Source organism: Narcine bancroftii, chromosome 1 (assembly GCF_036971445.1).
Source record: "Narcine bancroftii isolate sNarBan1 chromosome 1, sNarBan1.hap1, whole genome shotgun sequence".
NCBI lineage: Eukaryota > Metazoa > Chordata > Chondrichthyes > Torpediniformes > Narcinidae > Narcine > Narcine bancroftii.
Window position 1 is genome coordinate 341,519,962 of NC_091469.1, and position 107,592 is coordinate 341,627,553.

Genomic DNA, 107,592 nt, shown 5'->3' on the forward strand with positions numbered 1-107,592 from the left:
TCTCAATGTTGTATCTCATCTCTAATATTTTTGCCCAGTCTCCTAATATGTCTATATTGTTATGGAGTCCAGAGGACCCCAAAAACCAGCTGCAATAGATATGCACTGCAACACAGGGTTATTTAAATAAAAGTAGTTTTTAATTATATTTGAACTTTAACATTACCTAACCTACTTACTTAACCTACCTAACCCACTTAATCCCCCCTCTAATACTAAGCGTAGGTGTGTGTAATGTATATTTAAAATTAGAAAAGTTCTTTGGATCACAGTCCAATCTCACTGGATGCAGGCCATTCTTGTACTATGCGCAGAAGTTAGCATGAACAAAGTTCACCAGTCTTTGGTGCTTAACAAGCAAATGGTTACCACTCAGGAGGGTTCTTGTTGGTTTTCAGAGAGATTCCTTTTCCAGGACATCCACAATAAGGCACAATAAGATTCCTTCTCAATCAGTCTTGCTGATGAAACTTGCCCCCCCCCCCTTCAGGGTTCTCCAGATGATCCCCTTTCTTTCAGGTCACCTTTTAGACCACAAGTCTTCTCCTGACCAGGCAGCCTTCCAAAGTTTGCCAGCTTGTCCCTCTGGAACTGACTTCTGTGACTCCTCTCTCTGCTTCACACCCTCCCTCTCTGACAGCCAAAACTGTTCTGTCCCTTGCCTGCAAAGATCACATGCTCTCCCAGGTAAGCTGCTGCTGTTGCTACTTCGTTGCTTTCTGCAAAATAGCTCTCTGCAAAAATTCTGTTTTAAAATGTGCCTGCAATTCATCCCAATCCGCTTCAAAATACTCTGTCACAATATCATTCTGCAACTTTACGGTTTCTTCAACACTTCCTGCTCTGCCACCTATCTTAGTGTCTCTGCAAATATGGCCACAAAACCATTCATTCAATAATCCAAATCATTAATATAAATTGTAAACAGTAGCGGCCCCAAGACCGACTCCTGTGGAACACCACTTGTTACAGGCAGCCATTCTGGATGGGATCCCTTAATTTCAACTCTTTGCTTCCTGCCTATCAGCCAATTTTCTATCCAGTCTAATATCGTCCCTGTAATTCCTCATCTTATTTAGCAGCCTAACATGCGGCCCCTTATTGTAAGCCTTTTGAAAATCCAAATATACAATATCCACAGACGTCCCTTTGTTTATCTTATTTGAGATTTCTTCAAAAAACTCTAATAGGTTGGTCAGGCAGGATCTACCCTTTAAAAAACCATGCTGACTTGGTCCTATCCTGTCAAGCATCTCCAGGTATTTCATAACCTCATCTTTGAGGATCAACTTTAATACCTTCCCAACCACCGACGTCAGACTAATAGGCCTATAGTTTCCTTTTCTCTGTCTCCCACCTTTCTTAAACAGTGGAACCACATTTGCAACCTTACAATCCCCTGGAATGATGGCAGAGTCTATCGACTTCTGGAAGATTATCGCCAATGGGTCCACATTCTCCAAAGCAACTTCTTTCAGAACCTACAGGTGCACCTCATCAATCTTTAATCCATTCATTTTGCCAAGCACAATTTCTTTAGTAATCTTAACTGCAGCTAACTCTACTCCCTGAAGCCTCTGTCTGGCAGGGATATTATTAATGTCTTACACAATGAAGACTGACATAAAATATTGATTTAGTTCTTCTGCCATTTCTTTATAACCCATTATAATTTCCCCAGCATCATTTTCTATCGGTCCTATGTCAACACGTGTCTTTCTTATTCTTTATATATTTTTTTTAACTCAAATTTTTTTTAATGTTTGCCAATCTCCTTATATAACAAATGTTTTCTTTCCTAATGACGTTCTTTGTCTCTGTAAGTTTCTAAAGGATTCCCAGTCTTCTGATTTCCCATTAATTTTAGCTTCCTTGTTTGCCCTCTGCTTTTATCTTAGCCTTCACCTCTTTTGTACCACATTGGTACCTTCTTTCCTTTGACATATCTATCCTGCATGCTTTTTATTACTTGCAAAAATATCTTCCAATCCTGCTCTGTTCCTCTGACTAGTTGGCTTTTCTGGTCAACTTGAGCCAGTTCCTTTCTCATACCACCTTAATTTCCTTTATTCCACTGAAAAATTGATACACCCAATAATATATTTTCCTTTTCAAATTTGAAATTAAATTCAACCATGTTATGATCACTGCTTCCTCGAGGTTCTGCGACCTTTCAATCCCGTATGACCACAGGTTCATTGCACGTGACTCAACCAAGAACTACAGATCCCCTAGTGGGCTTCTCAACAAGCTGTTCAAAAAAGCCATCTCTTAGGTTTTCTTCAAACTCTCTCTCCTGGGATTCAGTAATTTGCTGTCCTTCCCAATCCCCAGTCGTGTTAAAATCTCCCACAATTATTTTGATATTATCCTTGTGACATGCCCTTTATATTTGCAGCTGTAACTTATAGTTCACTTCCCAGCTGCTGTTTGGGAGCCTGTATATAACTGCTCATATGGTAATTTTACCTTTGACATTTCTTAATTTAACCCATAATGATTCTACCACTTTAGACCCTATAGCCCTTCTTTCTATTGATTTGATGTCATTACTTATCTTCAGAGCCACCCCTCCACCTTTACCTTCCTGCCTATCTTTACTGTATATCCTTGGAAATTGAGCTCCCAATCACATGCCTCATTGAGCCACGTTTCAGTAATGGCCACAATGTCATATCTTTTCAGTTGAATCTGAGCAACCAGGTCATCTACTTTGTTTCTAATGCTACATGTATTTAAGTGCCTTTAAACCTGATACTGATATCATTTGTGTTGTATTTCTGTTGAACAGCACTTTCTCCTGACTGCTCACCTGCCTTTCCTTTATATCATTATTGACAATTATTCCCTTCTCTGTCGTAACTCCCTGTCTCCCTACTATCCTATTCTCTTCACTCTCATTCTGATTTCCTTCCCCCTGCCAGAATTAGTTTAAACCCTCCCCAACAGCTCTAGCAAACCCTCCTGTCAAGATATTGGTCCCCTTCCAGTTCAGGTCCAGCCCATACTTTTTATAGAGGTCTGACCTTCCTCAGAAGCGATCCCAATGATCTAGGAATCTGAAGCCCTGCCCCCTGCACCATCTCTTCAGCCACAAATTCATCAGCCATATCTTCCTATTTGTACCCTGTCTAGTGCACGACACAGGCAGCAATCTGGAAATTACCACCCTTGAGGTCCTATCTTTGAACTTCCTACTTAACTCCCTAAATTCCCTTGGGAGGACGTCATTTTTACCTCCATCTATGTCATTGGTCCCCACGAGGACCATGACATCTGGCTGTTCCCCCTCCCCTTCCAGAATTCTGCGGAGTTGATCTGAGACATCCCTGACCTTGGCACCTGGGAGGCAACATACCAAATTGGAGTCTCGATACATTCTGACAAACTTCCTCTCTGCCCTCTTTACCAACGAGTCACCTATTACTAATGCTCTCCTCTTCTCAGTCCTTCCCTTCTGAGCTGAGGTGCCAGTCTCTGTGTCAGAGACTTGACCGCCTCGACTCTTCACTGATGGATTGTTCCCACCAACAGTATTCAAAACAGCATACCTATTGTCAGTGGGAAACATCCACAAGAGTACTCTGCCTTACCTGTCCCTTCTTTTTATCTCCCCTGACAGTCACTCATCCATCTATGTCATGTATATTTGAAGTGAATACCTCTCTGTGACTCCTCTCTATGACTGCCTTAGCCTTCTGAATAATCCACAGTTCATCCAGCTTCAGTTTCCGAACTCAGCTGTAAGGAGCCGGAGGTGAATGCATTTTCTGCAGGTGTGGTTGTCTGGGACAAAGTATAGCATCCCAGATCTCCCACATCCTGGAACAATCCACAGCTCTAGCTGACTCCATTAGCTTGTAGAATAACACCCTTGACTAGTCTTACCTTCTCTTCATGCCTTGGTTTCAGCAGCTCTCAGTTGCTGCTTGACAAAGACGGGTTTTCCCAGCAACTCTCCTGGCTCCACACCAACACCAAGAAGAATTATTTTCAACAGCAATGTGAACTTTGCCATACTTTTTTTTAAAAAAAGTACACCTCGGAATATTTATATATCATTTTATATTTTTATTTTATTTTTCTGTCTCATGACATATTGTAGCTTTTTGTTTCATTGTCAAATTAGGTGTGCCTCCTAAAATTGCAACTAAAGTTACTCAGCAAATCAGATCCAATCCATCCAAAAAATGTTGCAAGTCAGGCATAAGACACATAACTTGAAAACTTGAAGCTGCTGATTCAAGGACAATTTCTTTCCTGCTGTTATCAGATTCTTGAATGGACCTCTCATCAGTAAAAGGTGATGCCCCTGCACCATTTAACTGTTCTTTTCTCTATATCCTGCACTTTGTCCTTGTAACACTATACCCAGCACTTTTTGATTACTGTAATACCACTCTTGTTCTACTATCAAACAACCTACTGCACTGAAGTGTGAATGGATTTGCCTGGACAGCACACAAAACAGTTTTTCCACTGTATCTTGGTGCACGTGACCACAATCAATTCAACTCAAAGTTAATGATGGAAGGATTAGAGGAGATAGTTGAAACTTACAAATGTGGAGGAATTACAGCCCACACTGTACTGTACCTCTGTATGCAATGGCTGCAGTTGATCATGGAACCATGGGACCATCTCCAAAGTTGGGGTTTCGCTTGAGACTCTCGTGTCCTGTTTCACTTAGAAGTGGGGAAATGGAATACGTTTTTAATTAAGAAACTTTGGGACTTAGACTGGGAACTGGGCTAATGAATATTTAAATTGATATTTTATTTATAAAATGCACTAAAATATATAGGACTGAACATTCAAATCAACATTTTCATATCATCAGTGTTTTTCCATTACTTAATATATAATTATTGGTTGCAGCAAGAAAGAATGAGTGCATATAAATATTATACAATGTACATGACAATAAACATTATTATCTGCCATTTACAAACTTAAAATGGTTCAAAGGTTTTAACACAAATTTTAACTAATTTTCATGGAATTGCAGGATTCATAAAGCCCTTACAGGCTAGTTTAAAACAATTTTATTCATTTACATCAATGTTAGATTAGCGTGGCCCTCTCTGCTCAGGATGTATGTCAGTCCTTGTGGTACCTACTGGCCCTGAAAGGCCTTCAGTGAGCCAGTAGATATCTGTGCTCCCTTTCCCAGGAAACACAAGCATGGATGAATCCTGAGAAGAGGAACAGGCAATTGGTCAAAAAGATCCCTCATCTGCCCACTATCTGTATCTGTGACTGGTAACGTCAGCCAGGCTCAGGAGCCACTGTTCTTACTTCACCAAGATTGTCCAAAGGTCACCATGCTGCATATCAGATCTTGAACTTGCTTTCCTTCCTGACTAGTTTGCTCTTCTTATTGCATGATCTAGGAAAGGCTGTGGACCTGATCCCTAATTTTTCTCCTTAGTTACCAGTACAGGATTACAGGGTTGGTTTTGAAAGGTATGGATTTCAGTGTGATCTGAATATTAACAGTTAGTTGAAACTGAGTTAATAAATGAGGACCATCATAAATTACATAAAGGAAAACTGTTCCAAATCTGAGAGTTTTGATTTTTTAATGGAAAGGATTACAAATAATAGAATTGTTAATGAAATGCATACAATCTATCAAACAGAAGATTCTGGTGCTGAGAATCTTATAAAACATAGCAAACGTATCTCCATTCATTTAAAGAGGCAAAAAGAGTGTTGATCTGAAATTGCGTGCATGACAGAGGGATGAATGTAATGGTGAGTGCCTTTTTTTTTACCCCACAGCTGAATCAATGAATAGTGATATTCCTCAGTGGAATCAATGAAGAGTGATATTCCTCAGTGATCTGCTGGTAGCTTTGATAGAGATTAACAGTGTGTTTCAGCACACATTAAATGAGCTTCCACATTGATAAGACATTTTAAACAACATCTCATTCCCTTGACAAGAAGAAAATTACTGCCATAAAAATGACATCTGTATTTTCCCATCATATTTTAATGAAGAAAAATTGATTCAGCTCAAGAACAAAGGCTAAATTTAGACAGACATGACAATCATTTACCACATAATGCAAGTCATATATAAACTAAATGATTCAGCAACAAAGTAAATTATTGTGAAGGTCTTTTTTTGTTTAGCTGGCTATGCCATCAAATATGGTTAAATATCTCTGCTGGTAATTAAATGAACATTTATCAGGCTGGACAAGGTGTAATAGTAAAATGGATTGAAGTGATAGGGGTACTTGCCCAAAATGGCCAGCTAGTAAGCAATATATGAAGCCGGAAGAGAAACACGTTATTGGGCCAAATTTCAATATCTCCAAAACTTTAAATAAAAAAAACGCTCCACTCTATCAATATTTAATGGTTGGATTAAGGCTTTATACAGATGGCCTACTGCTGGAGTTGTGATAAATGGACAATGATCTTTACCTTTTATGTTGACTAGATTGACTAGACAAGGCTGACCTTTGTCGCTGGCGCTATTTGTATTAGTTATTGAACCTTTGGCTCAGAAGATTAGACAAGATGCTAATATTAGAGGTATTAAGGTGAAATCCGATGAACTTAAAATTAATTTATTTGCGGATGATGTTTTGATATATTTAGCAGAACCTCAGAATTCTTTGCAGTGTCTATACGATAGATTGTTACACCATGGTGAGATATCATCTTACAAAATCCATTGGGGAAAAAAGTGAGATTATGTCATTAGTGGAAACGGATTATTCTTCTTGTAAGCATATTGTGAAGTTTAAATGGTTGAATCAGATTGTATTTAGGTGTTAAGGTAGATGTTAATTATAGTCATTTATATGAATTAAGTTATTTACCGTTATTGTCTAAAATTAAACATGTTTGAACCGATGGAAATATTTGCCATTATATTAATAGGAAGAGTTAATTGTATTAAAATGAATATTTTTCCTTGGATTCAATATTTATTTATTTCAATCTATTCCTTGCAAAATTCCTCAAAAATTATTTTAAGGACCTGAATGCTTTGGTGAGGGAAATTTTTATGGAAGGATAAAATGGCAAGGGTATCTTTACAAAAATTAACTTGGAAATATGAATTTGGTTTGAAACTCTCTATAATTTTCAAAATTATTATGATATGGCACAATTGAAATTTATGAATAGGATGTTTGAATTGGACAAACCATTGATATGGGCTAATATGGAATTATCTCAAATTGGTGAGAAGAGGATGGATCAGTTTATTTATAGATGGAATTCTAAGTTATTATAATTTACCTGTTTTGAAACATTTAATGGATTTATGGTATAAAAAAATGAAGTTTATAGGTATAGGTACTCAAGGTAAGATTTCAGGTAAAACTCCTTTGTATCAAAATAACTTTTTCCCCTTTACACTTAATAATCAGCTTTTGAACTTATGGGATCAAAAGGGTATTACATTTGTGCAAGATTATTATGAAACAGAATATTTTATTTCTTTTCAGAGAATGGAAGAAAAATATGATACATCTTCAAATACTCTTTTCTCTTATTATCAAATTAAAGCTTTATTGTTGGATAATTTTGGACATACTTTACTGTCACCTAGACGGTCTAAGTTTGAAATTTTACTTACTGAGAGTGGTAAGAAGGGATTTATAACTGAGATGTATGTTTTATTACATAATAAAATGCCTAAATTGGATTTATATAAATCTAGATTGAAATGGGAGAAAGATTTAGGAATACTTATTTCTCAGGATGATTGGATGAGTTTAAATTATAAAATTATAATAGACTAAAATTATAAATGTAAGCTATTGATTAGTTCATTATAATTTTATTCATCAATTATATTTAACTCCAAAAAAATTAAGGAGATACAATTTAATTTCTTCAGACTTGTTTTACATGTCACAAGGAAGTAGGTTCTTTTCAACATTCTTTCTGGCAATGTGAAACAGTAAAACCTTTTGGAATAGACTTAAGGAACTTTTAAAAGCTATTTTGAAAGTGAAATTTTTCACTAGATCCTTTAGTATTTTTGTTGGGTAATATTAAGAAGTTGAGTTTAGAATTAAAATTAAATAGATTTCAAATTGCATTTTTGAGATTGGAATTAGCTGTAGCAAAAAAAAAAGGTTTAGCAATTACTTGGAAGAATTAGACTGATTTGAGTATTCAAAGATATTATGGAGTTGAAGTCTTGTATTCTATTGGAGAAGATAACATATGATTTACGTGATATTTCTTTTATCGTAAAACTTGGAGCCCTTATTTGGATTATATGGGTTTGAATTTTTGAACCGCCTGGGCACACAGTAGTGGTGTTATTCCAATCCATGGCAATTAATTGATGAATTTTGTTGTTATGGCTAATCTTCTTTCTTTCTTCTATTTTTGGGATAGGTTAGTGGGGAGTGGGGTTGGGTGGGTGGGGAATTGTAGGGGGTTAGTTTTTTTGAAAATATCATGTATGTACTTTTAAAATTTTTTTAAAAGTTCCATTAATGTTTTGATATATACATCATGATTTCAATAAATAAAATATTTATTCCTATTCAGTCTCCAGTTGCTGTCCCTGCATATCCCCACCTCCCAACACAGCCCCATCACAGCTTTCATCATAGATGGTTCCAAGAAAATTGATTATCAATTTTATCCCCATTATATAATAATCAGCTTATTCCTTTTTCAATGTTTAATAATCATTTAAAAGAGTTGTGATTCTAAGAATATAAAGATATTACAGGATTGTTTTGAGGAAGGACAACTTCTTTCTTTTAATCAATTGAGGGAATGATTTGATATCTCTGGAAATTCTCTGTTTGTTTATTATCAACTTAGAGCTAAATAGAATAATACCTAGTGTCGCCGAGAATATTCTCCCAGAATCACAGTGCGGCTTTCGCGCAAACAGAGGAACTACTGACATGGTCTTTGCCCTCAGACAGCTCCAAGAAAAGTGCAGAGAACAAAACAAAGGACTCTACATCACCTTTGTTGACCTCACCAAAGCCTTCGACACCGTGAGCAGGAAAGGGCTTTGGCAAATAGTAGAGCGCATCGGATGTCCCCCAAAGTTCCTCAACATGATTATCCAACTGCACGAAAACCAACAAGGTCGGGTCAGATACAGCAATGAGCTCTCTGAACCCTTCTCCATTAACAATGGCGTGAAGCAAGGCTGTGTTCTCGCACCAACCCTCTTTTCAATCTTCTTCAGCATGATGCTGAACCAAGCCATGAAAGACCTCAACAGTGAAGACGCTGTTTACATCCGGTACCGCACGGATGGCAGTCTCTTCAATCTGAGGCGCCTGCAAGCTCACACCAAGACACAAGAGAAACTTGTCCGTGAACTACTCTTTGCAGACGATGCCGCTTTAGTTGCACATTCAGAGCCAGCTCTTCAGCGCTTGACGTCCTGCTTTGCGGAAACTGCCAAAATGTTTGGCCTGGAAGTCAGCCTGAAGAAAACTGAGGTCCTCCATCAGCCAGCTCCCCACCATGACTACCAGCCCCCCCACATCTCCATCGGGCACACAAAACTCAAAACGGTCAACCAGTTTACCTATCTCGGCTGCACCATTTCATCAGATGCAAGGATCGACAATGAGATAGACAACAGACTCGCCAAGGCAAATAGCGCCTTTGGAAGAATACACAAAAGAGTCTGGAAAAGCAACCAACTGAAGAACCTCACAAAGATAAGCGTATACAGAGCCGTTGTTATACCCACACTCCTGTTCGGCTCCGAATCATGGGTCCTCTACCGGCATCACCTACGGCTCCTAGAACGCTTCCACCAGCGTTGTCTCCGCTCCATCCTCAACATCCATTGGAGCGCTTTCATCCTTAACGTCGAAGTACTCGAGATGGCAGAGGTCGACAGCATCGAGTCCACGCTGCTGAAGATCCAGCTGCGCTGGGTGGGTCACGTCTCCAGAATGGAGGACCATCGCCTTCCCAAGATCGTGTTATATGGCGAGCTCTCCACTGGCCATCGTGACAGAGGTGCACCAAAGAAAAGGTACAAGGACTGCCTAAAGAAATCTCTTGGTGCCTGCCACATTGACCACCGCCAGTGGGCTGATATCGCCTCAAACCGTGCATCTTGGCGCCTCACAGTTTGGCGGGCAGCAACCTCCTTTGAAGAAGACCGCAGAGCCCACCTCACTGACAAAAGGCAAAGGAGGAAAAACCCAACACCCAACCCCAATCAACCAATTTTCCCCTGCAGCCGCTGCAACCGTGTCTGCCTGTCCCGCATCGGACTTGTCAGCCACACCCGAGCCTGCAGCTGACGTGGACATTACCCCTCCATAAATCTTCACCCGCAAAGCCAAGCCAAAGAAAAAAAAAGTCCTGTGTTAAAGTACAGCCATTTTGGGGAAGAAATTAGGCTAGTTTTGGAAAAATTATATATTAAGTTACCATTAGACCCATCTATTTTTCTAATGGGCTACATGGTTCCTTTAAGGGGATTAGGGTTGGATAAGTTTCAAATTGCATTTGTACGATTAGTGTTGTCTGTGGCACGAAAATGTGTAGCTAGTACATGGAAAGATAAGTATAATAGCGATTAGTATAATACGTTGGCATAATGAATTGAAAGCTTGTATTATTATGGAAAAAAAAATTACATATAATCTGCATGATAATTATTCTTTTTTTGTTAATAAGTGGCTACCTTATTTGGAATATATACATTTGGATGTATTTTGATTTATTAAATACTTCTGGTTTTTTTTTTGTTTATATTCTTGGCTCTCCTTAAGAGAGCTGGCTGATGGGATGGGAGGGTGAGGTTTTTTTTGTTTTCTTTTTTATATATACTTATACAAAATTGTTCTTACTGGATTGTATACTGTTTTTTCTTAATGATATTTAAATAAATAAAGTTTTTTAAAAAATGGATGGTTCCAAGGAATAGCTCATTTGAAAGGAAAATTTGTGGTGCTACTGTAGCTTCAGTAATTTACCCAGTTTACACACAATTTAAAGAATTCACTCACTAGTTTTTTTTTCAGCACAAAATGGAGCCTACTTACTGTATTCCACTCTGTCACAACAATGAATTCTTCATCCCACCAAACTCCACCACCCCTTGACATTTTCATTGACTCTCTGCCACACAGGTGATCTTAATGCTCTCACTCTCCTCCTGTGTCTGAGATCTATTCCATGTATGGTTTGCTAAAAAAAATGGCTTTGGTGAACATGTAACCCAGATTGTATTACTCCTCTACAGAGTATAATTACAGGTGTCATGTGACCATAAAAGCATGGCAGAGTCTATAAAACCTGCAGAGAGGATCACTAGGGGTCACCCTCAATCCCAACCCCCCCCCCACCCCATCAATGGGATTTACCAGGATCATTGTTTAAAGAGGGCTAGCCAAATCAGGGAGGACTCCCTACCACACCGCACATAGCGCCTTTCCAGCTACTTCCGTTGGGAAAAAGATACAGAAGTCTCAGAGACAGAATAACAAGGCTGAGAAACAGGCAATGAGACTGCTAAATGACTGCTATTATTTATCAATATTTATTTTAATATATGTGCATATGTAATGCATTTATGTATTGTTTGTCTGTTTTCATGTTATATTTGTTAGCGTGTTTTACACTGTGCTCTGGAGAAAACTTTTTAGTTGGGTTGTATTGGTACAATCAGTTGACAAATGAACTTAAATAGTCAATGGGTCAAACTGTTGCTCAGACTTTGATCAGGATTCAAAAGATGATGAGTAACTGAAGTGTTGGAAAAATGTCCTTAAGTCAAGGAATGAGTCAGGAACATGACCCAGTGGCCCTCTCTACATCAGAGAGACTGGACGTAGATTGGGAGATCACTTCGCTGAGCACCTTTGCTTCGTCCGCACCAGTGACCTCCCAGTAGCCAACTATTTCAGTTCTGTGTCACACTCCCATACTCACATGTCTGCCATGGCCTCGTGTACTATCTCATAAATACCACCTGAAACTGGAGGACCACCACCTTTTTTTTCCATCTGGGCACACTCCAGCCAGATGGCATTGACATCAAGTTTCCAGTTTCTGCTAACCTGCTCTCCTCTACCCCCATTCCCAGTTCTCCTCCCCCTTTCTCCTCCCTTCACCTCGCCATCCCTCCTCCCCTTGATCGCTGCTGTTCCCTCACTCCCTCCTCCATCTATCATCTCCTGCCTTTGCGAACATACCTCACCCCCCCCCCCCCACTCTATTGTTCGGTTGCCTGCTGACATTTTTCCATACCTTGACGACGGGCTCAAGCCCAAAACATCAGTTATGTATTTTTTTTACTTTGGCTATATAAAGTACACTGCTTTACCTTCTGAGCTTCTCCAGCAATGTGTTTTAACTTTAACTATGGTGTCTCCAGATTTTCATGTTTTACACATGACCCAGTGGCATGGATAAGTGTAACTTCAATACTAAGCATCAAAACACAGCTCCAACACTGAAAAATAACAATAGTACCCATACCCAAATAATGCAATCTATTTGGTTGGTGCTCCATCCATCACTTAGTCACTCTTTCCATCCTCACTACCTTTTAGCCACTGGATATACCTCTGACAAAACATGTGTGCAACATGCAAAGAATTCTGACACAAAACTCTCCAAACCTGGAACTGTTCTGCTTGGGAAAACAAGGGCAGCAGATTCAAGAATACTTGGAGGATTCTCTTTATGTCACATAACATTCTTATTCCTTGGAGCATTGGAGAATGAGGGGAAATAAAATTATGAGGGGTATAGATTGGGTAGCTGCAAGCAGGGTTTTTCCACAAAGTTAGGTGAGAAAAGAACAAGAGGTTAAGGGTGAAAGGTAAAATATGTAAGGGAAACCTCTTCACTCAGGGGGTGGAGAGAGTATGGAACAAACTGCCAGTGCAAGTGGTTGATTTGGGTTTGATTTAAACATTTAAGAAAAGTTTAGATAGATAGATTAATGGCAGGGGTATGGAGGGTAACAGTCTGGATGCTGATCGACGGGATTAAGTGGAATAATAGTTTGGTCTGAATGAGATGGGCAAAAAGGCCTGGTTCTGCGCCGTAGTGTTCAATGGTTACGTGATTCTTCACTGTTTTAGGAGTGCAGAGGAGCACAACCTGAACTACAGCCCACATAACCCAACATCATGTCGAATTTACCTGACAATGAGTTAAAAGTACTTTCAGATCATTGTGCCAGTATAACCATTTGGTGTGTCAAGAAATTCCATGAAATATTTTTACTCGGGTAAGGGAAGTTTAAAAAAAAAAGTTGGAAAAAAACTAGAATGCAATGTAATGGGAAAGGAGGGAGGGGGGAGTCAGTCCCCCATCCGGGAAGGGAGGGAGGGGAATCAATTCCTCATTCCCGGGGATGGAGGGGGATATCAGTCTCCCTGTCCCAGGTATGGAGAGAGTGTGGAATAAGTCTGTCTGCTCCAAGGAAGGAATGAGGGAGGAATCAGTCCCTCTGTTCCAGAGAAGGGGGAAGAAATCAGCTGCTCTGACCCAGGGAGGGAGGGAGGGAGGGAGGGAGTGAGGGAGTGAAGGTGGAATCAGAAGCCCTGTCCTGGAGAGACAGGAAGTGGAGAATCAGTCCCCATGTGGCGTGTTTGGACGGACGGGGGAAATCAGTTTCCTTGTCTTGGGGAGAGAGGGAAAATCTGTCCTCTGTCCCAGAGATGAAGGAAAGGGGAAAATCAGTCCCTGTCCCAGGGAGGGGGGGAAATCAGTCCCCCTGTCATGGGGAGGGAGGGAGGAATCAATCCCCCTGTTCTGGGGACATTCCACCCTCGCCAGGACAGGGGGACATTCCCCCCTTCCTCCCTGGCAGATGGACTGATTCCTTCCTCCCACCTACCCAAGGAATGGGGAACTGATTTACCCCCTTCTGGCCTCCCTGGGACAAGGGGAATAATTATTCTAATCCTCCCTCTCTAGGACTCTCTCCAGGATATGGGGACTGAAACCACACGCCCCCCCCCCCAACTCTCTGCGGGACAGGGAGACTGATTTTCCTCCACCCTTCCCTCCTCCTTCCCAGGACAAAGGGACCGATTCCACCCTCCTTCCCTTCCCAGGACCGGGGTAAACCAAGGTGTTCAAACATGAAGGGTTTACCTGGATTAATCAGGGTCCAAGAGTGCAATGTTCCTGAAGCAATAAAATCATTAACAAGATTAAAAGGACATTACATTTTCCATAGTCATGATAGCTATTCTGTTTATAAGAAAAAAAAAATTCCCATTAAAAACAAAGGCAGAGTAAGAGAGAGAGAAGAGTCAGCCTTGGTTAACTAAGGAAATAAAGGGAAGTACAAAATTAAAAGCTCGTGTGTACAAAGTAGCCAAGAGTAGTGGGAAAATGAAGGATTTAGAAACTTTAAAAGGCATCAAAGGACAACTAAACAGGAAATAAGGAAAGGGAAGAAGTATTATGAAGGTAAATTAGCATAAAATATAAAAGCATAGCAAGAAAAATTTATAAATATATATAAAATGGAAGAGGGTGGCTAGAGTCAACATAGGTCCATTGGAAGATGAGAAAGGGAGACACGTCCAGCATGCCAAAGAGTGGTGATAGGGATGTGAAGGGAGGTGAGGGCATCAATAAAATAATTGCTACAAAAGAGATGGTGATGAACAAACTAATGGAACTGAAAGCAGACAAATCCCTTGGCCTCGATGGGATGCATCCCAGGGTACTGAGGGAGATGGTGGGAGTTGTAGTCAATGTGTTGGTAGTCATTTACCAAAATTCTCTGGATTCTGGGCAGGGCCTGGCAGATTGAAAGACAGCAAATGTCACCACTTTTTAAAAAGGGATGTAGGATGATGTGGTGGCTGTGCAAAACATTAGTTTGACTAAATTTTGAATATGGGTAGAGTTCTCGTCACGATAACCAGGAAGGATGAAGTAGCAACAGGGAGAATGAAAAATAGATTAACTAGGCTGTTGCTTGGAACAGAGGGGTGAAATTAGGAGAAAATGAATAGGGTGCATTTAATCTCACCGAAACATGCTGAGTGGTGATTATACAGAGGTTTTATAATTGTTATGAAAGGCATAGATAGTCACATTCTTTTCCCAGGGCAGGGGAGCTTAGAACTGGATGGTACAGATTTAAGGTGAGAGTGGAGAAATTTGCGCTTGTACTCCTGTTTCAAACAGAGAATGGTTATTTCAAAAGAGTCACTGAACAAGGGTGGTAGTGGGAGATACAAATACAATGTTTAGAAGATATTTGAGAAGGGATTGAGGATATGCAGCTGCTGCAGGCAAATGGAATTAGAATGGATACATATCATGGTCATAATATTGGATGAGATAGGTCAATGGGGTCGATTTCTGTTCTGTACAGCTTTATGATTCTATAAAAATTATAAAAACATACAATCAAAATATGAGATTGGGAATCTGGCCCATGACAATGGAGCATTTGGGGTGGTGGTATAAAATTTAAGGCAAAGTGTGAAACATAAAGAGCCATCTTAAAGGAAAAAGAAAGATCCCATTGTAATTACAAAAATTCTCTCCATCACACGACGGATATTAAATTTTTAAAAATCAGACCGATGTTTTAGGTATGGCGAGGAGATAGTAACCTTCCTACATTCAACTTGATCATGTTCTAAAGTGAGACCTTTTTGAGTAGATTTAGGAAATTTCTTTGAGCAGATTTTAAGAATTCAATTTCCACAAAACCCAGAATTATTTTTATTGGTTAGAAAATGTATAGCAGTTACTTTGATGTCTGATTCACATCTGGATATGGCACATTGGAATGCGGAGATGCATAGCTGTATTCCCCTTGAGAAGATTACCTATAACTTAAAAAATAAGTATGTCTTATTTTAACAAGTCTGGCATCCATATTTACAAATCTCAGGAGTAAAACTTTAGTTATATTTCTTCCTAACCCTCGAGATCTGCGTTGATCCTCTCCAAAGAAGCATTAAGTAGAATATAAACTTATGATCCATGGAGTGTGAGGCACTTTTCAGCAGTCCATTTTGCTTTTTCCTTCTTTTCTATTTCTATATCCTTTTCTTTTACAATATCTATATCTTTGTCTTTGAGGTCTTTCTTGGGTGGGTGGGGGTTAGGGGGAGTTGGTTATAATGATCATGGAGTAAATGCTGAAATTATTTTTGTACTTGTGCTCTTTAACTTAGTATTTGACTGCAATTTACGGTCAAAATTTAAAAAAATATTTAAAAAAATGCTCTCCCAACGTCACACAAGACCATTTGGTGAACTCAGTGTGAAAATATGTAAGATACTGTATGAAATATGAGATGTACATGCTTCAGATTTCAAACTCATTTGTTAATTCCATCAACCCTTTGCCATTCATTGGTGGAGGTCCATTGTGTAGATTACATTGTTGAAGGATATTAAGAGGAAAGAAAGGCAAATCTATTGGAGGAATTAACACATGGAATTCTGGAGATGCTGAGTTCAGCAATGAAGAAGGGGACTGCCAATGGGGGGAGTGAATCAAGAACAGCAAGTTGAGGTCACTCTTTGAGAACAAGTGACAATGGAAGATTTGTAAGGGAAGGAAACAGGAAATGGGAAGGGAATAACTAACATAGGAACCAGGCGAAAAGAAAAATACTTATTTATTTGGGAATAAGATAAACAGCATAGGAAGTGTTCCTTATGTAAGGGAGAGGATCACATGAAAATTAAATTAGATGAGGAAGAGGAACAGTTAAATATTTAAGGTTGATCTTTCATTATTGTGAGTTTCAGTGCATTTGACGAAAATTAATTAGCCTGAGATGTAAACTTGTTTCTTTATCCACATCCCTGTAATCTGGAATTCAAGCTATTGGCAGCCTCAAGCAACTGTCAAAAAATTGTGGAGAATAAATGGGTGAAAAATATGGAATTTAAAAATTGTCATGTCTCACCATTAGTTTGTTAATCATGCAACACGTCATCTCAAGCAACTGGAAAATTCACTTATCTGGCATTTATCTGTCCCCTTAATAGGTGCCAGAAACCTGTTCTTTCCAGTGGGGTATTTTCTGGTTTAAATTCATGATAATGGAGGTGCTGGAGAGCATATGGTGTTCAAAATTTCATCAGGGAAAGTTTTTAAGGGAGTTGGGATTTGGAAGGGATAGTAGTAGAAGGCACAAGATCAATTTAAATTGGATAAAGGGGTATTATTTTTCCCACTACCCCACCCCTCCACAATTCAGTGCTCAACCTTCAAATTCAACATGAATCATCTTAATATTTTCAGTTTTTCAATTCCCTTAAAATTAGAAAATGAATTTTTTCAAATATATGTTCACATCCTGCAAACTTAAATGTTTATTTTCAAAGTATTGCATTAAAATCAGTCATTTACAGAGTTTACCTTGTAAGATACTCTTATTTCAAAAGTTTATTCATAGAATACTTCTAAATAAAATCATCTGTAGTTCTACCACTCTATAAATATTATACATTGCAGAACAATTTGAAATGCATTGAAATTCACCAGTAAATAAACCTTAATAAAATGTGAATGGCTATATACCGGAAAGCAAGTGGCCCAGTTCACTTTTAGGTTCCTCCTTCTTGGCTCTGGACAAGCAGACAAGCCATTTGGACTGTAGCAACATTGTTTCTGGAAGCTGATTTTGTTACCACAACAATTCTTTTATAGGGTTTGTCTCCTTTTCTGCTAGGAATTTCTTCGCTCACACATTCTTGTCTGAAAGGTGCATTCACACACTTTGTTTATGCTTCCATCAGAAATAGACCGCATTAGAAAAGTCTGAAGTTACATTTCACAACATACCTATATTTTGAGAGATGCAAAAGAAATTCAGCTTACAAAACATTAATGCATCATGTTTACAGGACTTGGGACAAATGTTGTAACATAAAGTTTCCAGAATTCAAAAGACTACAATCTAAAATGAATATATATACAAATATCTTACAAATCTACCTTGAATGGGAAGTTGAGAGAGCAATAAAATACATTATAAGATAAAAGAATAGGAGCATTGTGGTGTATGACAGGTTATTTTTTTCATGATTTAAACAGGCGCATTTTAGTATGTTCAAACTAAGTGAGATAACAACTAAATAAAAAGGCAGTAGGAAATCAAGTATTTTTTTATTACCATCCTAAAGTGTAATTCGAAGACCCAATTTAATCTGGGGACATATTTTGAGATGAAAGTACTTGCCTCAATCACAATGACCTTTTAGTCGAGAAGTGATTTTGAAAGATTTGAATTTCAGCATCAATATAAATATGCAAGTGAGATATTATGCACTAATCCTCGCCCCATTTAAAGGTAGTCATGCGTATAACTTGAGGAATTTCATTCTGGATGTGGCATCCAACATGTCATTTCCCTCTAATAAAAGTGTAACCTTACCTTTCAGGTATTTTTCAGTAATTTTTATAGCTGATTAATTTACATCAATAAGTTTTTATATTCCTGTCCAGTGTCATAACACTTTATGTAAACACAAAAACCGTTCTTCAGGATTCATAATATTGCATTCAAATACTGCAAATTATGTTCTTTTTAATTTTTTTCCACAAATGGTAATCATATTAAAATGCCAATAAAACAATTTCATTAAATTTTCTTAACAAAATAATTGTGGAAGAGGAAATTAATATCAATTACTACAGCAAACTGACTTTGTTAGTCCAAACTTTGCTTCATGTACTTAATGAAGATCAGCTGTAGTATAAATGAGCAAAGTCCAGCAACTTCAACTACATTTAGGAAACAGCTTGCAATGCAAGCTGACCAATAATATCAAACATTAAAAGGGCTTGGTATATGGGAATTGCATCCACTCCAATGGTGTATGCTCTCTACAAAATCCACTTTGTGCTCTGCTTTTGGTTAGCATAACTCCTGCACTAGTTCAGAACTACTGGAATCCAGCAATAATTGTTGAGTTTTAATTGATTTTATTTGTTAATGGAGCAATGTCAAATGTTGTTGGGTGAAGGCAACATATAAATCAGAGTAAACATTCAGAAAAATAACTTCACAGGTGCTTCACACAGATTCCTGGTCATGACAGATTTTTTTTTGTGAAATGAATTGACAACAACCTGGCTATAATATTTTCAAGGTATCTACATGGTAACTAGCCAATTAATATGGTCCTTGTGATTCAAACCAAAATGAAGTCTATAAATATTTGAAATACTGCTAGGTTTATCGGCTACACTTGCTCATCAAATACACTGTCACAAATAGGCATAAACTGTGTTCAGGGAAATGGTCAGTCTCCTCTGTGATCATACAGTAGATCTTTTTTTAAATACCTTTATTTTTATTCACATTTTTGCTATCATCACCACCCTGTAGACATACAAAAATATCACCGCAGCAAAATAAATTTCTGACCTTTTAAAACAAGAAAAAATATGGGGGGCTCTGAAAATTTCTCATTTCTTCCTTGATGTTCTTTCAAAGTCTTTTAAGCAGAATCTGCATCAATCGGTTGAAAAAAGATCCCCTGCAGAGGGCAATGGGGCCAAGCCACCTGTAACATTGGGTAGCTGAGACAGATCTGGTAGGCTCTGGATGTGGGACTTGAGCTCTTTTCTCACTTGAGTCACCTTGGCCAATTTGCGCTTGTACTCCTGTGAAATACAGAAAGTTACATGCAGTCAATCAATGGAAGCACAGCCATTTTGTTAAAGTTAGGTCAAATTTCCTGATCATTCAAAAGGGTCAGAGGTGGAAAACACCATGAAAATATCCATTGCAATGTAAATGAGGCACTTCCACTGCCTTTGACAGATACGGTTGAAAATCTTCTCGACAAAAATGGTAAATGGATCCTAACTTACATTGATCTCGAGGCAATCTTGTAGAAAGCTACACTCAGCAGATTGAAGAATTCACACATCAAGACTGTCACATGGCCAGAGCATGCCATAGTGTATGACAGACAGTCGTATCTTCAGAATTGTTAGGATGATTGTTTTGCTACCAACGAGTCAAATGATCAAATAATCTATTCTGCAATCTTTGCTGAAGAATGTCTATTTGTCACAAAACTAGGAATATTTAATGTCAATGTTTAATATTTTCTGAAATACAGCACATTCAACAAAGTAGCTATCCCTGATGCTGCACAAAAATATCACACAAGAGCTGCAGAGGGGCTTTAATCAACAAAATTCTTATTCCGATGCACAAGTTCTTCAACCATGCATAAATGATACTAAATCCAGGATGTTAATGCCCAAAGAAAAAAGATGCTTCTGTTTAGACCATATAAAACCAAGGTTTAGGGGCAGAGGAATACATCTAATCTGCAATATTTTCCATAAAATAAGAACACGATGAAAATTATTCAGTGGGTCAAACATCTATGTGCACACAAATAAGCGAATACTCTGAAGTGTTGACCTTTTATGAGAACTCAAGTTATGCTTAAAGAGATATCTTTTGATGGTAAACCCCTAATCTGCATTTGTCCTTGCAAATGTTAAGGAGACTGTGTGACAATAAATTGAAAGTAATATAGTTAAATAGCTGCTTCATGTTAAATTGTTTTGGATAATAGGAACCAAGGAGATAAAATGGAATGTGTTGGCATCTCTTCTGTTTGCCACGGGATATGGGTTGAGGTACATGACATGTAGAGTGAAGAGTGGACTTGTGTTATGGATAGAATGATCCCTGAAAGGGGAGGGATATGATTGATCATGGTTCTTTGGTGCAGTGGCAAAGGATGATCCCTGATGTGAAGGCTGGTGAACTGGAAGGTGAGAATAGAGCCAATTACCCCCTTAAAAATCAAAAATGATATTCTATCTGCAAGAAATCAAAACTAACCTCGATAAAATTAGTTTTGTGTTTTCAGCAATTTGGAAAACTTTTGAATGAAACATTGCTCAACCTTTTATTACAATCTGATGCATGAGCTGAGTGACTGTGAGTTATACAGATTGAATCATCTGGATTGCTTCCATGTTACATTGAATTAGTTGACTAAAAAAAGTCCCAGTTCATAGTGCCCCAATGAAGTGGGTGATACCCTAAATCTATACTAAGCAGAATGCATATATCTATCACAGCTTTAAACACTTATATTGACATATTTACTGTTTAACGAAACTGGACTGGGAGTTGCAGACATTTGGGTTCAGTTATTAAACTTACAAGTTGGTTTGAAAAAAAAAGTGCTTATTTTCAAAACTGAAACAAATATAGAAATTGATGCAGCATGACTTACATAGTCAACAGTGAGGCACTGTGGAGTGCAGAAGAACAGAGGGATCTGGAGATACATAATTCCTTGAAATTAGTGTCACAAGTAGATAGGTTGGTAAAGAGAGATTTTGGCAGATTGGCCTTCATAAATCAAAGGACCGAGTACAGGAGTTGGGATGTTATCTTGAAATTGTACAAGACATTGGGTGAGGCCAAATATTGTGTGCCGTTTTGGTCACCTAACTACAGGAAAGATATCAATCAGATTGAAAGAGTGCAGAGTAAATTTACAAGGATGTTGCCAGGAGCTAAGGGAAAGGTTGAATAGGTTAGGACGATTCCCTGGAATGTTGGGAGAATGGGGGAGATTTGATTGAGAGGTGTAAAAAAAAATGATGAATGGGGCATAGATAAATTAAAGCAGGCTTTTTCCACTAAGGTTGGGTGAGACAAAAACTCAAGGGTGAAAGGTGAAATGTTCAAGGGGAACATTAGTGGGTGGTGAGAGTGTGGAAGGAGCTGCGAGGAGAAGAGGGAGCTGCAGGTTCAATTTTCAACACTGAAGGGAAATTTGGATTGGTATGGGGATGGGATGGATAGGCAGGGGCTATTGTCTGGGTGGAATAATAATTTGGTGTGAACTAGATGGGGAAAAGGACCTGTTTCTATGCTGCTGTTCTCAGATTCTATACCATCCCATAATGTTCAGCTAAGAATCTCTTTGCAAGATTCAACAGCACTTGTTGAGGAGCAAGAAAAGGAATTTGGGATTTACATTGTTTTAACCATTCAAACAAGCTATCTTGATTGTCATATTTTAGTGGCACAATAATGTGCTTCCAGTTAGGTTCACTAACTCATGCAGCTAGTTTTTTTTAATGATCGTATTAAAACTTAGTTAATGTAAAAATCTTCACATTAACAGAAATAGTACGTTTTCATAAGAGTGACCCCTCCCTCTTTAATATCCCTCCACAAAATCATGTTAATAGATTATTCTACTTGTTGATTGTCATTTACAATTCAAAGCAAATTAAGAGGTTAATATTTAAATTGCAAGCTTAATATGCTGCCATGTGTGCAGACAAACCAGATCTGCCTGAATAATTCGAGAGAGGAGGGAAGGCAGGATCAAACTTCTGGGTGAAAAATGGAGATTAAACAGTTCAGTTAATGGAGTTAATACACAAAAGTGCTGGAGAAACTCGGCAGGTCCCACAGCATCCTATGGATTAACTGTAATCAAAGCCTTTGCAGAGTTTCTTGTTTCAATTAGTTAATGGAGACAGTACTTACAAGTGACACTAACAACGATGGAGTCAATACTAAGTTGGATCAGTCAACTGTAGGCCATGACCTGTTGTAACCTTTAGGTTAAAAGGTGCTTAAATGTGCTAATAAGGCACCTCATTTATTACCCCTCTGATCGTGGTCCAAGCCTGGCTTGATCTGCAAGATCCTTGACTATTTTGTTCAGTTTGGCAAAGGCTTCACCAACATTTGCTAAGGGGATTAATGGTTGATGCTAATGGAAAGATATATTTTATGATTAAGGGATAACAATGCCTTGAAGAAACTATACTTTAGTAGTCAGCAATGTTGCAGATTTCAGCCAACTTCCCCTCCTCTCCCACCCTAAAACACGTACCCTTCTCCTCCATGTTCTCCTTGAAAGTAGGCTGCTGATGGTCATCCATAAAATGTATTAAAGGACACAAAAATTATTTTCTTCTGAGCAGCAAACAACCATCCCAATAGAGTTAGGCTTCTCCCTGCCTATCAGTTCTAGCCGAACATGACATGCCAACATCAGCATGGGGATCTTCTGGCGAAACACTGTCAGGAGTACAGAGGAAGTGATTCAGCATGTTATCAAAGCCTCCATGAATAGTGCAACATCCTCAGCAAGCTGAGGAAATCCTTGGCTTATATCCGCTTAAAATAGGGAAGGAGCACTAAGAGCGGCATAAGAACTGAAAATGCCTTCATTGGGAGCACACTGAGCTGAGTGACGACAACAGTTGTACACTTTCTCCCATACCACCGACACACCCCAGTAAGCACTCTCTCTAGCACATGGTCATGTCTGCAGATCCCATAATGGGCTGAACAACCATCTCAGAAACGAAGGAAGATGGATTGTCTCAAAAGAACATTATGTTGCAATAGGAAGCCACAAGGAGTGCTGTGTGTAGTTCTGGTCACCATATTACAGGAAGGATGTGGCTATGCTGAAGAGGATGCAGAAGAGATTCACAGAAAGAGCATGAAAGTTACCAGGAGAGTTGGGTGGGCTACATATATTTTCCCTTGAATAGCTGAAGCTAAGGAGTGACTTTATAGGGGTGTATAAAAGAATGGGAGACACAGTTAGGGTAGACAGAGTAAAAACACAAAGCTATGGAAACTCAGCAGGTAGTGTAGTTTATAGAGCAAAGATAAAGATACATAACCAACGCTTTGGGCTTGAACCCCTTGTCAAGGTATGAGCAAAATATAGGCAGGCATCCTTCTCATGATAAGGGTTTCAAAAACAAGAGGGCATAGGTTTAAGCTGTGAGGATAGAGTTTTAAATGAGATTGGAGCAATCAGGTCCAATTACCTGTACTACTTTTAAGATGTATTGAGACACTCAAGTGGGCACGACATTGCAGGATATAGCCATAATATGAGCAAAGTGGTTTAGTATGGGTAAACAAAAAGATGGGGATGGTTGTGGTATGCTGAAGAGCCTGTTTCTGTCCTGTACAATTCTTCAAGAAAATAACATATACACCTGAAGAAAACTCATCAAGTTACATTTGCATTTATCATTTAAAATTGGAATCCCCTGTAGCTGTGCTTTTGTTCAAACCACACACTAATGCGTGAGTCCCAGGAGACCATTGGTGAATAAGTTAAAAGGTGGAACCGAAGGCTGGGAACAGTTGAACCAAAGAATGGAGCGAAATTAGCAGTTAAATTAGTGTGGCAAAAATTTTAAAACATAGAACACTACAGCACAGAAACAAGCCCCTTCAGTCCGTTGAGTCTGTGCTGAACCACTGACCTACACCCAGTCCATGGCCCTCCATACTTCTCCCATCCATGTACCTGCTCAAATTCTTCTTAAATGTTAAAATTGAGCCCGCATTCACCACTTCAGCTGGGTGCTCGTCCACAATCCCACCACTCTCTGCATGAAGTTCCCCCTAAACTTATCCCCTTTCAGCCTTAACCCATGTCCTCTGGTTTGTATCTCACCTACCCTCAGTGGTAAAAAGCCTACCGATATTTACTCTCTCTATCCCGGTCATAATTTTAATTACTTCTATCAAATCTCTCCTCATTCTTCCACGATCCAGGAAATAAAGTCCTAACCTGTTTAACCTTTCCTTGTAACTCAGTTCTAAAATTCAGGCAGCATCCTAGTAAATATTCTCTCCACTCTTTCTATCTTATTGATAGCTTCCCTGTAGTCATTTGATCAAAACTGCACAAAATACTCCAAATTTGGCCTCACCAAATTTACTATAACATCCCAATTCCTATAGTCAATACTTCGATTTATGAAGGTCATTATGCCAAAATCTCTCTTTACAACCCTATCCACCTTTGATGCCACTTTCAGGGAATAATGTATCTGAATTCTACAGATCCCTCAGTGCCCTACCATTTATCGTGAATGTCCTTTCTTGGTTTGTCCTTCTAAAATGCAACACTTCATACTTGTCACCATTAAATTCCATCTGCCATTTTTCAGCCCATTTTTCCAGCTGGTCCAGATCCCTCTGAGTGCTTTGAAAACCTTATTTGCCATCCACATTTCCTCCAATCTTTGTGTCATCAGCAAACTTGCTGAACCATTTTACCACATTATCATCCAGATCATGACTATAGATGGAAAACAACAATGGTCCCTGAGGCAATCAACACCATCACTCTCTGGCTTCTCCCATGTAGCCAATGTTGCATTCCATTTACTACCTCATCATGAATACCAAGCTTCTGAACCTTCCTGAAAAACATCCCATGTGGGACCTTGTCAAAGACATTACGAAAGTCCACAAAGACAACATCCACACCCTTTTCTCTGACAACTTTCCTGGTAATCTCCTCCAAAAACTCTCGAAGATTGGTCAAACACGACCTACCAAGCACAAAGCCATGCTGACTTTCCCTAATCAGTCCCTGGCTATCCAAGTAATTGTATATCCAATCTCAAAGAACACCTTCCAATAATTTACCTACTACTGAAATCAGGCCAATTGGTCTACAATTTCCAGGGTTACTTTTGGATCCTTTTTTAAACAACGGAACAACATGAGCTACCCTCCAATCCTTCAGCATCACACCCATAGCATCACACCCATACTAAAGACGTTTTAAACATTTCTGTTCCCAGGCTTTTTTAATTTTTACTTAAGGGAGCCTTTCTTATTCCCAACAACATGTCATAAATATTAGAAATTGAAACATTATCAAAAGGTTGTAAATTAAAAATTACATCTATTAAATTCTTATCAATGCTCTCAGGAAATGTAATCAAGATCACAAAATATCTCTAATCTGAAAATAACTAAATAAATGAGTATTTGGTAAGCTATATTGAACTTACAGTTGTTCAAAAGAAGCAAGTCTTCCTTTGATAAATAAATCTTTAAAACATTTAATGCCTAATCTATACCATTCTTTAAAAGCTATGTCAATCATAGAAGGTTTAAAGAAATAATTAGAAAAAAAATAGGACTAGAAAGAGAAAATCTCAATAAACCAAAATGGTTAAAAAATTATATCCAGATCCTCAAAGTACATTTAACCAGCAGTTTAAACCTGGGGATAGGACCTACAGCTTTTAATCTCTTAAGAAACTTGGAATGTAATTTTTAAATTGGTTAATACCTCATCTTTATGTGCTCACTACTCCTTCCTACAATTTAAAGTAGTCTATAGGTCTCACATGTCCAAAGTCAAGTCTTGCTTTTATACAATGTATTTCCTCATTGTGATAGTTGCAATAATGGAGATTCTTCAGTTCTTTTTATGTTTTGGACATGCCAGTGTCTTAGGGAATACTAGGATTAAGTATTTCAAACTTTTTCTGTACTTTTAAAAGTTCATTTTGAGCCTAATCCTTTAACTGCCTTGTTTGGTAGTTGGAGAGAGTGGCATAATTTTAATACATCTGAGTTACATGTATTAGCCTTTATTTCTCTTATGGCTAGGCAGGCAATACAGCTCCAATGGAAAGATGTTGCTCCACCTACTTAAGCTCAATGGCTACTTGATGTTATGTCATGTTTAAATTTAAAGAAGATTAGATGTTTAATTTCAAATTTGAATTTAAATATTCTAACACTGTTGGGACTCCTTTTGAATTACTTTCAAAATCTTTGATTTGGTATTAATGCAAAGCTATTGACTAATAAGGTATTTTATTACTCTGATAAGGATTATTCCCCTCTCTTTGCCAAACAGCTTCATTTTTGGTTGAGGGCTTAGATTTTTAAAATAAAATATTACTATAAACTTATTTAATTGAGAATGCAGGGTACCTTGGATGAAATGGTGTGATCTAAGTAAAATGTATTCTTTTTTGACTTTTAATATGTATATTTATGTATTCTGTATTTATCGATGTGGAATTTCAATTTCACAATATTGAAAAGAGAAACATTTCTGCCAGAGCTCCTGCAATTTCTACACTAGCCTCACACAAGGCCCAAGGGAATAACTTGTGAGGCCCTGGGGATTTATCCACCCCATTTGCTTTAAGACAGCAAGCACCTCTTCGTCTTTAATCTGTATAGGGTCCATGACCTCACTGCTTGTTTTCTTTACTTCCCACAACTCTGCCAGTTTTCCGAGTCAATACTGATGGAAAAAAAATTTAAGAATCTCCCCCATCTCTCTTGGCTCCACAGAAAGCCAACCACTCTGATCTTCACGGTGACCAATTTTGTTTCTTACTATACTTTTGCTCTTAATATAGGTGTAGAAACCATTAGGATTTTCCTTCACAATGCCAATGCAACCTCATGCCTTCTTTTAGCCTTCCTGATTTCTTTCTTTTTTTTAAAAATTTTTTATTTTTCACACCATAAATCACATTAGCCATGATATACACTTTTTCTTTTTCACACATATACAGTGACTTTTTCTCCCCCCCCTCCCTCCTCCCAAGCCACCCCCCCACCCCCCCCCTCTCATCCATTTTAGGTATACAATCTAGGTTGCATTAAGGCAGTCAGACAATGTTGTCATTCAACAAAAATACACCAGAAATTCTATTGAGTCCATTCTTTTCTTTCCTTCTCCTTCCATCAACTTAGGTAATGTTTCTTTCTTGAGGATTTTCTTACATTTTTTATTCTCCTCAAGTACCTCATTTGCTCTACATTGCCTATACCTGCTATACACTTTTCTCTTCTTTTGAACCAGATCCCCAATATCCCTCAAAAACCAAGGTTCCCTCTCCCTGCTAACTTTGCCTTTAATTCTGACAGGAACATACAAACTCTATAGTCTCAAAATTTCACTTTTAAAGGTCTTCCATTTACTTTGCACATCCTTGTCTGAAAGCAACTTATCCCAATCCACGCCTTCTAGATCCTTTCTCATTTCCTCAAAATTGGCATTTCTCCAATTTAGAATCTCAACCTGAGGCCCTGACCTATCATTCTCCCTAATTAACTTGAAAGTAATGGCATTATGATCACTGGACCCAAAATGTGTTCCTACTCATACTTTTGTCACCTGTCCTAATTTGATACTGTTAACATTGAACTCATTCATATGAACTTAAATTTTTTACATTAGCAATCGGGATCAGTGGTTTTCAGTATTTTAACATTTCAATCTATGGAGCACAGGGGCAAATAAAAGAAAAAAAGTGTCTTTGCTCAAACATTATGGAGGGCACTGTATGTATTTGGCTGTTTGAAGTAAACAGCAACACGAGAAACACATCTCGCTGCCCATGAACCCATGCCACTCAAATGACCTACAATCCTGGTACGTTTTGAAGGGTGGGTGGAAACCCACGCATACTAGGAGAACGTTCAAACTCCTTAAAGACAGCACTGGATTCAAAACCTGGTCTCTGGCATTGTAACAACATTGCTCTAACCACCATGCTAACCATGCTGCCCTTACCTCACTGCACTATTTCTCTGGATTCAGATTTCATATGCAGGTTTTCCCCATTATAATTTCAGATTTAAACAGCACTAAAACAGATACTTGAGCCCTATATATCCAAGCTGTCCAAGATACCTATCCACATTAATCCATTTTGCTTGCATTTGGTCCATGTCCTTCTAAACCTTTTCTATCTATGTACTTATTTATAGGACTTTTAAATACGGCAATTATCCCCACCTCTACCATTTCCTCTGTATATCCTCCATCCTCTGTATGAAAAACTGGCCCATCAGATCCCTTTAAATCTTTCTTACCTCACCTTAAACCTATGTTCTCTAGATTTAAACTCATCTCGATAAAGGGCTTTGACTTAAACCATTGACCATTCATTTCTTGAACTGATGTTATTTGACCTGCTGAGTTCCTCAGGCAGATTCTGTTTTGCTTCCGTCTACATTAATTTGTGAGGTATTGATCAGTGACCGACTTTGTCACTGTTGACATCAATTAGATTTTCAATTAAAAAAAAACCATCAAAAAAATGACAGTGATTTTGGGCTACTTTCAACAAATTTCTCCAGAATAAAACTGCATACTGCTTCTGATGATGTTGAGAAATTTACTGAAGGTACAAGTGTCTCATGGGAGAGTGCTATGAGGGTAATATCTCTCTTGCTGGATTAAACTTTTGAGTCTGCATATAGTGGTAGATTTCCACAATCTGTATGGGGTCTATAACATTTAGAGATCAAGCAGCATCTATGGAAGAGGAAGAATTATGCAAGATTATTGACAAGTCCAATGGTAAATTTTAAAGGTTAAGTCTATGCGTTTTAAATTTTCTATTGTTAACAACCAAAGGCATCCATTATGCTGATTTACTGGGATTTTTCTTTATGTTGTTGCTCTTCTTTATAGAACCTTCCCACTGAAGTGGAAAATTCAAGCAATTGTAGCTATTTACACAAATACATCTGACATGTTTGCCTGGCTAGCTTCGGTATACATATCCATGTTTAACCTGAAGTCCTCGATTAAGTGAACAATTTAGCATTGAACTATTCAAATTTTTGATTATTTGGAAGGATTTATTGAATGCACTGAATGTGTAGCTTGTTGAGCAGAAAAAAAAATAATTTATTAGCATTTGACAGTTTGAAATTAATGATTTTAATTAATTTTTCTTTACAAATGAAGCAACATCAGATGAAGCTTTGTAATTTCAATGTGTAAACTGTTATTTTTCAGAAAGAGAACAAAATTGAGTTTATTTTTTCCACATTTTAAAGCTTTAACTATGATGGGAAGATGGCATTTGTTTTAGACTAAACATTTACATTATTGCATCAAATTTTATCACCATTTAATTTGTGAGGTAATTTTGTCAGGATGACGCAGTCTCCTTATTAACTGTGGCATTCTGCAGCTAACTTAGTCTAGCCGTTTGTGTTAGGAAAACAAAATAGGGAAGATGCATATTGGAAGCCGAGAACTCATAAATAATAAACACTACTGGGAACCCATTCATAGGTATTTTTCTGATTGGTAAATGTGTAATTAGCTTTTTCAATGAGTATTGAACACTTTGGCTATGTTTATGATAAAATGAGGAGACTCAAAGCACACAAGTGCTTTCCTTACTCAATGGTACCAGGTGCTCACTCATGATTATTAATGTATCACTATATACATTGTATAATGTTCATATGCACTGAAAATGTACATGTGCACAATATATTTTTATCATATTTGTGCCCTGTTGGGGGTGTGGCAAGATGGCGTAAGGAACATACGTGCCTTCCAGTCCTCTCCTGACTCTAACTTATTGTTTTGTCTTTAAGTGCCCGTTAAAACTTTTTAAAAAAGTTTATAAATAGTATGAGGTGTTGAAGGAGATCTACCTAATGGTACATTTGTTAAAAAAAAGTAAAATGAAACATCAACAGATTGTTAAAAAATTATATTTTCCGAAATTATCTGAGCCTGCTTGTTTACAAAAAGCCACGACTCAGCGTGAAATGGATCCAGGAAAAGAAGCGAAGAGTTCGCCCTTGGAGCTCTGTTCTGATTTCGTAAGTCTTTCTGAAGGTCGTTTTCAGCTGCCTTTAGAACAAAGGGCTGGCCGGATGCCAGTATTTCAAACAACGTCTACTGAGACTTTGACTACTGAATTAGCTGGGGCGCCACCAGTTGGAAATACACCATCAGTTATAACAGCTCTTCCAGATACTGATGTAACGAAGCTTTTAAAGGAGGTTTGGATCAAAGATAACCCTGATCATCAGCCTCCTGATACTTCTGGGGGGGGGTCTGTGACAGGGGCTCTTACACGGAATCAAACTGCAAGAAAAGCTACTAAATTAAAAGAAGGGATAGAAGGTCCTCTGATTCCACAAGAACAGCAAGATCCCACCATGTTTGGATCTACTGATGTTGATATACTTTTCAAGTCTTGAACATCAGATATTTTCTTCAATGATGCATTTAGGAGATTCTATGAATAATTTTACTTCTAAAATTAATGCATTGGTGAATGTCAATACTCAACAGATGGCTGATTATGGAGCTTTTAAAGTCGAAACTATTGAAAGACTTGAGATGTGTGATCAAGGATTATCTGATGCACAAGATCAATTGCAAGATGTGAATAAAACAATTGAAATGCTACAGATTCAGAATAAAAATTTAGCAAAAAAGGTTGATTATTTGGAGAACCAATCCAGACAGAATAATGTGAAAATTGTTGGCTTGCCAGAAGGCATAGAAGGGTCAGATCCAAGAAAATTTTTCACTGAATGGATTCCACAAGTGTTGGGACAAGATAAGTTTCCTGAAGGTTTAATATTGGAACGGGCTCATAGAGCCTTGAGAAGGAGACCTTTCTCAGGACAGAATCCAAGACTTGTTCTGGTTCGCTGTTTAAATTACTGTGATAGAGAGACTATTTTACATATGGCTATTAGAAATGCACAGCAAAACAGATCTCCTTTGATGGTTCAGAGTAATCGTGTTTTCTTCTATCCGGATTTGAGTCAGGAAATTATGTTTCAACGACGTGAATTTAATTCTGTGAAAGAATTATTGTGGAAAAAAGGATATAAGGCAACATTTAGATACCCTGCGGTACTGAAGATTTTTCAGGATGGATATCAACCAAAGTTCTTTGATAATCCTAAAGAAGCTATGGATTTTGCTCAGTCTTTACCAATTACGCAATTCCAGGAACGACGTAGTCCTCCACGGTCTCCAAAGAGGGCAGAGCTGCAAGAAGGGAATTTGATTTCTGGAAGAAATGGAAGAAACGGTGGTCGCAATGGCAAAGTTCATTTAAAAAATTTTTAAAAAAATTGTTTTTTATATATTATTTTTGTTGAGAAGATTTTAAATAGTGATGGGAGTTGGGAGAGGGAACTGGGTGGGCACCAATTTCCAGAAGTCATCAGCTGCATGTGAGTTATCTCACACCCTATATTTTGGGGGAGTTACCGCATTAGGCGGTTTAAACAGGAGGAGGAAATTGTGACCTCCGACCTGTTTTTTTTTCTTTTTAATTTTTGGGTTAGGGAGTGAAGCTTTTTTTTTTAATCTTTTTTAAATAATTTTTTTTTTATATATAACTTTTTTATTTTTTTAGTTTTTGGTTGTAATTTCAAAGGGGAATTAAGGTTTTTTTTTCTTTTTTTCTTTTTTTGGGGGTTTCTTTTTTTCTTCTTTTTTTTCTCTCTTTTTTTCCTTTTTTTGTTTGTTTCTTGTTGTTGTGTTTTATTGAGTGTAAGAAATGTCTAAATTGAAGTTTGCTTCTCTTAATGTTCAGGGTTTAAATAATCCTATTAAGTGTAAGAAAGTACTTGCTTATTTTAAAAAAAATTAAAAGTTGATGTTGCTTTTTTACAGGAAACTCATTTAACAGATAAGGAACATTTGAAACTCAAACGTGAATGGGTTGGGCAAGTTTTTTATTCTTCGTTTAATTCTAAGGCAAAAGGTGTGGCAATTTTGGTACATAAGAATCTACCATTTCAGTTACAAAATGAAGAGAAAAATGGTGGAAGATTATTAAATTTAAATTGTACAATCTTCAATGAGGCATGAACTTTGCTTGATGTTTATGCTCCTAATGTTGAAGATACAGGTTTTGTTGTGGATATGTCTTTATTACTTGGACAATCGAACTCTAATGTGATGATTGGGGGAGATTTGAATGTAGTGTTGGAGCCTTTATTGGATAAGTACCCAAGAGTAATTAAGAAGTCTAAGATGGCAATCCAAGTGATTAATATGATGGCAGATTTGAATTTAATTGATATTTGGCGAAGAGTTAATCCTACAGAGAAAGATTTTTCTTTTTATTCCTCGTGACATAATTCTTTTTCTGGAATTGATTTTTTTTTAATATCAGCACATTTGCAGGATAGGGTTACATCTGTGGAGTATAAGGCTAGATTGGTTTCGGATCATTCATTATTATTATTAGAATATTTGAGTTCACAAGATGTTCAGAAAGCTTCAAGATGGAGATTTAATACTATGCTATTGCAAAAACTAGAATTTATTAGTTTTTTAAAACAGCAAATTGAAATTTTTATTGGTATTAACTGTAATTCTGTTTCTAGTCATTTTGTTTTATGGGATGCAATGAAAGCTTTTTTGCGAGGTCAAATTATCAGTTATGCCTCTAAAGTAAAGAAGGAGAGAATTAAAGAGATTGAAGACTTAGAGGAAAAGATAACTGCTACTGAAAAAGAATTTCAAAAACATGCTACCGAAATGCAAAAGAATCAGTTAACTAATTTAAAATTTAGATATAATGAATTACAAACATATCAGTTTGAATGTTTAATGAATCGAACTAAGCATAAGTTTTATGAATGGGGTGAGAAAGCTCATAAAGTTTTGTCATGGCAATTAAAAAAAGGAACAATTATCTAGGATTATACCAGCGATTAGAAAGAAATCAGGTATTACTTTTAATCAAAAGGAGATTAATGAGGAATTTTGTAATTTCTATAAACAATTGTATACTTCGGAATGTAAAGATGTAACTGGAGACGCAATAGATTCTTTCTTGGAAAATATTAACTTGCCACAATTGAATCAAGAAGATAGAAAAGAGTTAGATAAACCTTTTACAGAAGATGAAATAGAAAGGGCAATAAGAGACATGCCGAATGGAAAGGCACCTGGTGAAGATGGGTTTTCTATAGAGTTTTATAAAGTATTCTATGCTGATGTATCTTCTATTTATAAGGATGTATTACAACAAACTTACAATACTTTTCAATTACCTGAGTCTTGTTCCAACGCAATAATTAGTTATACCAAAAAAAGATAAAGACCCTTTAAAGGTTTCTTCTTATAGACCAATTTCATTGTTAATTGTAGATTTTAAAATTGTAGCTAAAATTATGGCTAATAGATTAGCTCAATATCTGCCTAAAATTATACATGGTGATCAAATGGGATTTATAAAAAACAGGTATGCGTCAGATATTTTACGGTTAATAACCTTGATAAATAAATCTAAATTTCAGTTGAATTATCCAATAGTGGTTTCATTGGATACAGAAAAGGCTTTTGATAGAGTGGAATGGAAGTTTCTGTTCAAAGTACTTGAGAAATTTTGTTTTGGTTCTTCATTTATTGGATTGATAAAGGCTTTATATAATAGCCCAAAGGCTAGAATTGCTGTTAATGGCCAAATTTCAGAATCTTTTAGTTTGACAAGATCTACTAGACAAGGATGTCCGTGTCACCTGCTTTATTTGCTATAGTTATTGAACCTTTAGCACAATTAATACGTCAAAATGAAAATGTTAAAGGTATGAGAGTTCTGAATGAGGAATACAAGATTAATTTATTTGCTGATGATGTTTTATTATATTTGGTGGATCCGGATATTTCTTTACCTGCAATTCAAGAATGTTTAGAAATTTATGGCCAATTATCTGGTTATAAAGTAAATTGGGCTAAAAGTGAAATTTTACCAATTTGTAAAGGTGATTATTCAGTATATAAAAATATTACAAATTTGAAGTGGACTACACAAATTAAATATTTAGGAATTAATGTTAATACGGAATTTCAAGAATTATATTCAATTAATTATTTTCCTTTAATAAAAAGGATTAAATTAGATTTGATTAGGTGGAGAGATCTGCCTTTGGGTTTACTAGGGAGGATTAATACCATAAAAATGAATATTTTTCCTAGAATACAATACTTGTTTCAATCAATTCCTTATTTAAAAAAAAAAGTTTTTTTAAGGATTTATATAAAGCGATTAGAGAATTCTTATGGAAGGGAAAATTTCCGAGAGTAGCAATGAGAAAATTGATGTGGGATTTTCAATTTGGAGGTTTAAGATTACCGAATTTTCAGCATTATTATGAAGCAGCTCAATTCAAATTTCTTAGTGCATTAATGAATATGGATGACCCACCTAGTTGGGTAAAGATAGAAATGGCTGTTATTTTAGAAAAATTTCCTCATGAGTTTTTGTTTCGATGGAATAAAAATTTATTACAAACTTATGATGTGCCAATATTGAATCATTTATTGAATTTATGGACAAGTAAACTTAAAAAATTGGGACTTAAAAATATATATTCTGGAAGATTGCCATTATATAATAATCAACTTGTTCCTTTTACGGTCTCTAATGCCACTTTGAAACAATGGGAAAAGAAGGGAATAAAAAATTTATCTGATTGTTTTTCTGAGGGTTGTTTTTGTTCCTTTGACAAATTACAAAGAAAATATGATATTAGTGCAAATTCTATATTTGTATATTATCAATTAAGATCTTTTGTAAAAGAGTTATGTGGTCGACATATGATTTTATTGCCTGAATCTAGTTTTGAAGAATATGTACTTTCAATACCAAAAAAGGGATATATATCTGATTTGTATTGTATTTTACAAGAAATTGATAGTAAAAAAGACTGGGATAAAGATAAGTTGAAATGGGAAAAAGATTTAGGACATAAAATAGCTGAAGAAGCTTGGATGGAAATTTGTCAGAATAGTATTCAGAAATTAATTAATGCAAGACTAGCGATGATTAATTATAATTTTATTCATCAGCTATATTTAACGCCGGAGAAATTAAAAAAATTTGGTTTTAGTAAGTTGGTTTCTTGTTTTCGATGTGATCAGACGGCCAATTCTTTTTTGCATACTGTTTGGCTTTGTGATCGATTGCAACAGTTTTGGAAAGGTATTCAATCTGTTTTTAACAGTTTATATAATATCCATCTTGTATTAGATCCCGATTTATTTTTATTAGGGAACATGCAATCATTAATCGATTTAGGTTTAGAGGATTATCAGATTTAATTTATTTATTTAGCTTTAGTTGTGGCTAAGAAATGTATAGCACTTACTTGGAAAGATAGAAATATACTAACTTTAGATAAGTGGTATTTGGAAATGAAATTTTGTTTGACTATGGAAAGAATATCTTTTTCAATTCAGGATAAGATGTCTTTTTACAAGTTAAAGTGGACTCCGTTTACTAATTATATGCATTTAAGTTTGATTTAAATATATGTTTAAGTGTGATATTTTAGTATTGACAATTTTTTTTGTTGTTGTTAGAATTGTTTTAGGTTAAGTTTTATCTCTTTTCTTTGTAAGTGGGTTTTTTTTCATATATATTGTCAATTTTATTAACTCTTCACTCTTTATTTGGGGGGGAGGGTTGGACTAATTTTAAATTAGACTATTAATATTGTGTTACAATTAACGGGGGGGGTTATTTTGTGTAGTTTTCTGATGTAATATTGTAATATCTTTTTAAATTCGTTTTTTCTATTTTTATTTAAATGTAATTCTTTATTGTATTCATGTTATAAAATTTTAAATAAAGTCTTTAAAAAAAAAATTTGTGCCCTGTTAAATGAGGTGGCTCTGTCTCCAGAATTATTGCAGATCACTAATTTGTACTTAATGACATCACTATTAAGAAAAGCTGAAGCATGATATGCTGCATTTAGGAAGCTATGACTCCATCTGCTTGGAAGGATCTTGGAAATGTCATCATTATGTAGATGGATATAATCTATGTTTAGAATCGTTGGGCACAGTTGGAGGAACACAATCAAATGGCTAGAAAACCTTTTCACACACATGTGGCAGAAATTTGTAACTCTTCCAAAACAGTTGGAGGACCAAATGTTAATTTGAAGTGAGAGACTGTTAAAATTTTGTTCACCAAGGGCATTTAAGAATATTGTTAAAAGATTAATATAGTAAAGGTTAGTATTTATAATTGAGAAGAGAAACAGGCTTGAGCAGCTAGATGTGTTTCTCGTGTTGCTGTTTACTTCAAACAGCCAAATACATACAGTGCCCTCCATAATGTTTGAGCAAAGACACTTTTATTTGCCCCTGTGCTCCACAGATTTAAATTTGTAATCAAACAATTCACGTGATTAAAGTGCAATTCCAGATTTTATTAAAGGTTATTTGTTCACATTTTGGTTTGATCATGTAGAAATTACAGCACTTAAAAAAAAAGTACTTTCCCCATTTCAGGGCACCATAATGTTTGGGATATTTGGTTTCAAAGGTGTTTATGATTACACAGGTATGTTTAATTGCTTCAGGTATAATTGCTTCTAAGCTTTTGATCACCTTTGGAGTCTGTAGCTGCCATTTTTAAACACGAGGACCAGAGTTATGCCAATGAAAGTCAAAGAAGCAAATGAGGCTGAAAAACAAGAATAAAACAGTAAGAGTCATCACCCGATCCATAGGATTACCAAAATCAACAGTTTGGAACATTATGAAGAAGAGCGAGCATACAAGTAAGCTCAGTATTTGCAAAGGGACTGGGAGGCCAAGGAAAACCTCCACTACTGATGACAGAATTCTCATCATAATGAAGAAAATTCCCCTAAAGCCTGTCCGACAGATCAGAAACTCTTCAGGAAGCAGGTATGGATGTATTAACTACTGTCCACAGAAAACTTCATGAACAGAAATACAGAGGCGACACTGCAAGATGCAAACCATTAGTCAGTCACAGAAACAGGATGGCCAGATTACAGTTTGCCAAGAAGAGCCTGCAGAATTCTGGAAAAGGGTCTTATTGATTGATGAGACCAAGATTAACCTATATCAGAGTGACGGCAATAGAAAAGTGTGGAGGCGTAAAGGAACTGCTCATGATCCAAAGCATGTGGTTTATGTTATGGTCTGGGCATGTATGGCTGCCACAGGTACTGGCACACTTATCTTCATTGATGACAGTAGCAAAATGAATTCTGAAGTATATTGAAACATTATCTGCTCAAGTTCAAGCAAATACCTCAAAACTCATTGGACGGTGATTAATCCTACAGCAAGAAAATGATCCCAAACATACAACAAAGGAGTTTTTCAAAGCTAAAAACTGGAAAATTCTTGAATAGCCAAGTTGTCACCTGATCTAAATCCAATTGACCATGCTTTGTGCACAGCATTTGCTGTGAGAAAATTTAAAGGGACAAGCCCATCCCCCCCACCCCCCAAAAAAAAACAAGCAGGAGCTGAAGATGACTGCAGTAGAGGTCTGGCAGAGCATCACCAGAAAAGATACTCAGCACCTGGTGATGTCTATGAGTCACAGGCTTCAAGCATTCATTGCATGCAAGGGATATTCAATAAAGTACTAAACATGACGACTTTAATATTCATATCATTGCTATGTCCCAAATACTACAGCACCCTGAAATGAGTGAACTGGGTGTAAAAAGTGCTGTAATTTCTACATCAAGCCAAAATGTACACAAATGACCTTGAATAAACCTGGAATGTGCACTAATTACATGTGAATTGTTTGACTACAAATTTATATCTATGGAGCACAGAGGCAAGTAAAGGAAAAAGTGACTTTATGCCAAACATTATGGAGGGAACAGAATGTAATTAGTTGCCACTTGCCTAATGTATATAACTGTAATTGCTCTCCTGAGCAGATTTAAGCATATCCATCCTTGGCCTTCTCCACTGCCAGAGTGAGTGAGGCCCAACGAGATTTGCTTTGCTGCTTGTATTTTGTCCTATGACCTATGTTCAGCAATAGCAAAATCCAGAGGTCTATTTTGCCATTTCTCTGCTCCACCATCTCTGAAATTTCTTTCTATCCTTCAGCACATTTCCTTTCCTGAAACTCTCAACTTTTAACCAATTCCCCACAATACTTCCCAAATATTCATTAGAGGTTTAATTCAGGTTCTACCTGACCAGTCTACAACTCAATGTGACCACTGCATCCCTTCTTCCCCCTCCACCCCTCCCAATTTTTGTTCCCTTTCCCACTCCTTCTTAACCTCTCCATCTTTGGATCCATCCACTTTCACCCACATTTCTACAGGATTCTTCCTCTCCCCCCCCTCCCCCCACCTTATAAACCTGCTTTAGTCCCATCTTATCTGTCCTTCAAACAGCTATCATTATATTACTATTGTTACCTCTTTAACTAGATTCCAGCACCTACAGCTTTTGTCTCCACGTCTCCATCCTGAACATCTCATGTTCTTCCATCTGATCTTTTTTCACCCCCCACCCCTCTCCCCTCCACCGCTTCTCCAGTACTGGCCAATCAACTGCCTGTCAGTCATCATTCGTCACTTCCAATTCCCACAGTCCTCTGATAACCACTTCTACCCTATCCTCATTACGCTGAATATTTTCCCTCTGCGCTCTCAGTCTTGATGAAAGGTTCCAGCCCGAAATGTTGACCATTCCTTTCCTTCTACTGATGCTGCTCGATCAGCTGACTTCCTGCAGCAGATTATTTTTTAGCTTTAGTTTGCATTGTTCAGGTTGCAGCAATGCTTTAGAACAGCCATTCTCAACCTTTTGTAGGCTATGACCTCCTAGGGCTCTGCTCAAAGTTTATGGGTCCCCTTCCCCGTGAAGCAGTCAAGTTTAGTTGGTTTCTTCCGTACTTCTCACCTACTGACTAATTTTTTTTTTAAAAAGCAAAAAAAATTTGTGATTTCAGTCCATGGTCCCTCCTTAAAAGTGCTGTGGCCCCTAGGAGAATGGCTGATTTAGACCTTCACTAAAGTCTCACTTATCTATTCTGAATCAACTATATATTTCTTAATTTTGTAACAGCAGACCTACAAGCAGCATGAAAGTTTGCATAAAGCTCACCAGCCAAAAACAAACAGACTTGTTCACATAGTATCCAAATTAGAAATTATCCAAGATAGGGTGGGACGGTTAGCGCAATGCCTTTACAGCATCAGGAATCTGGATTCAAATCACACGCTGTCTGTAAGTTTGTACATTCTCCCCATGGGCATTGGTTTCCTCCCACCATTTGAAACATACCGGGGTGTAGGTTAATTGGGTGTAAAATGGGCGCACAGCCTCGTGGGCCAAAATGGCTTGTTACCATGCTGTATGTCTAATTTTTAAAAAAATTAAGTTTCAAATTTTTTAATTAAAAAAAATCCAGAGAAATACCATCCACCAAAATGCAAACAATTTTCAATGGAAATAAAAATTGTTCACATAAATATTCATCTACCATACATTATTATATCCATATGAATTCATTATGGAGTCTAATTGCTTGCCTGTTTATTGATAGGGCTTGGATTTCTGAATCTCAATCCAAGGTCTTCATGTGTATTCCAATGATATAATGATATCGCCTCAAACCGTGCATCTTGGCGCCTCACAGTTCGGCGGGCAGCAACCTCCTTTGAAGAAGACCGCAAAGCCCACCTCACTGACAAAAGACAAAGGAGGAAAAACTCAACACCCAACCCCAACCAACCAATTTTCCCTTGCAACCGCTGCAACCGTGACTGCCTGTCCCGCATCGGACTTGTCAGCTACAAACGAGCCTGCAGCTGACGTGGACATTACCCCTCCATAAATCTTCGTCTGCGAAGCCAAGCCAAAGAAAGAAAAAGAAGAAACATCTAATCAAGACTGATATTTCTATATGGTGCAAAAGGATTTTAGTACTGGCAGAGCACCTGTTTCAGCTACAATATTAAATCAGGGGCTCTCTCAAGTTGATAAAACATGCCCATGAGACTCTTTTTAGTCAGAAGAAAGACTTCAAAACTGACTTGATAGTTTATAAAGTGATGGAACAAGAAACTGGAAATCAAACTTGCAGTTCTTTATATAGAAGGTAAAAAAAAAACTGCAAACATGGAAAACTAAAATTTAAAAAAAATTGTGGAAGCATTCAGCATTCTTTGATCTGAAATAATAACTATTTCCTTTTCCTCAGATGCCGTCCAACCTGCAGTTCTAATTATGTTGCAGAATACAACTCAGCTTGCACAGGTCTGAGTCATTCCTTCCACCTCACAAGAATGGTATTTATTAGTAACAAATGAAATTTTTTTTAAAAACTGGAAAATTGCAAATAGAAAACTATTAGAAACAATCAGCTGGTGAGGCAGCATCTGTGGACAGAGAAACAAAGTTAATAATTTGGATCAGTCTTCATTAGACCTGGGAGAAAAAAAGAAAAAGATAATTTTAGATCGCAGAGATGGATACGACAAAAGGGATATCATATCCAGGGCAAAAAGGCTGCTACACAGTGTATGATTATACTTCTTCCTGTCAATGTTATTAATAAGCAGGGATCTGAGGCATGCCCAACAGATCAGGAGGTAGTAATGGAATGAAATAAAACTTAGCTAAAATCACAGATAGGTGATAGAAATAGCCAGCTCCAGTACATTCAGAAAAAAAACCCATCAGTTTGGAGAATTCAATATGGAGTCCAGAAGGCTGCAGCACACCTAATAATTGCCTCACTATTCTCTCCAGTGCTCCTCCCCAGCTGCTGATCATCCTCCCTTCCAACACTCTACCACACCAGGTTCCAGCTACCACATTTCCTGAGACCTTCAGCCTCCCCCAGAAAATATTGGGAAACATCAAATACTTGTCAAATGTAACATGATGAAGGCACTACATCTGCTTTTGGCCAAAGTAGGCATCTGAGCATGCATTGCATCCATTCAGCAGAGCCTGGCCTCCAGTCGTCTTGGGCCATATGGCCATCGGGCCAAGAGGTTACTTTATCAACCATGTGGTAGCTAGTGTGCAACAGCTAACTTTCATTGAAAGAAATTCCTCCAAGGCATCCTCCACTCTCTGAAACTATTCAGTCTTCAGGATATTGTTTATAGATAATCCCCACAATGACAGATCTGAAGGTTACTTTGATATCATAACTCAGGAATTCAAGATATTTTAATATGGATATTATTGCCTGATCCAGATCAAAGGATAAAAATATGGTGATTCATTCCTGGTTGCAAAACAATTCTCAAGATTGTTGATCATGGAACTGGCTTCATAAAGTAGGAACAGACTAGCATCTCAGTAACTCAGCCTGTGGGATACAAAAATATATTTTCCTCACTCTTGTCTCAAGTTATCAGGCTATTTATGCTAATGCTGGAAGCAACAGTGGGGCTTAGCTCCAAATGTGAGCAGTTTGGAATTCAATAGATAACAATTTGAAATAACATCAATCTCTGGAAAAGTGCGAACTGTAGGGAAGGGCCTGGATTATTTATTGGAAATACCATAATTTGAGGACAAAACTGTAAGCACCCAAAGACATCTGGAGAGAATAAAAAAATATCCTTAAAGCACAAAGGCATCTCAGAAAAGTAGTTTTGGATCTCAGATCTTTAATCACAATTACCTTGAAGAAAATAGATGGACAACTCAGTCATTACTAGAACACTTTCCTGTTATCGAGCACAAGAAATATCATTGCAAAAAAATCTCCAAGTAATCACAGCAAAAATGTGAAATGGGTTGCCATGTTAAAAGGCACAATTAATATATTCTTCACAGAGACAAAGTGCAGGAGACAACATCATCCTGACTTTTCCACCAAAAGATAATTTACAAAGGAAAGTTAAGTGAGTGGGCATGGATCTGGGAGATGAAGAACAATAGTGGTAAATGCGAGGATATCCATTTTGGAAGGAAAAATGGAAGATCAGATTATTGCAGCATGCTGCCATATAGAATAACTTGGGAGTGCTTGTGCATTAATAGCAAAAGATTGGATTGCAGGTGCAGCAGGATATCAAGAAAGTAAATGGAATGGTGGCCTTCATTTCTGGAGGGATTGAATTCCGGAGTAGGGAGGTTATATTACAACTATACAAGGTACTGGTGAGGCCACATCTGGAGTACCGCATGCAGTTCTGATCTTTTTTAAGAAGGATGAACCAGCTTTGGAGGTAGTCCAAAGGAGGTCACCAGGCTGATTCTAGAGATGAAGGGGTTAGCATATGAGGAAACATTGTCGTCTGGGACTGTGCGTGTTGGAATTTAGAAGAATAAGAGGGGATCTTATAGAAATGTGTAAAATTATGAAAGGGATAGATAACAGAGGTAGGCGTTGTTCCCATTTTGATAGGGGAAATGAGAACTAGGGCACATAGCCTCAAAATTCAGGGTAATAGATTTAGGACAGAAAGGAGGAAGAACTGCTTTCCCCAGAGGGTAGTGAATCTATTGAATTCGCTGTCCAGTGAAGCAGTGTGGAATAACTCAGTAAATATATTTAAGACAAGGTTGGATAGAATTTTACAAAATAGGAAACTTAAGGGATATAGGAAAAAGGCAGGCAGGTGGAGATCTGCCATGATCTTATTGAGTGGCAGAGCAGGCTTAACCAGCCAGATGGCCTACCCTTGCTCCTATTTCTTGAGTCCTTATGAATCTATTATAAATTTGGCTGACCCCAGCATCAATCACCATGCTTCATAATGAAATGCAAGCTGTAATTGTGGGCATGAGATACATCTTTAATCCAATTCCAGTGTAGCTGGGGTAAAGCAAGACAATGTTATTGCATTCACCTATTTTTTTCCCCCAGTCTTTGTTGTTGCAATACTTTACCTCGCCTCCAACAAGCTCACCCACTATTACTGGGGTAATTCTCAGAATAAGGAGGAAACTATACAACCTTTATCTGAAGCAAGATCTTTCCAACTTTGTTCAAGATACAGCATGCAAATTTATGCTCACATGCACACAGGAGGTAGAGTTGAAACCACTCAATTCCTCTACTAAAGCACGAAGACGGACCTCACAAAACATCTATCACCACCGTAGTAATTACTCTTCCAAAAAAAACCAAGAGTCCATGATGTGACACCGGCAAGAGCCAACATCAGCAAGGAAATTTACCAATGCCTGCAATGTGCTAATGGAAAGTGTTTGAAGACCAAAATTTCAAACCATTTGCAAGCTCATGGTTTATTAAACCGAGACTGCGCACTCTCCAGTTTGTGTGAAAGAAACAGGGGTTAGGGTTAAAGTTAGGTATGACAACTTATAATGTTGACTTACCACCAAAACATCTCTGCAAAATCCTCGTTCACTGTGAGGACAAATCATCCTCTCCCAGGTCAACATTCCCAGCCCTCCGATGAGATAGGAAAGGGGCTCTAAATTATATACGACCACTTTTAATAGGTAGGCTACCTTTTCTGCACGCCTGACACCAAATTCTCGAAACAAACACTCTGTTCTTAACTCTCACTGTGAGCAATTACCAGGATGTCAGAGAATATATGTCAATGAAAATTAAGGAAGTCTCTTTGAAAAAAAAAATCCTCAATGACCATTGGGAATCTCTGACACTAATCTGCATAGAGAAGTAGATAAGCATCCAGAAAGGGACTCAGCATATCGAATCAGACCAAATATAAATAGCAGACCTTCAGCTCTTCCTGTGCCAGAGTCTGCAGACAACATGTTGGGCTCATCTCTTTCGAACTGTCCTTAAAGGTCACAGTATGATGTAGTATTTTAGTCAAAATGATTGGCCCATGTGTCTGTGCCTCCCATTTAACCTACACCCCCGGTATGTATTCATGGGTCGAAATGGCCTGTGCTCCCATTTAACCCACACCCCCGGTATGTACTCATGGGTCGAAATGGCCTATTATTGTGCAGTGTCTAAACTTTAAAAAAAAGTTGCCCACCTCTGGTATAATGTTTAGGCCTTGAAGGTTGTGTTGGGCCTTTTTTACTGTTGCAATATTCGATCCAAAGAGTAATATGTTGTGTCTTTATATAGCTAAGGAAGCCTTGGATTGTTACAAATCAGATGGTTCAAGCCTCATTCCACATATGCGACCACAAAAATCTAGGATGCCTCTCCAATGGAGTTGAGGGAGTGCTGAAATGTCAGTGGTACCTCTTTTCAGGTGTTGTCTGAGATCCTGTAGCTCATTTCAGTGAAATAGATGTTCCCACAGTCCAACTGCAGAGGCAGGAGTTATCATAGGTGGCCTAGCTAAAGGTTTAGAATTTAAAATCAACATTTCTAAAACAAATGATCTGGCCGTAATCAGATTATAGTTTGTAGGGCTTTGTGTATCCAATCTGCATTGATGGAGGGTCTTGACCCAAACTGTTAATAGATTTATCCAATAGTCCTCTTCAAATATCACACAACCCAGAGATTTTCCTAATCCATCATCTTGCTTTTAAAAATATAAAGTATGGATAGGCATCTGATCATTGCAATCTAAGATCACATCTGAAAATAATTGATTGATTGAAGCAGATTGTTGACAGAAAGAGAATCCTACCAAGAAAGAGGGAAGGCATGGAAATGAATAACAAGTTAGTCATAAGCAGCAGATCCATCACTTGGCAAAAATGGTCTGAATTTTTCCACATACAGATTAGTACAACATTGTTGAATTCTAAGAATGGTGTATTTATATAATGGCAATTGCAACCACAAGACTTTGAAAAGGTTCAAAGCCAAAGATCAAGTGTCATTGTTGTTAGATGGGAAATGTGCAGTCAAGTTCCCACAAACATCTCCATAATTATGGCCAGTAAAACAATTATCAGTAGTTGAGGGATAAATATTGGCTAAAACTCATTACAACTCCCCCACTATTCTTGAAAAATGCCAAGTGAACATTTGCATCCTTTTGAAATGTTTTAAACAATGTTGGTTTAATATTTTGTGAGATGGAGGTGTCCCTTTAATTTGCAGGTGTCCTCAATTTGGCAGAACACAAGGCCACTGAGACACATCAGTGTGAGGGAGTGATCCCTGTGGAAAGTGAAAAGGAAGGGGAAGATGTGCCTTGAGGTGGGATCTTGTTATGGATGCCAGAGAATGATATATTGGATGTGGAGGCTAGTGGTGATGGTAGGCAAGGATGAGGGGAACCTTGTCATTGTTATGTTTGCGAGGGGGGAGGTAAGGGAAAGCAGATTTGCATGAAATAGAGGTGCGGGTGAGGGCTGAGTCAATGGCAGAAGAGGTGAATGCATGTTTTCATCTCAAATGTCCTGGGATGGAAGGCTTTATCTTGAGAGCAGATGTGGCAGAGACAGAAGATTTGAAAGGAATAGAATCCTTACAGGAGACAGAGTGGGAACAGGTCTAATGGGAGTTAGTGGGTTTATAAAAGATGTCTGTAAATAATTTGTCTCTCAAAGAAGAGATTGAGAAAGGGAGAGGTTGCCAGAGGTCAGAGTGGAAGTTAGCAGCAAAGAAGATAAAGCTGACAAGCTCATTATGGGTGCAGGAAGCTGCACCTCTGAAAGGATCATCCCTGAATCCCATTCTTCTTTCTCAGTCCAACTTCCTTTTACAAAGTTAGAACATGTGTTAAGGTTGCTTATTCCAGATTGTGATATCATGCTGTATAAATTAATTTTCATTGTATGCATGCTCTTCTTCCAACTTTCTCCAATATGTGCCCTTTAGGTGATGAAGTCCTTTACAGTAGCAATAATTTTCCTCACCTGCAACATGAGCGTTCTGATTTTAGGTCATAAGCCATGAAACCTATGCAGTGTGTGTTGAGGTTTGATTATCAATTCCCTTTCAATAAAATTAGCAAACACCAGTTGACTGGCAAATGTATTAGTTTAAAATAAATGATAACTTCCTAAACAGGAAGAGAATACTGCCATCCTTACAGAATCTGGATTTCTCAAGAAGTAACTGTTCCTCTTTCACAGAAGCATGCATTTTGCTATTTCACCACCTGTTTTTGTAAATGAAAATCTTCAGTATGGTGTCTAAAGAAATTTCAGGGAGCTGCTTCTTGAATTTGAGATGAGGTAATGAATGAGTTCTCAGTATTATGAACATATGAATTTTAAAAATTGCTTCATCCTGCCTTCAACCTGAAAACAAGTGCATAAGAGAAAGATACCAGTTGCCTGCCCTGCTCTAAATGGAACATGAGAGGATATTCCAAATTTTTCATGTATATGGAATTATTTTATGAGGAAACTTGTTTGGTCCAAAGTACAATGCCAAGAATTAAGTTTTGAGACCAGAACATTCAAAAGACTTCTTTGACCAATGCAAGAGATATTTGATACTCATTTAATGGACAGGCAACATGCAAGTTTAAAGTTTAATGCCAAAGAGTAGGGATTTCCTGTACCATCAAATACTCAATGTGCATGCACAGAAAATAATGCTAATGCTAAGAAACCCAAAGCAAGCGTAACACAAAGCACCCAGAGAGTTTAAAATCATGCTGTATCATTTCTACTGTTTCAAGGGAAAAGTGAACAGATTTCAGAAAAAACTGCACATCTTACAGAGTGAAAATATGAATGGAAATTCTGTCAGAAAACTAATTATATGCCACCATGCAACCATATTCTTATTACTACATAGACACATTGAGTAACCATACAATTTTCTTGAACTTATAGAAGTAGTATAATAAGATCATACAATGAAATTTATAATTTTTTCCCCCTCCAGCCATTTACTTGAATTTTCACAATTAGCAGTCCTCTAGCATTTCACCCAAATGGCCACTATTCACCTGACCCTGGATGGTGGGCGTCAACAGGGTAGCTGACTATAGAAAAGCTTCACTGCCAATCTCAAAGAAGATCGCACTTGGTGTCCTTATGTAGGAGTTGATGAAGAGCAAATGAGGAAGTAGAACTTGATCGAATGAATGGTGCTTGCCCAACTCAGGAACTGAGAGTGTTTATAGGGCATTGTCACTGCTCATTCACATTAAAACTGAAAAGTTCTAGTCTGATTTAGCACAGACAAGTAGGACTGAAAAATTATTTTCATACTACTCTATCTTTGCTAGCTCTAAATGAACAGCAAAGGAACAGGATTCAGAAGACTGTGGCATTCCAAAATAATCTCCAGTAAATTTCAATAAGAATTTCCATTTACACTAAGAAAATCCTGACATTAATATTTTATACATCAAAATGGAAGAATAGCTTGAATGCAACATTTAATTCTTCAAACCTATTCTGCCTTTCTATTAAAACCAGAGCTGATCTGTATCTTAATATCATTGATGTGACCTGGTTCCAATCCACTCCTGAATACCCAGCCCAAAAACAATTAGCTTGTCAAAAAAACCAATATTGTTTCCAAAATGTTAATTGATTTAACCAATCTTATTGAAGAATAAAACTTTGTGAAAAAACAAAACTGAGGAAAAATCAAGATTAAATTTGATACTTTAGAATCCAGGTTTTTTTGAAAGGGACCTCACAATGAGAAAGCCAATTTTCCCTGGCTCTAACTTTTTTTTGGGTTCCAAAAGTTTTAATTATTACTGTGGGGGCTGTACTAAGCTATCCTATTCAAAATGAGAACACAACACATACTGTTTTGGTGGTTTGTTTATTTCTTTAATCAGAAGACTGTCAAGAGACTGAAGACCATCAATGAATGGCATATCCACGCCCACCATCTGTAACAGAAGCTATGAATAGTTAATAAGGTCAACTATGGAGTTTTTAAAAAAAACAGTAATATTTAAGTACTTACCCCAACATCCTAAAAATGTGTATGGCTTTAAAATAAAAAAAAGTTAAAAGAAATTACGCACTTCCAGTTTACGTTCTTTCTCTGCTAGGATTTCGTTTTGACTACGGATGTAATCAGCCAGCATGCGTGCCAACTGCTTGCGATCTTCAAGCTCCGCAGCCAGTCTGCCGTTGTAATCCGCCAAGAGCATGCAGGCCTCATCCACTGTTTTTGAAAGTCTGTCTGCAGACTCTTTGTCTAAATTGGAATCATAAATCAGATATCATTACATTCACTAGAAATTTGAACAAGTTATTTAAAAAATGTTGAAACAAGCACTTTTATATTGGTTGGAATTTCTGTTTACCTGTTATTTTGTCTAATAGAGAAACATCTTGAACTTCTGGGGGCAATGATGCAATCTTCTGACGGACAGCTGCATCACCAGAGGCTGCATTTTCCAATTCTTGTAATGATTTAATTAGATCTTCAGTCTGATACACAAAAAAAATTGGCATGAAGTATCACTCAAATTGCTATTTTATTAGTAACAAAATATCTTTCCTAAATATGAGTGTGATAATCCTGTTTACTGAATTTCATGACAATAAATTCTGATTTATATTTGTTCAGAGAACTATTCATGAGATTGGTGTAAGCATTCTTATGTAAAACTGAAAATCATATTTTGCATCAACTGAGTTACAGGTTCACAATATGGTCAATTGTTAGTTTATGAGAACAAAAGGGTTTTTATGAATTAATAACAACTCTACAACCAAACTGGCTAAATTTAAGGTTTACTTCACCACAAGTGCAAAACAAGTTAAAATTATTAGCTAGATATTAATGTTTTGATTTTTATTGGATGGAAAAGGACCATGCAGCAAAACTGGGGATTCCTTTGGAAGTATCAATTTATTGAACAAAACCATGACATCATTAAACTTAATTAAAACAACCTTTCAATCCATCTTTTCATTCCTTCAATTTATCTAGTTATAGGATTTATTCAACAACAATAAAATTAAGCACTACTCAACAATGTACCTTACAATTCTAATTAATTTGATACGTTAGATTAGGACTATTATAGCAGGCTACATGTTAGAAATGGGGAATAGGCACAACATTGATAATAAAATACTGTATGCTGACAAATAGTTAATCTTAAAACTGTGATAGGATATTTGCTAAAATCAAGTTTTTTTAAAAAACATGATATAAAGCCACATTATTTTTAATCTAAAATATAGATAGTAATTTAATGCAGTAAATGAAAAATCATCTTCAACATAGTAAGAAGATCTAAGATCTTTATAGCTCTCAAAGGTCATGTTATAAAATTGGAACTAAGCGTTTGGAAAGTAACTTCACGTTATTATAGGATTAATGGCAACAATTTTTTAAAATCCCCATGGTATCATCTAAAACTCAAATACAAGTGGGACTTTGCAATTCTTTAGAAAATTACACTGCAGTTTTACTCAGTATTGGACATATTTATAAACAGTGCAGAAGTTGGCTGTATTAATATGCATGACAGGTCAATTTTATAGGGTAATACTGAAAAGGTATCAGTTGTCAAGAAATAACTTGCAGTACACTATTGGGAAATTCTGTGGCCAGCACACATCGTTAGCCTTTATCTTTTAATATTCCACTATTCAAACAGGATTACATTTTAAACTTCAAAATAAATGTTAAGTGACTGAAACAAACCTAGGAATAAAAAGCCATTTGCAAACAGTATTTTAATTAAAGAAAAGAAGTTTTGTAAAACTGGCTCAAATATTATGCTTCATATACAAAAAGAATGTCAAATTGATTACAATTTACCTATAGCTAGCTTGATATATAGAACTAGGGGTTACAATCCCTGACTGTATTGGTTAGATTGATCTTCTCTTATCAAGTTAGTACGGTCGGTTGTGTCAATTACAATAATGAAGAATGACCACTAGGGAATATTAACAGGTATCGGACACATCTTCAGTATACCCTAGTATCATTGGGTGCTTAAATAATAATCACATGCATTTCATTTTGAATACATTGATCTTTAAGGGATATAATCATAAAACGCTAGTTGAAATTCTCAGTCTAATTGAAAAGTACAATGGACCTAAATGGCTCTGACATCCACCATCACAAAATGCTTGGAGAGACTGGTCGTGGCTCTTGCCTCCCAGCCAACCTTGACCTGCTTCAATATGCCAACTGACCAAACAGGTCCATCATAGATGGCATCTTCCTAGCCCTCCTGTTGGCTCTGGAACATTGGCATATCTATGTCAGACCACTATTTATCAATGACAATACTGCCTTCAATACCATAGCAATCTCATCTCCAATCTGAGTCTTTGGCCTCAGCACTCCTCTCTTCAACTCAATCCTCAACTTACTGCCTGACGGACCACAATCATTGAAGATGAGAAGCAGCATCTCCTCCATGATCAACACTGACACTGTGCAAGGATGTGAATTTAGCCTCCAACTATACTCACTGGCAAGTATGCATTGAACATCCCTTGTTGTCCTCAAGAAGGTAAGAGCAATTGGATGGATATTTGTGAGTATGAGTTGCACATAGGTAAGAAGTAAAACATGATAGTCTGCAGATACCATGGTTGAAGTAAAAACTCAATGCTGGAGAAACTCAGCAGATCAAACAGTGTGCTTTATATAGCAAAAATAAAGATACATAACCAACATTTCAGGCCTGAGCCCTTCATCAAGGTATAGAAAAATGTCAGCAGGGATCTGAAAAATATGTAGAGGTGGGGTGGGAGGGGTGAGAAGAGGATCGCAGTCCCAAAGGATGGAGGTAAAAGGTGGATAAGGGAGGGAGGGCACAGCCTCAAACAGGGGGAAGATGGATGGCTTAGTGAATAGAGAAGGGGATGAAGAGCCAAGGGAAAGAACCTTTGCTCTGGCTGAGCACCTTCACTCTGTCAGCATCAGTGTCAGGGATCTCCCAGTGACCACTCATTTTTAATTCTGTGTCTCACTCACACATCTGCCCGTGGCCTCTTATACTATCCCACCAAGACCACCTGTAAATTGGTAGAACAATACCTGGACACTCTCTAGCCAGATGGAAAACAGACATCTCCAGATTCTGCCAACCTACTATCCATTCTCTCTCCCCTTTCCCCTTGTCTTCTTTCCCTTAGCTCTTGATATCCTTCCCTTTTTATTCAGAGCCATCCTTGTCTGTGGGTGTGCCTTCCCTCCCTTATCCACCTATTACTTCCTGCCTTTGGGACCATGCTCCTTCCCCACCCCCACCCCCACGCCAAACCTCTCCATCCCTCCTACAATTATGTTCAGATGCCTGCCAACATTTTTCCATACCTAGATGTGAGGCTCAAGCCCGAAACATCAGTGATGCATTTTTATCTTTGCTACACAAACTGTTTGACCCGAGTTTCTCCAGCATTGTAAGTCAGATTGTGCAACGATTTCAGATTTCCCACCTTGAAGGCCAGAAGAAATCCTGAAGGGAAATCTGGTTGTTTTGCATTACATTACTGAGGTTAGCATTCTTTCTATTTATTTTTAAAAACACAATTCCAGGTTGTTGAATTAAACCATCTTTATGTCCCACAGATGCCACATTGGCACTTGATCACTTTTCTCTAGAATATTAGCACAACACTCAGCTTTCCAGCTTGGTAATTTACCACCTGGCTAGAATCCCACTGAACATTAGGAATCAATCTGTCCCAATAGGAAAGCAATCTAGTAGACCTGTGTTGCAATGACTCCAAGATACATATCTTCTTTTAGATATGGAGATGAAGATAGAACATAGCGCTCCAGATGGAATCCAAGGGCCAGATCATCCATCACATTCTAAGTACTGGCTACCTGCCCCTTTGCCGCATGATTACATGGCAGATCTCATTGAAACTTAAATTCTTACAGACTGGACAGACCAGATGGAGGAAGCACAAATCAAGTGGCTGACATCCGAGTTTTAGACCAGAATAAGGACCAGCTGAGGGCAACAATGGATTTAAGAATGCTCTACCAACACATAATGAAGAGGTGGCTAGGATGCACTCCAAAACAAAGACTGATAGATTTCTGAACATTAAGGAAATCAGGGAATATGCGAAGAGTCCAGAAAAAATGTCGCTGAGATTAACCAGCCTGAAAGAGCCAAATGACCTACTTCTGTTCCTATGTTTTAATGTAACATAATTAGCTAATGTATTCCTCTTCCAAATATAATGGGATTTCGTTAGGATTTAATTTTTTTTTTGTTGTATGTAACTCAAATTGGAAACAAAACACTTTCTAGAGCAGGGGTGCCAAGTTTAAGGAACCCTTGTCAATGAGGTTTATTAAGGCTCTGGTCAGGGAAAAGGAGGCTTAAATCAAATGTAAACAGTTCTGATCAAACAAATCCCTTGATGAGTATACAAGATGTAGGGAGGGGTGTCAAACTCAAATTAAAAACTTGGACTAAGTCGTGGGCCAAACTAAATATTTATTGAAAATTTTCAACATCTGCATGTTTTCTCTTCTTTCAACATATGCAATGTTAAACTTTCTCTTATTAAAATAAAGGTTTAATAATAGTTTTGGTTAAACTCTTTCCAGAAGAAGCATTAACAAATGAGAAATAAATTATAAAATAAAGTTTGCTGTAAAACCAGACTTCTTTTCATCTCCTCCACCTTCTGGAGCTTTTGCTTCTCGGTCAGATCCTTATACCTGTCCTGGTGTTTCGTTTCATAGTGTCGTCGTATGTTATATTCTTTAACTACAGACACGCTGGTTCCACACACAAGACAAACAGGTTTGTCTTTTAAAATGATGAACATATAGTCTGCCTCCCACCTGTGTTGAAAGGTCCTGTTTTCTGTCTTTCGTTTGGCCATTTTTCGTAAGGGGTTTATTACATGCGAGTTGGGTGACAGGTCGCAGATGCTAATGAAAGTAAAGAGAGGAGGTGGGGGCGATTAGTGGGCTGACGGGCCGGCGCCAATGCATTTGCAAAGCATTCTGGGATTTGTAGTATTAGCTGTGCATGCGCTATACTGGCGCAGCGGCCAGCGGCGGGCCAGCTCTAATACATATTTGATATGATCTTGCGGGCCAAATATAATTATATCACGGACCAAATTTGGCCCGCGGGCCTGAGTTTGACATGTGTGTTCTAGAGGATCATCCAATTAATACCTTGGTGAACTACAAATTAATCCTACTTCATTATACAAAAATCAGGTAGAAGTCAGGCTATTCTCTAACTGGTCTGAAGACATTTTGTTCCAGAAAAGTGCTTCAAATGAACAAGCTTATCCTCTAAACTAGTTATCAACTTCAATTTCTTGTTTGTCTTCTCTACAATTGCATTTCTTTTGGTGGGGAAACCTGTAAACCACACCAATTGATATCTTTCATCTCTGCTTTTTATTTTTGGCCAAGATCACCATCACAACTTTGCCCCACAATCCCTCTCCCTCAATGCATTTTTAAAAAATAAAAACCTGCTTTTTCTAAATAAATGCTCTGGTATTTAGTTCTTCATGTTGATCAGCATAAAACCACATCCCTATAACAGCTATTAGATCAAACCTTCTTGTTTCTTTTTATATCATCACCTCATGTATTTTGCTTCCAATGCTTACTGTTACGAGCCCAGAGGACTCCAAAACCCAGCAGTAATAGAAATTCACCAAGACAATGTTTTCTTAAACAAAAGTTGCTTTTTTCTTCAAACATAATAACAGGAACAATCTTTAACTTAACTCCCCTTATAATTCCAAGTGCATATGTTTGTAATGTGTATGATTTCCAGAAAGTTTTCAGTTTCACTGTCCAATCATTCATTTTTCTCTTCTCTAAATTCACCGGTATCAGGCAATTCTTACACTGTGCTCAGAATTTAACATTTCTAAATCTTCACCAGGCTCTGGTGTTTGAAGTTAAATGGTTATCGCTCAGGAAGGTTCCTGTTGGTTTCAGGGAGAAATTTGTTGCTCGTTGGACGCAAACAAACTGATTTCCTCCAATCAGTCACTTCAGTGTCTTGCCAAAGAAACTTGCCCCATTATGGGTTTTCCAAATAATCTCTTCCAGGTCACCACAGGGTTCTTCGTTTCCCATATTTCAGGAGAAACACTCTAGCCGGCCATTTCCTCTGCAAGGACTACAAGCGTTTTGAACAGGCTGAACTCAGAACTCACAACCCACTTTCAAAATGGGGTTTTTCAACAAGCCTGCCAGCTTGCCATTTTGCAGCCTCAACTGCCACTGTTGAACTGACTTTTTTTTTTCCTCTCTCCAAAAGAGAATCACTTGTTGGTTTTTCCTCTATCTGCTTGTAAAAACCAAATGACCCCTCCCAAGGCTCCAAACCCAATTTTCAAAATATCTCATCTCCCACTGCTTGGTCATTGTTCCATTTGCACCTTCTTGTGAAGTTCTTTCCAAAGCAGTTCCATTGTCTCTGCAAAGTCACTGGTGATACAATGTCTCACTTCAGCAAAGCTCTTGCATTTTAAATGAGATGTCTTTTGTGAAGTGTTTCCTAAACTAAACCCCCACAATCTCTTTTAATTACATATTTTACCCATAACTATTCTAACATATCCTGTAACATTACAAATGAATTGGACCACAATACTGGTTATCCTCCACGGTCCACATTGGAATAGACAATAGACAATAGGAGCTGGAGTAGGCCATTTGGCCCGTCGGGCCAGCACCGCCATTTTAGATCATGGCTGATCATTACCATCAGTACCCCTTTCCAGCCTTATCCCCATAACCCTTAACTCCGTTACCCACAAGAGTCTTATCTAACTCTCTTTTGAACATAGTCAGCGAATCCGCCTCTACCACCCTCTGTGGCAGAGCATTCCACAGATTCACACTTCTCTGGGTAAAAAAATGCTTTCTCATCTCCGTCCTAAAGGGCCTACCCTGTATTCTTAAACTATGCTCTCTAGTCCTCGTCTCCCCCATCATTGGGAACAAGTAATCAGACTTCACCTTGTCTATCCCCCTGATGATTTTGTATACCTCAATCATGTCCTCATCCTTCTAAACTCCAATGGATACAAGTCCAGTTTTTCTAGCCTTGCTGCATATGACAACCCTGCCATCCCTGGAACTAACCTTGTAAATCTGCGCTGACCATGGTAAACAAGTCATCTGCCATTCATCATTCTTCCCGAAGACACTAGTAGATCTCTTTAAACTATACAATAAGACGACAACAGAATTTGGGATTCTCGATCATTGTTGCAGAGAATAATGTCTATCCTCTGTCTTAATGGGCCTACATGTACTTACCTTCAGCGGGCCTGGGAATGCCCTCCTCGTGGATCACCTCTAATTTCTGCAGGTGCCCTGCACATTTCAATTGGATATCAGATGCAGTAAGTACATTAGCCTGCTGTTCCACCAATGAACTCAGCTGTAATTCTGGGGGCAAAGAACAAATGACCTGAGCTAATGTGCTTCTCAGCACTTCTTCAGTAATAACTGCATTTACAGCATAACCTCATTCATTTGAATAAGATTGCTGAGCCCAATTGCAAGTTAAATTCTATATAAAAAATATATATTTATATATATTTTGAAAAAATTTCTAGTAGTTTATGGTGTTTCAATAATATATTTTAACTTGTGTGAACTGTTTAACAATCAAGTTGGTTAGGCTGCATGTGAAGTATTGCATGCATCTCTGGACACCAAACTGCAGGAAGGGCTTGATTAAGAATATAGAATAATACAGATCAGGAATAGGCACTAGAAAGATTGTAGAAAAGATTCACAAGGACGGGAGGACTTGTTTAATCAAGTGTGATTGAATAGGCAAGGTCCGTTCTTCCTGGAAATAAGGAAGCTGTGTACATCTGTACATGACAGATGGAGGTAAAATTATGAGGCACAGATAGCCAGTTTGTTTCCCATGGCATGGGTGTCTAAAACTAAAGAGCATTTGAGGGAGGAGATTTGAAGGAGTGTGAGGGGTAAATTTTCACACAAAGAGTCACCGGTAATTTCAGGGCGCTACCAGAGGCAGAAGCGTTAAAAACTATTGAGGCATTTTAATGGGTATTTGAATGAGCAGGGTATAGAAGGCTATGGAATTCATTCAGGCAAGTGGCATTAGTATAAGAATGATGGCACACAAAAACGCTGTCAATGGTAAACTTACTTGAGTGAAGCTGTTTACAGAAGTTGAGAAAATCATGAAGGGCATAAGGTCAAAGTTATAGGCTTCTTCCCAGGGCATGAAACTAAAACTAGAGGGGAAAGATTTAAAAAGGATCTCAGGGACATGCTCTTCACGCAGAGAGTGGTGGGTACTGTGTATGGAATAAGCTGTCAGAAGAAGTGGTAGCAGTGGGAACAATTCAACACACATTTAGATAAGGTACATTGTACATAGGTTTCAAGTGATATGCGCTGGTCACAAAGAGACGAGACTAGATTGGTTGGCATGGTCAAAGTGGCCAACTTCTGTGCTGTAGAATTCTTCGATTTTATAATTATTCAAGAAAATCTGACAGCAGAGAGCATCAAGGGAGGGGAAGGGGTGAAAGAGTGGGGGCTGGAAGGGCTACACCACCTTTTAAAAAGGCAGTTGCAACCAAGCCTCAAGCTCAATGTCCTGCAGACTCAGCAGAGGTGTAGTAAGAATGAGGATAGGGGCAAGGGAATGATGATAGTCAGCAGTGCCTTGAACATCTTGAACATGCCAATTTTCAAACCCAGCCTGCTATCTGATTTAAAGAATGCAATTTCTAGATCAGACTGATTAGATGATCTGCAATATTCATGATACCCTGCAATGTCAGTTATATTGACTTCAGATCAGCACCTTGAGCTGATGTCTCTCAGAATAAATACACTGACTGCAGATATGACCCTCATGGATATTACCTACCAAGGTTAATCAGTCTATATTGTGACAGATTATGTGGTGTTTTATATTGTGCATAGGTATGTTTTAAAGGAGATAAATTGTTGCAGGTTTTTTTTTAAAAGTGTAGGTCACATGCAAACACTTCAAAACAGATCTCATTTAAAATGCTGGACCTTTGCTCAAGACAGATTGGCCAGCTCTGTGTGCCTTTGCAAAAACTTTGGGGAGTGCTTATAGAGACTCCACTAATGGATTGTTCCTTTGAAAAGCCACAGATGAAAGAACTCGGAGGATGAGGTCTGGAGGCGCAGACTGTCTGAGGGCAGTTTGCTCTTTTAAGTGGGTCATGTGGTATTGCAAGCAGAGAGTGTCAAATAGGCTTTTCTCAGAGAGAGAGAGATAGGGAGAGAATTCTGTTCTATGGTTTTACAATTCAGCAGCAGCGCTGGAACTGGCACAGGACAAGCTGGCAAGCTTGTGGAAACAAAAACATTTTGAAGACGGCTTGTGAGTGCTTAGTTCAGCCTGGTCAAATCTGTTGTTGTTTATATAAGAGGAGAGGACTGGCTGCCCAATGTTTCACTTGAAATAAAAGAAAGTAAATAAAAGTAACCATTTGTCTTGGTGAATATCTATTGCTGTTGGGTTTTAGGGTCTTCTGGGCTCATAACATTTTTGGGGGGTCGTATTTTCAGATTGAAGTTTTGGGATCTTAAACTTTTGGTGTTTTTATGATTTATTAATTAATACGCTTTTCCACGCTAATGTAAAGCTTGTGTATGTAGAAAAACAGCAGCAATGGATGTTGAAAAATTTTTGTCACAACCATCACTTGCAAAGAAAAAGAGGAACTGATGGTTATTTCTAAGGCATTAAAGCTGACTGAGGTCAAGCATTGGATGAGGAAAATACAAATACAGAGGATTATAGTGAAATATTATATAGGTGAGGGAAAATTTGTCAGAAATTTTAGGTAATTTTCCAGAGGATAGATCTTTTGAGTTACAATTGGAGAAATTGAGGGTGGAAGAAAGAGAACTGGAGGGTGTTGGAGGCTGAGAAACAGAGTATACAAGTTGGAGGAAGCTGAATAATGGAGGAAATACGAGTTGGAGGAAGCTGAAAAATGGAGGAAATACAAGTTGGAGGAAGCTGAAAAATGGAGGGAAGATGATGAAAATCAAAGAAAATGACTTGGAAAAGAGTGAAGGGGACAGGTGGCTTCAATTAGAAGTTAAAAATTGAGATGAAGGAAGGAAAGAGAATTGAGGATGTAACTCCTGGGGAAAGGTTTTGGCTAGTAGAGAGGTAAATCTAGTTCCTTCTTTTGATGAGGGAGATATAAATACATATTTTCAGCAGTTTGAAAAGATTGCTGAGAGCTTGAGATGGCCAAAAGAAAAATGGTCTCTTATGCTCCAAAGTGTATTGAAGGGAAAAAGCACAAATTGCATACTTTAGTTTGACTACAGAGCAAGTGACAAATTATGATACTGTTAAACAAGCAGTATTGAAAGCCTGTGAGTTGGTTCCGGAAGCATATAGACAAAAATTTAGTAATTTGGTGAAAATTCTTAAATGGATTTTGCTCTGAAAAAATCTGTATGTTTTGACCATTGGTCAATAATGATTTTGACAGATTGAGAGAATTGATATTAATTTAGGAAATTAAAAGGTGTGTTCCAAATGAGATTAAATTATACCTGGCTGAGGGAGATGTGGGGATGTGGCAGCAAACGGCTAGGTTAGTAGATGAATATGCGTGATTCACAAAAACAAATTTAAGAATAGTAGGCCTGTTCAGAAGGTTAATGTGGTCCAGACGAGTAAGCATGAAATTAAGTCTGGAGAGAATGTTAAGAGAAAAGACGAAGGTAAGGTGTTAAAGGACAGAACTTCTGGATTTGTATGTCATTTTTGTAAAAAACCGAGTCATGTTATTGCGTATTGTCTGGTGTTGGAAAAGAAATGAGAAAAGGAGGTTTTACCAGAAGCATGTATTCAGACAGTTGAATTTAAGGAGAGCAGATGTTCCAAACCTGATAAGGGTGCTTTGGATGTTTTCAAACCTTTTGTGTCAGAGGGCTTGGTTTCAATAAAGGAGGGAGAATCACAGGTTCCAGTTTAAATTCTTAGAGATAGTGGGGCTGCTCAGTCACTATTGTTTAACTCTTGATCAAAAGACAGACACGGAGATGTCTTTGATTAGAGGTACTGGAGGTGAGGTAGAGTCAATATCTCTTCACAATGTTGTGCTGAATTCAGAATTAGTTAAAGGACCTGTTGTAGTAGGAGTTATTTCAAAGTTACCCATGCAAGGAGTCTCACTTTTATTAGGGAATGATTTGGAAGAGGTTAAAGTTGGGTGTGTTTTGAGATTAACAAATCAGCTGAGTCAGGATGACGCTTGTGAGATACATCCTGCATGTGCTGTAACAAGGTCTTTGTATAAGAAAATAATGAGAGCAGAGGAAGATCTAGTTGATAGAGACTTGCCCAGTACTTCTGAAATAGTCTTGAAAGAGCAGGTTAATTGTGAGAGTCAGGATTTCTCCGTCAAGGAAAGAGTTAATTTAGCAAAAAAGGACAGATACAGATCTTATTGACCTTAGGGACAAAGCAGTAAGTGAACATGAGATTAAAGAAATGGCTTGTGGAAATGACTTGAAGGGTGAATTGTTAATGAAACCTTATTTAGAGGAAAAAGGTCGTGGAGAAAAATCTATATCAGAGGTGTTAGTTGTTGACAGGGTTGAGGAAGTTATGGATCATAAGATTATGTGAGGGTAACGTGAAAGAAACCATGGTTCATGTGCGCCTTGTTAGGTAAAAACATCATGAGCTGGGAATGTAGAGGGAGTCACCCAGTGCTGGGCCGTAACAAGATGCAGTTGTGACCTTGTACTCTCAAGATAAGAGTGGGAATGACAAATTGATGTGCAGGAGGCTAGCAGAGAGGGACAGCAACAGTTTATTCATTGGACAATGTCATGGTATGATAATTTACTAAGTACGTATCCTAAGGTATATAAAAAACACCACTTGCTGATAACGGCAGAATGCGCCTTCTCCAACTAACACTGTTAGTTGCAAGTGTTACAATCCGGCAATAAAGAACAAAGAACCTTGATTTCGACTCAGTCTGGTGTTTGACTCACTCATTCATGAACAAAGCAGACCTAACAGCCTGCCTAACTCAACAATTTGGAAAACTTGGAGGAAAAGTTAGGCCATCTTAAATCACGAGAATAGATGCAGCTGAAAATAATTTATTTTAAAATATACAAATTTGTTTCCTGATGTGCCAAAAAAAAGGACATCAAAGATGTATCATGATGTGGATGTGGGAGAGGCAAGTCCTATAAAACAACACCCATATAAAATAAACATTCAGAAGAGTAAAATTGTGGATCAGGAGGTGGAATATATGTTGAAAAATGATACTATTAGATCTTCGAACTCAGATTGGAGTTCTCCTTGTGTTCTGGTATCCACACCAGATGGAACGGTTAGGTTCTATACAGATTACTGTAAGGTTAATTCAGTAACTAAAACAGATGCTTATCCTAGTCCAAGAATAGATGACTGTATTGATAAAATTAGGAAAGCTAAATTTCTTACCAAGTGGATTTGTTGAAGAGTTACTGATGTGTGCCTCTAACTGAGAGAGGAAAGAATATTTCACCTATTGTAACTCCATCCGGTTTATATGAGTATAATGTGTTACCTTTTGGCATGAAAAATGCCCCTGCAACATTCCAAAGGATGATTAATTTGGAAATCCGAGGGTTAACACAGACATGCTTATATTGATGACTTGGTCTCAAAAAGAAGCACATGGGAAGAACATCTGAGAGAATTGGACAAATTGTTTGCAAGATTATCCAAAGCAAACTTAACTGTTAATTTAGCAAAACGTCAACTTGGAAATGCTACTGTAACATACTTAGGTCATGTAGTTGGTCATGGCAAAGTTCCACCTATTCAAGTTAAGATGAATGCAATTTCTGAATTTCCCATTCCCAATGGCAAGAAAGCAGTGAGAAAGTTTTTAAGGAATGGCAGTATATTATAGGAAATTTTAAAGACATTTTGCTGAGGTTGCTCTTCCTTTAACCAATCTTTCGAAGAAAGGGGAGAAATTTGTGTGGACAAAAGTTTGTCAGAGAGCTTTGGAAAACTTAAAGGAGATACTATGCCATTACCCGGTTTTAAAATCTCCTGATTTTGACAGACCATTTTCTTTACAGTGGATGCCAGTGAGGGGGCAGCAAGTGCAGTTTTATTACAAAAACAATGAAATTGACTATCCAGTTGCTTACTTTTCAAATAAAAAATTAATTTTCATTAAAGGAACTATTCCACTATTGAAAAGTAACCATTGTCCATAATATTTGCTCTGCAGAATTTTGATGTACATCTCAGAACTTCTCATGAACCAATTGTGATCTTTACTGATCACAATCCTCTGGTGTTATTGAATAAAATGAAGAATAAAAACAGAAAATTGTTAAACTGGAGTTTAATATTATAAGAATATAATCTCCAAATTAATCATATCAGAGGTACAAATAATGTAATAGCTGATCGTCAAGATGTTAAAATTGATCATATATAGAAATATATACTCTCAACATTGGATTACATTGTTATAACATATATATATCTTCTTCTTTGGCTTGGCTTTGCGGACGAAGATTTATGGAGGGGGTAAAAGTCCACGTCAGCTGCAGGCTCGTTTGTGGCTGACAAGTCCGATGCGGGACAGGCAGACACGGTTCCAGCGGCTGCAGGGGAAAATTGGTTGGTTGGGGTTGGGTGTTGGGTTTTTCATCCTTTGCCTTTTGTCAGTGAGGTGGGCTCTGCGGTCTTCTTCAAAGGAGGTTGCTGCCCGCCGAACTGTGAGGCGCAGTTTGAGGCGATATCAGCCCACTGGCGGTGGTCAATGTGGCAGGCACCAAGAGATTTCTTTAGGCAGTCCTTGTACCTTTTCTTTGGTGCACCTCTGTCACGGTGGCCAGTGGAGAGCTCGCCATATAACACGATCTTGGGAAGGCGATGGTCCTCCATTCTGGAGACGTGACCCACCCAGCACAGCTGGATCTTCAGCAGCGTAGACTCGATGCTGTCGACCTCTGCCATCTCGAGTACTTCGACGTTAGGGATGAAAGCGCTCCAATGGATGTTGAGGATGGAGCGGAGACAACGCTGGTGGAAGCGTTCTAGGAGCCGTAGGTGATGCCGGTAGAGGACCCATGATTCGGAGCCGAACAGGAGTGTGGGTATGACAATGGCTCTGTATACGCTTATCTTTATGAGGTTTTTCAGTTGGTTGTTTTTCCAGACTCTTTTGTGTAGTCTTCCAAAGGTGCTATTTGCCTTGGCGAGTCTGTTGTCTATCTCATTGTCGATCCTTGCATCTGATGAAATGGTGCAGCCGAGATAGGTAAACTGGTTGACCGTTTTGAGTTTTGTGTGCCCGATGGAGATGTGGGGGGGCTGGTAGTCATGGTGGGGAGCTGGCTGATGGAGGACCTCAGTTTTCTTCAGGCTGACTTCCAGGCCAAACATTTTGGCAGTTTCTGCAAAGCAGGACGTCAAGCGCTGAAGAGCTGGCTCTGAATGGGCAACTAAAGCGGCATCGTCTGCAAAGAGTAGTTCACGGACAAGTTTCTCTTGTGTCTTGGTGTGAGCTTGCAGGCGCCTCAGATTGAAGAGGCTGCCATCCGTGCGGCATTACAGCAATGAGCTCTCTGAACCCTTCTCCATTAACAATGGCGTGAAGCAAGGCTGTGTTCTCGCACCAACCCTCTTTTCAATCATCTTCAGCATGATGCTGAACCAAGCCATGAAAGACCTCAACAGATATATATATATAGTGTATTGTTAGCACTTTAGTGATTTTAAAGTCCATATTGTTATAACTGATTTTTAACTCGAGTTAAAATTCCTTTGTATGGGTAAGTGTGAAAGATCTACATACAAACTAAAACCCAACATAATATGTTTTAAAGGAGGTAAATTGTAGCAGTTTTTTTTAGTGTAGCTCACATACAAACACATCAAAACAGACAGACAGGGTAGCTCTGAGTGCCTTCGCAAAAACTTTGGGGAGTGCCTATAGAGACTTCACTAATGGATTGTTGTTTTGAAAAGCAACAGAAGAAAGAACTCGGAGGATTAGATCTGGAGCCACAGACTGTCTGAGGGCAGTTTGCTCTTTTAAGTGGGTCATGTGGTATTGCAAGCAGAGAGTGTCAAACAGGCTTTTCTCGGAGTGAGAGTGAATCCAGTTCTATAGTTTCACAATTCAGCAGTAGCGCTGGCACTGGCACAGGACAAGCTGGCAAGCTTGTGGAAAAAAAAATTTGAAGATGGCTTGTGAGTGCTTAGTTCAGCCTGGTCAAAGCCTATGTGGTCCATACAAGAGGAGAGGACTGGCTGCCTAATGTTTCATTTGAAATAAAAGAAACAAAAAAGGAACTCTGTGGTGACCTGAAAGAAAGAGGTTATCATCCAGAAAACCCTGATGGGGCAAGTTTCTTCAACAAGACACTGACATGGCTGATGAGAAGGAATCGGTTTGTGTCCAGGGAACAACAAATCTCTCTCTGAAAACAGACAAGAACCTACCTGAGCAGTAACCATTTACCTTGCAAGCACCAAAGCCTGGCGAACCTTATAAATGTTAAATTCTATGCACAGTATAAGAATTGCCTGCAACCAATTAACTTAGAAGAATGAGAAGTGAGATTGGACTGTGAATCAAATAACTTTTCTGAACTTACACACACATTACATACACATGCACTTAGAATTAGAAGAGGGTTGTTAAGTTAGTTAAGTCAATAGTGATAAATTAAAGTGTGATTCTGTTTTCATGTTTAAAGATAATTAAAAGCAACTTTTGTTTAAGTAATCATTTGTCTTGGTGAATATTGCTGCTGCGTTTTGGGGTCCCCTGGGCTCGTAACAATAGCCTATAATTATTTTTAAGCCCACTGTCAGTTTATTTCAAAACCTACTAACACTGGATATGATGCAAACATAACAGGTTTCCATAATCTAAGCCTGGAAGGCACAAGGCCTCTGCACAAAACTCGCATGCTGACCACTGAACAGCAAAGGGTACCCAGTTATAGCTGATCACGTGATCATAGGTGGACTGACTGCTTAACAACCAAAACTGTAAAGCATTAAATGGGTCTAAGCTAAATTCTAAATGCTAAGCTAAATTTCAGAATGTTATAAATTAAGCACCTTGCTGAGTAAATTCCAAATTTTAATACTGGTAACATTGAATGGTGTAATTCTGTGCTGAATGGTAGCAGAATTGGTTTGGACTGCATGTAATGAAACGACAGATAAATAGATTCTGAGGTAATATTTCCATTGCCTGGCTTTAGTCTTTTCCTGAAGATAAATATACCTTGCAATAACATTTCTACAGCCACTGGTTGATCTCCATTTAGTTATATGCAAGTCTTTAGGATAAGTTTCAAGCTTTTCCACATCCGGTGTCATTCCAGTCTTATTTTGTCAGTGCCCTTGGTTTATAAGCTAAATGGCTAGAGTACTGATGACAAACATGAAACTACAATGATTTGGATACCTTGGGAAGGCATTCTAATTCAACTTGAGATTCTATTTTATAATTGGATTAAATTATTTAAACTCTTTCTGATCCTACTTTAAAGATCTAATTTCAGATTTCAAAACCTGCTAAAAAAAGTTCCAATTTGAAACAAAAACAATGCAATTATTTTAATATACATTCTAAATATGCATAAAAACAAATCATAAAGAATGCAAATTAAAAATATCACAACTTTAAAAAAAAACTTCACAGGAAGTTATTCAGCTTCAGTGCCTGTGCCTCTTGGTAACAAGGCTTCATTTTCCTTTCAGAACTTGATCATGGCTATACCTACTCTTTCCAACACAAGATCTATAATGTTCTGGGTTAAAACAAAAATCACCTCTGATCTACTCCTTTTACTAATTACATTAAATCTATGCTCAAGATCTTTGACTCCTAAATTAAGGGAAATTGATCCTAGTTACTCCAGCTTGGTCCCTCATTTTGGAACATCGCAAATGAATCTCCCTCTAGTTGCTTTTAAAATAACTACATTCTTTCCTAATAATCAAAGATTTTCCCATTCTGCAACTTTCTCATAAATCTCTTCCTCTTCTCCAATTCAAACTCTTCTTTCCTGTAATGACGTTAATAGAACTGTGTGCAGTGTTAAGCTATAAAGAGCAGTGATGAGACCAGGCAGAACTATAGCCTTCTAATGAAGATTACCCAAAAATTTAGTTGGCAGAAAAATATCAGACTACTGATAAGGACCATGTACGATTGCAAATTGGACACAGAATTTCCTGATAATGACCTGTAAATTATTTTGTGACAAACCTCTAGTCATGACATCACAACTTGCAATCCTCTCCTGCGAGGCAGTCATCCTGAAAAGACACAAAAAGCATCTTCACAAGCATCCACGGTTGCAGTGGAACAAATTCAAAGTGATACAAACTCTAAAGTAACAAATAAATTATTTCAATTTAAATCAGTTTAGCCTATTTCCAACAACAATTACAACATTTAATTTGAATTCTAAGTTCCATTGAAACCTGCTTTTGGGTCTTTTGAATGCCTAACTGTATGGAATTTGTACAATGTATATTTTGTTATTTTTTAAATTATGCCTGGTATTACCTCTGGTGGTTCCTTCGGTGTACTGTTAGAAAGATAGTCATCATCTTCTTCCTCCTGTATTTGTTCAAAGGTACGTTTCTTTGCCTTTTTGTCTGTGGCTTAATAGGTAGCAAAATAAAATTTAAATTTTAAAAACAGAAAGTTAATAAAATATGGCTAATCTTGGTATCTAAAGGTTCCATATATTTATACATACAAAGAATCTGCTTAAGCTGGTCAATGAAATTGTTCTCATAAACCATCCTCTCTTGCCAAATAGCTAATACTCTTTCCAAGTGCTTCTTGCAATTCTCATCAGATTCACTGCCAAATAAGAGAAATGACAAATTAGAGTAAATTTAACCAAAAGGACAAAAATCTATATCTCATTCACCAAGATATATTGACCTTCAACATGTCCACTTCTGTGGATATGAACATATTTCAAAAATCACACATTCATAGCATCATTTCAATGCTGGAAACATCAAACTTGTTTAACAGGTTAGTAAACATTGTATTTTAAATTTTGCAAAAAAAAAAAATCTTTGGAAAATAGAAAAATATTGATGACCAGTATATTCCGAACACATCAGTTAATATGTGACCCCTGCATTACAAAAAGTGGAGGGGGGGGGGGAGGAGAAGAGGAGAAATTGATTTCCCCGAAAATGGTTCAGATGGTGATTTGTCATAATGGAAAGCCAAGTATGTGCACAACTTGGAAAAATTGGGTTTATTTATTTATAAATACATACAATCCATGAAAACTGAGTTTATTCCACATCTCAAAATTTAATTTCTGTAATTTATAGGAGTTGCCTGTACTAATCAATAAGAAACATTTAACCTATTTGATTTCATCAATCTTCCTTACAGAATATGCCAATTTTCAAAGGTAGTCGTGTTAGTTTTGACATATTATCCTGGATTCTTTTCAGTTGCTGATCAAAAAAGAAATACCCATCAACACCAAATCCTCACAACTCTGTTCTCATTTTTAATTTCCCACAAATATAAAAAATGGAAAACAAACATAGAAAATGCTGGGAATGCTCAGATAGTCTGGCAGCATCTACGGAGAAACAAGTGGTTTCTGGTCGATGACCCAATAGGAAACTGAAAAGGTCAGAGAAGGGAAAGGTGAAGAGGACAGAGGGAATTGTCCATGACAAGGCAGAGACTGGGGTTGTTCAAGTCAGATAATTACTTTTGGTGCAATGTAAGGAAGAAATGAAGGCTTGTTAACAATTGCTGATTTATTTGAAGGATTGCAAATAGAATTAATGGGACTATAGATATCAGATGAAGTAATGATAGAATTCTGACATGATTATTGGCTCTCATTTTAATTTTATATACAGTTAATTGGCATTTCACAAAGCTATACAATGGAATCTGCATTTTTATAAAAATACTGTACAATTAGGTTCATACATAAACTCATTTTAAAATCATTATATCATGCATAGTTTACAAGTAAATTCCATTTCAGATAGCTGGCTGACAGTTAGGAGAGAAAAGATACAGGTAGGCAGTGCAAAGTACTCCTGTGGCCATTCCCTTCAAAAAACACGTGTACCATTTAGGATACTGTTGAGGGGGATGACTTATGAGAGACAAGCCATGGTGGTCAGCTCTCTGGCACAGAGTCTGGCCCAGTGACCAAGAAAGGGAGGGAGAAGAGGCAAGCAGTAGTGATAGGAGATTTAATAGTGAGGAGAAGAGACAAGATGTTTTGTGGAAGAGATCAAGGATCACAGATAGTAATGTGGCCTCCCAGATGCCAGTGTCCAGACTATCTCAGATCAAGTTCATGGCATTCTGAAGTGGGAAAGCAAACAGCCAGATGTTATGGTCCATGTCAGGTCTTGACGCTGTGCCGATGCATATATTCCTAAAAAAAAACCTCCCTACCTTGAAACCCACTATTTATCCACCATCCATCTGCCTAACAGTCTCTTAAATGCCTTAATGTTTCAGCCTCCACCATCCAGGCATCCACAACTGTGTAAAAAACAAAGAAACAAAAAAAATAACCCATGATGTCTCCCCTAAACTTCCCTCTCTTCACTTTATACATATGTGCTCTGGTGTTTGCTATTCCTGCCCTTGGCAAAAGTCACTGGTTTCCATCCTATCTATGCCTCTCATAATCTTGTAGACCTCTCATCCTTCTCCCCTCCAAAGAGGAAAGTCCCAGCTCTGCTAACCTTGCCTCATAAGACATTTTCCAATCCAGGCAACATCCTGGCAAATCTCCTCTGCATCCATTCCATAGCTTCTGCATCCTTCCTATAATGAGGTGACCAGAATTGAACAAAATACTCCAAGTGTGGTCTCACCAGAGATTTGTAGAGTTCAACATGACCTCTTGACTCTTGAACTCAATCCCCATATTAACTAAGTCTGACATTCCTTAGGCCCTTTTAACTAACCTATCAATTTGTGAGCGACCTTGGATTTGGACCCCAAAGCTCCTCTATTCACCCACACTCCTAAGTAACTGACCATTAACCCTATACTCAAACCTTCTGGTTTGTCCTTCCAAAATGCATCACCTTGCACTTTTCCAGATTGAACTCCATCTGTCACTTTTCCACCTAACTCTGCATCTTGTCTATATCCTTTTGTAACCTACGACAACCTTCAGCACCATCCACAACTCCTCTAACCTTTGCATTATTTGCAAACTTACTGACCTATCCTCTGCCTCTACATCTAGGTCATTTATAAAGATCAAAAAGAGCAGGAGTCCAGAACAGATCCTTACAGAACTCCACTAGTCACTGACCTCCAGGCAGAATACTTACATTCCACTATTACACTCTGCTTTCCACATGCAAGCTAATATTCTATTTCAAGGGTTGTGATCTCAGGATTGCTCCCCGTGCCATGTGCTAGTGAAGTTTGCAATAGGAAAATGCAGCTTAACATGTGGTTAAAGAGATGGAGCAGAAGGGAAGGCTTCCGATCTCTGAATCATTGAACTCTTTAAGGGAAAGTGGGACGTACCGGCAGAACAGTTTGCATCTGAACTGGAGGGGAACTAATATCCTTGCAGGAAGGTTTCTTAGTGCTGCTCCAGAGGGTTGAAAGTAGATTTGCAAAGGGATTGGAACCAGAGCAAACAGTGGAGTGGAGGAGGAAAAAGATGTGAAGACTGTATATGGACAGAAAGCAAAGTGTTGTGCATGGTAAAAAAAAAAGGTTATCAAATGCATCTATTTCAATGCAAGGAAAGGCAGACGAGCTTAGAGTGTGGATTGGCACATGGAATTATGACATTGTGGCTATTGGTGAAACTTGGATAGAGGAGGGATATGAGTTTTAATCATATTCGGTTAGTTGAAGTTTACATGCTAGCTTTTGGGAGGTGATTTACAGAAGACAGCCTTCTAATTTATTTTTATTCATATCTAATAAAGATTTTTAAATTGACACATCGATCTGCTGCAACCTTAAGGTTGGACACTAGTTAACAAATCTCGAGACATTTGAGGCTATTTGTCCAACAAAGCTATTTGGGGACATCTGAGTTGAGAAAAAAGACTAGCACCTTGATTGATAATAAATAATCTTACATTTTTCATCAAACAGTTAATATACTGAATTTTAATTTTTAAATATGGGGAGGTATTTTTAATTGAACATGATGGTACCTTGAAACATGTGAAAATGCATCCACCAAAACTGGAGCAAAATCCTTGGTAAATTCAGGTCCTTTTTTCTTACTATTCTGAATCACATCATTTGCCAGATAAAGGAAAGTCAGTTTTCGACTTGGTTTAGCTGTGGACAAAAAATGGTAAAAGAAGTTGAGCTTCAATAAATGGTGATATTTTTTCTACCAAAAATTAAAATGAATATACACAAAATTGTACAAACAGTAACAATAATTAAAAGCTTTTTTTTGCAGTTAGAACTTGGTAACATACAGCTTTAAAGAACATTTGGCTTAGGGCTGGAGCCAAGGCAGTGGTGGAGGATTTTTTTTAAAAAAAAGACTTCAGTGCCATAACTTCCCCACAACTTTTGGCTCCACGTAACTGGACAACAAAGATTTTGCTTCCTGAACTTTTTTGGGTGTATTTTATGGATTTTTTGGTTGATCACGAAAATCACCTTAAAATTTTCCTATCACGTACTCTTTCTGATATAAACTATTTTTGAGATTTCCTATCATATTTTAAGTGAACTTCAAGCAGACCAAACAATGAAATGCAACATGTAATTGAAAATTTATTTTCTGCATTCACACTTGGACTTCTTTCCTCTGATCTTGGTGCAGTCAGTGACGAATATGGTGAAACATTTCACCAGGATATTGAGACCATGGAAAACCGGCATCAGGGCAACTGGAATCCATCAATGCTGGCCGACTATTGTTGGACACTGGTATAAGAGGCATCAGATGCTGAGTACAAATGAAAATCAGCAGCAAAACATTTTTAGGTCAGTTGAATTAACACAATGCATCAGAATCATTATGCAATTAAACATGTTAAATTCAATAGGAATGAATTTAATGTTTCTCCAACTTCCTACTTGATACAGCAAATCTGAAATTATCTACGCTCAGCTTGAAGTTGTTTATCCCCTTTTTTTCCAGGAAGCAAACTTTTTTCAAAAAAATTGTTGTCCAGTGTAATCAGTGAGCTGTTAGCCTGTGCTCCTCCACATAGTCGCTAATGGCAACCTACCAATTAAATAAACACAAATTACAATTAATTAAATAACATGGGGATGCAGGGATTAGGTGATGTGCTGTGGGTACTGCTAGATCCCATTGAAATTCCCAACACCTACATATGCAGTAAGTGTTGGTTGCTCAACTGAGGATCAAAGTTGATGACCTGGATAGTCAGCTTCAAACATTGCAGCACATCAGGGAGAGAAAGAGTTAATGGGACAGTGTTGCACAAGGGCAGACTCACCCATTATATTAAACGCTTCAAATTTGGCCTGTGGTCAGGGATAAGAGGGTGTGATGGTTATTGAGGCAGACAGTGGTAACACCGGAGGAGTCTCAGCCCTTGAGCACATCCAACAGTGCAGGTGGGAGTAGGGGCTGCAAGAATAAATGACCTGACAATGGCAGTGGTTCAGGGAGCCATTCAAGAATGGTGAGAGAAGAAAGATGTAGTAGTGATAGGAGTAGTCTAGTTGGGAGAATAAATATTCTCTGCAGCAAGGATTGAGAGTTGCAAGTTGTGCTTCCTTGCCAGTCCTAGGTTCAGGACATCTCATTTGACTTGGAGGAATTAGGAGTGGGGAAGGAAAGATCAAGTGGCACGGTCCTTGGAGGTACTAAAGATAAAGGTAGAACTAGGAAAGAGGTTCTGCTGAGAGAATTTGAGGAGCTTGGGTGGGATTAAATTAAAAACCAGAATCAAACAGGTAGTAGTCTTTGAATTGGTACCTGAGCCTCGGCAAATTGGCACAGGGTTAATAAGGTTAGTGAGTTGGAAGCACGGCTCAAAGACTGGTATGAGAGAAGTGGGTTTGAATTTGTGGCACATTGTCACCAGTATTGGGGAACAAGAGAGCTGTTCTGATGGGATGAGGTTCACCTGAATTGTGCTGGGACTAGGGTCCTGGTAAACTACAGAAATTGGGCTCTAAATGCTTCTTTAATTAGTAGTGGGGTAGGTGCCAACAATGGGAAAGTATGGATAATGCTCAAAGTAGGTTTTGGGCAGGCCATTTACGTTTGCAGAAATAAAAAGGGACAAAGTTTAGAAAAATGTCAAGAATTTAAACTTGACAATCACATACAAATGTGAGAAAGGGTGCTAAACACAGGAATGAAAGTTGTATTTAAATGAATGCAGTTGAATCAGTGGACTGGACCATCTTCAAGAACTCATCCTTAAAACTTGTATGAATATGCAACATGTCACCGACTTCAAGACCTGCATAGACGAGTGTGTACCAACGCACACATTCTGGGTGTTTTCCAACTAGAAGCTTTGGATGAATCAGAGGATTCAGAATTTTTTTCGTAGCAGATTGCAGCATTTGCAGTCTCTTGTGTATTGACTTGTACTTTTGCCCCTATTTTCACCTGTTAAAAATGTGTAATTGTTAAAGTGTTAAAATGGCTATGCATGCATCTCCATCAGACTCCTCAGCGGTAGGCTCAATCAGGGATACATACTTTGGCACTTTTTTTTTCCTTGGTTGGTCAGTTGTTTCCATTTCTTTATTTATATGTGTACATTGTGCTATTTTTGCAGTAACAATGGGTGTTGGTCCTGCCTGGCCTGCAGGAAGGGGAGTCTCAGGGTATGTGATGTCCTATGTACTCTGACAATAAATCTGAAAATAGAAGATGGTCAAAGATATATTGTGAATAGCAAAAATGTCCAATCTCAGGTCATCAATGTAGGTTTGGACATCTTTGGTTTTCTCAGTTCTTAGGAGCTCATTGGAGTTTGTCACTGGCAAATGATTGGTAGGTCTGATTGGTTGTTCACTAACAATTAACAGTAGAATGACTCATGGTGGCCATGTGGTAGCTGAAACACAGCAGAAAGGACAATAGCTGATGTATGATAAGAGTGATCACAATGCCACTAGTTTCAAGTTAATGGAGAAGGATAGGTCTGGGCCTCAGATTGAGATTCTAAATTGGAGAAAGGCCATTTTTGAGAAAAAGAAGGATCCAGAATCCATATTCAGTACTCTATTGTATTAGCCTATGCAATTATTGTATGTTCACTATGTAACATGTAATATTTCTCTTTTCCAAATCAATAAAAATACATTAAAAAGAAAAAACTGAAAGGGGATAGTCAACATGGCTTTGGAAGGTTGTGTTTAACCAATCTGGTAAGTTTTTCGAGGGGGTTACTAGGAAACTTGATGAAAGAAAGGCTGTGGATGTTGTCTACATGGACTTTGTAGGCTGTAAGGCCTAGAACAAGGTCTCATATGAGAAGTTATTCAGAAAGGTTCAGACACTCATTATTCATAGTGAAGAAGTGAACTAGATTCGACAATGGATGGATGGGAGAAGCCAGAGAGAAGTGGTGGATGACTGTTTCTCAGATTGGAGGCCTGGAACTAGAGGTGTGCCTCAGGGATCAGTTCTGGGACCATTATTGTTTGGCATCTATGTCAATGATCTGGATGATGATGTGAAAAATTGGATCAGGAAGTTTACAGTTGACACTAAGATTGGAGGCATTGGGGACAGCAAAGAAGGTTTTCGAAGCTTGCAGAAGAACCTTGAACAGGTGGAAAAATTGGCTGATAAATGGAAAATGGAATTTAAAGCAGACTAGTGTGAGGTATTGCATTTTGGAAGGAAAAAAACCAAGAAATGACATACATAGTGAATGGTAGGAAAATGAGGAAGGGAACAAAGGGATCTGGGAATACAGATATGGAATTTCCTGAGAGTGGCATCACAGGTGGATAGATTTGTAAATAAAGCTTTTGGGATCTTGGACTTCATAAATCAAAGTGTTGAGAAAATGAGTTGATGTTATGATAAAGTTGTACAAGACAATGGGTGAGGCCAAATATGGAGTATTGTGTGCAGTTTTGGTCACCTATCTTATCAATAAGATAGAAAGAGTGCAGAGAAGATTTACTAGAATACTGCCCAGACTTCAGGAACTGAGTTATAGGGAAAGGTTAAACAGATTAGAACTTTATTCCCTGGAGCATAGAAGAATGAGGGGAGATTTGAAAGAGATATTTAAAATTATAAAGGGGATAGACAGAATAAATGTAGATGGGCTTTTTCTACTGAGGGTAGGTGAGATACAAACCAGAAGATGACATGGATTAAGAATGAAAGGGAAAAAGTTTAGGGGGAACTTCTTCACAGAGTGATGGGAGTGTGGAATGAGAGTTGCCAGCTGAAGTGGTGAATGGGGGCTCAATTTTAAAACTTAAGATGAATTTGAACAGGTACATGGATGGGAGAGGTATGGAAGGCTATGGACTGGGTGCATATAGTGGGACTAGGCAAAATAAATGGTTCGGCACAGACTAGGAGGGTCAAAGGGGCCTGTTTCTGTGCTTTGGTGTTATATGGTTCTCTGATCCACAACCTGCTAAAAGTGAGATCATGAGCATTTAAGGCAATGATCTAAATCTCTTCAAGAAGACCAGGTGAGGAAGGCTATCTCTGAAACAAAGTGGAAATTCCAGAGGAAGCTAGAGATAGCTATGCAGGTAGTGCAGGCCATTACAGCCAACAAAGCGAAGGCGAACACCATAGATGGCTATGATGCTTCACACCCTGATGAACTGAACACCTATGCCCATTTTGAGGAGAACCCAACAGTGTCTACTAGAATCCCTGCAAAGACTGTGATATCTGTCTCTGAGGCCGATGTCAGAATTTCATTCAAGGGGGGTGAACACTCAAGGCGTCATACCCTGATGCTGTACCTGGCAGGCTACTGAAAGTCTTTGCCAACCTACTACCCAGAGTGTTCACAGATATTTTCAACTTCTCATTGCTGCAGAGGTACCCACCTTATTGAAAAGGGCATCAATCATCCCAGTACCCAAGAGCAGAGTGAGCTGCTTAAATGACATCTACTGTGATTAAATGCTTTGAGAGGCTGGCCATGGCCCCAAACAAAGGTCTGGGCACAATGCAACTTGCCTATTGTCACAATTGCTCCACAGAAGACGCAACATCACTGACTCTCCACTCAGAACTGGATCACCAGAAAACAGCCACTCATATATGTGGCTGTTCTTCATACAGCCTTCAACACCATTATTCCCTCAGTGTTGGTCAAGAAGCTTCAAACAGTGGGCCTCTGCAACTGGTTCCTCCCCTTCCTCATCAGAAGACCAGACTGTACTAATTGGAAACAACATCTACTCACCATCAACACAGGCACACCTCAACAATGCATGCTTAGCTCATTGCTCGACTCATTATACACCCATGACTGTGGCCAGGCACAATTCCAATGCTATCTACAAATTTGCCAATGACACCACAGTTGTCCACAGAATCACAAACAGCAATGAGGAAGTGTACTGGAGGGAGATCAATCAGCTCGTGAGTGGTGTCAGGCCAAAAAAACTTTGCACTCTATGTTAGCAAAACCAAGGAGATGACTGTGGACTTCATGAAGAAGTGACATGTGATCCAGCCCACATCAAGGGTTCAGTCACGGAGAGGATCAATATTTTCAAATTCCTGGGTGTCATCATCTCAGAGGATCTGTTCTGGAGCCTCCATAATCGATGCAATCATGAAGGCTTATCAGCAGATATACTTTGAGGTGTTCATGAAGATTCCAAAAGGTAGTGCACACATGACAGTACATCACAGGCAAAACTCTTCCCACTATCAAGAACATCTCCAGGGAATGCTGTATCGGTAAGCAGCAGCAATCATCAAGGATCCCACCACCCAGAACACTCTGCTCTCGCTGTCATCATCAGGAAAAAAAGTGCAAGACTTGTGGCACCTGTACTAACAGGTTCAAGAACAGCTGCTATGCCTCTACCCTCAGATTCCTCAACCAACTAAATCAGGGACTCGTTTAGGGACACTTACTTGTGCACTTTATTGATTTTTTTCTTTCTGCATTGCAGTTTGTTTATATTAGTTAACTGTTTACAGTTCTTTGTTTGTTTACGTCTATACACTGTGTAATTTTTCTGCTCTACCAGTAAGTGGTAATTTTGCCTCACCCGCAGGAAAAAGAATCTCAGGGTGGTAGTGACATTATAAATACGAGATTCGATACATCACCAAAGACTCTTGAAAACTTCTACAGTTGTACTGTGGAAAACATTCTGGCTGGTTGTATCACTGTAAGGTACAGAGGTGCCAACAGTCAGGTCAAGAAAAAAAAATCTCCAAAAGGTTGTTAACTCGGCCTGCGACATCACTGGCGCCAGACTTCACTCCATTAAGGACATCTACAAGATGCGGTATCTTAAAGCAACCTCTATCCTCGAGGACCCCCACCTCCCAGGCCATGCCCTCTTCACTCTCTTACCATCAGGGAAAAGGTACAAGAGCCTAAAGACAAGCACTCAACAGTACAAGGACAACTTCTTCCCCATTCCCATCAGATTCCTGAATGATCTATGAATCAAAGACATTTACTTCTGTACACTTTTTTGTATTTATTTTTGTAAGGTGGCTTATATAAATGTTTGCACTGTGATATTGCTACAGAACAACTAATTTTGTTAGTTGCTCATGACAAATTCTGATTCTGAAATCAAGGTAGACAAGCTTAAAGTGCAGTTAGGAAATGAGAGGTGCAGCATTGTAGGCATACGGATGGAGGATCGTAGTTGGAGCTAAACATCCAAGAATACACGGGAAAATGGGCAGAGATCGAGTGGTTCTGTTAGTAAATAATGAAATCAAACCCTGAGCAAGGGACATAGGATGGAGAGTCCTGGTGGATAGAGTTGAGAAACCACAAGAATACAAAGACCCTGATGGGAGATGCATACAGGGCTCCAAATAGCAGCCAGGATGTAGGGTGCAAATTACAAAAGGAATTAGAGAAGGCTTACAAGGCAATGTTAGTGGTCATGGGAAACTTCAATATGCAGGTGGACTGGGAAAATCAGCTTGATGCTGGATCCCATGAAAGGAAACTTGTGGAATGCCTATTTGATGCCTTTCTAGAGCAGCTTATAGTCTACAAGGGAAGAGACAATTCTGGATTTGGCACTCTCATTTTTGCACTAATTTTAAATATAATTTATAGCAATACAGGGATGCACCACTTAATTGGGCAATGTCCAACTGCATATACGTCCATAGTCCCTTAAGATTATAAGAGTTCAGAAATCCCGATCAAAGTACAGGACATAGCAGGCATAACCAGACGTAAGCAACAACTTCCCACATGCAACATGTCTTTTGTAGGTACTGCACTTTCAATCCATCATGGATACCAAACATAGCAAAACCAATGCCAGTGGTTTTGGGAGCCACAGCAAGAGGAAAAGGAAAAGTATTGATTTGGAAGTGAAACAAAAGGTTATTAAACAAAAGGTGAATCACGATGATGCTCAAAAACAAATAAAAAATTCTCCAAGCTGTTAAACGCTCAGCTCAACTGAAAGCTACAAGGCTAATGAGAGAGGGAGAAATTGCTAATAAGATGGATTGAGGAGCAAATACAAAGCAAGCCCTTCTCAGCACATTGACGATCACTGCTCAAGCAGGAAGCTTGTTCCAGATGCTTAAAGAAAAAGCAGGACCAGACCATGATAGTTTAGTGCTGGCTCTGGGTGGTTCAGGGGTTTCAAACCAAGTTTTGTGTTGCGTAATGTGAAAATGAGTGGCAAGTCTGGATGTGCTGCTGTGAAGGTAGCAGCAGAATTTGTTGAAACCTTAGATAAATTAATTGTAAAGGGAGGTTATTTGCCCCAGTAAATTTTTAAATATGGACAAAACCTCCGTATTCTGGAAGTGAATGCCTTCATCCATAAAGAGGCCACCAAGTCAATGCCAGGATTTAAGCCTTTTAAAGACAGTGTAATTAAGATGCAATGTTGTTGGCTACAAGTTAAAGCTATTTCTTATTTGGCATAGTGAAAACCCTAGGGTTTTCAAGAACATTAACAAACACACCGTACCAGTTTACTACAGGAGCAATAAAAAGCCACTTTCAGGTGCATTCTCCGCCAAGAATGCACCTGCAAAGGTGGATGGAGAGATTTGGAATCGTCGTTCAGGTGGCAGCCCTGAAAGCACTGCGCTGTCCACCTGAAAGGGACAGCTGCACGGGAGGCATCTCAAAGCAGCTGTCCACTGTAGCTGTACTCCCGCCCACTGACTTGACGTCATTTGAAGCACGACGAAGGAGAAGCAGAGGAACACAGGATTGTGGTGGACCCGGAGCAGGCATGAGAAATACTGGTGATGGTTTCAGCCTTTCTCAGTGTTCAGAACCTGCAATAACCTGCCTGCACCCTCTATTTCCAAATTCGTGCCAAATCTCTCAGGCTGACGACATCACTGTGCCATCATCAACCCACCCTTTAGCAGCCGCTTTCAGGCAGCTGCCTTCAGATGCCTAAAGGTCTTTAGTGCTCCGGCGATTATCCCTCTCAGAGGGGGATTAGAAAGTGCACCTTGGAGGCATCTCCTGCTCTTTCAGGTGGGTACCCTGAGAGCTGCATAGGGGTAGAATTACATCCGGGTATTCTGGCCACCTGAAAGAGCCTTTAAAAACAAGTTCTGGATGACAAATGATGTTTCAGGATGTCCTTCTCGATTGCTATACCAGTAAAATGGAGAAGTTTTGCTTGAAAGACGGCATACCTTTCTCGATTTAGCTAATTGTAGACAATGCTCCAGGACATCCCTCTTTTACTGGTGACTTCCACCCCAACATCAAAGTGGAGTTCCTCCAACCAAACACCACCTCTTTAATCCAGCCACTGGACCAAGGGGTTATTGCAGCTTTCAAGGACGACTACCAGAGGAGGACCTTTGCTCAGGCTGTTGCTACAAATTATGACACTGGAAAGGCACTGATGCAGTTCTGGAAGGAATACAATACTCATCACTACTTAATGAACCTTGTGTGGGTCTGAGTTGATGTGACTAAAAAGTATCTGAATGGCATATGGAAAAAAAAATGAAGTAGTATGTGCATGACTTTAAGGGATTTGAAAAAGATGAAGAGATTGCAAGGATTAATAGAGCTATTGTCGACATGGTAAACAATAACCTGAACTTAGACATAGATGATGAGGACATTAAAGAATTCCTAGAGGTAGTTCCTGAGGAACTAACAAATGAAGAGTTGCTGAAGCTAGAATAAGAGCAAATAGCTGAAGAGGTAAGGGAAAAGAAAACTGCAGAAGGAGAAGAACAGGTGCAGAAGACATTCACTATTAAGGAGTTAGCCAAATTCTTTGGAGACCTTAGCAGCTTGCTGAAGAGATGGACCCAAACACTGAATGCTTTTCACTGATAGAGGAATGCTCATGCAGTGTTTGCTGCATATAAAGAAAATAAAATGCAAACTAGGCAAACATTAGATACATTCATGAAGAAGCCAACATCTCCCTGAGAACAGCCTCAGCCAAGTCCTTCAGTCATTACAGAGTGATAATTCATCAATGGAGGTTATTCCACCTGAAACTCTTCCAGTGGAGCACTGGATGTTGCTCAAATTTGTAGTGATGTTGATGATCCTGGTCCGCTTTGTTAAATTGTGAGAGATATAGGCTAAGAAAGTAATTACACAGTTTTAAAAAGAGAAAAAAATAAAGGTTTATTTAGCTCAAGTTCAGTAACCCATATAGCTTTACGAAGTGTATACAATAATATGGTGCTCGCACATTGTCCACATCGCATAACACCCAATTTCACAGAACACATCTTGGATGTTAAGCAGTGCATACCTGTATCTGCATTGTAATGTTGCCACAAAACATATTTTGTGACATGTTCCTAACAATAACTTCTGATTCTGTGCAATGGAGTTTAAGAAGTTCAAGGTAAAAGAACCCTTCTGAGGAAGGGACAGAATTCACCCTGAGAGGGACAAGCTAAAGTCAGATGTATCAACGTTACAATTGAGTGAAGGTAACTGCAGAGGCACGAGAGAGAAGCTGGCCAGTTGATTGGAGGGTCATTTGAGTAGGGAAGATGATGGTGCATTAGTGGCAGGAGTTCCTGGGAATAATTTGGAATATGCAGGATAGATTCATCCCAAAAAAGCAGGAGCATTCTAAGGGGAGGGTCAGGTAAATGTAGCTTACAATGGAAGTCAAGGACAGCAATAAAAGACAGGACATATAGTATTGTGAAAATTAGTGAGAAGCGAGAGGGTTGCATAGCTTTTAGAAACCAACAGAAAGCAACTTAAAAAAAAAAGCAATGAGGAGAAAAGATGAAATATGAAGGCAAGATAGCCAGTTACATAAAAGAGGATGCCAAATGTGTTTTTTGGGATAGAGAGAGAGAGAAAGCAAAGTAAGAGTGGACATCAGACCACTGGAAAATGACACTGGAGAAGCAGTAATGGGGTATAAAAATGGCTGATGAACTGACTAGGTATTTTACATCAGTCTAGAGCAGTGTTATTCAACCTTTTTTTTCCCCCCCACATTCACATACCACCTTAAGCAATCCCTTACTAACCACAGAACATAACCTATGTCATAGGTGCACTCTGGTTAATAAGAGATTACTTAAATACTATGTGAGAGGGGGGGGGGGGGGGAGAAGGGAAAAAAAATCGAGAACCACTGGTCTAGAGGTTCCAAAGAATGAATCTGGGATGAGAGGGTTAATGTGTGATGAATTTTTGATGGCTCCAGGCCTATATTTGCTGGAGTTTAGAAGAATGAGAGGGGTCTAATTGAAACATACCAAAAAGTGGATGACTGGATTGAGTGAATGTGGAGGAAATGTTTTGGAGAGTCTAAGAACAGAAGTCAGTCTCAGAATAAAAGGAGGTCCATTTAGAAGAGAGATGAAGAAACATTTCTTCAGCTGGAGGGCAGTGGATCTGTAGAATTTGTTGCCACAGACAGTTGTGCAGGTCATTATTGGGTAATGTAAAGTGGGGGTTGATAGGTTCTTGATTAGTAAAAGTGGCAAAAGTTATGAGGAGAAAGCAGGAAAATGGGGTTGAAAGTAAGAATACTTCAGCCATGATTCAAATGGTAGAGCAGACTCAAGAGGCCAAATGGCTAAATTCTACTCTTAGCACTTATGGTCATCAGGCACTTCTATTTTTTAGAACACAAAAAAAAATTAGATAAAAATCCAAAGTTGGACAGAGAGGTCATGATTTCAACGTGTGAAATACATTGAATGGAACTTGGAAATACAGCAAACAGTAAAAAAAAAATAGCTTGCTAGGAACAGGCAGACTGATGAAATGCGCAGGCATACAGCAGATGCAATTTAACAGTGAATTGTGGTGCAACTCAACTGCAAAGGGATGTAATAATAAGAAGACGAAGTGCTCAAATATAAACACATTTTTGATAATGGTTGGTCAATAGAAGAAATAGTACTGAGGTATTAGACCTCTCGTGCCTGCTTCACTATTCAAAGTGAATTGTTGATCATTGAGCACCGTGCAACTTTCCTGCACTTACCCCATATGCATTGGTTCCCTGAACATCTAAAAATCTGTGTTTTTAATGAATAGACTCAACCACTGAGATGACAAGCCTCAGATATAGAATTCCAAATTCATTATATGCTTTGTGAAGACACTTCTTTCTATTGCTGAACAGCTGACCCTTATTTTGAGACTGCTTCTCCTGGTTCCAAAGACCTTATATCCCAAAAATTAATCTGACAAAACTTTGCAGCATTACCTCTATCAAAAAATATCCTTCCTTCAATATGGTGACCGAGACTGTACAGATAATTTCTAAGTACAAGTATAGTACTCTGTATCCAATACGCTTGGGACTAGACGTTTTTGTTTTTTTTTGGTTTTTGGAACAGTGGAACTAAGCAGCACAGTAGAATCAGCAGAATACTTGTATCAGCAGTTATAAAAAATACAGACAGCAGGCTTTTTGAGTGCTGACATGACTCCACAAGTGGAAAATTCACATGAAATAATGTTTAGTACTTAACAAAAAAGTTATCTGCTTACAAAAGTGCAGCACCAAAAACTATAAATTCTCTTTGATGGCTTTTTCAAATGTTTCCTCCAGTGTCATCTGCCTCATTAACAATGGTTTTTGTCTTTTGCCGCCGCTGATCCCCAATACCTCCCAGTAGCCCAAGGTCCCCGTTCCTGACCGGAAGTCCGAGACGACTTCTTCGATGCAGACAGCACCGCACCTGGTGTTGAGAATGGAGTCACCTTCGCTGAACAATTAGACCCAAATCCATATGGCATTTTCCCAGCCAGAAGCAAAGATTTCAGTTTTGTACCACAGCTAGGTTGTTACCAAACTGGCGCCAACAGAGCATCAGAGCTCCACATGGGCAAGTCAGGTGGTGAATTTCTATTTTCAACTTGTGACATAATGTCAGCAATTTTTTTTTCACTTTTGGGATTTTTTGGTTTAGGAACTTCGAATACAGGGTTCTTGACCTGTACTGCCTTACTAAGGCCTAACATAATTGAGATTTTAGCCAAGTATTTAAATATATAGGAAGACCAAAATGCTGTTTATCTGTCAATGCTAATTTTCCCCTGCACTTGCAATTATTTGTCACAAGGTAATTCAGGTTTTTGTAAACAGCTTTCAAATTCTCATCATTTTTGAAATGCTTGTCTATTCGTGCAACCAAATATGCACATATTTCTCAATATAAAATTACATTGACCTCACAACCCATAGAAGCACTGAGCAGTGTATGAACAATAATCTGGGCATGCTATACTTGGTATTCCTGTTCAAAACTTTTATTGTGAATAGCTGAGCTCCAATGCTGACACCCAATAACCTGAAAGGGGCTTGTTCATTCCAACTTTTTATTTACTGAATTTGTGCCAGTATATTATTCCCAATCAATATGCACTACTTTTGTTTAATAATTGTAACTGACATATTATCAAAGGCCTTCAGAAGGTCAAAATACAAATCAACTTCTCTATTCTGCAAGTTACAAAATAAGGACCCAGTTACCACTTTTAAAAAAAATTAAAAATTCTCAGATCTTTTTCTATATTACTGTTATCAGACAACTGCCCTATTGATCCCCCATTTTTTTCTGTTCATCCTTCTTCAAAGTGAGGCTACATTTCAGTTGAAGGGGAGAGGAGAAAGATTTAAGAGGATCCACCAGAGCTCCCAACACCCCAGCTGTCCATCCAACTTAGCTCCCGGCTGTAGATCCTTGCCCCTGCCACCTGCCCATCCAAACCCCCAAAATCTTGGCTGCCCGTTCAATCGAACTCCTGACGTCAGATCCTCCCCCAGCTGCCTGCCCATCTGAACCCCCGATGTCCTGGCTGCCCCTCCATAACGAGCTGCTGACCACGGATCCTGGCCCTGGCCGCCCGCTCATCCAATCTCCTCGCCCCAGCCACCCACACATCTAAACTCCAAACTGCAGATCCTGGCCCCGCTGCCCACCCATCCGAAGTGATGCCCCAGCCACCAGCCCATCCAAACTCCCAACCATAGGACCTCGCCTTGACCACCCACTCATCTGAGCTCTCGGCTATGGATTCTCCTTCAATCTACCTCCCATCCAAGCTCTCAATATCCCAACCATGGACTTAAACCCCCTGTCCCAGCCATCTGAGCTCCTGACGCCTGAACGACACAGATACTTCACAAGGTCAAAAGTTTGAACCATGTCAAAGTCAACACACCTTCCCCCACCCCCCCCCACCACCTTTTTGGCCCGAAAAAGAGGTCCAAAAATTTTGACGATTACACAAGTATACAGCTACTTCCCGACTTATGATCAATTTTGCCCACGTGTGTGGAGAACCAAAGTCTTAAAGCAAACTTTTTAATCAAATCTTATTTTCTTCATAGATTTGATGATAACAACTTAAAGCTTCCCAAATTTGTCGATCACCTTGGCAAATATTTCCACAATCTGGCCATGTTTGCATATAGGAGTTTGGTTGGTGCATGCGTGACAGGTAAGCACCTGAACGAGACCGAATTTGCACCCTTAACTCTCTCACATATGCCAACCGAACTCCAATACATGAACTCACTGCACATACACACAGGAATCAATATGGCCATGCCCAGCCGACAGACACTGGAACACCGACTAACAAGGTAGCACGCACATTTTGGCTCTTACATGCCCTGTATCCCTGTTATAGTTTGTCAAATACATAACTCGTGTAAATTTTTTTTTAAAAAATTCGGCCGTATGTGCGGATGGACACAAGTCGCAAGTCACTTGTAGTTTAAAATCTTAAAAGGCCCACATGCTGGTTGTAAACTTTTTAAAAAAATTGTCTATAGTTTTTTTGCTTTTGCACCATTATCGTTTCCTCAATCTGCATTTGCTATTTTACACCACACCTTGACGGTTTAAAATTAATTTAAATGACTTAATTTTGTGTAAATTCTTTATAAATGATTTTTTTCCTCCAAAGGATCCCAACTACCCAATTAGTAACTCACCCTCTCTCACTGGAGAATATTATATTAGAAAATACCTTGTTTCCTCAGTGGTTCCTCCACATGTTGATCTCAAAAACATATGAATTACCCTATTTGTGGATTAAAGTCTATCACAATTGTCACTTATACAAGCCTCTAATTTCCTGATAATATACCATCACTGATGTTTGACGAATTATAGCTTTCCATTGTTTTCTGCTCATCCTGATATGGAATCTCAAATGCTTTTATTGCAGTTTTAATTAGTAAGATCTTTTTCTAACCTACCTTTTCCTAAAAATATCTCAATTCCCAACCACATTTCAAAATAGCCTTCAACAAAACATCCATTGAGAATGAACCTTAAATTCAAATTTAACTGCCCATTTTAATTCTATTAGACATTTCCTTTATTCTAATTGCCTCTCCCCCAAATTAGAATTTATTTTCAGAGTACATACATGACCTCACATACCACCCAGAGATTCTTTTACCTGGAGGTCAGGCAGAATTCCTACCATCAGTAGGGCAAAAAAAAAGTTTACTCAAGTAAAAGATACATATATAAAAACAGAGAAATGGGCAGCAGTTAGCACAATGCTGTATAGCGCCAACAATCCGGTTTTGAATCCGACACGGTCTGTAAGGAGTTTGCACATTTTTCCCATGTCTGCATAGGTTTCCTCCAGGCACTCCGGTTTCCTCCCACCATTCAAAACGTACTCGAGTTGTAGGTTAATTGGGTGTAATTAGGCAGCACGGGCTCGTGAGCTGAAAGGGCCTGTTACCGGGCTGTACGTATGTCTATGTCTAAATGTAAACAAAGAAAGAAATGTAAACAGACTGTACAAATACAGAAAAATATTCAATAAATAATGTGCAAAGTAAGAGTCCTTAAATGAGTCTCTTGAGTGTTGTTTAGGAATCTGATGGTGGAGGGGTAGCTGTTTGCTGAATCTGTGGCACCCATATCTCTTTCCTGATGGCAGCAAGAACAGATCATCTGGATCCTTGATGACTGCTGCTGTTCTCTGATGGTAGCATTTCAAGTAGATTTTCTCTATGGTAGTTTTGTCTGTGATGTGCTGGGCTCTCCACTCACTGGTATCGGTGCCCTCATTCCAGGCCATGATGCAGCCAGTGAACACACTTCTAAATTTAAATTTGCTCACCCTTTGATCACTGGATTGTACATCCATTTTTCTCTTCCTAAAATCTACAATCAGCTCCTTAGTTTTGGTGACATTAAGAGGTTCCTGTTAGTACACCATTCAGCCAAGTTTTCAATCTTCCTCCTGTATGCTGACTCATTGCCTTTTTTCTTAAATTCAGCCCAGTGATTGGAGGGGAGGAAATCCAGGATCAAATTATACAGTGGGGTATTGAGGCCCAGGTCATGAAGTTTGCTGATCAATTTTAAGGGAATAATGGTGTTGAATACTGAACCATAGTCAATAAATTGCATCCTGATTTATGCATCTTTGATAGCCAAGTGTTCTAGGGTTTTGTGTAGAGTCTGAGAAATTGATGTGGTACATAAAATGGAATGGATCCATGTCACAACTCAGACAGGAGCAGATGTGTTTTAACACCTCCCTCTCAAAACACCATCACTGGATGAGTGCCACTGGTCAGCAGTCATTTTGGCAGGTTACCACACTCTTCAGGGGCACCAGTATGATTGAGTCCTGTTTCAAACAGGTGGGTACCACTCCCTATAGAGTGCAACTTTGAAGATATCCAAGAAAACATTGGAGAGTTGGTAACAGATTTTCAGTACTCAATTGAATTCTTTCATTTATTGGTGCCTGAGCCCCTTGAATTGAAACTAATTTCTTTCATTGCAATTTTGAACAATGTATTCAAAGCTCATCTTATTACCCAATGTCAATTTGTAGTTGGTATTAGCACTAACAAAATAAACATCATGTTATTTTTAATTTTACATGGTTTTTAAACACCCGCCACCCCCCAAAATTCCCTCTTTCATTGAACTTCACATTTATACACACCATGTTGTGGTAGAACACACCTTGGTACAATGCAACACATTATACTTCATATTGTTATACTTTGGAATAAAAATTGGGTGAAATGTCCAACTCAACTGACTTCAGTAACCTGCTCTAGCTAATTTTCCAATTACCCAAGAGATGAGCAGGCTAAAGCCTATTTGTATACCACTATACTGCTTTGCCACTACACATGTAAAATTAAATCATCCTGTTACCTATCCAACAAATGTCAGAGAAGCTATATCCAAATACAGGGAATTATGATCTATGGCATTGAAACATTAAAGTAAATTATTTCAAAAAACAAACAAATTGTTTTAATTATCAGCACATGAAGGCCTTGAAAAGTTATAGAAGATTTTGCTGATAGGCGACAGAATCAAGCTATTTGGTGAGACAAGAGGAAACAGAATTGTTCTCAGTGGTTAAAAAAAATAAGACATTCAAATTTATGAAGGGATTTTATTAAACATGGAAAATCATATTTGAACACAGCAAACAGGATTTCAAGGTAAAATGAAAATAAATGACCTCATTCCATATTGTGATGTGTAACCAGCAGCAAGAAGGGATAAGAAACAAAACCTGGCCTCCAGTCCATACGAAAAGTCTTCAACCTGAAATGTTAATGACTTATTTCCAGAGCTGCTGCTTGACCCACTTAGCATTTCCAGCATATTCTGCATTTATTATTGGTATTATCTAAAGGGACAGTCAAATTTGATTCAGTGGCAAGAACCAAACAAAATGTTGACATATGTTTGAAAACTGAAAAATGCATCAGCTTTTGAGAAAAAAGTTTATTGGGAGGCCCTTCAAAAGAACAAATGCAAGCACATGAAAATGCTGCATCGAGAGGATCCAGTGCTTTGATAAAGCAACAACATAGAGGAAGATTTATTCAATAACTTAATGTGAATGGAAAGTTAATGTCTTTGTTCCTTCCTACAATATGTTCATATTAACAAACCTATTATTTCTTTTAAAGGTTCTCAAAAGGAATTTAGTATAATAAAAATAAAGTGTTAAAATACACAAATCAATTTTACATGTTAAAATTTTTTAAGGCATACAGCACAGTAATGATGGAGGAAACTGGAACCTCTGGAGTAAACGCAAACTACTCGGAGAGAATATACAAACTACAGGATTTGAACCCTAGTCCTGATCGCTGCAAAGACATTGCGCTAGCTGCTACATCAACCGTGCTGCCCTTCATAACCAATATGAAGTTCCATCGATTAGAAACATTTTATCCAGCATAGTTCAGATGTTGAGCATCTGTATCAAATTGCATTTGAATTAATGAACACATTAGTTTCCAAATATTGAACAATTAACATGGTCCAGATGAGAATTATTCTTAATTATGTTCATGTTTTTTAAAAAAATGACCAGAAGTTTAAACCTTCAGCCAAAATCTGAACATCTGTAACCACTACGCTTTTAATAAATTTACAAGAACCCCCTTGATCTACAAGTTTAGGGTTTGCAATAGGGTCTGTAGCACTCAATTTATTAATGGATCGAGCGAAGGTGAATAAGTGGATGTTGTTAATTAGAAGGCATGACAAGGACTGCTTGGTTTAAACTAACAAGAACCATTTCCATAGCCTCAAATAAAAGGTGCATTGTAACGCCTCTCAAGTGTACTTTCTGCATAATTTAAAAATGCCTATTAAATACCTTTTGTCATACATCAGAGTATTTTGCATTTGTTAGGACCCACAAGGAAAACTAAATGATTTATCAGGAAGATAAATATTTGATTCATTCACCAGAATTAATATTTCAAATTTACAAGGCCTGTGTAGTATATTTATACATGTGCTTGAAAATGTAGGGCTATGGAATTTCTGGCAAGGTCAACAACAAGTCCAAACCAAAATGTATGATAGGCAGTGATAAGCTACCTTCTAGTTCTCTCTCTCCCCCCCCCCCACCCAAATCAGCATTCTTGGACTTTGCAGGTTCATGGACGGCTTTGGAGCTACTGCACGGGCCTTTGTGCATGGTATGATATATTTTGCAGCCATGGTGCATTAGTGTTGGATGTTTAGAATGGTTGGAGCTCCAATTAGCAGATTGTTTTAACCCTGGTGGCATTAAACTTCAAGCACTCAACCAGACAAAGACCATCCCATCACAAAGGTTCTAGAAACAGGAAGAACAGCCAACATCTGAACTACTCTTCATGCCACTTCAGGAGAATCCCAAGATGGATCATTCACCCAGCATTTTGAGATTAAGTTATTTGTAAATGGTTCTTGTCAATTGAACTCAAAGTGCTTAAACCAAGGTTCTTGAAGCCAAATGTCCACCACATTCAGATCTAAACAAGGCAGGACTGCAAGGTTTTTCAAACATGCTGGCTCCACTATTTAATGTACACTATCTAACGTGTAGAGTCTCAAGGCAACAAATAATTAACACAGATGTTACTGCACCCAGTATGACCTCCCACATTCCTTACTGAACCATGAGTGGACTGTCATTTAGCAGTACGAGTTTGAGACTGGCTGAATACAATTCTGCTCCTGCCTGTGTCTCACAGATGATCCTATTGACCAGAATTTTCTTTAGGACAAAACAGAACTAATACTGACAAAAATCAGCCATGCCCAACACAAGCAGACTGAAGGGGACACCATGAAGAACTGCTAATCCCATTTACCAGCATCTCCAGATTCTATCAACACTTGGATGACAAAGGTTCCTCAGGACCCCTCAAAGCCTCTAAATTAGTGTCCTTTGGTTTATACACCTCAACACTAGAGAGCCTACTTAATATCCATTTTATGGTCTAAATACCATCTGGTTCCTCCATTCCACAAAAAAAGTCACTCCCATCTCATTTCATAAGTGCTTCATCCAAGGCAACAATCCTTTGAAACACCTTTGTATCCTCTCCAGTCCCTAGAACTGTACACGTATTGCCTGATCAATGTTTCATAAAAGGTGTAACATCATTTTTTTTTATTCTATGCCCTGGCTATTCCATGTGTTCTTCACTATCTTATCCACTGTGTTGACTGCTTCAGGTATCACTGGACTTGCACAGAGGTCTTTGTTCCTCAATGCTCCCCAAGACTTCACCATTCATTGTCTATGTCCTATCCTTATTTAAACTTCCAAAATTTTAGGAGTATAAGGATAGGACATGGATAATGTCTATGATTAAATTGCATCCTTCATTGTCGTGCTCATCTTATCAAATGGACAACATTGTCCTGTGAGCCAATAACCATCCATAAAAAAATCCACCAATTTTTGTGTCAATTGCAAACATAAAACATACATCCATTTCCAAGTTGTTAATATTTATAAGAAGGATCCCAGCATTAAACACTCCAGTACACCACTGGCCACCGGTTTACAATCACCAAAACCTTCATTATCCTGTCTCCTATTGCTGTGCTAATTTTATATCCAACTTACCTTGAATCCCTGGAGTTTTAATCTTTTGGACCAGTTTCCCTTGTGGGACCTTGGCAAAGGTCTTGAAGACCTAATTAACTGTATATTGCTTCACTAGTACAGATACATCTGCAAGAGGTGGACTGGGAAGGAAAAAGAAAAGTTTTTTCTCTGCATTTTCAAAACTTTTAGGCTGGCAATAATTTCTTCAGGATTTGGTCATCAATGGTACAGCTGGATAATTTACTGGGCATTAAAGCTATCCATATAAGACATGCTGCGTTCTTACCATCCTCAGAGCTTGTTCAAAACAGCATTTGACAAAGAATAACATCAATTAATCAGATAAGGGAAGGCAATTGTAAAATAGCCAGGGAATTTCCTTGCTCCTATATGAACTGAATTCCATGGTTTATGGGTTCCAGAATCAATTCTTTAGAGACAGGTTACTTCTTTCCAGCTGTATTTTTTTCCTATTTCATAGATAGTGGGAAATAGCAGCCAGGGCAAAGACTTGCTCCTTTTGCAGAATGTTTCAGTAAAGCTGACACTTTCCCTGATGACTTCATCTGTGAGAAGTGCACCAAACTGCAGCTCCTGACAGACCGTGTTAGGGAGTCGGAGATGTAGTTGGATGAACTCTGATCGTTCAGGAGGCAGGGGAGTGATTGACAGGTTTGAATTTTAAATGCACGCAGCACAAGGAATAAAGTGGAGGACCTTGTAGTACAGCTATACATAGGCAGGTATGATGTTGTGGTCATAGCAAAAAGTTGGAAGTTATTGGGAAGTGCTTTAAAAGGATAGCCAGGTAACCAAAGGAGGTGGTGTGGCTCTGTTGGAAAGGGAATTTAAATTATTAGAAAGAGGTGGCAGAGGAACAGGAGAGAAAATAATCATTATTGTTGAGTTAGGCAAGGGTAAATATTGGCTTTATATATAGACCTCCAAACAGTAACCACAATGAAGACAGCAAATTGCAGCAACAGAGAGAAAAGATGTGTCAGAAGGGCAATGTTTATGGTTGCCATAACATGCAAGTAGGTTGGGAAAACCAAGTTGGAACTGGATCTCAAGAGAGATTTTGGAGAAAGCCTCGGAGACAGATTTTAAGAGCAGCTTGATTATGAGCTGAAAGGATCGGATGTACTGGATTTGGCGTTGTGTAATACACCAGAGATGATTAGAGAGCTTTGAGTAAAGGAAACATTGGAGGACAGTGATCACAATATAACGGAGTTAAAACTGAGATTTAACAAGGAGAAAATATTATCAGATGTGTTCATATTTCAATGAAATAAAGGGAATTACAGTGGAATTAGAGAGGAACTGTCCAAAGTAGATCAGAAGGAGGCAGAGCACCAATGGATGGAATTTCTGCAAGAAATGGGGAGGGTGCAAGTTAAATGCATACAAAAAAAGGAAATATTCAAATGGAAAGAAAAGTAAACTGTGGCTGATTAGGAAAACCAATGTAAAAGCAAGAGGACATACCTGGAAGGAAAAAAATAGTTAAAAGGTAAGATTGGAAAGTTTGTACAATACTTGGATGACTAAAAAACTCAAGGAGAGAAAAGATGAAGTATGAAAGTAGGCCAGCAAATGATAAAAGAAGATACAAAAGTCTTTTTCAAGTATATAAACAATAAGAGGCAAGAGTAGATAAAGGTCCACTAGAAATTGCTGCTGGAGAAATAACAATCTTCTTCTTCTTCTTTGGAACAATAGGAGACAAGGAAATGGCAGAGGAACCAAATTAGTATTTTGTATCCATCCTCACTGTGTAGGATACTAGCAGTGTGCCAGATGTCAAAGGGTATCAGGGAAGGAAAGTGAGTGAAGTTACTATTTCAAGGGAGAGGAACAGAATACAAGAGCAGGGATGTGATGTTGATACTTCATGGTGCATTGGTGAAGCCTCATTGGAGTATTCTGAGCACTTTTGGGCTTCTCATTTAAGAAAAGTCGAGATGATGTTGGAGTGAGTTCAAAGAAAGTTCACAAGGATAATTCCAGGAATGAAAGGATTAACATTCAAGAAGTACGACAGCTTTTCACCTTTATTCAGTGGAATTTAAGAGAATGAAGGGGAAACTCATTGAAACATTTTGAATGTTGAAAGGCATGGACAGAGTAGATGTGGAAAGGTTGTTTCCCATGGTGAGACTGTCTAGGAAAAGCAGACAAAACTTCAGAATTGAAGGATGTCTGCTGAGAACAGAGATGCAGAGGATTCTTTCAGCCAGAGGATGGCAAATCTATGAAATTTGTTGCCTCAGGTAGTTTTGGATGTCAGTTCATTGGGTCTATTTAAGACAGATGAATAGGTTCTTGAGTAGCTAAGGCATCAAAAGTTATGGGGAAAGGGGTGGGCAGTGGGAAAATGAATAAAATGATGGAGCAGACTGGGCTAAACAGCCTATTTCTGCTCTTATGTTTTATGGTTTTACAAAATCTAACAATATTTTAACCTCCAATAAAGCCCACACAAGATATCATACACTCAAGGTTTGTTCTGATAGTAAATGTGATGTTGGCTAAATGAGATTATTCTGTCAGTATGACCATATGAGAATAATGCTTAACAAGGCTGTATGACAGCTCTCACAAATTAGCCATGTCCCCAGATTTCTGATAGGATGATGTTGCATGGTCATCAGACCTGTTGTACCTTTGGCATCTTAGAATCTATGCAAAGATTGATACCATCTAGCTTTAATATTTTGGAGGAATGGAATTTGAAGCAACTTAATGGATTTGATAAAGCATTTCAAAGGGCAGTACAAATTCATTGTTGTTGACTTACAGTAACACATATGCCCATGAAGAACCTGGACCAGTGCCACAAAATCTCAGAAGTCCCCTGCTATTTATTTGAAAGCTGTACAATTCTAAACATGGAGGGAAAATAAAAGAGTTGGGGAATTCAGATATGCAAACATCAAATTTGGTGAGTGCGTGTCTTTTTAAATTCATATAAATGAATGTCTGAATGGGCTGACAACAACTATGGGCAGGTTCCATTCTGACCTCTGTTGCTGTGTTTGTGAAATTTGCATTCTCCCTGGAACTGCATTGGTTTTTCCAGGGTGTAAAGGTTTCATCCCACTTCCCAAAGATGTACTAGTTAGCAATATTAACTGACCACTTGAAATTGCTCCTGGTGTGTGAATGAGTAGAAAAAAAAGCAGGAAGGGCATGAATCTGTACTGAATGACTGACTCTACAGAGCCTCAGACCTCCCAAAATTTCTGGATCAGTGTGAATATTGCAGAGATCAGCAGAGTTCCTCTTGCCTTGACTCCATACAACTGGATCCACACAACTATTTTAAACAGTCTATGCTGGATATCTGAAATAAAACCAGAAAATGCTGGGAGACTAAGCAGGGTTGACAGCACCTGTGGAAAGAGAAAGAGGGTTAGGTTTCAAGTTGATAAACTCTCATCAGAAGTGCCTTACTTATTTTCCAGTTATGTTGACCAAAACAGTTTTGCCTTTTTTTTTAAACATTTTTATTGTGCATTTAATTTTTTTTTTTAAAAATCCATGATATTTTCATACAAATTACATTTCACAATATTTTAATGCAGCCATTTAAGGTTAATTGACAATTCAGTTAAGTGAACAATAATCTTACTGATCACCTTTTATTATTCAGTGGAAAGGGGCATAATGGACAAGGTATGAATGTTCAACTATCATCATTTCAAAACAAATGTTAAATGCTAAAATGTTAGGTTTCCATGAAGATTTTTAAATATTGAACAACAAGCATGCAAATAATCATTAATGTTATTGACTGGGGTTAAATATTAGATTTAAAATTGCAAGGAAATTATACCCATTTTGCTTCATTATAAAGAATGGAAGAAATTGAACTTATATTCTTCGGACCAATGATTTCTGGTATTTTATAGTTGCAGAGTGGTCAACAGCACACAATAGAGTTCACAGATGACTAATCAGCTAATCTGATCATGTTTGTAGAGAGATATAACCATATAACCACTTACAGCAATTAATTACAAAATAAATTATGGGATGGACTCAAAATTTGTCTACAAGCACCTACATTTTTTTTTATATCTAACGAAATATCGCAGAGTAGTTTAATACTCCCTGGAGAGATCATTCTGAAAATGTAACATTTCAATTAGCAACCTGTAGTCAACTTTATTCCATGGATTTAGCTAATAAACTACTGATTTGAAGGCAAAAAAAGTCAGCTGTGAAGTTAAATTCTATTTTTAACAACAGGATCCAAAGGAAGTAACTGCAATCCAGAGCATCAAGGAGAAGCTTCAGGAAACCTTGTACAGTTGTTACAACCCATGAATCAGTAACACAAGCCTCATCCATGAAATAGCAAGCATGTTCCTGCCCTGTGTAGTTTCTCCTCTCATTAATGGCATGGACTTGAAGAGGTGAATAGTTTGCTTTGGCATTGCAATCTCTTCACGACTGTCTAATATTATACTTGGATTCAGCCATTCCCATGAGACAACTGCCAGAGCCTTCCCAACAGTCACCACTGAGCTTTGGATGTGGAATAGGCCATTTTATTGTGCACATAACAATCCATCAATTGTGCAAAGTCAAACAATCTACTTGAAATGGCAGAGGACACTGCTTATAACAAACAAGAGGTTTCCATCTAAACAAGGAATGTTCCCCGCCCCCCCCCCCCACAAAAGTCTGGCAACAGGATAACATCTACATGCAAATACATTATGGGCCCCCACATGGGCACCATATAAATTGGCAATATTATCACTGATTTAGCAAGGAATATTGTTGTCACTGTTGCATTCATTAATAGCAGTTGTGGTTCAACTGGTCATGACTTAGCCGAGCAAGAAGAATGCAGATAAATCACAATTGAAACCCAGCAATCAAGTTAACACTAATTCTGTACTTTGGAGTGCAAATCTCAAGTCCAAAATTGTATCTTGGAAGGTGTTCCATGTTGCAAAATTTTGATTCTTTTTTAAACATGACATTAACCCACAAATAAATAACTTTACTTATTTCCTTCAAGTTAAATTTAGATTATTCCACAAGACAAACAACTGGATCCTCAATGCCACTGAAGAGCTTCACAAATTCTGATTCTATACCAGTAGGCTATTTTCCTGACTGTTCTGTTCTTTACCCAAGTTACCATCACCACTCAGTTACCCATCTAAATTTTATCTCAAATATTACTTTGCATACATCTGAAGCAACATCCATTCTCCAAATATATATATAATATATATGTATTCCACTGTGCATGAAAGAATCACAGATGAAGTAAACTGGAGTTGCAACAATGACTAAACAGAGCATACTTGGACAGCAGGCTACCTGTTTTGTTTGCAAGATTGTGGAGAAAGAAGGGCAATCCTACTGCATTAATGATGTCTCTTCAATCTGAGGCGCCTGCAAGCTCACACCAAGACACAAGAGAAACTTGTCCGTGAACTACTCTTTGCAGATGATGCCGCTTTAGTTGCCCATTCAGAGCCAGCTCTTCAGCGCTTGACGTCCTGCTTTGCGGAAACTGCCAAAATGTTTGGCCTGAAAGTCAGCCTGAAGAAAACTGAGGTCCTCCATCAGCCAGCTCCCCACCATGACTACCAGCCCCCCCACATCTCCATCGGGCACACAAAACTCAAAACGGTCAACCAGTTTACCTATCTCGGCTGCACCATTTCATCAGATGCAAGGATCGACAATGAGATAGACAACAGACTCGCCAAGGCAAATAGCGCCTTTGGAAGACTACACAAAAGAGTCTGGAAAAACAACCAACTGAAAAACCTCACAAAGATAAGCGTATACAGAGCCGTTGTCATACCCACACTCCTGTTCGGCTCCGAATCATGGGTCCTCTACCGGCACCACCTACGGCTCCTAGAACGCTTCCACCAGCGTTGTCTCCGCTCCATCCTCAACATCCATTGGAGCGCTCACACCCCTAACGTCGAGGTACTCGAGATGGCAGAGGTCGACAGCATCGAGTCCACGCTGCTGAAGATCCAGCTGCGCTGGATGGGTCACGTCTCCAGAATGGAGGACCATCGCCTTCCCAAGATCGTATTATATGGCGAGCTCTCCACTGGCCACCGTGACAGAGGTGCACCAAAGAAAAGGTACAAGGACTGCCTAAAGAAATCTCTTGGTGCCTGCCACATTGACCACCGCCAGTGGGCTGATAACGCCTCAAACCGTGCATCTTGGCGCCTCACAGTTTGGCGGGCAGCAGCCTCCTTTGAAGAAGACCGCAGAGCCCACCTCACTGACAAAAGGCAAAGGAGGAAAAACCCAACACCCAACCCCAACCAACCAATTTTCCCTTGCAACCGCTGCAATCGTGTCTGCCTGTCCCGCATCGGACTGGTCAGCCACAAACGAGCCTGCAGCTGACGTGGACTTTTTACCCCCTCCATAAATCTTCGTCCGCGAAGCCAAGCCAAAGAATGATAAACCATTACAAGTGTGACATAAATAGTGCTTTACTAGTGCAAACAAGTTGTGAGTAATTCAACTCATTTAGATTCTCTTGAAGAAATTATATTCAATTAAAAATGTTAAAAGGGCTTAATGAAAAACTAGAAATATTAAGCCCCCAAAACCACATTTCCCCCATCTCTATTTTCCCAAAAAATTAATACTTAAATTCTCCTTTTAATCAAGTTTAGATATTTTATTTTATGTGACTTTTCAGGAGAAATTTAGTTTCTGTATATTGCAGGCACATAAGATTTGGTCACAGTAGACAACTTGACCACTTAATGCAAGTTTATAAAGTGTAAACAATCCCTCCCTTTGACAATCAAAATTCATCATCACTTTCAATTATCAGTACAATTGTGGAAATTTGCAGGTGTCCCAGGCCTTTTTTCCAGAGGGCAGAGGAAATTATAGATTTTCCAAACTTGATTTTATCTTGTCCTCAATAAAAAAAAATATTCTATAGCATTTGATCAGAGTATAGCATTGCTTCAATTTGTGAATCACCTTTTAGGATATATTAGTGTTTTGTGCTGAAGATAAAATGTGCATAGCTAAAAGCCCATTATGCTTCAAATGAGAAATTACAGCAGCCCAATTAGTTAAACACTGATTGGGACCGGTACCAAAAGGTTCTTTATTCAAAACAGTAAGAATAGTCTTGGTGACAAATGGCCAACCTTTGTGACCCTTGTAAATTTCCAATCAAAAATTATGTTAGCCATCCAAAAGTTTATACCAAGACAATGCAAATAATTGCATGGATACAATAAAATTTGAAGCTGTCCTTCAATGTTGCTGGAAAAGTGGATGACATAGTTAGCAGATTACATTTCTTGTTTTATTTTAAGACTAATTCAATTTCAGTTCACTAGCAATGTTCACAACAGAGGGCAAAACTCCTGAATTCCTTTCCACTACAGAAATTTGCTTCATCGATGTCCAGAAAGCACCTTTCAACTGACACACTCACCCATGAACTATATTTGAAGAGCAAGCTGAATTAGAAAACTATTTAAACACATGCACCTAGTTCCATTGACCTCATTCTCACTGGATCTGTCAACTATCCATATTCCTCATGGTCCCAAATAGCTTTTGTTCACAGTTCTCCTCCTCTGAGCATTATTTCCTTCAAATTCACCGTCATCATAATTGACAAAAACTTACTCCATCTATCCTTACAAATTTCCTCCCATGAATCAGTTATTGAAACTGCTCTGCCATGCAAACACTTGTTCATTTTTTTTTCTTGAACTCTAATTTGAATCTCATTTGGTAAGGAGCTGCCCTTGGGCCCCCTAGTATCACTCATCCACATGCTGCCATATCACCATAAAAAGGTTGCTTTCCAACGAGATGTTGACAATGCTCAGCCCCACCTCACCAACCCCTCTTTTATCCCCTTCAAGTTGCCAGAATTGTCCCACACAAAAAGAAAATAAATTGGCGTTTGAAAGATTAGAGCTATCGCGTCACCCATCACAAAATGCATTCCCCACCCTTATGACTCCATCCCTATCCTGGGCACCCTGAAATCCAGAAAGTGTTTCCAACTTTAATGTCACTTGACCACATACCGGTACCAATATCCTTCACAACTCATAACTGAAATACTAATATTTGGTCTCAACTTGACTCATTGAACACTCTCCTTACCAAAATTCCTCATTCTATCATCCATAAACTCTAACAGTTAAATAACTTTTTATCCTGTTTACTCTGCATCGACTGATTAATTAGGCAACAATCTGTTAACATTTCTCAACATTCAAGGCCTCAACACTCCTGTTCTATCTTCAATCTTCCCAAGCCTCAGTGATACCTGCACTCCTGCAATTTCACTTGATACATCACCCTAACTCCTGCAGCGATGATTATAATCCCCCAACATTTCACTTTGTTTTATTTACTCTCTAGTTAAAATGTTGTTAATGCCGATATCGTTACTTTCTGAACAAGAAAGACAAATGTTGCAAAAGCGCATTTAAAAAAAAATTTAAACGGGCCAAAATAAGACGCAAATCACAAATATTAATGGTTGTCTGGCATGGTGAATCGAAATGCATTGTTTTTAAAGAAAAAGAAACATTGTGAACGTAGGTGGATCACAATTAACAGCAGTTTAAAAATGAGTGTGCAGTAACCACTGCAACAATTCAAACCCCAGAGAGATATGAATGCAGAAAAACATTGCTTCCAATTGCACGTGATGGAGATGAACTGACCAGACCCCAGGCACAGCGGGCACTTGATGGGTTTAAACTGCAGGCAGAGTTGTGTGCAAATACTGCAAGAGCGGTGCCACGAACTGAGCACCCGACCGGCTCACCTTTCTTCAGCTCCCGGTGCCACACCAGCACGATGGTCTTGGAGTGCTTGCGGTGGTGGATGAGCCAAAGGGACAGCGTTTGCACGCTCTGCTGCGAATTGCTCAGCTCCGCCAGTTTCTTTTCCAGAGCGGACTCGGAAAAGGCGGACATCCTGCAGTCGGATACGGGGTCTGTTCCCCGCCCCAAAAAAAATACACACACACACACAAAGAGGCAACGCCAGCAACCTGCACCGGCCAAGATGGCGACAGCCTTCGACGGACGTCAACGCGCTCATCTCACCCGAGTGACGTCGCACGTTCTGGTGGTCGGCCAGACAACCGCAGGACGCTGTTGGCCGCCATGACATCAGTCACTGGGTTTCCGTCAATTTGGAAGAGCAATCAAATATAATGGAAAAACAATCCAACGTTTGATTAAACGTTACAAAATTTAGTTATTGATATGATATGGGTTTATTGTCACATGCCCAAATGACCCAAAAAATTGACTTACTGCAGACTCACAGCTACGATTTTTCCTATTGTTTCCTTTTGTCCAGGAAATGTCCCTTCGTTCAGCTGCAAGGCTGATGAGGGTGAGGTGTAGCCTAGTAGTAAAAAGGACTGAGAAAAATGTTCTGGCAATGATGCAATCTAACGATGCCAATCTGCATAATGGTTAAGTGTGCAGACAGGAGGAACTGCAAATGCTGGAATCTGGAACCACAAGCAATCTGCTGCAAGAACTCCATGAGCAGCAGAGAGAGAAAAAGAATGGTCATCATTTTAAATCTGAAGCATTGTTCATTTCCTTTCACCCACCGATGTGAATCGACTTGTTGAGTTTCTCCAGCCAATTATTTGTCATGAAAATTCAGTATGATGTGAATGGGTTGGATGAGATTGTTAGAAACAGAATTTACCTTTAAAGAAATAGCTCGAGACAAAAATTGAGAACAAAGAACATTTATTTTACAACAATGCAAAGTTGGGTGCTTCCCCTTACCCTGGGAATACACACACATACTGGGGCTCACCCAACTTTTATACAGTCAATTTCAGTATCAGAGTGCCCTCCCCCTTACATTCTTCTGCCCCCTGGATGGGTTTGGCATAGGCAATCCTTCCTGCCTATGTGCAGTTTCAGTACACTTGGAGGACCAGGGGGTATCCTGTGGGTGTCCCATCATGTCATTGTCCTTATTCACACCTTCCTGATTCTCGGGGCTACAGTCTCTTGGTATGCAGAGTTGACTCGTCTTATCTAGGGTTGGCTAATTTAATATGTATAAATCTGTGTAAGGTTAGCTAATTAGAAACGTAGGACTTGGTACTTCTATCTAGGGCTAGGAGACTTTTATCTGATCCAGACTACCTCAACTTCCTACATTCTATTGTACCTTACCATTCCTTATCTTAGTCTTATGGTGGCTCTTGTCACAAAGAAGATTCTTATGTTAATTGTGCTGACTCTGCTTTCCTGCATCCTAACCCCCAAGCTCATCCTGTTTGTACTGGTTACAGCCATTAACTGATGAATTTTAGTTTCTTCCCATGTTCATAATTTTAGATCAATTTTCCCATCTCTCACAAGATCATAGCTTGCATGCCATCATGTCGTGGACATAAAATGAACATGAATATCTGCCAGTCTTCAAATGTGAGTATATTATCACTGTCCTTCCTGATTACTGAAATATAAAGCTTCTGTGAGTTAGAAACAGAACATGTATAGTGATTGGTGAAGGTCCCTGCATTTCCCTTGGAGTCATTACATGGTAAAGATCATGTTCTCTATTGGTCTCCAGATGGACAGAATTTATAGTGCAATATGGAAAACAACTCTTAAGTTACTGGGGGAAGGCAGTTGATCAGATCATGAGTTATGGACACAGTTTTAAATCTTAATTCTCCTACTCTGCAAAAATATATGTAACTCTGTCTTAAATATATTTAAAGAGGCCACCTCCACTGCTTCCTTGGGCAGAGAATTCCACAGATTCACTAATCTCTGGGAAAAGCAGTTCATCTGCTCCCCAGAATCCTTGAGGCTATGTCCCCCACACAGTTACAAATGTGATATATTCTGAGGTGCCACTGATGATAATTTCAGCCCAGGTGCATTTATTTTAAAGAAAGTTGTAGCTATGCTGCTTTGTTAGACCTAGAACAGTGGTTCTCAACCTTTTTCTTTCCACTCACATGCCATTTTAAGTAATCCCTATGCCATCAGGGCTCTGTGATTAATAAGGTGATATGTGAGTGGGAAGGGAAGGTTGAGAATCCCTGCTCTAGACCTAATTGTTACTGAAATATTTTGCTTGAGAAAAATGGTCATTGGCCCATTTCCTTTGAAGTTATGAAACTGTGCACATAGCATATCAATTAAGTACAATTACACCTGGTGATGATGGATTCTCGGTTAAATTTTATAAAAATTTTTATGATGATTTATCTACAGTGTTTGGGGATGTATTACGTCAAGTTGGAGAACATTATGAATTACCTGAGTCTTGTTCTAGTGCTTTAATTACAGTAATTCCTAAAAAAGATAGAGATCTTTTGAAAGTATCTTCATATAGACCAATTTCGTTGTTAAATGTAGATTATAAAATAATACCTGAAATATTAGCGATTAGATTGGCTAAATTTTTACCAAAGTTGATTCATATTGATCAAACAGGTTTTATAAAGAATAGATATGCTTCAGATAATATTTTGTGCGTGATTAATTTGATTAATAGATTTCAACAATCACATTGACCACCGCCAGTGGGCTGATATCGCCTCAAACCGTGCATCTTGGCGCCTCACAGTTCGGCGGGCACCAACCTCCTTTGAAGAAAACCGCAGAGCCCACCTCACTGACAAAAGACAAAGGAGGAAAAACCCAACACCCAACCCCAACCAACCAATTTTCCCTTGCAACCGCTGCAACCGTGTCTGCCTGTCCCGCATCGGACTTGTCAGCCACAAAACGAACCTGCAGCTGACGTGGACATTACCCCTCCATTAATCTTCATCCGCGAAGCCAAGCCAAAGAAAGAAAGAAGAAGATCATCCGATAGTGTTAGAAATTAAAGTACCTTTAAAGAAATTGCTCGAGACAAAAATTGAGAACAAAGAACATTTATTACTACAACAATGCAAAGTTGGGTGCTTCCCCTTACCCTGGGAATACACACACACACTGGGGCTCACCCAACTTTTATACAGTTGATTTCAGTGTAGGAATACCCTCCCCCTTACATTCTTCTGCCTCCTGCTGGAGAGGTTTGGCATTAGGCAATCCTGCCTGCCTACGTGCAATTTCAGTATACTTGGAGAACCAGGGGGGGGTATCCTGTCGGTGTCCCTTCATGTCATTGTCCTTATTCACACCTTCCTGATTCTCGGGGCTACAGTCTCTTGATATGCAGAGTTGACTCATTCTATCTAGGGTTGGCTAATTTCATATGTATAAATCTGTGTATGGTTAGCTAATTAGAAATGTATGACTTGGTACTTCTGTCCAGGGCTAGGAGACCCTTATCTGATCCAGACTACCTCAACTTCCTACATTCTATTGTACCTTACCATTCCTTATCTTAGTCTTATGGTCTTGTCACAAAGACTAGAAGATTCTTATGTTAATCGTGCTGACTCTGCTTTCCTGCATCCTAAGCCCCAAGCTTATCCTGTTTGAACTGGTTACAGCCATTTTACTGATGAACTTTAGTTTCTTCCATGTTCATAATTTTAGATCAATTTTCCCATCTCTCACAATCCTCACTTTTCTTTTAGATCAGTAATACTGATCTTTCACCATGATCAGTGTTACTGATCTTTGGTTACTAGTGTCAGTGTGACTGATCCCCCCCCCCCCCCCCCTTCCTCACTTTTCTTTTAGATCAGTAATACTGATCTTTCAATTGTAAGGTGTAGTTTTACCTAGCTGGTCAATAACCGAATTGTAACACCTGTGTAAAGTCTTTAGGTAGGGGAGCACCATGAAGGTCAGAGTAGCGAGTCCAGCTGCTTATTAGGGTTGTGAGTATCAGGCTTCAGTTCTCAGTAAAGAGTCTAGTCCATCCCACATCAGTCCGAAGTTGCCACGTCTGAACATGGGCATGGGCAGATTCACGTTGAAACATTGAAGCAGTGTCTTTTAACCACCCGACTTTTGTAAGCATTGTCCTGACGAAGTCTGTGAGAGACGCTGCCTTCAGCAGCAACAAGTAGCAGTGGTCAGGCGGTTCCGTTGAATTGTGGCTAGTATCTGATGTCCTCTTCAGCCCCGAACCCTAGGGCCACCGATCTCCGAAGGCTGTTTGGAGCCTGATATTAAAGTGTCAAGCAGCTCACGTTGTTGGAAACTGGTGCTCCCCTTCACGGGGTGATGAAAAGAGACCAAGCTGGGGGGGGATTGTTTCTTGTGATTTAACTGTGTGTTGCAGCTTGTCTGCTAACATTAGCATATGTATCATTGAACTTGTGAGTTGCAGCCTGTCTGTGTACATTAGCATATGTATTAACTCTCTCTCTCTCTGTTACATGTACAATCCTGACTACCATTCTGTCTGTCTTTGTCCCACCATGTCCTTTGTGCTATCGCTTCAAAACTCCTGTCTTTAATACCTGTGTAGGCTAAGATACAAATTAGATGTACTCCACTAAAGCTGTTCAGTTCCCCTGGTCCGTATTGGAATCCCTTGTTAACCCATATCCCACTATGACTATACATTAAATCTATGCCCTGTCTACATTCTAAAGGAGCACAATTGTAACCTCTGCTGCCCCTATTCCAGGGGGACTTAAAACATTAACGAACAATATTCCAAAAAATGAGTAAAACAACAATGAAAGTAAAACCCATTGAAAGCAGCAATAAAATATAACAATAACTGAATAAACAACAATAAATGTAAAGCTCATTGAAAACAGCAATAAAATACAACAATAACTGAATAAACCACAATAAATGTAAAGCTCATTGAAAACAGCAATAAAATACAACAATAACTGAATAAACCATTAAAGAAACGAAAAAAAATGTTAAATTACGGCACTTTGTAACAATCTGACTTTCCTTTGTGTTAGTGTAAAAATTGTAAAATGAAACACAAACCATATTTGCATGGGTTTTGAATATGTTAGACCTTATTAAAATGCAGTTGGAGCTGCTTGTCTGTATGGGGCACAACCCTCCAATTTGTTAGAGTGAGTACATAACAGACATTGCAGCACAAGAGCCCCTGCAAGAGAACTTGAAACATATTCAACCTTTAGTTCTGCCTTAAGTAAAATGCCTTGTGCCACAGCTCACAGGAGCTGGCCTTATTTAAAACAGTCTGTAAAACAGGCACCAAAAAAAAGTTAAAAGATGTTCTTATGAAGATTGCACACACAATAATTTAAGTACAGGCTAGTTTCTATTATATTCCACTTAAAAGTTCTGCTGCATGAATCCTGGAGCTTGTGGAGTCATTATTGAATCAAGAAATATTGGTGCCATGCCAATCTCATTCTAACATGCCAATTTCTCCAGTCCTTAAGTCAAGATGTACTGAATAGCATCCGGTACAAGATCTGTGAGTTCTTAATGATATTATTATTCTTATGCACCCAATTGTTCTGAACTATGCCACCAATTTAAATCATATTCCACCTATTGCAATACTCACACAGCACCATAGACCAGTTCGCAGGTTTATTTCTCCATTAAGCTGAATCCAGTCGCGCAGGGTTTACCTCCGTGATTATTTACAATGTAACTTCTGCACTACCGGATTTAAATATAAACCTGATGAATGGGGAAAGTTATCATGAATTAAATAACAGCGGCAATACAGAGAAATTGTGCTGAGGCATTAATTTCACTCCAGAGGAAAATGCACCAGAGAAATGAATGATTAAACTTATAGGAATCCCCATAGGAATCCCCAGAGGTATCTTTATTCTCCAGAGGTGGGTGATCTTTAAACTCACGGACCTTGACTGCTGAATGTGTAGAAGAAATGTATTAAATGTGTTGATAGGGCTCCATACCTCTAACTGCAAGACAAGAGCCTGAAGCCTCAATTTCAAGTGCCACAGTGCACTTAAAGGGACATGCACACTCCCCCTTCAACTGGCTGATCCAGCCACTTTACACATCAGATCCTTTCTTTATCTCACATACACTTAAAGTTAAGATGTATAGAACTCACCCTATTTGCGCAAACATTTCTCCCTGCAAATGTTATAACATCACTCAACTCTCAGGTACTCCCTGTGCAAAATCACATTTAAATACAATTTATTTCATAAATTGGAATTAACTGGTAGTTAAATTCACTAATTCTACAGTATTGAAAAACGATCATTTATGACATTTAATTTTTAGCATGAATTTTAATCAATATTGGTCAGTGACTGAAGTGGGAAGTCGTGATTTATGAAATTATCTCTGGTCTCTACTCTCCCACTCCCTGCACTTCTCCCAACATTCAGGAGCTGGCACACAGTCCCTGCCTTTTTTCATGTTACTCATCTACTATTCCTTTAACTGCTTGCATCAAAATGTTAGCCTTTGCTTTCTGCTTATCCTCAGATGTCTGGACAAATGCTTTTTGTGTGATCTGTAGAAGCTGGGTTATTCCCTGCTCATGCCAAATTTCTGTCTTTTGTAATTATTTCTTAATGTCTGGGGCTGAGTTGGTAACAAAACCTGTTAGTACCAATTGTTCCCCTGCTGGGGATTCTATGTCGAGACCCCCATATTGTATATATATATGGTCCCAAAAATTGGTCTAACTGTTCAGCACATCCCTGGGGATCTTCTATCAGGGAGGTCAGTTCTTTCTTAAAGTTACACACTTCAGTACTGGTCAGGGGCACATTTACGAAACCGAGACCCTCTCCCATGGGAACTTCCCGCAGTGGTCTCATCCAATTGGTTTCTGGCTTATTAGGTCTGGGTTCCTGCTCCCTGGGAAATGAATCAAAGGGTTCTGCCCTTTCTTCCTGAAGAGTCTCATGCTGTTCTGAATTAAAGTTACCTCTCTCTCCTGCCAACAGAGGTGGTAATCGAGTGCTTTGTAAGCAAGTTATCATACCACTCCTGCTCTCTTCTCTCTTCTCTAGTGGTGGGGGAGATGGGGAAGGTGCAGAAGGGTAGGTCATAGGAGGGGAAGGAAAGATAGGAGCTGGCATAGGAGGAACATAGGGTGCAGGGAGGGAATGTAACACATCCCAACCCTGTGATTCAGGGACAAGAGGTTCCTCCTCTCTCTTATCCCTGGATTCTTTCTCATTCAAAACCAGCTGTTCAATGGATCCCTTGAGCCAGCAGGCTGCATATTCCCTGCTCTCAACATTGTCTTTCTGGTTTTGATAGAGCCATAGGTTCAAAGCTTTACACATCCATTCATCCTCGGATCCGAATTTTGGCCAGTACACGGAGCTCCCTTTAACCGGGTATTTAACCCATTCATTACAACAATACCTGACCATCGTCAGTTTGTCTTTACCGCGGGTCTTTCCTGTGCCCCACTCAGATAACATCAACCCAAGCGGGCTGTACGTAGCTATCTGGTGGTCACGTCCTGTGTCAGGACTCTCATCTCTACTGCCCGCTATTCCCATGCTTAGGAACAAGTAAAATACTCTTACCGAGTTCTGGCAGTACTGCTCTAGCGCGCGTCCTTCCGCCGTTTGTTCTCAATGCCTCTTCTCGGATATCACTCGCTTCTTCCACTGACCAGCCACCCGTCGCCCGTGAGTCCAGCTGAATCAGCCGGGGTGCACCTACTCTCGTCGTCGGGGTACTCTGTCAGTGGAGGGAGTGTGATCCCGGACGAGCCCCCATTTGTTAGAAATTAAAGTACCTTTAAAGAAATTGCTCGAGACAAAAATTGAGAACAAAGAACATTTATTACTACAACAATGCAAAGTTGGGTGCTTCCCCTTACCCTGGGAATACACACACACACTGGGGCTCACCCAACTTTTATACAGTTGATTTCAGTGTAGGAATACCCTCCCCCTTACATTCTTCTGCCTCCTGCTGGAGAGGTTTGGCATTAGGCAATCCTGCCTGCCTACGTGCAATTTCAGTATACTTGGAGAACCAGGGGGGGGTATCCTGTCGGTGTCCCTTCATGTCATTGTCCTTATTCACACCTTCCTGATTCTCGGGGCTACAGTCTCTTGATATGCAGAGTTGACTCATTCTATCTAGGGTTGGCTAATTTCATATGTATAAATCTGTGTATGGTTAGCTAATTAGAAATGTATGACTTGGTACTTCTGTCCAGGGCTAGGAGACCCTTATCTGATCCAGACTACCTCAACTTCCTACATTCTATTGTACCTTACCATTCCTTATCTTAGTCTTATGGTCTTGTCACAAAGACTAGAAGATTCTTATGTTAATCGTGCTGACTCTGCTTTCCTGCATCCTAAGCCCCAAGCTTATCCTGTTTGAACTGGTTACAGCCATTTTACTGATGAACTTTAGTTTCTTCCATGTTCATAATTTTAGATCAATTTTCCCATCTCTCACAATAGTGATATCCTTAGATGCAGAAAAACCATTTTATAGAGTTGAATGGAATTTTTTGTTTAAAGTTTTGGAGAAATTTAAGTTTGGTCCTTATTTTATTGGTTGGATTAGGGCTCTATATAGTAAACCGGTAGCTAGAGTATTGACGAATGGTTTGATTTTGGAATCTTTTAAGTTAACTCGATCAACTCGTCAAGGTTGTCATTTATCACCAGCTTTGTTTGTGTTAGTGATTGAACCTTTAGCACAGTTGATAAGACAAAATACATGGATACAAGGTATGAAAGTTTTAGATGAGGAGTATAAAATTAATTTATTTGCTGATGATGTATTGGTGTATTTAACAAATCCAGCTCAGTCACTTTTGCATTTGAAGGAATGTTTAATACAATAGGATGTCTTTCTGGATATAAAGTTAACTGGGGAAAAAAGTGAAATATTACCGGTAAGTGAAGGAGATTATTCAGTTTATAAGAATATTATTAATTTGAAGTGGACTGACTGAATTAAATATCTGGGTATAATTTTGAATGTTAATTATCAATCTTTATATAAATTAAATTATGCTCCATTAATGAAAAACATCAAAACTGATTTGATTAAATGGAAATATTTACCTATTAATTTAATGGGAAGGATAAATACAATTAAGATGAATATCTTTCCGCGCATACAATATCTGTTTCAATCTATTCCATATTTACTTGATTAAATTTTTTTTGGAGATTTAACTAAAATGGTTAGGGAGTTTTTATGGAGGGGTAAATTTTTGAGAGTAGCTTTGAATAAATTAACTTGGAAATATGAGTTAGGGGGATTACGTTTACCACATTTTCAAAATTATTATGAGGCAGCCCAACTTAAATTTATTAGTTAATTGATGGATTTGGTACAGCCTCCTAGTTGGGCTAAAATTGAGATGGCAAGTATTTCTGAATTTGAAATACATCAATTTTTGTTTAGGTGGAATTTGAATTTGTTACAACAATATAATGTGCCTATACTAAAACATTTAATGAAGTTATGGATAAAGAAAAATGAAATGATAGGTTCTAGAGGTAAATTATTGGCTTTGACTCCGTTGTATAATAATCAACTTATTTCTTTTATCT

The 107,592-nt window shown here is 38.6% G+C and overlaps 1 protein-coding gene across 8 annotated transcripts; it reads right to left on the reverse strand.

The window, feature by feature from the left end:
- Window positions 1–17,274: 17,274 nt before the first annotated feature.
- Window positions 17,275–98,386, reverse strand: LOC138749049 (regulation of nuclear pre-mRNA domain-containing protein 1B-like). 8 transcript variants are annotated; one of them, XR_011348380.1, is made up of 10 exons: window positions 97,975–98,386; window positions 69,345–69,474; window positions 65,900–66,006; window positions 65,704–65,801; window positions 48,456–48,582; window positions 48,171–48,346; window positions 47,947–48,032; window positions 22,828–23,015; window positions 21,202–21,246; window positions 19,521–19,597 (listed from the first exon to the last, which is right to left on the reverse strand). XR_011348380.1 is itself a non-coding variant. In XM_069910127.1 (8 exons), exons 1-8 carry the CDS (start codon window positions 98,123–98,125, stop codon window positions 19,570–19,572), a joined length of 903 nt encoding a protein of 300 aa, XP_069766228.1. In that variant the 5' UTR covers window positions 98,126–98,384; the 3' UTR covers window positions 19,469–19,569. The 8 variants fall into 8 exon arrangements, 4 of the variants coding, with proteins under 4 accessions (XP_069766210.1, XP_069766228.1, XP_069766221.1 ...); XR_011348379.1 differs by lacking the exon at window positions 21,202–21,246 and having other exon boundaries at window positions 19,511–19,597; XR_011348383.1 differs by lacking the exons at window positions 21,202–21,246; window positions 22,828–23,015; window positions 47,947–48,032 and adding an exon at window positions 17,275–17,770 and having other exon boundaries at window positions 19,359–19,597; window positions 97,975–98,380.
- Window positions 98,387–107,592: the final 9,206 nt, after the last annotated feature.

Bases quoted from the DNA above. Each gene is read 5' to 3' on its own strand.
- LOC138749049 (XM_069910109.1), bottom strand. From the start codon at position 98,125: ATGTCCGCCTTTTCCGAGTCCGCTCTGGAAAAGAAACTGGCGGAGCTG. The intron at 65,802-65,899 runs GTATGTATAAAT...CTACCTATTAAG, and splicing joins CCAGCTTAAGCAGATTCTTT to CCACAGACAAAAAGGCAAAG. The intron at 48,583-65,703 runs GTAATACCAGGC...TTTGTGTATCAG, and splicing joins CACCGAAGGAACCACCAGAG to ACTGAAGATCTAATTAAATC.